At 46.1% G+C, this 123,626-nt stretch overlaps 9 protein-coding genes across 19 annotated transcripts; 6 read left to right on the forward strand and 3 right to left on the reverse strand.

Annotated features, from left to right (window-relative positions):
• The first annotated feature begins 7,958 nt into the window (after positions 1-7,958).
• PPM1G (protein phosphatase, Mg2+/Mn2+ dependent 1G) lies at positions 7,959-28,207 on the forward strand. Its single transcript, XM_041757230.1, has 10 exons — positions 7,959-8,290; positions 22,136-22,205; positions 22,692-22,777; positions 23,120-23,252; positions 24,328-24,743; positions 25,667-25,801; positions 26,146-26,380; positions 26,763-26,892; positions 27,172-27,274; positions 27,595-28,207. Exons 1-10 carry the CDS (start codon positions 8,171-8,173, stop codon positions 27,799-27,801), a joined length of 1,635 nt encoding a protein of 544 aa, XP_041613164.1. The 5' UTR covers positions 7,959-8,170; the 3' UTR covers positions 27,802-28,207.
• Positions 28,208-28,724: 517 nt separating this feature from the next.
• On the forward strand, positions 28,725-32,260 carry ZNF513 (zinc finger protein 513). Its single transcript, XM_041756744.1, has 4 exons — positions 28,725-29,013; positions 29,264-29,425; positions 30,413-31,000; positions 31,092-32,260. Exons 1-4 carry the CDS (start codon positions 28,959-28,961, stop codon positions 31,916-31,918), a joined length of 1,632 nt encoding a protein of 543 aa, XP_041612678.1. The 5' UTR covers positions 28,725-28,958; the 3' UTR covers positions 31,919-32,260.
• Positions 32,261-32,369: 109 nt separating this feature from the next.
• SNX17 (sorting nexin 17) lies at positions 32,370-38,052 on the reverse strand. 2 transcript variants are annotated; one of them, XM_041756746.1, is made up of 15 exons: positions 37,851-38,052; positions 37,309-37,383; positions 36,220-36,337; positions 35,641-35,705; positions 35,250-35,360; positions 35,049-35,139; positions 34,807-34,894; positions 34,473-34,542; positions 34,096-34,188; positions 33,794-33,997; positions 33,572-33,697; positions 33,332-33,409; positions 33,117-33,191; positions 32,983-33,024; positions 32,370-32,882 (listed from the first exon to the last, which is right to left on the reverse strand). In XM_041756746.1, exons 1-15 carry the CDS (start codon positions 37,911-37,913, stop codon positions 32,769-32,771), a joined length of 1,413 nt encoding a protein of 470 aa, XP_041612680.1. In that variant the 5' UTR covers positions 37,914-38,052; the 3' UTR covers positions 32,370-32,768. The 2 variants fall into 2 exon arrangements, with proteins under 2 accessions (XP_041612680.1, XP_041612681.1); XM_041756747.1 differs by lacking the exon at positions 37,851-38,052 and adding an exon at positions 37,490-37,818.
• Positions 38,053-38,226: 174 nt separating this feature from the next.
• Positions 38,227-43,333, forward strand: EIF2B4 (eukaryotic translation initiation factor 2B subunit delta). 5 transcript variants are annotated; one of them, XM_041757511.1, is made up of 13 exons: positions 38,227-38,336; positions 38,717-38,760; positions 39,084-39,222; positions 39,416-39,619; positions 40,291-40,373; positions 40,544-40,635; positions 40,871-40,985; positions 41,187-41,263; positions 41,449-41,551; positions 41,814-41,941; positions 42,082-42,259; positions 42,657-42,837; positions 42,959-43,329. In XM_041757511.1, exons 1-13 carry the CDS (start codon positions 38,306-38,308, stop codon positions 43,156-43,158), a joined length of 1,575 nt encoding a protein of 524 aa, XP_041613445.1. In that variant the 5' UTR covers positions 38,227-38,305; the 3' UTR covers positions 43,159-43,329. The 5 variants fall into 5 exon arrangements, with proteins under 5 accessions (XP_041613445.1, XP_041613444.1, XP_041613443.1 ...); XM_041757510.1 differs by having other exon boundaries at positions 39,413-39,619; positions 42,959-43,326; XM_041757509.1 differs by lacking the exon at positions 38,227-38,336 and having other exon boundaries at positions 38,386-38,760; positions 42,959-43,333.
• Positions 43,334-46,624: 3,291 nt separating this feature from the next.
• On the forward strand, positions 46,625-71,478 carry GTF3C2 (general transcription factor IIIC subunit 2). Of its 2 annotated transcripts, none has more exons than XM_041756386.1 (19): positions 46,625-47,432; positions 56,861-57,131; positions 57,294-57,615; positions 58,181-58,466; positions 60,755-60,849; positions 61,268-61,345; positions 61,459-61,557; positions 63,005-63,232; positions 63,389-63,500; positions 63,700-63,808; positions 64,893-64,918; positions 65,093-65,222; positions 67,725-67,869; positions 67,975-68,136; positions 68,333-68,420; positions 68,841-68,969; positions 69,432-69,581; positions 69,732-69,839; positions 70,124-71,478. In XM_041756386.1, exons 2-19 carry the CDS (start codon positions 56,885-56,887, stop codon positions 70,340-70,342), a joined length of 2,733 nt encoding a protein of 910 aa, XP_041612320.1. In that variant the 5' UTR covers positions 46,625-47,432; positions 56,861-56,884; the 3' UTR covers positions 70,343-71,478. The 2 variants fall into 2 exon arrangements, with proteins under 2 accessions (XP_041612320.1, XP_041612321.1); XM_041756387.1 differs by lacking the exon at positions 46,625-47,432 and adding an exon at positions 54,419-55,215.
• A 1,735-nt stretch (positions 71,479-73,213) lies between these two features.
• MPV17 (mitochondrial inner membrane protein MPV17) lies at positions 73,214-83,513 on the forward strand. 2 transcript variants are annotated; one of them, XM_041756486.1, is made up of 8 exons: positions 73,214-73,275; positions 73,772-73,846; positions 80,487-80,602; positions 80,814-80,906; positions 81,000-81,095; positions 81,345-81,377; positions 81,632-81,684; positions 82,623-83,513. In XM_041756486.1, the coding sequence occupies exons 2-8, from the start codon at positions 73,777-73,779 to the stop codon at positions 82,690-82,692; spliced, it is 531 nt and encodes a 176-aa protein (XP_041612420.1). In that variant the 5' UTR covers positions 73,214-73,275; positions 73,772-73,776; the 3' UTR covers positions 82,693-83,513. The 2 variants fall into 2 exon arrangements, with proteins under 2 accessions (XP_041612420.1, XP_041612421.1); XM_041756487.1 differs by lacking the exon at positions 73,214-73,275 and adding an exon at positions 73,290-73,427.
• Positions 83,514-83,666: 153 nt separating this feature from the next.
• Positions 83,667-85,102, forward strand: UCN (urocortin). Its single transcript, XM_041756488.1, has one exon. It carries the CDS (start codon positions 84,722-84,724, stop codon positions 85,100-85,102), a length of 381 nt encoding a protein of 126 aa, XP_041612422.1. The 5' UTR covers positions 83,667-84,721.
• Positions 85,103-85,223: 121 nt separating this feature from the next.
• Positions 85,224-106,650, reverse strand: TRIM54 (tripartite motif containing 54). Of its 4 annotated transcripts, none has more exons than XM_041756484.1 (9): positions 106,144-106,645; positions 90,083-90,255; positions 89,394-89,565; positions 87,755-87,850; positions 86,849-87,082; positions 86,569-86,591; positions 86,333-86,457; positions 86,082-86,174; positions 85,224-85,618 (listed from the first exon to the last, which is right to left on the reverse strand). In XM_041756484.1, the coding sequence occupies exons 1-9, from the start codon at positions 106,309-106,311 to the stop codon at positions 85,536-85,538; spliced, it is 1,167 nt and encodes a 388-aa protein (XP_041612418.1). In that variant the 5' UTR covers positions 106,312-106,645; the 3' UTR covers positions 85,224-85,535. The 4 variants fall into 4 exon arrangements, with proteins under 4 accessions (XP_041612418.1, XP_041612419.1, XP_041612417.1 ...); XM_041756485.1 differs by lacking the exon at positions 85,224-85,618 and adding an exon at positions 85,626-85,779 and having other exon boundaries at positions 106,144-106,643; XM_041756483.1 differs by lacking the exon at positions 85,224-85,618 and having other exon boundaries at positions 85,800-86,174; positions 86,569-86,588; positions 106,144-106,650.
• Positions 106,651-108,808: 2,158 nt separating this feature from the next.
• Positions 108,809-110,340, reverse strand: DNAJC5G (DnaJ heat shock protein family (Hsp40) member C5 gamma). The gene is given in 5 exon segments (XM_041754321.1): positions 108,809-108,861; positions 109,345-109,486; positions 109,706-109,951; positions 109,953-109,971; positions 110,228-110,340. Coding segments are annotated over 5 exon segments (573 nt in total).
• Positions 110,341-123,626: the final 13,286 nt, after the last annotated feature.

Here is a 123,626-nt window from a genome sequence, read left to right on the forward strand (position 1 = left end):
AACACCTGCTGAGGCATATCATAGGGATATTTACAAAATATCAAGGATATGGGATCCCTGGGTGGCTCAGCGGTTTAGCGCCGCCTTCAGCCCAGGGTGTGATCCTGGAGACCCAGGATGGAGTCCCACGTCAGGCTCCTTGCATGGAGCCTGCTTCTCTCTCTGTCTCTCTCTCTCTCTCATAATCAAACAAACAAACAAACAAACAAATAAAATCTTAAAAAAAAAAAGGCTACCAGAGACGTGAGAAAAAATGGATTATCTATGGAATGCCAGTAAGACTGATAAAACCCTTCCTTGTAAACCTAGAATTTTATCTCCAGCCAAATTGTATTTAAAGAGTGAAGGCAAAAATATATTTTGATATCCCAGAAATGATGAAGGGGTTAAAAAAAAACCCCACTTACTCAATGTCACTAAAAGATCTATTTTAAACAAGAATTGATAAAACCAGTTCAGAAAGGGGCACCTGGGTGGCTCAGTTGGTTAAGCATCTGCCTTTGGCTCCAGTCATGATCCCAGAGTTCTGGGATGGAGCCCTACCTCAGGCTCTCTCCTACCCTGTGTGTTCTCTCTCTCTTTCTCTTTCTCTTTTTCTTTCTCTTTCTCTTTCTCTCTCTCTCTCTCTCTCTCTCTCTCTCTCTCAAATAAATAGAATTAAAAAACAAAAAATGCTTCGGAAAAATTTCCACTTCTGGCCATGACCAGGACCCAAATATACCCTCCTGCCTTTGCCCTACAGAACACTGGTCAAAAAACATAAAGCAACAGTTTTCAGATATTAGATAACAGCACGCACAGGATAGTTATCCCTGAGGGAAGGAAAACAAATGAAGTAAAATTCTATGAGTACCCCAGCTTGCTGCCTAGAAAGAGTTTTCAGGCCACTTTGTGGAGAGAGGAAACCCAAAGAGAGCCTGACAGTATCACTGCATTGAGAAGACAGAGTTAAGAGTTCAGAGAGACCAAAGTGGCCAACATTTCTAGGGCAGAGAGCCAGAAAGAATGGAGTTACAAACAGAAATAACTATGGAGCTTTGTAGAAGGATCCTCTCAAGATTTTGTCTGTGAACTGAGCTAAACATACACATGAGGAAACTACCAAGGTTGAAGAAAGAACCATTTGAAAGGAATAAACAGAACAGTGGAAAGAAAGCCATTTTGGTGAACAGCGGGATTCCAGCTGGCAGGTTGCCTATTACTGCTGTTTGTCCCCAACAAACTGTAGAGCCAACGGATTACATGTGTGAGGTCATTCATTACTTTGAATGTGAACCTCAGTTAAGAACGTTTGTCCTCATGATGACTACAAGAAGCAGCAGGGTTTTTCTAAGTAACCCAGTGGTTTTCATGGGCCGATCTGTCAGACTCAACTCGTGTGTCTTCAATTCTCAACAGCCAATATAGCAAAGGAGTATTCTTACTAAAGGATTTTAGGAATCCCTAAGAAATGGGTAAGTATGCCACAGATCCTCCCTGGAAATTACTATTGCTTTTGCCAGCTGACTGTGCTCCCAAACACCACTGCCCTTGAACTTTGCCATCACCTCCTTTGGGCTCTCCACATGGTCCCACCCACAAGACCTAGATCTCTTTATGCCCCAACGCTTAGCTCAGTCCAAACTATTTAACAAGGCACAGGGGCACAGACATTAAAAATAAAGGGGAGCCCATAGCTGCTACTAGAAGTGGCTGTTCTTCAGGTTCCTGATAAGGCAGAGCCAGCTCAGCTGGCCCACTCCTCCCTGCAGGATCTCCAGGCTATGGCACTTCTTGGAATCCTAATGCCAGCAATAGGCATGGATCTGGAAAGAATCTTTATTTTCCAGTTCAAGGCCTGCTTATTCCCACTCTAGAATATCTGACTGAGGAACTATCCTTTTCTTTAGGGGAAAAACTCACCTCCACATTGGCCCGCTTATTAATACGGCCTGCTTATTAACACAATCCCAGGAGTCACTGACACTTTCTGGTGTCCAGTTTCCAGACATAGTCACTTTGGATAATTTGGGTATACATAACACCATTTTGTGATATGCCAGTTGTTCACGACAGTCTGTTCTTATATGCAGAAGTAAGATTCACATACTCCTTGGGGTGGCTCCAGCTTTGTGATCACCGGTGAGCAAACACTTGAATAAAAACATGCACAGGTCTCCTGAGAACAGGTAAGGATTTTTTTAAGAGACATTCTAGTCTAAGGCACCTGGGTGGCTCAGTGGTTGAGCATCTGCCTTTGGGTCAGGTTGTGATCCCGGAGTCCTGGGATTGAGTCCTGCATCCCGCACCTCGCAGGGAGCCTCCTTTGCCCTATGAGTATGTCTCTGCCTCTCTCTGTGTCTCTCCTGAATAAATAAATAAATTTTAAAAAATAGAGACATTCTAATCTATATTCTTATTTAGGGGGAGAGTAATTAATCTCTTTTTTTCTGCAAAGGCACAGTCCTGCAAAACATTTTATATTACTAACAAAAAATGAACTCCAGCAAAACTTTTTTTCAGCAAAACATTTTTTAAAGATTTTATTTGACAGACAGAGTGCATGAGTGGGGAGAGGGGCAGAGAAAAGCAGACTTCCCATTGGGCAGGGAGCCTGATGTGGAGCTCCATTCCAGGACCCCAGGACCAGGACCTGAGCCCAAGACAGATGTTTAACAGACTAAGCCACCCAGGAAACATTTTATATTACTAATAAATAAATTAATTCCAGCATCTCAGTCTGAAACATCTGAATCTTGGTTAATGTCATTTTAAGATTTTCTTTAGGATAAAGGTGAGTATTTCTTTTATATATGCGTAGAGGGCTCATTCTGGTGATTTCCAGGAGTAACAGTGGACAGCTGCAAGATGAATTTATGTCTGGGCTTCTAGAAATAAAAGACTGCAACTTGGGCAGCCCTGGTGGCTCAGCGGTCTAGCGCTGCCTTTGGCCCAGGGCATGATCTTGGAGACCCCAGATCAAGTCCCACGTCAGGCTCCCTTCATGGAGCCTGCTTCTCCCTCTGCCTGGGTCTCTGCCTCTCTCTCTCTCTCTCTGTCTCTCATGAATAAATCTTAAAAAAAAAAAAAAAAAGACTGCAACTTTATTTTTGTCATAAGATATATACGTCTTTTTTTGGTATATTTTTTTATTGGAAGACTGCAACTTTAATTTTTTTCCCAAAGATTTATTTGAAAGAAAGAGTAGGGAGATGGGCATTGGGAGAGAATCCTCAAGCCAATCCCCTGCTGAGTATGGAGACTGACCCTTGGGGTGGGATTGGGTTTCTCTGTCCCACCACCCTGATATCATCACCTGATCTGAAACCAAGAGCCAGACACTCACCCAACTGAAACACTCAGGTGCCCTAGAAGACTGCAACTTTAAAATATAACACTTCTTTGACATAAAAAAAAAAGTTGCATTTATTGAGGACCTTTTAAAACTTAAGAGTACAAAGAGGTGTATGGGTTGGTCCAGAACCTCTGAAATGGACTCTTTCCCCTCTTTTTCCTGGTAACTTCAAAATATTTGCATTCCTTCTTTCCTGGCTCCAAATCTTGCCCCACACTTGTTTTTTTTTTTCTTTTCCTTTCTTGGATCAACCTTTCACCTTTAATCACACACAGGAAATAACATAGTAGTATCAAAACTACTGAGCTGCTCTGGTGCCTGGCTGGTTCAGTTGGTACCCTGTGCAACTCCTGATCTCCAGTTTGCGAGCCTCATGTTGGGTGTAGAGATTGCTTAAAAATAAAATCTTAAACACACACACACACACACACTGCTGAGCTTCTAAAGACAATATCTTATGAATAGTGTAATATCATCAGAAACAGGACGTGAAGTAAGTACATAGCGAGTCAAAAGCCTGAGGAGGGCAGGGAAGCCTGGGAGGACCAACTTCCCAACTTCTCACCTTCCTCTCATTCTCTCTTCACTTAATATCTTGCATATGCAGATTGAATTTCTTAATCTGTGGTCGGCCACCCTCTGGGGTTCTTGTATTTCCAAGGCACTATGAATTTTCTTTTTTTTTTTTAATTTTTTATTTATTTATGATAGTCACAGAGAGAGAGAGAGGCAGAGACACAGGCAGAGAGAGAAGCAGGCTCCATGCACCGGGAGCCTGATGTGGGATTCGATCCCAGGTCTCCAGGATCGCGCCCTGGGCCAAAGGCAGGCGCTAAACCACTGCGCCACCCAGGGATCCCGACTATGAATTTTCTATGAGCATTTTAAAACTTTCTGCTTTAAGTTTTACAATGGGTATGTTAGCCTATTTTGGATCATCTGGATTAACACTTTATATTTTGAGTGATCTTGAGTTTATGTTTAACAATTAAACTAGTGTCACATTATACTCTGGAGTTAACTTTTTAATTTTAAGGCAATGTTGCCTGGCCTGGGGAGTGGGGGTGTGGTGGCCCAGGAATCCCTTGGGACCTGTAGAAGTATGTCTCAATGGTTCACGATTTCTCATATATGAAAAACACTGACTTGAACTACCTTCTCCTGGGACACCTGGGTGGCTGAGCAGTTGAGCATCTGCCTTTGTCTCAGGGCTTGATCCTGGAGTCCTGGGATCGAGTCCCTCTTCAGGCTCCCTATATGGAGCCTGCTTCTCCCTCTACCTGTGTCTCTGCCTCTCTCTGTGTATCTCTCATGAATAAATAAAATATTTTAAAAAAACCCTACCTTCTCCTGTTTTCTCCTTTCTCCCATGAGAAGTAACTGGAAAGAGACTCATGAGAGGCTAAAAGAAACAAAACTGTTTTAAAAATGACTAGTATTTGTTAGTTTATCTTCAGTGCTTGATCAGTTTGGGAGCTAAGAAAATGTAAGCAGTCTAGTGGTATTTTAAATAAAGCAAAGGTGATATTGGAATACATAACTGTGAATATGTGTAGGAATTGCCAAATGCTTATTTTCTATGTACAACAAACCAATACCATGCCTTTATCTCTTGTTGTTGGATAACTTTGGCATGTATTTTAAAGGCTTTATTTACTTAGAGAGTGTAGGTGTACCCGTGTGAGCAGGGGAGGGGGCAGAGGGAGAAGCAGAGAAACTCCCAAGCAAACTCCCTGCTGAGCAAGGAGCCCCACTCCAGGCTTGATCTCACAATCCTGAGATCATCACCAGAGCCAAAATCAAGAGTCAGATGCTTAAGTGGCTGAGCCACACAGGTACCCTAGCTTGCCATATATTTTAGATAACTTTTTAATCATTGGGCCAGCCCCTAAAGTAAATGTTCAAGATCTTCATCTGTGATGATGTTTGATTAGTTACATTTTTGAAGCTAATAACTTAAATACTCAGGAAAGTCAATCTACTAAGATAATATTTTGGAATTTAGTTTAAAAAATTTTTTTGCTCGCTATCAAAGTATGACATCTTTGTGTCCTTGGAAGTATATCTTAGTGATTTTGGGGGACATGGGAATGGAGTAGGGAGAGGATAATCTTCATATTCTTTGTCTCTTTTCCCATTTCTATGAGCCCCCTTACCATCTCCTTTACCCCTGAGACACCACCACCTTCCCAGTACCTTGCTGTTTCCTTGAGTCATATTTTTCCACTTTTTTGGGGTCTATTATTCATTTTGTTTCAGATCATCTACTTTTTAAATAATTTCAAATAATTTAATGTCATTTCCATCCCATATTTATATTTTTTAAGGACTTCTTTGACAGAGAAAGAGAGAACAAGCAGTGGGGAGGGGCAGAAGGAAGGAGAGAGAGAGAGAGAGAGAGAAGCAGACTCCCCACTGAGGAGGAAGCCTGACTCAGGGCTCAATCCCAGGACCCGAAGATCATGACCTGAGCTGAAGGCAGATTCTTAACCAACTGAGCCACCCAGGCACCCCTCCATCCCATATTTAGCGTGCATGTAGATATTTAATAAACGGTAGTCTGTGGTTGAATAATACAGCATTTATGAAAACTCAGTACTTTGTATTCAGCAACTTTTAACCTTAAAACAATTGGAAAAAGTAGATATTGTATGTTTGTTTTCCAAGAGGAATTGAGCCAGAGAGAGGAGAATTAACAACTTGTGAAAGACCACATACGTTAATACATGTCAAAAATCATGTTTTTTTCACAATGCCACATTCCATCATTGGGGGGAGGGGGGAGAGACTAATTTCATGTTCCTGTTACTCTGCTGTGTACAGAGATCTCATCTGGGTTCATTACAACCTACAGACCTAATTAGCACCTTCTACCCTCATGGCCTAACTTCAATGTTTTCAATGTTTAGATATCTAGTCACCTTAAACTAAACCCATCATTTTCTTCCAAAACTAGTACATACACACCCACCCATGCCACACCATTTCCTTTTAATGGCTCCACCAATTTTTGTCATTCAGGGTCAAAACCTTGGTATTATTTATTCATCCAACAAAGACATTGAGCACATACAAGGATTGTGCTGGAGATGCTGGGGTATACAATAATAGTTAAATCTGATAGTTTTTTTGCCTTCATAAAGGCTTTAGGAAAGATAAACACATGGGGAACCCAAATTAATATATGGTTATGAGAGAAAACTTCTTGGAGGATGACAAAGGGTGGATGTGGTGGTGTGTTTCACAGGTAAAGGCATAGGAGAAAGCATTGCTTTGGAGGAATCCAAAGATGTACTGCTGAAGCATTGAATTGTAGCAGAAATGGAGAGAAAGTGGGATGTTAGAATTAGTTCAAGCATGAAGGGTCCGGTAAACTATGTTAAGGAATTTGGACTATCTGAAGAGCCAGAGGAAGTATAATTAGTTTTGAATTTTAAAGGAATCGAGTTGGGCAGCCCAGGTGGCTCAGCGGTTGAGCATCTACCTTCTGCCCAGGGTGTGATCCTGGAGTCCCAGGATCAAGTCCCACATTGGGCTCCCTGCATGGAGCCTGCTTCTCCCTCTGCTTGTGTCTCTGCCTCTCTGTGTCTTTCACGAATAAATAAAATCTTAAAAAAATAATAAAGGAATCCACTTGCTCATAGTTTGGAGGGTTTCTCCTTTTTCTTCCATTCCTTGACTCCAATCTGTTACTAAATCCTGATGATTTCTTGTCTCATTTGTTCATCTCTGTTCCCATCTACCACCTTAGTCCCAGTCCTCATCTCACGCTTCGATTAAGAGCCCTTTAAACCAGTTAGTGTTCAGACTTTCTTCCTTCAGTCTACACTGGACACAAAGACTGGGCTAACAGTCCTAAAATGCTACGTCAGGATAACTGTGAAGTCCAAGTCACCCATCTTGGCGCTTAAGACCATCTCTACCTTATCTAATAATACGACTCAAAATCAGTTTCCAACGATGTCAGCCAGCTTCCTCAAAAATCCTCCCAAATGGAGTTTACATGCTTCTCTCACCCCTGCAACCTTGTAACATTATTCTCTTCTCCCAGGCATCATGCGTTCTGGGGCATCCTGAGGACGTCAAGCAATAATAGCTCGTCCTCTGCTCCTTTGATTTCTTCTCACCCAGCAGAGACTGTTCTGCATTGTGTTAACTCCAATGATGTTACAGATCGAGGATTTCACTTTCTTTTGTCAGAATAGACTCTCTAAAGCCAGGTACTTCGTGCACTCAGAACAAATACTAGTTAACTTTAATCGAGGCGAATGGGGCAGGTTTGCAGAGCCCACTAGGCGCGCGGTGGGGAGAGGGGGCTGAGACACTGGAGGATGGATCGGAAGCGCCGGGCCCCACACGAAAGAGCTTCGACAAACACGTGAGGGGCCGGGGTAGGGGAGCAGAGGCAGGGCGGGGTCGCGGGGGACAGCAGGCACCAGCCACTGCTTGCGGATCGCTGGCGGGGCCGCCCGAGGCAAGCTGCGGCGGTTGGTAGGCGTGGCCGCACCAGTCTCGCGGGAGCGGCGGTTGGGAGGGCCGTTGTCCCCGCGGGCGGGGCGCGTTGCTAAGGAAATGACTGCCCGCAGCGCCGTGCCGTGCCGCGCCGCGCCGCGCCGGCCGGGCGGGGTCTGGAGTGGCGCCGTTTCCGCTTCCGCTCCCTCTCTGCTCCCGTCCCGTTACCGCCTCCTGGCCGGCCTCGCGCCTTTCACCGGCACCTTGCGTCGGCCGTGCAGCCGGGCCCGCTCCTGCCACGCGCGCCCCCGGGGCTCCGGCTCCGGCGCCGGCACGGGTCGCGCCCCGCTCGCCTGCCCCTGAGGCCGCCGGCCAGCCGCCGCCATGGGTGCCTACCTCTCCCAGCCCAACACGGTGAAGTGCTCCGGGGACGGGGTCGGCGCCTCTCGCCTGCCGCTGCCCTACGGCTTCTCCGCCATGCAAGGCTGGCGCGTCTCCATGGAGGTGAGGCGGGAGAGGCCCAGAGGCGGGCCGCTGCAGGGCGGGAACCTGACGGAGAAAGGGAGCGGGGGGATGGGGTCATCCCCGGGGAAGGGTCGGTATCGGGAGCCTGCAGCTGCGGCTGCGGCAGCAGTTTGACGGGCGGCAGCGAGTGGGCCCGGGGCGGAGAGGGAACTGCCGGTGCTTGAGGACCGTGTGCTGGTGGCCAGTTTAGCGGCGAGAGCTCGGCCATGTGGGGAGAGGCACCTTCCGCCCACTGACCGCCCTCTCCCTGTGCCTTCGCGCCATCGTCTCCTGCCAACCCAGCCCTCCAGGCTCATAAACGGTGTGAGGTGTAGTGTGGGAGTGAAGATGAAAAGAGGCGCTATTTATTCACTTACTTTTGCGAGGACGAGGAGAATAGATGGGCATGACTACTTTTTTGTTTTGTTTTCTGAAATATGTGCTGTGAGAGGCCTCTTTGGACGAGCAGTATGACAGTGAAAGGAAGCCTGGGCAAGTAGTCTGTTTCAAATTCATTCTTCAACACCCAGTTGCTTGGCTCTTGGCACTGAATGTTAATTTCAGAGGCTCGATCTGACCTCCAGGAATTGTCAGTCGTTTGTATTCTCTTCAGGGCCTTTACGACCTTTGGCAAACTTGAGTTGTGCCAATCGGTATCATTCATTTTTTATTATGCTTGATATTTTTTTCCTTGGGATTTTTCTAAAACTTACTCCGTAATTGTCATTTGTCTGTGCTTGTTGTAGTTTATAGTTTCCTTGGTGTACAGTCATTCCATCATAGCCTATAAAGAACTAACCTATAAAGAAGGGATTTTTCTTTTCTAGATTTCTTCTGGATAAAAGAGGTGGAAAATTTCTGGATAAAGAGTAGTAGTATTGGGCAAAATGGATGTAAAACTACAAGGAAGAACAGGGAAGACCGTGCAGGAAGGAAAGGGAGAAAGACGTATGTAAGACATGTCTTTGTGAAGAGTGTTGTGAGATCTAAGCAGAAGGGCCAGAGAAATGCTCTAATTATTTCTGGGATTAAGGGTTTATCTACTTAATAGGTGGGCTTCAGGTAACAGCCTAATACTGTCTCCCTTGGGAATTTCTTCAAATCCCTCGCTCCTCCCTGTGGTTAGCTCTGGAATGACAGTGTAAACTTAAATGGTTGGTTCTCAGACTCCAATTTTATATCCACAGCCGACTTTAAACAGTTCTGTCATTAGGTATAACATTTCAGGAATGAGGGGAATCCTATAGTTCATCTCATGTAGTTTGGCTCCCAAGTTTTATAGCTGGGAAGATGAGGCCCAGAAAGATTAGGACACTTGTGCCTTGGTGGAAAGAATCTGTGGGATGAAATTGTTTGAGGCACTTACTGGACACTATTATCATCTGTGACAACATGAAGTATAGCATTCATATTTTAGTGGGGTGCTCCGTATTGAGACTCCTGGGTGTTTGGTAAATATAACTGTATGAATATTAGAAGTATCTGGATTTTGCTTCAAAAGAAAAACCTTAATGTAAGGCTGGGTCTGGGTTAGTTGCTACTTCATAGATTCCATTTCTATGGCATTTTCTGTTAATATTGTAAGATTGGAGGTGACGCTTTCATCTTAGATAAGGCTTTTCCTTCAGGTTTCTTATTCCTTATTTTCTACTTCTGCACCGTGGTTTTTCTGTTGTTTTTTTTTGTTGTTGTTGTTGTTGTTTTGTTTTTGTTTTTTCTCTTTTTCCTAGTTTTCTTTATTAACTGAGTTGCTTGGATATTTAGTTTTCCAAGTTATTTGCCCAGTGAGTCTGTTCTGTTTGCTTCTCTGCAGGGTATTTCCCTTTATTTTGGTTTCTCCTTTGGTAATTAGAAAATGACTTTTTTTTCATCAGCAGCTGTTTGGTTTGTAGAGAACTTGTTAGACTATTCCTTATAGACTAATCTTTCTCCTGAGAGGTAACCTGTTTGGGTTTTAAAATATTCCTATTATGCTGTTTCTGAATTTACCTTTGTTTGAATGGTTACCTTTAATCAAATCCTCTTGAAGTCCTATTTGGGATCCTTTGCTGCTGCATGAATACTTTTCCTTTTGGCTTTGTTTCCTTTCTCTCCAAAGCATAACATAGTTTCTTTACTATGACAAGAAAATAACTATGATTTGTAGCCTCTTAAGTGAATCTGCTCTTTTCAGAAAGTGTACACACCTGTTCCTCTTAACCTTTAGGGTTCAATTCCACCTATTTATTAAGTCTATTGACCTTATTTTCTTGGTCCTAATTATTCCTTTGAGGTAAGTTTATGTCAATACACATTACAGAGGTTGCTAAAATCCTAATTGATACACCTAGATTCAGTCTTAGTACTGTTTTACCCCTTCTCTTTGAGGCAAGGATGGCAACTATCAATAGCTGGCATTTTATACTTTCTGCCTCTCTCCAGCCCCTCTTGCTGTGGAACCAGGGTGTTTTGAGGAGGGGTAAACAAAATACCACAGTTGATGTTCCCTTCCCTTCTTCCTTCTTCATGGTTTGGAGGGACCCTCAAGCTGGTTGAGGTATGTATTTTGTGGGTTAACAGGTAGGTTGTGGAAGGGTGCCTGAGAAATACATATGGAAAGGCTTTGAGTTTTTGGTGGCTAATAAGTCCAATCTGAAAATGCTTTTAGTTGATACAGTCTTAAAGGGACATGGGTACTTTAAGTTTTGGGTTGTGAGATTCTCTTGGAAGTGACAAAACTACTTTTTTGGGGGGAGTTAGGATTTTTTTTATATGGCTTTTAAAAATTATTTATTTATTTATTCATTGAAAGACACACAGAGAGAGGCAGAGACACAGGCAGAGGGAGAAGCAGGCTCCATGCAGGGAGCCTGACATGGGACTCGATCCCAGGACTCCAGGATCACACCCTGGGCGGAAGGCAGGCGCTAAACCGCTGAGCCACCCAGGGAGGGATTCCCAGGGGAATTAGGATTAAAAAAAATTTTATGAATTATATTTGCCTTCTTTTAAACAGTAGTATCAATATTAAGAGTATACTTTTGAGAAGGTGGCTGTTTCCTACCCTATAGAAGCTGGTTTATTAGTGGTCATATAGGGTCATCTAGAATTGAAGGTAGAATAATGCTAAGCAGAAAATTCTTAAGATACCTACATGACAGTTTCAATCATTATATAATGGAGCAAAAATATAAAATGGGATACTATAAGCATTCTGTGGGGTTCTACTTAAGAGATGGTATCTGATGCTGAAGAGCATTAACTGATCCTCAGATTAATGCCTCATCTCTATATCTTAAAGCACTTTTTATTTACTGAACCAGATCAGAATTCTTTTGTCTGGGATGCAGTTAAGCAACTTCTATAAAAGGACATTATTTTCATTTGATTAGCATGTGGTACCTTTTCTTCAAAATTCAGAGACCATATCAAATGATATCAAATGTATATCCATGAATATGGAGAAATTGTTTTCTATTATACTATTCCTTTATAAGTTCTTAAGCAACTGGAAGTTACAATCAGAATTTATTCCTTAAGATTTCAAGAATATTTTACATAAATTATTTCAGTTGCCCAATCCTGTAGCAGATGTCACTACTGCTTTTCCACCCCGACCCTCTATTGGGTTATCATCTTGGAATTGTACTTTGAGAGGTCAGGTAAGGAACTGTACTTTGAATTTGAGTGTAGAAGTTTAACAGATCTGATCAGTAATTCTTGCCATTGTAAGCTGATTTTAAAATTATGCTGTCTGGAAGCATAAATCTTTAGAACTCAACTTAAGGCATCGCTGATGTATAATGGCATCCTTTAAACTGAATACTGATTTATTTATTTATTTATTTATTTATTATTTATTTATAATATATGACCTTTATTATGTTGAGGTATGTTCCCTCTAACCTCTTTTTTTTTTTTTTTTAATTTATGATAGTCACACAGAGAGAGAAAGAGAGAGAGGCAGAGACATAGGCAGAGGGAGAAGCAGGCTCCATGCACCGGGAGCCTGACGTGGGATTCGATCCCGGGTCTCCAGGATCATGCCCTGGGCCAAAGGCAGGCGCTAATCTGCTGCGCCACCCAGGGATCCCTGAATACTGATTTAAAGTGGAGTTGTTTTCTATTTCCCTTTAGAGCCTGTTCAAAGATGGAGTCTATTAACTTTAAATCATATACAGTATTTTAAAAATTATATACAGATTTCTTTTTAAACAATTTTATTGAGAGATAATTCATATACTGTATCCATTTAAAGCATACATTTCAGTGGTTAATATATTCACAGAGTTGTTCATCCATCACCACTATCCATTTTAGAACAGTTTTATCACTCAAGAAGAAAACTTGTAGCCATTACCAGTCAGTCTCTGTCCCCCCCCCCCTCCTTTAACCCCTGGCAACTACCAATTTATATTATATCTCTATGGATTTACCTATTTTTAACATTTCATAAAAATGGAATTATAAATGTTATCTTTTATGCCTGCCTTCTTTTACTAAACAATGTTTTTTTTTTTTTTTTTAAGATTTTATTTATTTATTCATAGACACCGAGAGAGAGGCAGAGACACAGGCAGAGGGAGAAGCAGGCTCCATGCAGGGAGCCCGAGGTGGGACTCGATCCTGAGTCTCCAGGATCACACCCCAGGCTGCAGGCAGTGCCAAACCGCTGCGCCACCAGGGCTGCCCTAAACAATGTTTCTTATTTTTAAAAAAGATTTTATTTAAGAGAGAGGGTAAGCAGGATGGAGGGTGGGGGTGCCAGAGGGAGAAGCAGACTTGCGAACTGTCCTGGGCTGGATCCCAGGACCCCAAATCATGATCTGAGCTAAAGGCAGGTGCTTGACTGAACTACCCAGGCACCCCTCTAAATAGTTTTTTTTTTTTTTTTTTTTAAGATTTTATTTATTTATTCATAGACACAGAGAGAGAGGCAGAGACACAGGCAGAGGAAGAAGCAGGCCCCATACCGGGAGCCTGGTGTGTGGGACTCGATCCCGGGACTCCAGGATTGCGCTCTGAGACAAAGGCAGGTGCTTAACTGCTGAGCCACCCAGGTGTCCCAAGATTTTATTTATTTATTCATGAGAGGCAGAGAGAGAGGCAGAGACGTAGGCAGAGGGAGCAGCAGGCTCCATGCAGGGAGCCTGATGTGTGACTCGATCCCACAACTCTGGAATCGCTCCCTGAGCCAAAGGCAGATAGATGCTCAATGGCCACCCAGGGGTCCCTAAGTTGTAGTTCTAAGAGTCATTCATGTTGTATCATTTATCAGTATTTCCTCCTTTATTATGGCTGACTAATATTCCATTGTATGGATATTTTGTTTATCCATTCATAAGTTAATGGATATTTGGGTTTCCACATTTTGGCTATGATGAATAATGATGCTGGGAACATACATTTACAAATTTTTTTAAAAAAGATTTTATTTATTCATGAGAGACACACAGAGAAAGAGAAAGAGGCAGAGACCTAGGCATAGAGAGAAGCAGGCTCCATGCAGGGGAGCCTGATATGGGACTCTGTCCTGGGACTCCCGGATCACGCCCTGGGCTGAAGGCAGGTGCTCAACCACTGAGCCACCCAGACATCCCCACATTTACAAATTTTTATGTGGAAATAAACTTTTATTTCTCTTGAATATATTATAGGAGAGGAATTGCTGGGTCATATAGTAACTCCATGTTTAACATTTTGAGGAGCTGCCTAACTATTTTCCAAAGTGGTCGCATTGTTTTGCATTCTTACCAGCAATATATGAGAGTGTTAGCTTCTCTAGAACCTTCCTACACTTACCTTTTTTATTATAGCCATTATAGTGGGGTGTGAAATCATATCTCATTGTGATTTTGATTATATTTCCCTGGTAGCTTACGATGTTTGAGCATCTTTTCTTGTGTTAAATGCCACTTATAGATCATTGGACAAATGTTTGTTTAGGTCCTTTGTCTCTTTTTATTGGGTCATCATTTTTTGTCTTTTTATTGTGATGTAAGAATTTTTTATATATTTTGGATATACAAGTTCTTTATCAGATATGATTTTCAAATATTTTCTCCTATTCTGTGGGCTACCCTTTTGCTTTTTTGGTTTGTGTCCTTTGAAGTACAAAAATGTTTAATTTTGATGAAGTCCTGTTTCTCTATTAAGAATTTTATAGTATTAGCTCTTACATCCATTTTGGGTTAATTTTTGTGGATGATTTAAGGAAGAGATCCAATTTCATGCTTGTGCATGTGGATATCTACTTTTCCCAGCTTTTTGTTAAAAAGCCTGTTCTTTCCCTCACTGAATTATCTTGGAATCATTGTGAAGATCATTTGACTATAAATAATGAGGGGTTATTTCTGGACTCTTTAATTCCATTCCATTGATCTATGTACTTATTGTTATGTCAGTACCACACTGTCTTGGTTATATAGCTTTGTGGTAAGTTTTGAAATTAGGAAGTGTGAATTTTCCAACTTTGTTCTTTTTCTCATTTCTTCTTTTCTGGGTCCCTTGCATTTCCATATGAATTTAGGATCAACTTGTCAATATCTATGCAGAAGGCATTTGGAATTTTGAAAGGGATTGTGCTGAATCTATAGATGCAGTTGAGGAGTATTGCTACCTTTAACAATATTAAGTGTGTAGTTTTCTTGTGATGTCTGTGGTTTTGGTATCAGGATAATATTGGCCTTAGAATGAGTTGGGAAGTGTTGCTTCCTCTTCTATACATTGGCAAAGTTTGTGAAGAATTGGTATTATTAATTTCTAAAAAATATTTGGTAAAATTTACCAATAAAGCTGTCTGAGACTGGGCTTTTCTTCGTGGGAGGTGTGTGTGTGTGTGTGTGTGTGTGTGTGTGTGTGTGTGTTGTGTGTGTGCGCGCACCTGCACGTTTTAATTATTTTATGTTGTGGTAAACTATACATAACATAAAATCTACCATCTTCACCATTTTAAAATGTACAATTACTATTAATAAGTACATTCACACAGTTGGGCAGCCAATCACCAGAACTATTTTCATCTTGTAAAACTGAAACTCTATACCAGTTAAATAGCTCTCCATTCCCCCTGCCCCCGGCAACCATTCTACTTCCTATTTCTATGAATTTGAATACCCTAGGTACCTCATAGAAAGACACATTTGTCATTTTGTGACTGGTTTCTTTCACTTAGCATAATATCCTCCAGGTTCATCCATGTTATAGCATGTGTCAGAATTTCTTTTTAAGGCTGAACAGTATCCATTGTGTGAATATACCACATTTTGTTTATCCATTCATAGTTGTTTCTACATTTTGGGTATTGTGGATAAAGTTGCTGTGAACATGGGTATACAGATATATCTTCAAGACTCTGTTAAGTCCAAGACTAAGGTGTTTGCTGAGGGCCTACTTTCTGGTTCATAGATGTCTGTCTTCTAAGCTGTATCTTCAAGGCAAGGGAATTCTTTGGGGTCTCTTTTATAAGGACACTAATCTCATTCATGAGGGCTCCTCCTTCATGACCTAATTACCTCTGAAACACCCACCTCCAAGTAGCATCATGTTGGGGATTACATTTTAACATATGAATTTTTTTTTAATTTTTATTTATTTGTGATAGTCACACACACAGAGAGAGAGAGGCAGAAACATAGGCAGAGGGAGAAGCAGGCTCCATGCACCAGGAGCCCGATGTGGGATTCGATCCGGGGTCTCTAGGATCGCGCCCTGGGCCAAAGGCAGGCGCTAAACCGCTGCGCCACCCAGGGTTCCCTTAACATATGAATTTTAAGGAGACACAAAATACTCATTCTTTGGCATTGAAGTAATTTATGGCATATAATTTTAAAAGTCATATATTTTTAAAAACTAAAATGTAGTTTGCTTCCCAGCCACCTTTAAACTTTTTATGTTGGCTTGTAAAGATTGAGGTAAATTTATGTATCATAAATATAAATGGTTGATCATCTAGTTACATAGGAACATTTGTGGATGTGTTTATGACCTTAGGAGATTAACATGAGGCAGGATAACCAGGATTTTATTAATACAGATCCATTGATTGTTTAGAAGGTCAGAAAGTTTTGTATGACATGTGATTTTAAGTAAGGCAAGGCCCAAGGGCCCTGACTCAGGTGACCTGTGTATACTGAGTCATCTCCTTCAGACTATCAGCAGTCATTGTGTTATGATACATCTCTAGGTTTAGGATAGGAAATGAAGGAGGAGGCATCCATAAGGTATTTGTCCTGAAGCAGCCGGGAACTCAGCATCATAAACAACATGGAAGTCCTACTATGTTGCAGAACATAGTTTTAGGCCCCAAAGCTGTAAAGAAATTTAGTCTTTGTTTTCAAAACTTACAATATAGTTTCGGGTCTAAGACTCTTCTTTTCTTCCATAGAATACGAAATAACAATGCAAGATGGTATATGCTGAATAACCATATTATTGGTAGAGATAGTAAATATTAAACGAGCTTAGAGAGAGGTATGATCATAAGAGTATTGGTGTGATTAAAGATTTCTTGGATTTGGTGAGACTAACTGGATCTTAAGGAGAGCGTGTAAGTGGGAACAAAAGGAGAGGAGAGTAGGAGAAGAACGAGGAGGAGAAGGATTATTAGAAGGAGGGGTAGGAGGAAAGATTCTGAGGCATGCTTAAGTACTTTGTTGGAGTGGAGTGGTCAGTGTCAAGAGTGGAGTAGTTTCTTCTTTTGGGGAGTTGTATGAAAATTAAGAGATTAGGTTATAGAGATGGGTAGGAATGATGAATGAGTACCTTAAATTGCCTGTAAGTTGTGTAGAATCAATCTTAACATCCAGTAAAATCCATTGAAGCTTTTAGCAATAAAGTGTTAAAATGGAAAGGATAATCTGTCATCTGGATATGTGTAATATGTAGGCTGGATTACAGGGGCAGAGAGTAGAAGCAGGAAGGAGATAAAATGCTAATAAGAGTGAAGTAATCCAGGAACAAAGTAATGAAGGAAAACTTAGTAGGACTTGGTGATTGGATGGTGGAAGAGAGCCAGGAAGTCAAGGTGGACTGGTATTAAGTGTTGCCTAGGAAAGTTAAGATTCCATGAATAGAAATAAAACCTACAGGGGAAGTTTTGATTTTTTGAAGACTGCTGAGTTTCTGTTTACATATGTTAAGTTTGAAGTGAAGGGACATCTTGTAGAAACAGGCAACTTCACAGAACCCAAGAGAATTTTAAAGAAAGCCAACATGGTTTTCACTGTTTTAATTACATACACTATTTGGAAAAAAATGAAGCCTGCAAAATGACTGTTTGGATTGCTGTTATGGTTACTGCCTGCTTTGTGAAGTAAAGATCTTGAAAGAAAAGGTTTTGAGATTAGAGATTTAAGAGGAAGTATACATCTAAAAAGAGGAGATAATTTTAAACAGTTTCCAATAAATGATTTAATACAGGCTTTGTTGAAAATTTTTTTTTTCAGGCTTTGTTGAATTAAAAAAGGGGGAGAAACAATGCTTTGGGAGGCAGAATGAAAGAGAGGTTAGGTAAAGCTGTAGAGAGATTTTGAGGTAGAATAGAGATGATGAGGTAGTTCTTGAAATACGACCTTGATCTAAGTAAAGCAAGAGGTTAGCTCATCTGTTAGGAGTGAAAGAAGAGCATTGAGAACTTGAACAGTGTGGGAAAGGTTTGTGACTGACTCTGGTTAATATATTTAAGTGTCAATGCAGAACACGTGAAAAAAAATAGTGCATGGAACTAGGGTGCACAATCAACATGATTTCCTGACATTTTATGACTAGCAATACTTACTGGCTCTGATTCAGGGGTAAAGAAAGCAGTTGGTCGGGTTATACAAGGTTGGATGAGTTTTTCTCGATTGCTAAGAGACAGTGTTGAAATACTTGGCTCTGTCTCAGAAAGGTCAGAACGAAAGAAAAGCAAGGGTAAAGGTAGGGAGGCTCTGAACAGAGATGCAAAGGGGGAAACTAAAGTGCTTTAGAGAAGGTAGAACAGTTCCAAGTGATAAAATAGATCCAAAGCCTTACCAGGAAGTAGAAGAGAAGGTAATGTGGAATAGTCCTAGGAAATGAGACCTCAAGATATAAGATGAATCATTATGGTGGGCATTCCTCTTTGAGACTAAGAATAAAGAAATATTTGAGCTAGGTGCTGAATTTTAGAGCTATTTTTATGTTAAATTCCAGCTTAAGAGGAGTTCTACATATCTTGTAACTACACCACAATAAGGCAATAAGGGTAAGGTAACTATTCTTATTCCATATTATAGGAGAAAAAATGGAGGCACACGTAGAGAGATACCTGGCCAGAAATTATGCAGTATATCATAGTGTGGTCACTTGAGGACAGTTCATAGGTTCATTTTGTCTTCATTATCATTCAAACTGGAACAGTATGGCATATTGTAAAAAATTTTAAATGTTAAAATACAGAAAATAGTTATTACCCAACTCTTACTCTCCATTACAGTTTGATCTGTGTTGTGTATCCAGACCTAGCATATACATACAAATGCTTTTTATTTTTTCTCCTTTTACCACTTTCAAATGAACACATATTCATTTCTTTTTTTTTTTTTTTTAATTTATTTATGATAGTCACAGAGAGATAGAGAGAGAGGCAGAGACACAGGCAGAGAGAGAAGCAGGCTCCATGCACCGGGGGCCCGACGTGGGATTCGATCCCGGGTCTCCAGGATCGCGCCCTGGGCCAAAGGCAGGCGCCAAACCGCTGCGCCACCCAGGGATCCCCACATATTCATTTCTAATAGCTACATTCTGTTGGAGGGATGTACCACTTATAATCTAATCTCTTCTTGGAAATTTGGATGTTTCATAATTGTTTTTTATTATAAATAATGCTATAGTGAACATTCTTATACATACCCTTGTACCCTTATTACTTCCATAAAATAAACTTTTAGAAGTCCAATGACTAGATCAAAGGGCATGGACAGTTTAAATTTTCATACATATTATGAAATTGTGCTCCAGGAAGGCTATATACTAATTTATATTCCTGTTGATCAGGATATGAGAATGTGTTTTTACTTCCCTCCTGTCACCACTGGTTATCTTTTTTATTTATTTATTTATTTGTTTGTTTGTTTATTTATTTATTTATTTATGATAGGCACACAGTGTGAGAGAGAGAGAGAGGCAGAGACACAGGCAGAGGGAGAAGCAGGCTCCATGCACCGGGAGCCCGATGTGGGATTCGATCCCGGGTCTCCAGGATCGCGCCCTGGGCCAAAGGCAGGCGCCAAACCGCTGCGCCACCCAGGGATCCCTGGTTATCTTTTTTATTATTCTAATTTGCACACGAGGATATTTCCTTGTCTTTAATATTCATTTCTTTGCTGTTTTTATCATATATTCATATATGAAATGCATCACATGGTTTTGTGAGGAACAGATGAAGTAAAAAAAAATGATTTGAATAGAGGTGTGGGTTCAGATGGGTTTGCATCTCATGGTACAGCTGTGATTTAGAGTGGCATTGTGGGACAGAGTCTGACTGTCCTGTTCCACTGGGAAGGAGTGGGCAAGAAGACTGCTCTTCCCTCCCCTCTCAAAAAGTGGAATTAGTTGGAGCAGTTTCTCACATTTTAGTGATACATTGAGTCTCTTTAAAACATTTAACTTACTTTTGAAAAAGCTAAACATTCCCGTGGCTCATCTCACTCCCACCCGTCTACACAACCCCCCCCCACCAGTTAACTGCTTTTCTCTAGTTTTCTGTGTATCCATGTAGTATTACAGTATGAAAAGACAAGTGTCTATTTCTATGGTCTTCTTACACAAAAGCCGCTTGCTAAATATATCATTCTGTACTTTGCTTTCCTTCTGCACTTTACTTTCCTTATTTAACAAAATATCTTGGAGCTCCTCCATGGATCTTTTTTTTTTTTAAAGGAAAGCATTACTTGTGGAACTCCAGAGTTCACTAAAACAATTTTAATTTAATGTTACTTAAATGAGTACAAACAGAACTGGGCATCAATTCCATGCCAACAAACCACACTACACAATCAACAGAATTAAAGTCAACATTAATATGACACAGCTGTTTTGCTGATAGTAATTAGATCTGGCATGACTTAGGTAGTGACTGCTGAAGTACAGTTTCTTATGGCTTCAGCAGGCCTGTACCACACTGCGTCCCGTGCCAATTCACTTCTCCCACCACTTTTCACTAATCCAACTCAGTCCTCTATTCTACCTTTTCTTTATTCCATAGCACTATCATCTTTCCATAGGAGTTATAATATCATGCTATATGATTTAACTTTTTTATTTAACTATTTATTGTATTTATTGTGTATTCCTTATGAGATTTTAAGTTTTTGTTTTTTATGAAGTACAGGTTTCATTTTATTCACTGATACACCCCAAACACCCAGAATTGATCATGGCACTTAATGGATACTCCAGATATTTGATGAAGGAATAACAAATAACAAGATGTCCTTTGGTCTATGGTGCTCTCCAGGTCTTGGGGATGAAGCTTAGAAGTGGTTGTTGATAATTTAGATAGGCTTTTGAGGGCCCTCCATGGCAGTGCCTTAGATTCTGGGACACTTTCTCCTGGAATCCATCAGAGGGATATACAAAGTAGTTATTTTTCCATTCTCTCATTTGCTACCTTAAAATAGTTTTTATTTTTTAGATTTGTATAATGAAGGCATAGTCTTACTTCAGGGACAACAGAAGAATCATCGTACGGATTTCCTAACTATTGATACTAGAAAATTTTAAATGCCCGAAAGAGGAAGGAGAACCATTACCTTACACAAGAATAATCAATCAAAGTAAATAGTTGATTATATTCATTTTGTTTGTTGAAAGTACCTGAAAGGGAGGTAAGGTTGTATTCCAAGATGGGGCAGAGTAAGCTGCAGCACACTCTCACCTAGGTTCACCAGTCTTGGCTTGAACTGTGGCATGGTCTGGAATATTTGTTTGGGGTGTTAGAATGTTATTAGAAGAATTTGATCAAGCCCAGCCTTCCAACCGCAGTGTTGCTACAGCAGGACCATTGCAGACTTCTCTTTAGGTGTGCTGTGCCATCAGTGTTGAATGATTTCTTATTTCCATCTCTGGGTAGGAGGTGGGAAGGCTGATTATTTGGGGCATTGTAAATTCCAGTTAACAAATACTAAACACAGTGTACTTAATAGCATTATTTGTTGGGAAGATTCTTTTGTAAATGTATCCTCAGCATAGCCTGAGAGTAACTACTGAGTGAGTTAAACTTTGAGAGAAGAGGGGAATAATTTGTTTAAATGGGGCTTTGGGGAGTGGTGGTATAAGTGTATATATAATTTTACAAATTTTAGTGCTTTCACTTAGGTTGTTTTAGGATTCTCCTAGAAACTTTTTAGGTTGGTAATACCCTCAGGTCTCTTTTTGCTGTCTTCCTGAACATTTTCTTCCTTGAAATTCACTGATCCAAGTGAATGGGTCTGGAAGTGACTTTAAAGATCCTTTATTCTGGTTCTTCCCATAGTTGCCACAAATCCAAAAGGGTCAGGTCTAGAGTTCCAACAACCAAACATTCTGCCATCTGGACTGAGATCTCCTAGGCTGAGGCTGCTAGACTGCAGAGGTAGCGACCTGATTCATCTCTCTCCCTTCCTCCCTCCCCCCTTCCTTTCCTCCCCTACTTCTCTCCCTTGCCCCCCCCCTTCCTTTCTCCCTCCACTGTATTTCTTTTCTTATTTTATCATCCCATTTTCCTTTCTTATTTCTAGGCCATGTAGGTCAGCCAGGGAAGGGTTAGTGAGATTAAGGCATGAAGGCGATCCTCACGACCTGAGGTGCCCAAGGAAGGACATCTTTTGACCTTGAGAAATGCTAATTATGCTCTCTTTTTTCTAGGATGCTCACAACTGTATTCCTGAGCTGGACAGTGAGACAGCCATGTTTTCTGTCTATGATGGACATGGAGGTAACTTTTGTAGATCATATGGGTGACATTTTGAACCCCATTTCCAAACTTTAGTGGGCAAGAATAGGTCTTTTGTTCTTTTCATTTCTAAGGTTCTGGACCTAAGATACCATTTCCTTCCCAGTGCTGTTTTTCTCCGTTCTGCCAGTCTATCTTCCTAAAGGATGTTATATTGGTTTATAATCTCAGCAGGCCTTGTTTTAATCCAAAAAGCCTCTTTCTACATTAGAATTTACTTTTTTTCTACTGAGAACTAAGTATACAAGTGAGAAAAGACAAAAGGTATATTAATATAGCCCTGAGAGGGTTGATGGTAAAATCCATTTTTTGGATCAGAATTTACTAAGCAGTTGTCTTTCAGATAGGTTTCAGTTATATAAGATGTCATTTCCTTGACCCTTAGGGTTCTCTCCAGTATGGCATGTAAATACTATATCACTTCATATGTGAGAAGCAGTGCTCTGGGTGACCTTACCTTTCTTCTAGGGGAGGAAGTTGCCTTGTACTGTGCCAAATATCTTCCTGATATCATCAAAGATCAGAAGGCCTACAAAGAAGGCAAGCTACAAAAGGTCTGTTTTTTTGTAGTGCTCCTTCTCCGCTTCTATATAGGCTTTCCCTTGTTTTACAGTCCTTGGCTTTTCCTTTCTTGTTGCCAGTAAGCCGCTGCTTATTGTATTTCTTAAAGAATTCTATACCCCAAACAAACTTATTCCCACTTGGACCTTTTTAGAGCTGCTTCATTACTCCCAGGTCTCTGAGCTGTTTGTTATTTATATGTGAGTGTCTCCTCTTTGGTGGTCCACACTGGAATTTGCATGCCATCTTTGTACCCAGATTGTATATAGGCGATTCATTTTGTACCCATTGTACTTTTTCCTACTTTTGCCTCATACTTTTTGGCTTATGTCCAGGCATTAGAAGATGCCTTCTTGGCTATTGATGCCAAACTGACCACTGAGGAAGTCATTAAGGAGCTGGCACAGATTGCAGGGCGACCCACTGAGGATGAGGATGAAAAAGAAAAAGTAGCTGATGAAGATGATGGTGAGTGTGGCATCCCTTGTTTGAGAGGAAATTAGCATTTTAAAGAACTCTTCTTTATTTTATGTATATATATATTTTTTTTTTAAGGTTTTATTTATTTATTCATGAGAGACACAGAGAGAGAGGCAGAGACATAGGCAGAGGGAGAAGCAGGCTCCCTATAGGGAGCCCCATGTGGGACTTGATCCCAGGACCCTGAGATCATGGTGTGAGCCTAAGGCAGATGCTCAACCACTGAGCCACCCAGGCGTCCCAAGAACTCTTCTTTAATATGTATTTTTTATGTGTCAATTCTAAGAGAGGATGACTTCTTACGGACTTGGGGAGTCCTCACTTTAAATAACTCTTATGTTCTCCTATATTACATGAGGTTATGAAAGGAGAAAAAAACCTTTGTACCTTGTGTCCATAGTTAGAAGCATTTTTCCATACATTATTTTTTGTCGTGATGAGGTCTCTCTGGTTCCTGTTTACATTTATGTGACTTTTTTTTTTTTTTTAAGATTTTGTTTATTAACACAGAGTGTGCGTGCGAGCGCATACCACAGAGCACAAGCAGGGGAAACAGCAGAGGGAGAGGGCAGGCTGAGCAGGGAGCCCAGTGTAGAGCTCGATCTCAGGAGTCTGGAATCATGACCTGAGTTGAAGCAGACATATAACAGACTGAGGTACCCAGGTATTCCTTTATGTGACCCTTTTTCAGCAGCCAGTCAGTAAGCCTGAGCTGTAGGCCTTACACTAGCATTGTGGGCTTCCTGGGTCCTCAGCCATAAGGACGTTTCCAACTTAATAATCAAGAACGTGAGGTGATAAAAGAACTACATTAACTAGTGTTCCTTTGACAAAGAAGAGGGTGAAAGACAAAGACCAAAGGAAGTCTCTGCAGGCAGATATTACTTGAGAAGGAAGCAAAAGGGTGTTCTGAGACTTGATAGGTGAGGAGAGCCTTAGGAGTGAGTGGTGGTGGTGGGGGGGGGAGTTGGAACTCAGGCTGGAAGGGCTATGGAGCTGGGAAGGGGGGCTCATTCCATGAAGAGTCTCGCATGGGGATGCTGATTCAGCCTCTTCCCCGCAGTGGACAATGAGGAGGCTGCACTGCTTCATGAAGAGGCCACCATGACTATTGAAGAGCTGCTGACACGCTACGGGCAGAACTGTCACAAGGGTGCTCCCCACAGCAAATCTGGAACTGGGACAGGGGAGGAACCAGGGTCCCAGGGCCTCAACGGGGAGGCAGGACCTGAGGACCCATCTAGGGAAAATTCTTCAGAGGAAAATGGCCCCACAGTCAAGGCTCACTCAGGCCTTTCCTCCAACTCTGAACGTGGGACTGAGGCAGGCCAAGGTGGTGAGCCTGGCACTCCCACTGGTGAGGCTGGGCCTTCCTGCTCTTCAGCCTCTGATAAGCTGCCTCGAGTTGCTAAGTCCAAGTTCTTTGAGGACAGTGAGGATGAGTCAGATGAAGCAGAAGAGGAAGAGGAAGACAGTGAGGTAAGGGCCTGTGGGAGCAGACAGCTGCTGAATCTGCAGAAAGGGCCTTTTTGGTCACCATGCATAGCTATTGGTTCTTTTTTCTTTTCTTCTTTTTTCTTCTCCTTTTCTTTTCTTCTCCTTTTCTTTTCTTCTCCTTTTCTTTTCCTTTCCTTTCCTTTCCTTTCCTTTTCTTTTCTTTTCTTTTCTTTCCTTTTCTTTTCTTCTCCTTTTCTTTTCTTCTCCTTTTCTTTTCCTTTCCTTTCCTTTCCTTTCCTTTCCTTTCCTTTCCTTTCCTTTCCTTTCCTTTCCTTTCCTTTTTCCTTTCCTTTCCTCTTTTCTTTTTTTCTTCCTTTTTTCTTTTCACCCAAACATGGGGCTTGAACTCATGACCCCAAGATCAAGAGTCACATGCTCTCCTAAGCCAGCCAGATACCCCAACTTCAATTTTTAGATCAAGCCCCAAGACCGACTGTATACCAAGCTTTTCTTGAATTCATTATTTCCACCAACATAGGAACCCTTAGCCTTTGAAACTCTTCCTTTGTTGGAACTAAAACAAATAGATCTTCAGAATCTGTTTCCTAGTGAGAGAACAAGGAGGGTTGTTACTTTGGATATTTGGGTATTTCCTTCTCTGGGCCACTTATTTTCTGGCCATGATGCTGGAAGGTGCTTTTGGCTGAGATTCCTGGCCTTCGTAGGATTTCCTCCCCATGAGTGCTGAACCCAGTGAGTGCTGAACTCAGCTTAGGAGGATATCAGTTATACCCATCTAGCCGTCTCCCCTCCCCGAGACTTTTCTATCACAGTCATACAGTTGGATCTTTCAGTGCTCTCAGAATCAGTGTTCAGTCAGGGCCTCTTGGTTCTGAGTGTGAGTTGGGGGGAGGGGGGCAGGGGTTCATCCCAGTCTCAGCAGCCTGGGATTATCCCTCTGGCAGGAATGCAGTGAGGAAGAGGATGGCTACAGCAGTGAAGAGGCAGAGAATGAGGAAGATGAGGATGACACTGAGGAGGCTGAAGAGGACGAAGAAGAAGAAGAGATGATGGTGCCGGGCATGGAAGGCAAGGAAGAGGTGTGTAGGGAAGGGGAGCAGCAAGTTTAGAAAAACCAAGAGGCAGATATGATTCTCTTGATTGTGATCTGGGGACAGGGAATCCCCTTGCTGGCTTACTACTGAAGTCCTGGTTATGGGGGGGATTTTTGCTACCAGAGGAACTAGGTCTTTAGGGTACGGTTAGCTCAGAATAGAGAGTATGTTCTAGTCTTTGGAAAGATTAAATCCATGCCCCTCCTCTTTGTTAAAGTTCTCTTTGTGGTCCCAGTGAGAGGAGAAAGCATAAAGTGAATGGTCAGGTGAGTACCAATGAGGAATTTGGGTCCAGAAGCTCCCATGATGCTCTCTTTCTTCCTCTCAAGCCTGGCTCTGACAGTGGTACAACAGCGGTGGTGGCTCTGATACGAGGGAAGCAGTTGATTGTAGCCAATGCAGGAGACTCTCGTTGTGTGGTATCTGAGGCTGGCAAAGCTTTAGACATGTCCTATGACCACAAACCGGAGGATGAAGTGGAGCTAGCACGCATCAAGAATGCTGGTGGCAAGGTCACCATGGATGGGCGAGTCAACGGGGGCCTCAACCTCTCCAGAGCCATTGGTAAGGGACACGAAAGTGTGGGAAAGATTTCTGGGGTCTTATTCTCTCTTCAGACTACCTAGTGGCAAACTTTAATCTTAATAGGCCCTTGTACCTTTCCACGTCCTTTCATATCTATGACTTTTGTCTGTAAAATATTTCTATGAGATAGGAAAGATAGCTGTCATTTTTGGATGATTAAAAAAAGACAGGTTAGTGACCTACCTAAGGTTTAGCAACCTGAAGATAGGGCTGAAACTAGAAAAACTAGAAATCAGTTTTCCATTCACTTAGATTATGGAACTTTGTAAAGAAGGGAAGTGAATGGCAAGGGTTGACCAGCTTCGAGCACAAGTCTTTGGGGATTGCTTAAACTATTCATCAACCAACCATTTTACTTCAGGAGACCACTTCTACAAGAGAAATAAGAACTTGCCACCTGAGGAACAGATGATTTCAGCCCTGCCTGACATCAAGGTGCTGACTCTCACTGACGACCACGAATTCATGGTCATTGCCTGTGATGGCATATGGTGAGCACCAGTGGAATGCCCTAAAATTCCTTTATGCAGCATTACTTCTCTTGGAGGGCTCTGAGCTGGTTGGCTTTATCATCCTCTAACGGCTTGCGTTCACCACTTTTCTCAAGCTGCTTTAGGTTTAGAGCCTAGGCAGACATCTTGATGTAAAAACCCTCAGGCCTAAGGCACTCTGTAGGGGTTTTTATTGGCCCTGGGGGCCATCACTTCTCTCTACATTCCTCTATTCTGCTTTGGTGAGACTAAAGAAGAGTGTATTGTTTTTGACCCCAGGAATGTGATGAGCAGCCAGGAAGTTATAGACTTTATTCAATCAAAGATCAGTCAGCGTGATGAAAATGGGGAGCTTCGGTTATTGTCATCCATTGTGGAAGAGGTGAGTGCCTGGGTGGAGGAGAGAGGGCGCCTGGTTTGCATAGCCAAGGTTTTATCTTTTGAGCCAAGACCAGAGCTGGGAAGTATCACTAATTACTGACAGATGCCAAACCTGACTAGAACATTTGACCTTCCTTCATTTCCCTGACTTATCCTTGTGCATTATGCACTAGCAAGTGGCCTGTTTTGTGACATCTGTTGCCTCTTCCCCTCCTTCTGCCACCCTGTCTTCAGCAGGGTCAGTCCTCTTGTGGGAGTTTAGGTTCCTAGGAAGGTTATTCAAATCCTGAAGCTGAGCCACCTACCTTGTCCCTTTTGTAGCTGCTGGATCAGTGCCTGGCACCAGACACTTCTGGGGATGGTACAGGGTGTGACAACATGACCTGCATCATCATTTGCTTCAAGCCCCGAAACACAGCAGAGCTTCAGCCAGAGAGTGGCAAGCGGAAACTGGAGGAGGTGCTTTCTTCTGAGGGGGCTGAAGAAAATGGCAACAGTGACATTAAGAAGAAGGCCAAGCGGGACTAACGGGTGTCTGAATCCCTGCCCACCTAGACTGTTTTCTGAGCCCTCTGGACCTGAGACTGAGTTTTGTCTTTTTCCTTTAGCCTTAGCAGTGGTTATGAGGTGTGCAGGGGGAGCTGGGTGGCTTTATTCAGCCCATTCCAAAGAGGGCTCTCCCTCCACACAGCAGCCTGGGAGCCTCTGCTGTCTTCCCCAGCCTCCTCCTTGCTCCTTGGGGCTCATCACCGGTTCTGTGCCTGTGCTCTGTTGTGTTGGAGGGAAGACTGGCGGTTCTTCTGGTTTTTACTCTGTGAACTTTATTTAAGGACATTCTTTTTTATTGGCGGCTCCATGGCCCCCAGCCGCTCGCACCCGCTCTCTGTTGTACACTTTCAATCAACACTTTTTCAGACTAAAGGCCAAAACCTAATTGTGCCAATGGTGTCCTTTATTCAATACTGCTGCCCTGTCCAGCCTACTTAGAATTCCTCAGCCCCAGACTACCTTCTTGGTGGCGCGCGCCCGTGCGTGTGTGTGTGTGTGTGTGTGTGTGTGTGTGTGTGCGCGCGCGCGCGCGCGCGCGCGGGGTTGGGTAGGGTGGGGGGTGGGCAGAGAGGGCCCAAGTTATTGCAGCTCCCCACGCTGCTGGGCAGACTGGCCTAGCGTCGCGGCTCATCCTCACTCCCTTTCGGAGTCAGGAATAGTTTCCTAGTTCCTCCAGGTAGGGGTTAGGACCAGCCGGGCAACTCTTAAGACTGAAAGCAAGGCCAAGGGCTTCTCTGGCCCTCCTCACCCGCCTGGTTTCTATCACATTTCTGATTGGCTCGCCTGCTTTTCGTCACAATCACTTCCTGGTCACGCAGTGGACGTCTTCGCCGTTTCTGCTTTCCACGGACTACATGTCCCGTGTGGCTTTGCGGAAGCGGAAGCGGAAGCGAGGACGGAGGTACCAGCTGGTCTCCGTAGGGGGGGTAGGGGGCTCCATGAATGGACGCGGCGGCGGCGGCGGGAGCGGCCTGAGCTGGGCGCCGGGGCCAGGGCAGGGGGCTGCCCGGGGCCCGCGCCGCTGCATGGGGGCGGCCCGCGGGCCCTGAGAAGAAGGGCGGGCGGGCAGGCCGGATTGGGAGGGGCGGGGCCGGGCGGCCACAGGCCGGAGGCGCGTCGGGCTGGAGCCGGTCACGATGCCCCGAAGGAAGCAGAGCCACCCGCAGCCCGTGAAATGCGAGGGGGTCAAAGGTCAGGGGTCAGGGGCCGCGAGGGGGGAGGAGCGGGGGTGGGGTCAGTGGAGTGGGTTCAGGTCGGGGTGGAGGGGGACTCCTGAGGTATGGGGTGGGCGATCTGGACTCCTAGCTTCCTACCGAGCTACTAAGGGAACCCGAGAGGGTCTGCGAGTTCGGGAAGTACGGGCTGCGAGGGCTGGCTCCCGGGGTGTGGATGATGGGCACGGTTCCTGAGGGAGAATCTTCAAGCCCCCTCCCCTCTTCAGTGGATACTGAAGACTCCCTCGATGAAGGACCCGGGGCCCTGGTATTGGAGAGTGATTTGCTACTAGGCCAGGATCTGGAGTTTGAGGAGGAAGAGGAAGAGGAAGAGGAGGAAGGTGACGGCAACAGCGACCAGCTCATGGGCTTCGAGAGAGACTCTGAAGGTGGGTTTGAGGGACTTGATCAAGGATTAGCGACCACCAGAACCTCAGTCCTTCCAAGAGGTCGATTAGGATTTAGTGCCAGTGAGCAAAACACGGAACAGTGCCACAAACTAGGGGTGATTTGGTTTAGATTTGAGCTAGACTTTTTCACTTGCCTAAGGGTCCAGTGAGCTCCATCACTTTGTTGAGGGGAAGTTCTGGGGCCTGATCCAAAGGTGGTATGAATAGGACAGGGGATGAATCACATGGAGCAACTGGTTAAAAGCTAATGCCCTTTTAATAACCTTGTTTTCCTGCCTAGCACATTCCTTATGTGAAGTTTACTTTAAGAGGTTCAGGGAAATAATATCTTATTCAAATTAAGTTATGGCTAATCTAATTTCCCCTTCACCTGCAGTATTATAAGCTTTGTTATTGAGGTTTTGGTCCCTACCCTCAAGTATTCTTGCACATTCCTTTTCCCAGTGATCTTAACATCCCCCCATCCTAATTTGCTGCACCACCTACCCACTTATGCCGCCTATATGAAGGATGTTTTTGAAAGTCATTGAGGGAATCCATGTAAAAGAAAATCCATCTTTTAGGTACATTACTTTGTTATCACGGCATTCCAGATTTTGCCTCACCCTTGACATCGTTTTTATTTTATAATCAGTTCTGTACTGAAAAGGATCTTACTAATATAGAGCTTAAAATAAGGTCTCAGGCCTCTGCGTTGTGTATTTTTACTTTCTTATTCCAAGAATCAGCTAATTACATTATTGATTCATTTCAATCTGTGGTCCACTGTGAGCCTTTGACCTTTTTCTGTGCAGTGGAGTTAGGTACAGCTGTCATCACTAGGTTAGTACGAACTCAGAAGCAGATAATTCAGTTTTCAGGATCACTGAAGTAAAGGGTGGGACCACGCAGGGGGGAGACCAGTGAGAACGCAAGTTTGGAGCCTGGTCCTACCCCGTGTTGATGTCTCTTCTTATGTCTTACCAGGAGACTCTCTGGGGGCCAGGCCTGGGCTTCCCTACGGGCTGAGTGATGACGAGTCTGGGGGCGGCCGGCCGCTAAGTGCCGAGAGTGAAGTTGAGGAACCAGCCAGGGGTCCAGGGGAGGCCAGGGGTGAGAGGCCAGGCCCAGCCTGCCAGCTGTGTGGGGGGCCGACAGGTGAGGGGCCGTGTTGTGGGGCAGGAGGGCCGGGTGGGGGGCCCCCGCTGCCCCCACGGCTACTATACTCATGCCGCCTCTGCGCCTTCGTGTCCCACTACTCGAGCCACCTGAAGCGGCACATGCAGACACACAGCGGGGAGAAGCCGTTCCGCTGTGGCCGCTGCCCCTACGCCTCAGCCCAGCTCGTCAACCTGACGCGACATACCCGCACCCACACTGGCGAGAAGCCCTACCGCTGTCCCCACTGCCCCTTTGCCTGCAGCAGCCTGGGCAACCTGAGGCGGCATCAGCGCACCCACGCGGGGCCCCCCACTCCTCCCTGCCCGACCTGTGGCTTCCGCTGCTGTGCTCCACGTCCCACCCGGCCTCCCAGTCCCACAGAGCAGGAGGGGGCAGTGCCCCGGCGACCTGAAGGTAAAAAGCTGGGAACCAAAAGAACCTGGGACATGGGTGGGTGGCCCTAGGGATATTCGGATTCATGGCTCAGGCCTCATTGTCTCCACAGATGCTCTGCTGCTTCCAGATTTGAGCCTCCATGTGCCACCAGGTGGTGCCAGTTTCCTGCCGGACTGTGGGCAACTGCGGGGTGAAGGGGAGGGCCTCTGTGGGACTGGATCAGAACCACTGCCAGAGCTGCTGTTCCCTTGGACCTGCCGGAACTGTGGACAAGAGCTGGAGGAGGGGGAGGGTAGTCGGCTGGGAGCTGCCATGTGTGGGCGCTGCATGCGAGGAGAGGCCGGAGGGGGTGCCAGCGGGGGACCCCAGGGCCCCAGTGACAAAGGCTTCGCCTGTAGCCTCTGCCCTTTTGCCACCCACTATCCCAACCACCTGGCTCGGCATATGAAGACGCACAGTGGCGAGAAGCCTTTCCGCTGTGCTCGCTGTCCCTATGCCTCTGCTCATCTGGATAACCTGAAACGGCACCAGCGTGTCCACACAGGAGAGAAGCCCTACAAGTGCCCCCTCTGCCCCTATGCCTGTGGCAACCTGGCCAACCTCAAGCGTCATGGTCGTATCCACTCTGGGGACAAACCTTTTCGGTGTAGCCTTTGCAACTACAGCTGCAATCAGAGCATGAACCTCAAACGCCACATGCTGCGGCACACAGGCGAGAAGCCCTTCCGCTGTGCCACCTGCGCCTACACCACAGGCCACTGGGACAACTACAAACGCCACCAGAAGGTGCATGGCCATGGTGGGGCAGGAGGGCCTGGCCTCTCTGCCTCTGAGGGTTGGGCCCCGCCTCATAGCCCCTCCTCTGTGTTGAGCTCTCGGGGTCCCACACCCCTGAGCACTGCAGGTAGCCGGGCTCTCCATACAGACTCACCCTGAACTAGGTTGTTCTCCCTCAGGGCCCTGTGGATTAGCCCTGACTCTCCTGTACGTTTTATACAGACGGACCAGAAGCCACCTTCTACTTCCTCCCCCGCTGGCCAGGGGCTCCACAGACTACCCTAGGCACTATATGGACCAGCCCAAACCCCATGGGCAAGGGGCCCATATGGACCAGGGGCCTTACTTGACTGATGCACTTAATGAGCTCAGTGAGAAGGGCCCTGTATTCACCTCCACTGCTCCCAGGGGCAGCAGAGGAACTGGCTGGGGGACTGCCCAGCCTCCCACCTGTTTATTTAACTTATTTCAGTGCTTTATAATAAAGGAAACACTAACAAAGCCATGTCTATGCTGAATTGGCAGTGGCAAGCACAGCTCCACCTCACCTTAGCACAGCAGTCTGTGCCATGATGGGGAGGGGGGGAGGGCAGTGAAAGGGAACCAGAGGTAGGCAGCAATCAGGCTGAGTTTAATGATGGGGAGCTGGGCCAGACCATACATAGACCTCTGCCCATCCCCTTGGCCCATGGCCCCAAGAAGCCAGAAGCAGCCCCAGGGGAAGCTGTGGTTTCTCCCCAAGGCAGGTAGCCATGGTCCCTTGGAGTTTGTGCAAAATACTAAATGCTAATTTGGCATTGAGGGCTAGCTCTGGAAAGAGAGAAGAATCCTTTGTGCAGCCAGCCCAGAGGGTGGAAGGGAAGATTGGTTAGGAAGCCCCTGGCCAAGAGAAGAAAGGGGAAGGAAGGAAAGAAAAGACCCCTCCCGCCCCTGGCTTGGGGGATACAGGCACAGGGCAAGTTTCTGAACATTCCTCCAGGGTACAGGGCAGACATCTGAGCACTGGAGATCACAGATCCTCATCTCCAATGCCTTCGAAGGCAAAATTGCCGTGGACATCACTGGCACTGGCATCTGTGCTGGGACTGCCAATCCCCCGCAAGCTCACGGCACTCAGCTTGCTCTGTAACAAAGGTAGGGTTGGGGTCAGAGGACTCAAGCCTCGGTGAGATCCCCCTACCAACACCAACCACCAACCTCACCAACCCTCATGGGAAACTCACTGAGAGTTTAACCATGGACTCCCGGCTGGCATCAGGTGACTCCTGGGGAAGGAGAGGCAGAGGTGTCGGAGACCTCAGTGGGGAAAATAAGGCAAGGCTGGGAGATGGGGTACTGATCTGAAAGTGATACTTACAAGCAGGGGTGGGGACTTCACTGCTTGCTGGCTGTCTGAGCGTCTCAGGGTGCCCCCCACTCGCCGGCGCAGCATCTAGGGATGGAGACATGAAGTGCTGATAAGGACAGAATCCCTTTGGAATCCCTATCACTTCTTCCTCTTGGGAGAAGCCCTAAGACAAGAGGTGGGGAGAGCACAACCACTCAGCTGCCTGGTCCACACCTGTTGCTTACCTTCCTGATGCTGCCACCAGATTTCTTCACCATCAGTTCATCTACCATGGACTGTAAGCAGATACTCATCATGATAGCCTGAGGGCAAGAAGAGAGCTCAGCCTGACTAGAGTTGTCATTCTGAGCCCAGCACCCCTAAGACAAGGGCTCCCACTCACATGGAGTCCTGGAAGCCCTAGACTTGGGTATCTAAGAGACGGTGCAATGGGCTCCAGAGGAGGCCTGAGGGTGAGCTCACACCTGGGGGCTGGTGATGGTGACCCACTGTAGCCGGTCCTTGCTCATGAGGTATTCAAAAGCCAGTTCCAGGCGCACCTCACCCCGGCCCCGGCCTGGGCTACTTGTGCTTCCACTGGGCAGTGGCACCTGGGAGACAAAGGAGAGTTAGGCTGAGATCATCCTGACCAATCTCAAAGCTCAAGGCTTGCCAGGCCACCATCCCAAAGGCCTACCCCAACTCACAGAGGAGGTGACCCGCCAGCACCGCATGCGGGTGACCCGGAAGGAGCCTTCACGGAGTTGCTGGCCAGGCAAGCGGAGCTGGAGGCTGAGCTCACTGTTGCCTGCGCTCACCACCACGGGACAGTCCTTCTCTGGGAAGTCAGCCACACAGGCATCAAAGCGCAAGTAGCCATAGTGCCGCAGAGTCTGAGCCAGTCGTAGGAACTGAAACCCAGTCACCACGCGGGGTGGGTCAGCGGCGGGGGAGTGGGATGTGTGTGTCAGAAAACAGCCCTTGGAAGGAGACAGGAAAACGGGCCCACCTCCTTCTTGGAGACCTTCTCTTGCAGAGATTTGAGCTGCCGGTGTTGCTCCTTGGTGACCAGAATCCACCCACGCTCAATGTCTGATACTGTCTACAGTAGAGAGAAGGGATGAGGGGGTTGGGGGCTTCCAATCAGAGGTCCAGTTACCTCTGTCCAGCCTGATCCTTAGCCCCATGCTTGAGTGACCTCCTTGCAGTAAGACCTTGACTATAGCAGCTTACAAAGTAGGGAGAGCAGGTTGTTGCCAGGTGCCCTGACAGTATTCTAGGAACTCTCCCCAGAACTGGAAGTAAAGACATGAAAAGTTTTCTTCGCAGAGTGGGGACACCAGTATCTATTTCAGGGGAAGGGTTCTGAGGCAGCTCCAAGCTCACCTGAGCATATAGCAGGTTCAGGCCAACCCGGTTCTCCATGACATCGTCATCATAGGCAGAGTCCCAATAACTGTGAGGCCAAGGGGTGGAAAGGGGTAACGGGGCTAAGCTGGGGTAAGGCAAGAGACGCGGATAGAAGACAGGAACAAAACAAAACAAAACAAAACAAAAGACAGGAACAATCTAGAACTATTGGGCAAATGGTAGTATAGTGGGAAGAAGCCTGGAAGGCCTAGTAGAAACACCCAGCACTATCCCCTTGTCCAGGTTCTTCTTAGTACATGGCCCAGTAATCCAATCCAGTACCTCCCCCTCCTCCAAGCCCAGCCCTGACCTCTTCCTTAGCACAATCTTATACTCTTGACTCCGAAGACTGGTAACAGACACATAAGGCAGCTCAAACTCTTGCAACTTCCGTACGACTATGGGTTAAAAAAAAAAAGGAAAATGTCATGAGATTCAAGGAGAGAAAAGTCAAGAGAGGAGCCCTGAGGAAATGTCATATTTTGGGAGGAATTGACAGGGCAAATTTACCCCTAGAAGCACAAGGAAGCAGTCAAGTCCACAGAAACTCACAAGAAAAGGTTCCATCCTCTTTCTCTCGAACTAGAAAGAGACTAAAGTATCCAATCAAGTCATCTGGAAGATCCAGTTTTGCAGCCACAGCCTAGGAATCAGGAAGCAAGTACAGCTCATCATACTGGATGTTACAATTACCCCTAAACCTGGAACCCTGGGGTGCAGGGGAGGTGGGGCACTGCAATACAAGTACCTCACCTCTAGGACATCTTCAGTCTGATCTGAAGTTAGCACATTGACCAGAACTTTCTGCCCGTTGCTGAGCAGCACTTCCAAGGAAACCTCCTCTGTGGGGACCTGCTGTGTCTCCTGGTATGAATATACATAAGAACAGAGGCACCACCTTGTTAACACCTGCCCCATGTCTAGCTCTGACCCATCCCCAACTCATGTCTAGGTCCTTCCTAGTGTCTTTATTCTCAGCTGCTTAATTACAGGCTGGGTTTTCTTGATCTCACTGGTACAGCAAAAGTCCCATCCCATAAAAAAAATAGGTGCCAAGATGATTTCTCTGTAGCCACTGCCTTAAAATGACATGGCCCTATAGGAAAATGCTTCTCTTAAATCTCGGTCCCACCCAGAGCCTTACCTGTTGTGCCCGACGCAAGAAGCTATTAAAGGTCTCACTGCTCCCAAGCAGTGGGTCCTGCCGAACTGAGGGGACAAGAGAACAATGTTCCAGTAATTTAGAACTCCCTCTTGACTCCCCCCAGCTCTTTTCTTGGTAGTTTCCTCCCCTACCCCATTTCCTGGGCTGATGATGGCCTGTCACATCCCCCAGCTGGCCTCACCTCACTCACTGTTTGCATAAATTCTTCACCTGCCCCACCCTTGGCTGCCATCTAGTTGAGTCCAGGCTATAGAACTAGGGAAATAACAATGATGTTAATCTAAAGCATATCAGATACAAATTCAGTTCTCCCCACCAATCTAAACTGCTTTAAGGCTACATAGTGTTACAGTGGTATTTCCAAACTATATTAGTATATTGTCCAAATAGCTTTACAAATACCTAGAGCATTCCTACATGCTATTTACTTTTCCTAACTAACAAATCAAGAGAATCCCCAGATGTAGAAATTAATTTAGGCCAAGTCTACAGAACCAGCTGTTTTGAGTCTCTTTCCATAGCTCTCAACACAGCCTAAAGTTCCCTCCAGCCACTCACCAGCTTGCATGTACTTCTCTAACTGCTCTCTCCTCTGTTCCACCTCAGCAGGTGTCAGAGAGAAAAGCTTCTTTGGGGGAAATGCAGGAAGGACATTGGCCCCATACTCCTTCCGAAGCTATTTGGAGAAAGAGATACAACCCTTCACGTAAACATAGCAAAAGAGAAGACGCAATCCACAGTCAGTCACAATGTTCTTTTAGGCTCCCTTTCCCTTCCCTCCCTCCCCCATGTACCCTAGTCATCCAGGAAATCATTCCTTTCTCGGAGTGTCCTAAACATAGGTTCTTTCTTATCTTACTATGTACACGTCAGCCCCTTCACGGTGTGGGTAGGGTTTGTGTAGGGCCAGGGCCTAGGGAAAACCTTTGATTATCTAGCAAGACTGTGTTCACTGAACCCTCACTGGAACCAAAGAGCTTTTTAAGGAAAATTTATGTTCCCAGTTAAATATAGCAAAACAGGTTCACAAAAGGTTTTAAGACTTAAAGGGACTTTGCAGACCGACAAATACATTTTTAGGTCTTAGAAACTAGGCCCAAAGAAATTGCTCAAGGCTGCACAGCTAGTCATCAGTAGAACCAGGACTCTGTACTGAGTTGAAGAGAGCTCGAAATCTGGTGAGGAGAACATAGAAACATTGCATCAGAGATACATAAGGATAACTGAACAGCTAGGCCACTGAAATGAGCTAAAGAACACAGAAGGACCCGTGAATGATCTGTATGAGAAGGGAAAAGAATTCCAAGTTGCAGCTCAGATGACAGAAGGAATGTGCTTTGGCAGCAAAGAAGGGAGGGGGGAGGTCGGTTTTTCCATGCACAGGCAAAGGCTGAAGTAAGACTGCCGACAGGGAAGCAGAAAGACGGATGTGAATATAAGGAAGAGCAGTTACAGCAGCAGACAGTAAGCTTCTTAGGGAGTTCCCCGGAAATGTCAATCCTAAGATAAAGCACCAGATCCTCCCCAGCGGCAGTGATTAAAGGGGAACAATCTACAAGGAAGCCAAGTGGGGAGAAATGGAGACACCGATGCCCAGGTGTAGGAAAGGGCTTGAAAGCTGCCTCAAGGCAGGGGTGCTGGTCCCACCTGCTCATGCAGCCCCAGGAGCTGGCTGTAGCGCACCCGGCAATGCAGGACTCCATTCACGTGAATGTTATAGGCCTGAAGACACAAAAGCAGGCAAGCGTTTTAGGGTCTCGGTCTGGGCAACCCCCTTGAAAACCCTGGCCAGAAGTTGTCTGGCACAAGCTACGCCTGAGTAACGCACCGAGATTGTCCGAGGGTTTATTAGTCTGTTTCCCCAGAGTCAAGTTCTAAAGCAGAAGGACCAGCCAGGGGGCAACTCGGGCCCTAGTGTCGCAGTCTCCCTCCCCAAGAGGCCAATGACGCCCACCAGAGCGGCCGCAGCCCATCCAGGGGGAGACGACGCGGGCGAACAAAGGACCTGGAGGAGATGGGGCGACCTCTGGGCGCATCTGAGACGGGATATAAGCTCCTAGCGAAGCCGTCGGCAGTCGGCGGCTTGGGACCAGGCCCCAAGGGTGGCGGCCAGGCCTCGGAGGCCGCTCGGAGAGGGCTCCGGCCCGTTATCCCCGCCCCTGCCCGGCCCGGCTCCGGCCGCTCCTCACCACATAGGCGGAGCCGCCGCTGTCCCCGCTGCGGGACTCGGTTTCAGGAATGGAAAAGTGCATGTTCCCTGCGGCAGGGCCCAGCCGGGCTCCGGACTGACAGGGCCGCAGCGGCTTTACACGCTCGCCTCCGCCGCTCAGCGCGTCCCCGCTGCCTCACTCGCCATTTTGGGGGGGGGGTGTTGCTGAGATCGGAGGTGGGAAGGGTGGTGGGACGTCCGCTCCGGGGCGCAGCCCCCCCGGCATGCTGGGAACTGTAGTCTAAAGAGCAAGCGCCGACTGCCACGCCCGGGAGCCCAAAGCTGAGAGGGCCCTAATCGGCGCCCGTAGCCCGGGGCGGGGCCCCAGTGCATGTCGGAGATTGTAGTCCGCGGAAGGCTGTGCGCCGCGGGGGTCGGCCCAGGTGGCGCTGTAGGCCCCGGGACCGCGGCGGGCGGAGCCTAGGACCGAGGGTGATGGCTGCCGTGGCTGTGGCTGTTCGTGAGGGTGAGTGAAGGGCGGGGGCACACGAACAGGTACGCGAGCCGCCGCGCAGCGGACGGCTGCGGCCGAGCACTGAGTCCCTCTGGGTCCTGTCGCTCCGTTCCGGTGCCTCTCCGGACTCTGGGGTGTACTGCCTGGGGCGCAGCCCCGCGCCGCGTCCCTCCTGGCTCTGGAGAGAAGGGCGGGGGCCCAGGCCGGCTGCCTCCCCCGCCTTCCTTTGATCTTGCCGCACCTTGCGTCTCCACGCGGATCCCTGGCTTGCCTCCCGCCTGGTGGCGGAGCCGTGGTCATGCAGACCCAGCAGCCAGCCGCGACGAGTACGAGCTCCTACAAACCCTCCCGGAGCCTCTCAGGCTCACTTTGTGATCTGTTTTCTGATGCAGATTCGGGGTCTGGGATGAAGGCGGAGCTTTCTACTCGGCCTGGGGTAAGTGAGAGTGCCCTCGGAAAACGCCTGTCAGGCTCTACGCAGGAGGCTGTGGCAGCTTCATTGGGCCGCAGCCTCCATCCCCGTTTCACTTTATTTCTCCGGAACGCCAGATTTTTACAGTTTTTTTTTCATCCCTAACAGTATGTGACTCTGAACCTGGAAGAGAAGCTTCTATCTCTATGGGATGTAATCTTGTTAACAGCTGGTTGGAGTCAGGATTGGGGGCTTTACCTTATGGGAATCTTGGAAGGCACCAGTAGTATTTTGTTTTTTTTATCTTTGGACTTGGGGAAGAGCTGTATTCTATGTTTGTGTCTCAGGCAGTGGGGAGGGAGATGACCCAAGAAGAGAAGTTGCAGCTTCGGAAGGAAAAAAAACAGCAGAAGAAGAAACGGAAGGAGGAAAAGGGAGCAGAACCAGAAAAAACTGCCCCTGCTGTACCTGCAGCCCAGCAGCAAGGTGCGAAGGCTTTTTTAAATGACTGGGGTGTGGAACTGGTAGAGGGATGTGTGGGAGAGAAGAGAAGGAGACGGGACAAAGTTGATTTGAACAAGTGGGCAGTAAGGAAATTTAGATGAGCAGAGAAGCTTTGGCTGGGGCATAGATATTACCTGCCTGGGGCTTGGGCACGTCTTCTTTCTGTCTTTAGTAGGCCCAGCCAAAGAACTGCCAGGACCAGGCTGTCAGTTGGCCACTGCTGGGGAGAAAGTTCCAACTGGTCGAAGTAAAGCTGAACTTCGTGCTGAACGGCGGGCTAAGCAGGAGGCTGAGCGGGCCCTGAAACAGGCAAGGAAAGGAGAACAAGGAGGGCCACCACCTCGGGCCTGCCCCAGCACTGCTGGAGAAACCCCTTCAGGTACCTTCCCTTCGTTTCAAGACCTCTGTTTTGATTTTATTATTCTTTTTAAGATTTTATTTATATATTTATTTATTTATGAGAGATGCAGAGAAAGAGGCGGAGACATTGGCAGAGGGAGAAGCATGTTCCTTGCAGGGAGCCTGTGACTCAATCTCCTGACCCTGGGATCATGCCCTGAAGTGAAAGCAGATGCTCAACTGCTGAGCCACCCAGGCATCTCTCTGTTTTGATTTTATTATTCTCTTTAAAGATTAGTTATTAATGAGAGACAGAGAGAGAGAGAGAGAGGCAGAGACACAGACAGAAGGAGAAGCAGGCTCCGTGCAGGAAGCCCGATGTGGGACTTGATCCCGAGACTCCAGGATCACACCCTGGGCTGAAGGCAGGCGCTAAACCGCTGAGCCACCCAGGTGTCCCTCTGTTTTTATTTTAATTCTTGTGTTAGCTCAGGCTTTCCCACAGTAAAACAGTTCTCCCTTCCCATTCTTAGCCTTGGGACCAAGAGTTCAGAATTCTCCACTCAACCTCATCCTATCTCTATTTCTTCTACTCTTTTTTTCCCCGTTTTTCATCTCCCCCATCCATCTTTCTTGATGTCCCTTATTCCTTAAAAGCAGATTTCTCATTATCACCTACAGTGTCTTAAAAACATGGTCATTATCTTTTAGGAGTGAAGCGTCTCCCTGAGCACACTCAGGTTGATGACCTTACACTTCTGAGAAGGCTTGCTAAAAAACCAGAGCAGCAACAGGTAGGAAGTGGTTTCAATGCCTGGCCAGAAATTGCCTAAGGGAGATGGGATAGAGGAAGGGGGGAAAGGTGCTCGAGACAAATGATACCCTGAAGAAGACAGGGTATTTAGGGCCAAGTAGCCTCACTGTTTATTTATTTTCCATTGGTCCTGTCTCTTATTTTGTCAAGGTTCCTACACGAAACGATTATGGATCCAAAGTCAGTCTTTTCTCCCACCTACCCCAGTACAGCAGACAAAACTCTCTGACTCAATATATGAGGTAGGATTCTATGAAATTGTTGTAACTTTTAAGTTCTAGGAGTTTTGGTAACTTAGTATTGAATGTGACTGGAAATTTGAGATGGGGTCTATGGGAAGAAGCCTGCACACAAGGCAAAGCTCTAGAGGAAATGGGGGTGTCTGTGCTAGTGAAGGAAGTTCCTTTTCATCAGGGGCAGGTGGGCAGTAGGTGCTCAAGCTCCCTTGCAAAGTGTGTGACACCGCCATCCCATCAGCATCCCATCCTCTGTGATCCACCCAGCCATGGTGCGACTCGGCCTGCAGTACTCCCAGGGCCTGGTCAGTGGCTCCAATGCCCGGTGTATTGCCCTGCTTCGTGCCTTGCAGCAGGTAAGCCCTGTCTTGTTCCCTCTGTGACCCAGTCCCACCTTCCCCAGCACTACCCCAGATTCCTCTTACCCAAAGTAATCTCTGAGGGACAAAGGGAATGACTCCACCCTCAGAACGCTTTGTTCAGTGAAACTTGCCTTAGCCCCCTTTCAGAGCCCTTTATTAGGAGATGTTTTGCTGATAACTTTGGGTACCTTATAGGTAATTCAAGATTACACAACACCTCCCAATGAAGAACTCTCAAGGGATCTAGTGAATAAACTAAAGCCCTACTTCAGGTAAGGACAACCACTGCAAGTCTGCTGTCCCCTCACCTAGTCCTCTTTTTGTACCCTCTCTCTTGCTCTTTTACCTCTTGTTTTATTTTTCTGTTTTTTGTTAAAGAAAACTTATTTAAGCACGAATGTAAGTTGTAGAGTCGCACATTATAGAGTCACACAAACGCGAGGTATTGTCTTTGTAGCTTCCTGACTCAGTGCCGTCCCCTGTCAGCAAGCATGTACAACGCCATCAAGTTCCTTAACAAGGAGATCACGGGTGTGAGCAGCTCCAAGCGGGAAGAGGAGGTGATGAATATGAGGAATGAGCAAAGCATACCCCTGAGGGTACAGCTGAGAAACACAATCAGGACTCCCAGAAGTGACAGTGAGGCCATTCTGCCCTGGTCAAGGGTTAAGGAAGTGGTTGGGCTGGCTGTCTTATGCCACCTTTGGGCCCTCTTTTGGCCCACTTTCAACTATCATTGTACACATACTCAAGCATCTGGCATGATCATCAAAGGAAGAAATGTGTCCATTTCTTGTTCCCTAAGCATCTTAATCCATTTAGGCCAAGTCAGAACTTCGAGCAGCCATTGATCGGTATGTGCAAGAGAAGATTGTGCTTGCAGCTCAGGCAATTTCCCGCTTTGCTTATAAGAAGATCAATAATGGAGATGTGATCCTGGTATATGGATGGTATGGTCCGGACCCTATGACAGAAAATTGGGGGGTATAACAATCTGAAGAAAAGATTGCCCCTTTGCCCTTTAGCAGTGAGCTGGCTGCCTGTCCGTTAGTGACATCTATAACTGAATCCTCCTCTCCATTCACTCCAGCTCGTCTCTGGTATCACGAATCCTTCAGGAGGCTTGGGCTAAGGGCCGGCGGTTTCGGGTGGTAGTGGTGGACAGCCGGCCACGGCTGGAGGGAAGGCACACACTACGTTCTCTGGTCCGTGCTGGGGTCCCTGCCTCCTACCTGCTGATTCCTGCAGCCTCCTATGTGCTCCCAGAGGTGAGGGCAGAGGAAAGGGACTCCAAAGTTGGAGGTAAAAGGGTGTAGTGGTAGATAAAATCCTGTCTTCCCAAGGTTACAATTATTTAAAAATACTAAACTTTTATAGCCTTGTTTGTATTTAATAGGAAAAACGTCTACAACATGTTATAGCACAGTGTCATATGAACAGTAAATTAGCAGCCATGAAGAGGAGACAGGACAAAAGTAACTTCAGAGTTTTATTTTCTTGTGGGAGGTGCAGTGGGGTCAATGGTCAGGTGTTTTCTAAGAAGAACTGTCATTAAGTTCTGTTATTGCCCTTAATATTGCTATCCTGGGCAGGAAGTAGGGAACCTGATTGTGCATTAATCACATATCACATTTTCTCCCCCTCTCCACTGTTCAAAATAAATAGGTTTCTAAGGTGCTATTGGGAGCTCACGCACTCCTGGCCAACGGGTCCGTAATGTCACGGGTAGGGACAGCACAGCTGGCCCTGGTGGCACGAGCCCATAATGTGCCAGTGCTGGTCTGCTGTGAAACATACAAGTTCTGTGAGCGTGTGCAGACTGATGCTTTTGTCTCTAATGAGCTAGGTAAGGAGCCCAGGAGGGCAGAGAGAAGGTTTCAAAGATCTGAGATTTGGGAGGGAGGAGGGAAGGTTGAACTACATCTTGTTTTCTACAAGGACATAAATGGGTACGTCTCCCATTGCAGATGACCCCGATGATCTGCTTTGTGAGCGAGGAGAACATGTGGCCCTGGCTAACTGGCAGAACCACCTGTCCCTGCGGTTGTTAAATCTAGTCTATGACGTGACCCCCCCGGAACTGGTGGATCTGGTGATCACAGAGCTGGGGATGATTCCTTGCAGTTCTGTACCGGTTGTTCTACGAGTCAAGAGTAGCGACCAGTGAGTGGGGGAACACAGGGTCAATAAATGACATACTCCCTGCATTCAGAAACTCGGGTGCCTTTGTATGTCTTTTAGTATCGCCATCACTTAGGTTACAGATACTGAGCTAGGTATGAGGCGGAATATAGGGAAAAATCAGAGAGATATTTTTATTTTATTTTATTTTCTATTTTTTATTTTATTTTTATTTTTTTTCAGAGAGATATTTTTAGTATTTTAGAATCATTAATAGAATATATTGATATATTAAGTCATTACACCTTATTTAGTATTTTTAACATTGAGTACCTACGTGTTGGAAAGTGCTTTAATCCCTTTCTGATCTGTTTGGGAAGGTTAAGGTAGCTCCATGAAAAGAAATTTTACAGATAAGAAAACAGACATGGAGGTTGCTACTTGGCAAGGCAACACAGCTAAGGCATGGAGAGGCTGAGTTACTTGTCCAGGATAAGAGTAACAAGCAGCTTGTGATCTCAGGCAATTATAAATTAAGACTGTGCCCTAATTTCTATGCTATCTGCCATTAACAAATATTCATTCATCATGGTGGAAGTGGATAGTATCTGCAGTATGAGAGAAGTTCCACTATTCATATGAACAGTGTTCCTAGGTGGCAACCATAGCTGATACCAGGAAATCTATTAAGGTTGGAGAGGACTTCACAGGGAGCATGTGACCTATGAGGGTAGGGAGTTTCCCAGTTGGAAAAGAATGGGAAGGCACATCAGCAGCTGGAATAGCTTGAATTCAGAAACAGAGTGGCCAATCCAAAGTGTCAAGTACAGTATAGTGAAGCTAGACCCGAGGCTTATGTGGAGAGTGAAAGATAAAGCTGCAAAGGTAGGTTGGGTTGGGGCCAGACTGTGAGTCTTTAACCATTGTGATTAGTCTAAAAAAATGGGAGAGTCCTCCATTTTGTGTGTACGTGTGTGTGTGTTTTATTGAACAATTTTAAACAGCTCAGTAGAGTGAACTGTGCTAAGAATCCCTGTCCCAGAAACAATAATTATCAATATTGGCCACGTGTGCTCGCTTTTTATTTCCTTTTTTTTTTTCCCTTGCTGAAGCTACTTTAGAGCAAATCCAAGATATTGTATCATTTCACTCCTACAAACCTCAGTATGTGTCTGTAAGAAATACAGACATTTACTGTGTTGTTATACCTATTAAATTCTTAGTATTGCTCAATCCATAATCAAATTTCCTTGATTGTCTCAAAAACTGGCTTTTTTTACAGTTTGTTTGAATTAGGATCCAAACAAATCTGTACATTACATTTGGTTAGCAGGTGTTCAATTTATTGTAATCAGAAGTAGTCTCCTCAACCTCCCTTCTGTTCTCAGACAAGATTTGTTCCGGAAATAAGGTTGTCTTATAAAATGTTCTCCACTGGATTTGACTTTTGGCTTCCATGTGGTGTCAATTAACTCATTCCTCTAACCCTTTTATTTCCATTCAACTTTTTGGGCAAGAATACTTCGTAAGTGGTGTTGCATTTCATATAGCGTCACATCAGGAGGCAAATAATAGCTGTTTAGTTTTGAGTGGATCCAGTTTTAAAGTTTGACATTTTAAATTTTCTCAAGTTTTCATTTAGTGGTTTCATTCACTGGTGGTTACTGCTTCGATTATTTCATTAGGGATGCAAAATTATTTTTTCCCCTAATTCTAGGATTCTTTCCATATTTGCTAGCTGATAATCTTCTAAAAAGAATTCCTTCTACTTATTCTGAATTATAGTTCATACTGGAAAGATGGGATAAGTGTTTCTTTCCTTTTATTTGCTAGTTTATAGGAATTGATAACTACTTCCAGTGTCATACAATGTGTAGTTATAGAATAGTTGGCTTTCTCTTAAAAAAAAAAAAAAGATTTATCAGCTCATGGGTTAAGTTATTGAGCATATTAATCATTAAAATTAAGCAGAGGATCCACAGGGTTAGCTCTATACTTTAGAAAGAACTGGTAGAGATTAGAGGCAGAGAAACAGATCAATAGAAAGATTGCTTGTCAATCAAAATTATAAATGCATCAAAACTTTGGTCCAGCAACTCTGCCTCCAGAAATTTATAATGCTTCCTACCCATAGATTACACATTTGAAGTAACAGGTTATTTGTAGCAGAATTGTTTACAATTGCAAAAGATTAGAAACCACCTAAATACCCATTAATAAGAACAAGGGACTAACTCAAATTATAGTTGACCCTTAAACAACATGGGTTTGAACTGTGTGGGTCCACCGATTTTTTGTTGTTGTTGTTATGCTACGGTACTGTAAATGTATTTTCTTTTTTTTTTTTTGTAAATGTATTTTCTCCTTATGATTTTAACATTTTCCTTTCTCTAGCTTACTGTATTTTTTTAGCTTACTGTAAGAAATACAGTATATAATACATATTGACATACAAAATATGTATTGACAGTTTATAGGCTTCCAGCCAACAGCAGGCTATTCAGTAAGGCTTTTGGGAGAGATTTTCCACTGCACAGGGGTTAGCACCCCTGATTCCTGTGTTCAAGGGTCAACTATTTCCTACATTTATATCATTACTAAGCAGCCATAATAAAGAATGAGGAAGGTTTTTTTTTTTTTTTTTTTTTTTTAAGATTTTACTTATTTATTCATGAGAGACACAGAAAGAGAGGCAGAGACACAGGCAGAGGGCGAAGCAGGCTCCATGCATGGAGCCGGGCATGGGACTCCATCCCAGGTCTCCAGGATCAGGCCCTGGGCGGAAGGCGGCGCTAAACCACTGAGCCACCGGGACTACCCTGAGGAAGGTTTTAATACCAAAAAAAGGACAATCTCCAAGGTACACTCAGTTAAAAGAAGGCAGATGCAGGACAGTGTGTGTATTCATTGTTTGAATTAAAAGGGTAAAGATATATATGCGTTTCATATGTGTATAAATAAAATATCTTGGATCTGTAACTAGGAACTGATTGTGTGCATGTGGAGACAGGTAGAAGGGAGTCTCCACTTTATACCCTATGTATCCTTTGAATTTTGAGCCACGTGATTATCTTATTCTGAAAGTGAATACAAGTAATATAAAAGATTTTGCAGTTAAGTCAAAGATGGCCTGATCTGAGGCAACAGGAGTGGAGAGACATTTCCTAGAGCTGTCCCATCAGACAAGCATTTAAGATAGTACGGATTAGGGGAACTGCTGCCTGAGCCTCACCCAATTTTGTGTTCTCACAAAGCTGGTCTAAGCCCCAGCACAACCTAAGTTAGGCACAGCCTAAATTCGCTAAGGGAGTTGGGGTGAGTCCCTTAACTCAGGCTTTTTTTTTTTTTAAGTCTTAGCTCCTCCCACGTTTTTCTCAAATCTTTTGTGTAACTAAAAGAATTTAATAGGGGGGATTCTTCCGGAAGACAAAGACTGGTTTACTCCAGTCTTTCCTGTCCCTATTTATACATCTTGAACTCTTCTAGTTAGTATGCTGAGACCTGTAAAACTTATATGGCTTTCAATGTCTCAGGAAAGGGCAGAGATTTGTTACGTTCTTTCTTTGTTCACTGGCATCCCATCTCTCTGGGAGGGACCAGGGAAGGCCTGTGCCCAAACAAGGCCACGGGCCAAGCCTGAGGCTCAGAAGAGTGCAGCGAGCGTGCCCACGCCAGGCTTTCCTACTGGTTTCCCTCTGTCCTTTCCCCAGGCCCCTTTTTGTCTTTGGAGCACCCATCCCGGACTTCATGAATGGCTGCCCTCGGTGGAGGCCCAAGCCATCCTCCCTCCGCCTCTCAGTCTGAGTTCTCCGCTCTGACCGTGCCGAGGTAGTTACTCTCAGTCCAGCCCGGCCCTGCCCACTACATGGCCGGTAATCTTGACCATTAGCCAGGCTTCAGCGCTCGGAAGCGGCGGCAAGGCCTGGGCGCGCCGCAAACTCGAGGCTCGCGTACAGGCCCCGTGGGAACCCGCGGGGCGCGACGACCGTCACCGCGCAGGCGTCAATCTTGCTTTCTTGACACTGCAAGTCCCAGAAGGCCACGCAGCGTCCCCGGCGCGGCTAAAGGCCGGGAGCCTCGCTCGCTCGAAAGGGCGCGGGACTCTCGCCGCACTGCATTATGGAATACATAGTCTGAGAAAACGTCTTCGGGCACAAAGTCCCCACCACGCTCACGTGTTTACCTTGTGCACTGGAGGCACGGGTAGAGGAGTGGGGGGGAGGGGTCAATAAAGAGTAGCTACCAGATTTCGTCATAAAACCGCGACTAGATAGACGGCGCCATCTTCGAACTTGGACTTCCGGAAGGACTTTGGTGAGGGTGAGTGTACCGCAGCGGGGTGTGCGGGGGCCCCACGATTACTCCTCCTCCTCCCTTTCCCATAGCACTAAGATATTGGGAACTAGCTCTTGGCTCCGCTGTTCCCTCTCTGCACAGCATCGCGACCTCCAGTCCCCGCACTGCTACAGAAACCATCACACTCCCCACCTCCTTCCCTGTAGTGCAACCGGACATCCCTCATCCCTCCTAACCACGGCTCTTGCCTTCTTCCTCGATGCTGTGCGGGTAGCACGGCATCCTGTGTCCGGGCCGCGGCGCTGCTTACATTGCATCTCTCGGACTCCGCGAACCTCCGTAGTCCTGAGCCTCAGAAACTCAGGGCTCGCTCCCAGCACAGACTAGTGGTGGAAGCTGCCCCCCACGCCCATTACGGAGGAAGGGCAGGCGGTCCCTGCTGGAGGGGTAGCGGGTTAGTCTCCTCATCCTGCTGTGTCCCAGCCACTTCCTCCGTGAGGCTCCTCTAACCCCGGGGTTGTGCCCCGCGCGCTGCAACCCCATTGGCGCAGCCAAGGGCCAGTTATGTTTCCCTTCTAGTGCTTTTATCCCGCGGCAAGTTGGCTGTCTACTGAGGCAGGCAGAGGTGGCGACTTCAGCCCCACCCGTAGTAACTCACTTTGTTAGAGAAGTGTAGTGTACGGCGAAGCCTCTTCGCCCTAGCGGCGTATTGTTAAACTTCGGCCATTCCTGTTGTTTGAATACTTTTTGCCATCCCTTCTTATCTAATGTGCTATTATTTTCTTAGTAGTTTTCTTTAAACTGGTTTGTTTTTCAAGTTTAAGTGCCTTAATCTCAATCTAAGCAAGATAGATGAAACCATGGGTTTCAAGGGCTAGAGTTTTTTTTGGCTTTTGTTTTGTTTTGAGAGAGCGCGCGCGCGCGCGCGCGCGGAGGGGGTGGGGGATGGGCCGGGGAGGAGGGAATCTTAAACTGGCTCCAAGCCCAGCGGGGAGCCGGATTCCTGAGCTCGGTCTCACGACCCTGAGATCCCAACCTGAGAAGAAATCGAGACTCAGGCTGAGCCACCCAGGCGCCCCAAGGGCTAGAGTTAAAATAAAAGTTAAAGTTAAAATATAAAAGGTCTAATAAAATCGTTCATTTTTGTATCACTAAAATCGTCGTACGTACCACCAGCTGTACCATAGGAACACTTTGGGAAACAGTGTATTAGACCCCAGGGATCCCCTAAATAAATAATATCTTAAAAAAAAAAAAAGAATTCCACATGGACTAAAGAGCTACATTTAAGATTCAAAACTAGAAAAAGGGGATCCCTGGGTGGCGCAGCGGTTTGGCGCCTGCCTTTGGCCCAGGGCGCGATCCTGGAGACCTTGGATCGAATCCCACATCAGGCTCCCGGTGCATGGAGCCTGCTTCTCCCTCCGCCTGTGTCTCTGCCTCTCTCTCTCTCTGTGACTATCATAAATAAATAAATTGTTTAAAAAAAAAAAAAACTAGAAAAAGTATTAGAAGAAAATAAAATAGGGTATGTATATATCAGCAGGGTAGGAAATGTCTTTTTAAGACCCTAAACAATTTGTAAGGGAAAAGATTGAGGAATTTAACTTGGAAAGTAAAATTTCAGTTTAGCAAGAAATGTTAAAAACAAAGTTTTTAAAAAAGAAACAGGGAGGGATCCCACCTCGGGCTCCCGGTGCATGGAGCCTGCTTCTCTCTCTGCCTGTGTCTCTGCCTCTCTCTGTCTCTCATGAATAAATAAATAAAAAGTCTTCAAAAAAAAAAAAAAGTAGAAACAAAGTCATCTGGGTGGCTCAGTCGGTTAAATGTTGAACTCTTTTTTTTTTTTTTTTAAGATTTTATTTATTCATGAGAGACAGGCAGAGGGAGAAGCAGGTTTCATGCAGGGAGCCCCATGCAGAACTTGACACTCGATCCCGGGACTCCAGGATCACGCCCTGAGCGAAAGGCAGATGCTCAACCACTGAGCCACCCAGGCATCCCCCCTGTTTTTTGTTGTTGTTATTGTTGTTGTTTTTTAGGATTTTATTTATTCATGAGAGAGAGAGAGAAGCAGGCTCCATGCAGGGAACCCGACGTGGGACTCGATCCTAGGTCTCCAGGACCCCAGGACCACACCCCAGGCTGAAGGTGGCACTAAACCCTGAGCCACCGCGGCTGCCCTCTTTAAAAAAAAAAAAAAAAAAAGGTAGAAACAAAGTTTTTGCAACATAAATAATAACTCCACAGATCAATAGAAAAAAGATTGATTTGTCCTATAGAGGTGAAGGCAAATCATTTGTATGGACAATTATAAAAAGATACAGATGTCCAGGGCACCTGAGTGGCACAGTTGGTTAAGTGACAGACTCGGTTTCAGCTCAGGTGCTGATCTGAATGTAGTGAGATCAAGCCCTGTGTGGGGCTCCACATTGAGCAAGGAGTCTGCTTGAGATTCTCTCTCCCTCTCCCCCTCCTGATTGCGGTCTCTCTTTCTCAAATCTTAAAAAAAAAAAATACATACTTGTGTGTGTGTGTATATATATATATATATATATATATATATACATACACACACAAAAAAAAAAAAAAGATAAAAAGAAGCTGCTAACCTCAATCATCAGGATAATCCAAAAAAATAAAATAAGAAAGCATTCCTTCATCAGATTGGCAAAAATTAAAGATTGGCAAGGGTGTGGTAAAATGAGTACTGATAAATGGTTATAGTGGGATTATAAATTATTTTTTGTTTTGGTGAGCTGTTTGCAGTATCTATTAAATTTTGAAATGTGTATATCCTTCAACCACTAACGATAATTGCATGTCAGATCATTAGTCCAGAAAATAATTTCCCATTAATGGAGAGTTCTCTACTAAAATATTTATAGCAGTATTGTTTGTAATAGTGTTGTGATTCAGTTGTCCATCAAATGGAGAATATTCCAAATGAACTATAATTCTATGGAACACTGGATAGTAACCAAGAAGAATGAGATATATGTAAGTGTACTGATGTGGAAAATCTTTAAGACATACGTAGAAGTTCTCTTAATTGATACCTATTTAACTAGCTTCCTGTGTTAACCGTTCTCTGTTTCCTCTGTGAAGCATACAGACAGATGCCCATGCACACTGAATGCTTGAAGCCTATAGACTTTTCTCCAATAGGCCTGCTCATTCTATTCCCACTGGTTGAGTTCAATGCCTGCTAAGAGTCATTTGTGATGGTTCTCAACATTTTTTATGTCAGATAATATATATATATTTAAATCCTAAAGAAATTGAGTATGAAAGAGTTGTTGCTATTAAAGCTAAGTTGAAATGTGGCAGATAAACAGGTGCTTTATTGCTATTTGTTTTATTTTATGTGTGTTTACAAGTATTTTGTGTCAACTAAAATTTTTATAAAAACAATCCTCAAAGGGATGCCTGGGTGGCTCGGTGTTTGGGCATCTGTCTGCCTTCGGCTCAGGGTATGATCCTGGGGTCCCCGGATCAAGTCCTGCATCAGGCTTCCTGCATGGAGCCTACTTCCCCTCTGCCTGTGTCTCTGCTCTCTCTCTGTGTCTCTCATGAATAAATAAATAAATTCTTTAAAATTTTTTTTTAAATTAAAAAAAAAAAACAATCCTCAAAAAGAAAAGAAAGCAAAGTAAGTTGAAAGCTTGGAAAGAAAAAAGAAGTACATTTGCAAAGAAACAAAGAAGCTGCCAAATAGGTGTAAGACAGCTGTAAAAGACAGAAAATTTTGCCCAAATCTGAAACTTTATTGCACTTGAATTTCTTCTCAAGAAAAAATGTTTCAAGAAAGGTGTGGTCTGTAGTGTGGGTGTTGCTGAGAGATCAAGTTAAACGAGACTCAGAAGCATCCATTGCATTAGTTGACACAGCAATTATTGATGACTTTAGTTTCTTTGATGAGTTGGAGGGCAATATCCTAGTCTAAATGAAGTAGGGAAATTAAAACATCAAGGGCAGACAGCTCATTAAAAGTTTGACTGTGAGAGGCAGGAAGAATATGGGTTGAAGGATTGTTGTATGTCTGTTAAGATGAGAATTAGAGACATTTAAATGCAGTTGGGAAATAGCCAATGTAAAGGAAAAGGTTAAATAATTTCAGTGCCCTTAGAAGGTGGGGGAATAGAGCTAGAACACAATTGGAAGTAGCTGAGGGGTTCAGATGCAGGGAATGTTAGGCTACTTGACCAGATATTGAAGTATGTCCCACCTAATGGCTTTGGGTTTTGTTTTAGAAATCAGAGGCAAAATCATCTGCTGAGAACCAGGGGATCAGATGTTGGAGGAAAGGGAGCATAGGGACTGATTAGAGAGAATGTATAATTGCTAGCGCTCTGGCAACTTATATGCACATGGAGAAAAAGGATGGTTGGTTCATCCAGGACTTAAATGTTGCCAGTCCTGTGGAATAAAAAGACAAGAAAAGAACTTTATACTATCAACAAAAGTCTGATTAAAATAAAAGAATCCAAGCTAGATAGGATGTGGCCAACACAGGGAGAAATTGGGAGAGATCAATGGATGGTGGCTTGATACGGTTGAAAAATAGATTCAGTGATAGTAGTTGAGCCATTATGATGGAGGTTGTGATCAGATAGTGGGATGTCTTTGTGATTTTGGAAGTTAAAAGGTTTTGTGAGATGACAAGGTCCAATGTATGGCAGTGAGTGAGTAGCAGTGGTTTAGCTGAATGTTACGAGCTTCAAAGGAACAGTTTTTACAAGGTAGGGAGGCCTGTTGGTCTACAAGTAGCATTGGAGAGGAATTGACAAGACATTGATCCCACTTTCTACCATGGGGTAGTGGGATGTGAGTGAAGGACAAAGCTCCATTTGAGAGCCTAGAAAGCTAGAAATTTCAATTCCTGGAATTTTTTTTCCCATCCAAGATTCTGAATATAATTTAGGTCTTGCCAATCAAATGTGCTTTTGGAGAACTAAAATTTGGACCAAGTTTAGATAGGAGGCAGGCCAGGAGACCATACATTTTGCTGGTACAGATTGTGGCAGAGGTATGATTCTGGATCTGGGAACCAGAGAAGGGTCTTCCCTGTTTAGTCAGGTCACTTTCTGATCAATGCAGAGGCAGTTCCTGGAACCATCAGCTGTCGCAGGGACCTCCACATCGTAGTGTAGGAGGAGAAGCCCTGTTCTTGAACCAGCAGCTGCCAGACAATTTCCCATTTTGACAAGCACTTGTTCCTAAACTGTCCCCCACCCCCACCCCTGTTGCAGTGATCCTGCATGTGGGTAGTTCTCAAGCTTGCATGTGCATCCATACAAATAATCTAAAGGGTTTTGAGAACACAAAGTGCTGGCCTCACCCTAGAGTTCAGATTCAGTAGGTCTGTGATAGGACTGAAAATTTGCATTTTAACAAATTTCCAAGTGATGCTGATGCTGCCAGGACCACACTTTAGGAACCCCTTATGTGAACCATGTAATACCCTATATAGTAAGTCCCTTTTAGCTGGTCTAGAGAGGATTCTATTCTATGCAACTGAACCTCAATAATCATTTATTATGATTATAAAATAATCATTCATGTCTTCTTGGTCCTTATCTATGTGATCTGTTAGTGGTTAAAAGAAGTGGTTCTTGGGGGACACTTGGGTGGTTCAGTGGTTTAGTATCTGCCTTCAGTTCAGGTCATGATGTGGGACTCAATCCCAGGGTTCGGGGATTGAATCCCACATTGAGGTCCCTGTGGGAAGCCTGCTTCTCCCTCTGCCTGTGTCTCTGTTTCTCAGTGTCTCTCATGAATAAATAAAAATAAAATCTTAGGACAGCCCGGGTGGCCCAGCGATTTAGTGCCGCCTTTAGCCCAGGGCCTGATCCTAGAGACCCAGGATCAAGTCCCACGTCGGGCTCCCTGCATAGAGCCTGCTTCTCCCTTTGCCTGTGTCTCTGCCTCTCTCTGTCTCTGTGTCTCTCATAAATAAATAAATAAATTAATTAATTAATTAATAAAATCAAATCAAATCTTAAAAAAAAACAGTTCTTGGATTTCCTGAGGATTTTGCCTTATTTTGATGCTATGTCATTTGATATCAAACAGTTCATGACATTTATCTTTTATATAATTTGAAATTTTATTTATTATAAAGTATTCCCTTTTTGTCCCTTTTTGTACTTTATCCCCTGAATTCAACTTTGCTATTACCAACAAAACTCTTTTCTTTGTCTACATTTGCCCTGTATATTTTTTATGTGTCTTTTGACTTTCAGCTCTTTGAGTTCCTTTGTTTTAGGCATCTCTTTCAAAGCTTATAGTTTTTAATGGATGAGTTGATCTTTGGTTGTTGTTCTATATCTTTATCTTTTGTCATCTTTGTAGGTTTTTTTCTTTTCTTTGTGTTTCTTTTATTTTCAGTCTCTTACTTTGTAGCCTTTAAAGCAATTCCTTCTGGTTCCTATGGCTGCTAGGTATTTTGGAAGCAATATAGTAGACTGCTTTTAATGTTTAATTAAATTGTATTAATAAACCTTTATTTTTCCATTTATCAACCTTACAAGCAAAATCAGGATACTTCTTGGTCTTCATCTACTACAGTCAGAATAATAGCACTTTTTACATTGCAAAATGTAAAAAATTTGACTTTCAAAATTTTAAATTACAATCTGTTTTATAGTGGTAGTTACCACAGTTGTTTAAACTCAGGTCATGTGTCACTGGACTAAATGTATACTGCCAGTCTTTATACTACAGCTTCTCCATTAGGAAGTTCTTCATATTGATTTATCTTTAATTGGCTAAAGTAGGTCTTCAAGGGGATTTTTTAAACTAAGGGTGTGTAAGTTTTTTAAGTCCTAGAAACTTGCATATTGAAAATATTATCCTGTTGCCTTTATGTGAACGGTGTCTCAGTTAAAGGATTTTCTTGGGGTCCCTGGGTGGCTCAGTTGGTTAAGTGGCTAATTTTGCCTCAGGTCATGATCTCGGGTCCTGGGAGCCCCACATCAGGCTATGCATTCAGCGGGAAGTCTACTTATCCCTCTGCCTCTCCCCCACTGGTTCTCTCTCTCTCTCTCTCTCTCTCAAATCAATAAATAAAATCTTAAAAAAAAAATTCTCTTGACCCTCTTAGTGTTTTTAGCTTCTGGCATCATATGTTTCTAAAAACTCTGAGGATGACTTGATTTTTATTTTTCTTTTTGTTGGAGAAATTTAGTATCTTCACTCAGGTATTTCTTGGTCTTGGTGATTCTTTATTGATTTTTGCTTCCCTTTTAGACTGGGGTCTTCCTTTATTTCAGGAAAGTATTTTTTATTTCAGGAAATTTTCTTCTTTTGTTTTTTAACACTTTAACACTTCTGTTCTCATTTTTCATCTCTCTTCATTGGGATCATCAATTATTCATATGTTGGCTCCCTCCTTCTTTTCCATCCACATCATCTCACTAACCACTTTTACCTCTTTTCAGCAGTAGAGTTTCAACATTTACCTCTCCTCTAGTTTTCATTTCATTTCATGATGATTTTGTTTATTCAGTTTCTTTCCTTATGACTGCTCCCTTTTCGCTTTGTTTTCTTTGATCTCTTATTTCCTAGATTCCACGGTATCTTTGGATTTGAGGTTTTTTTTTTTGAAAGTATAGAAGTTTTTGTTGCAGATTTTCTTCTGTTTTCTGGAGGCTTTGACAGAATACATTTCATCTTTTTTTGTTGTTTGTTTCCTTTTTTTTCTTTTTGTAGTGTCTATGCATAGATTTCAGGTGGATCCGTTTTGTATGTTACTGATTCTGAATGGAGTAGTTCTCTCAGGGCTTGCTATTTACCAAAGAACAAGGTAGGTAGATTCTCATTGACCTCTAGTTATTTTGGATTCTAACAGTGTGTCTTTAGCACAATGTTCCTTTGTACCTGAGTTAGAGGATTGGGCTGTTGTTAGAGTTTATAATATATTTAGATTATAGCTTCTTTAGGAGAGATAGTTGGGAAGTTTAATTTGTATGATCTCTCTCTCTCTCTTAAAAGATTTTATTTATTTATTTATTTATTTATTTATTTATTTATTTGGCACACAGAGAGAACACAAGCAGGGAGAGTGGCAGGCAGAGGGAGTGGGAAAAGCAGACTCCTTGCTGAGCAGGGAGTTTGATGTGCGACTTGATCCCAGGACTCTGGGATCATGACCTGAGCCAAAGGCAGATGTTTACTGACTGAGCCACCCAGGCACCCTTATATGATATTTCTTATGGTATCTGTATTAACACACTTTACCACCAAGGCTAATGAGTTATTTATCCTTAAGACATATACAGACCTATAGGGGATTCCCTCCTGGGATTTGAGTATTTTCTCCTTCTTTGTCATAGACAGGTAGGTTATTCTGGCCAAAAACTGGGCCTTTGCAGGGTTGTGTGTTGCTCAGCTTTTTGGTTTGGTGATCAGTGTTTCTGTTTATCTCTGTCAGTTTACTTTGGCTCATGGTTGTACAATGATTTTCTGGGTTTGAAAAAAAATGAAGGGGGGCTCCTGGGTGACTCAGTTGGTTAAACGACTGACTCATGGTTTTGGCTTAGGTAATGATCTCAGGGTTGTGGAATTGGCCCCGATTTGGGCTCTGCTTTGGGGTTTGTACTCCGCGAGAGTATGCTTGAGACTTTCCCTCTGCTCCTCCCCACTTGCGTGCATGTACTCGTGTCCTGTCTGTCTCTCTCAAGTAAATTAAAAAATAAAAATGAAGGTTTGTGACAGTTTTTTAGTTCATTTTTCAATGTGGGAAAGGTCTCTTAATGTAGTAGGATGTTCTTTAATTATCTCATAGCCATCTACCTCCCCTATTCAGGTGAAAGATTAACGGCAGGGCACTAAAGAACTCTTATTAAATAAATATTTTCCTTGACTAGTATTCACAAAGATGAGTGTTAGCTCTAGGTATCCTCCTTCAGTTTGGTCTAAATTTTATATATCTGGCATCTATTCTTTGTAGTCTACTTCTAGGAAGTTTAAGAATTCGGGGAAGATATTTTTCTCTTTATTTTTTGAGGTGAAGAGGGTGATTCATATCATTGGGTTTTTAGGGAAAGAGGTTGCATAATGGCTCATTCACTGCATTAGTCTTACAAGAAAACTTAAGAGCTTTAAATTAAATTGGCTGAAGAATGTAATGCTTAGTACATAGTAAGCATTTAATAAATAAATGGTAGCTTTCTTATTATCTGTTTATTGCTAGCTCTTCTAGTGTGCAAACTCCATGAGGGCAGGGACCTTGTCTGTTTTGTTTTATGTCAAATTACCAATTCTTAGAATAGTGCCTAACATAGAAGATGTTTAGTAATTGTTGTTAAATGAATGAATGATCAAGGAGCTTGGGTTTCTGGTTGGGAGCTGGGCAGCGGGTGAGATGGGAGGAGAAAAGATAGGAAAGTAGAAAATCTGAACCAGTGCAAATAGCTTTTGCTTCTACTTACGTGTATGTCTCTATGCAGGGGCAGCCATTTTAGGGGGTGCTGATGGATACCTACGGGGTCGGCTGTGTTGCCCTGGGGGAGGCCGGCCCCGTGGGGAACATGACTGTAGTAGACTCTCCTGGACAAGAGGTGCTAAACCAGCTTGATGTCAAGGCCTCTTCAGAAACAACTAGTGCTGAAGCTTCCATAGAGATGTCTTTACCTACACCTTTGACTGGATTTGAGGATTCTCTTGATGAGAGAAGGCTCCCTCAAGAACAAGAAAGCCTCTCCAGACTTGAACAGCAAGGTACCTTGTCCCTTCCTCTTTTTATCTCCCCATTTTTACATTAAGATGAACGAAAACAGGGTGAAACCACAGGATCTTATCAAGCTGGGTATGGTATAATCTATTCCAAAGAGGTTTGAGATCTGGTCCCATCTCATAGACCCATATTCTTCTTCTCTACAGATCTTTCTTCAGAGATGTCAAAGGTCTCAAAGCCTAGGGCCTCAAAGCCTGGCCGGAAGAGAGGTGGTAGCACACGGAAAGGCCCCAAAAGGCCCCAACAACCTAATCCTCCATCAGCCCCTCTGGTTCCTGGTCTCTTAGATCAATCCAACCCTCTGTCTACCCCCATGCCTAAGAAACGAGGTCGAAGGTCCAAGGCAGAGCTGCTACTACTGAAGTTGTCCAAAGACCTAGAACATCCAGAATCTCCACCTCCAAAGAGGCCCCCTGAGGACTTTGAGACCCCTCCGGGAGAACGACCCCGTCGAAGGGCTGCCCAAGTGTAAGGATTGTGGGGTGCAGCTCGGTGGAGGGGGTTGAGGGGGGCAGATGTTGGAGAGTTCAAAGGCTGTGATGAGATGTCAGGTAAGTGGGAGGGTTCTGGGGACTTGAGCCATCTTCTAGCTCTTACCACAGCGACTTAGTTATCTGTTGCTGAGTTTGTCTGTCTAGGAGATTGTCCTCTGTGCCTTATATCCTCTCACATTTTCAGTTTCCTCCAGGTCTTTGTTGCAATTTTCCTGTCCAGTATATATCAGGTCTCTGTGTGCCCTTCTATTCTTCCCTGGGCTCTTACTGATCTCTGACTGGTAGCGTGAAAGTGCCTTGGACTTGGAGTTGGCCAACCTGGGTTCAGATTCCACATACATAATCTGAGTCCTGTCTTGGCCAACTCCCTTAACTTCCCTAGATTTCTGGTTCTTTATCAAAAGGGGAAGGGAAATTAATAGCTGCTTCGCTGGGTCACTGGGAGGACCCAGGGAGATAAGAATCAGCCAAGTGTCTGGAAAGGTGGGCTCTCAGTTAAGTGTTTGTGAATGTGGCTCTGACTCTGCCCTGTCCTGCAGGGCGCTTCTGTACCTTCAGGAACTGGCTGAAGAGCTCTCAACAGCACTACCTGCTCCAGTGTCCTGTCCTGAGAGCCCCAAGGTGAGCAGCCCTGCCAAACCGAAGAAAACTCGGCAGCAGGCAGCCTGTCAAGGTGGCGAAGAAGAGGATGATACTGCACGGGATGAAGACTTTGTTCTCCAGGTCGAGGCTGAAGATGGAGATGAAAGTGAGGCCCCAAGCGAGAGCTCATCTGACCCCGAGCCTGTAGTGCCGCAAAGCACCCCACGAGGATCTACTTCAGCGGTAACCTGAGTGAACAAGAAAGTGAATGAGGAAATAGGGGGCTTGTTGCGGGGGGTCTGCAAGGTTCCCCAGTGGAAAGCTTTGGTCTTGTAACTGATGGCTAAAATAGGTAAAAGAAGAAAGGGACACCCTCAAAAAACAGTTGAACAAGTTGGGACTGGGGATGTAAGTACATGAGGTTACTCATTCAGATATTGAGCATCTACTCTGCACTAGGAACCACATGTGACTAAGAGAGCCCTTCTGCCTCACAGAGTCCACCATGTAATAAGGGCTTCACTGGGAAGGAACAAAATGGTTTTGGCATGTAGAGGAGGGCAGTGAACTACTTGGGCTTCACCGGAGAAGTGATGGTTGGGCTAGGTGTTGAAAGGAGAATAGAAGTTTGCCAGAGATTTGTTTTCCCAGGAATTCCCAGGGGAGGGCTATTGAGAGTTCTCAGCAAGTTTCCAAAGGTATAGAAGTGCCCTGTGGGACCAGCAGAAGAAGGGGTGGCGGTGGGAGAGCAGTGGGGGGATTAAAATCGAGAGGATAGAAGGACAAAGACTGGTAGGACCAACACAGGTGTTTGTTGAATTATGGTAAAATATACATAACATAAATTTTGCCATTTAAAAATGTACAGTTGATGGGGCACCTAGGTGGCGCAGTCCGGTTAAGCATCATCTGACTATTGATTTTGGCTCAGGTCATGATCTGGGCATGGAGCCTGCTTGAGGTTCTCTCTCCTCCTTCCCTCTGCCTCTTCTCCCTGCAAAGGTTTTTAAGTAGAAAAGTCAGATAGGACACAATAAGTTGGTCTGCAGTGGACAGTCAGAAGACAGCTTCAGTTATCCAGATAGTGGTAGGGAAGGCCTGAGTCAGGTTGTGAAGCAAAGTGAAAGTGGGGAGTTAGGTGCAAGAGACATTTAAGAGAATTAACAGCACTTGGCAGTTACTGGAAAGGCAGGAGTAGGAGTTTCTAGCTTAGATGGTACTCTCAAGTACTGGACTTCAGAACAGAGGAATGGGGGGGGTAGTTAAAGTGAGCATGGGAGGTGATAGGCTTACTTTCTGACATGCTAAGTTGGAGGTGCCTGTGTGCCATGAGCCATCCTACTAGAGATGTCTGGTGACCAGTCATGTGCATGAGACCAGTGCTTTCCTTGTCTCAAGTGCAACATTTAAGGGAGCACCAAATTCTTCGGGAATCAAGATAAAGATTTTGATGCAACATTTAAAAAAATAAAAATAGGGATCCCTGGGTGGCGCAGCGGTTTGGCGCCTGCCTTTGGCCCAGGGCGTGATCCTGGAGACCCGGGATCGAATCCCACATAGGGCTCCCGGTGCATGGAGCCTGCTTCTCCCTCTGCCTGTGTCTCTGCCTCTCTCTCTCTCTGTGTGACTATCATAAATAAATAAAAATTAAAAAAAATAAAATAAAATAAATAAAAATAAAAAAATAAAAATAATGCAGGGCACCTGGATGGCTCAGTTGGTTAAGTGTCTGCCTTCAGCTCAGGTCATGATCTCAGGGCCCTGGGATGGAACCCTGCATTGAGCTCCCTGTTCAGTGAGGAGTCTGCTTCTCCTTCTCCTTCTGCTCCTCCCCTGGCTCGTGTTCTCTGTCTCTCTCTGTCTCTCTCTCAAAGTCTTAAAAAATAATACAACAAATTTATGATGAACAAAATATCAAAGTTTTAAATAAATACAGGAACTGTATTACTGATTTTTCTTTTGCTTTAGGCTCTATAATATGGGTTGCACCACACTATAAAAGTCTAGAATTTATAGAAAAGCTGAAACTGGGTAAAGTTGACATTTACTAAGATGTCAACTTGATAATCAGGCATAATGATGGTAATCAAAGCCATGGACATGGGATGAGAGTACCCAGAGTACATGTATCTCAGAGGGTTGAAGAGAAGACAGAGAGACTCTGGGTAATACCATCATCACCCCAACCTGTTGGAGGAGGGATTGCCTATGGGGGAATATCACAGAGGCAGGAAGAATAAGGAGATGTTATCCCATGAGGCAGGAATTTCAGGAAGCAAATGCAAGTCCTTTGAACTGAATGCCAAGGAAGGTGAACAGAAAATACTTAACAGGCTTTGCAGTTAAGTATTTGGCAGTTTTTATGGAGGAGTGGGAATGGTAGAAACATCAGTCTTTTAAGGTGCTGATAAGTCAGAGGCTAGAGAGGAAGCAGTGCCAAGAAAAGTAAAAGCTGGGAAAGCTGCCTTCTGGGGACTTTCTCTAATCTATAAAATTGCCTCCCTTACACTTTTTTTCCATTTGCTCCTCAGAAGCAGAAGCCACACTGCCGGGGAATGTCTCCCAATGGCTTACCAAATCACATCATGGCTCCTGTTTGGAAGTGCCTCCATCTCACCAAGGACCTGTGAGACTTGAGGAAGGGGGCTGGGGATGAGAGGGTGGTGGCAGCTTGTAAAGGACCATTTAGAAGGAGGGCCATGGGAAAGAGGGGAAGTACTCCCAGGGCAGGACACTGAAGATATTCATAACTAAAAGGCACTCCTGTGAAGGTAAGAGCTCCAGAGCTGTGCTGTCCAACATGTTAGCTACTAGCTGTGTATGGCCATTTAAATGTAATGTAAAATTAATTAAAATTAAAAGTCCAGTTTCTCAGTTCCACTAGCCACATTTCAAGTGCCCAGTAGCTACTTGCAGCATGCAGCTAGTGTATCTATCAGACAACACAGATCATAAATCACTTCCATCACTGCAGAAAGGTTTACCGAACAGCTTTGCTCTAGAACCTCTCTTCTCCTTCATTAATGCTTCTTCTGTTCCTCTAGCCGAGAACAGAAGCATTCATACTGGGAGTTTGCAGAATGGATTCCCCTGGCCTGGAAGTGGCACTTGTTATCTGAACTGTAAGTTAAAGAGACATTCTAAAGCTTAGGGGGTGACACCACTGCAGATGGGGAGGGAATCCTAGGATGAGTGAAACTTCCAAAATTCACGCTGTTCCCACCTCCACCCCCAGTGAGGCGGCTCCCTACCTGCCCCAGGAGGAGAAGTCTCCACTATTCTCTGTCCAACGTGAAGGACTTCCTGAAGATGGCACACTCTACCGAATAAATAGGTGAAGATTGCATATCTGTTTCTGATTCTGGGAGATAGAATTATGAAAAATGAGTATTGAAAGGAATGACCGGAATGCCTGGGTGGCTCAGTGGTTGAGTGTCTGCTTTTGGCTCAGAGCATGACCTGGGATTCTAAGATTGAGTCCCACATTGGGCTCCCCGAGGGCAGTTTGCTTCTCCCTCTGCCTATGTCTCTGCCTCTCTCACTCTGTGTCTCATGAATAGATAAAAATCTGAAAGGGCAAATTGGCTCCATTCTTCCCCTGATGCTGTTCCAGTTGGACTAACACAGGAGTCCTGGCTAGATCTGGTCACCCCCTTTCTAATTTGCAGTGCTTATCACTGCTGGTCAGATTGAGGGAAGCAAGGGAGATGGAGTGCCAGACCATTTTACCAGTTCACATGTACTCAGATAGATCCAGACAGGCTGGCCCTGGAGAGAACACTATAGTAAACCAGAACACAGCCTACCATCTTTGAAGGTAAACTAGAGCTAGACAGGCTTTGGAAGCTTTGGAAGGAAAGGAGGAAGATACAAATTCTCACCTGTAGACCATTCTTGCTTTTCTGGCCCTGGCTTAAGCCAGTTCATACCAGCTCCAGGCGGAACTACCATTCTGTCCTCATTACCGTTTTTTTATTTTTTTAAAGATATTATTTATTCATGAGAGAGACAGAGAGAGAGGCAGAGACACAGGCAGAGGGAGAAGCGGGCTCCATGCAGGGAGCCCGATGTAGGATTCAATCCTGGCACTCCAGGATCACGCTCTGGACTGAAGGCAGGTGCTCAATCACTGAGCCACCAGGCACCCCTGCTTCTCTTTTTTAAAGACTTCATTTTTTTGGAGCAGTTTTAGGTTCACAGCAAAACTGAGAGGAAGATGCAGAGATCTCCCATATACCCCTGTCCCCCACTCCACATACACAGCTCCCTGGTTATCAGTATCCCCCACCAGACGGTACATCTGTTACGGTTGATGAACCTATACTGACATGTCCTCACTCGTCCATAATTTACACTAGGGTTCACTCTTGATGTTGTACATTCTGTGGGTTTGGACAAATGTATAATGAGCTGTCTTTGTCATTATGGTGTCATACAGAGTAGTTTTACTGCCCTAAAAATCCTCTGTGTTCTAACCACTCATCCTGCCCTCTGCTCTTATTGTTGCCGTCACAGATCTTTTGATTGTCTTTAGAGTTTAGCCTTTTCCAAAATGTCACATTGCTGGGATCATACAGTGTATAGCCTTTTCGGGTGGGCTTCTTTCACTTGGTAATATGCATTTAGGGTTCTTCCATGCCTTTTTATGGCTTGAGAACTCATTTCTGATTAGTGTCAAATAATATTCCATTGTTTGGATGTTAATTTATCCTTTCACCTACTTAAGTCCTTATTATGTTTTGTTAATCCCTTTCTTCACCCCATCTTTGACTTTTCTCTAGATTTAGCTCGATCACAGCACACCCAGAACGCTGGGATGTGTCCTTCTTCACAGGGGGACCCCTCTGGGCTCTGGACTGGTGTCCAGTGCCAGAGGGGGCAGCAGCTTCGCAGTATGTGGCCCTTTTCTCCAGCCCTGACATGAATGAGACACACCCACTGAGCCAGCTTCACTCGGGTCCTGGGCTGCTCCAAGTCTGGGGCCTTGGGACCTTGCAGCAAGAAAGCTGGTGAGGTGGGGCTGGGATGCTGCCATAGGAGGGTGTGAGGAGAAGAGAAGGATGGGGCTGGGCAGGGGCGCTGGGGGGCTTGGCTTGGATTGAGATGGGGTGGAGCACAGGCTGGCGGCCCCAGGCCCATTCTCCCCTTGTGCTTTCTCTCCTCAGTCCTGGCAACAGGGCTCACTTTGTCTATGGGATCGCTTGTGACCACGGCTGCATCTGGGACCTCAAATTCTGCCCCAGTGGAGCATGGGAACTTCCAGGCACCCCCCGGAAGGTACCTCCCTGTTGTTTGTGGGATGCCCTAGGACTCACAATCAGAACAGAGAGACCAGACCCTATGAGTTCCCAGAGTTGACACGGAGGATGGAGTTTTCCCAGCAACTCTATGGCATTTCCAGGGACTAAAACCTTAAAAGTTTTCTGAGAGGCCCTAAAGGCAGCAAGCCTCAGCACAGATCTGGTCTCCCCTCTAGGCTCCTCTCCTGCCCAGGTTGGGCCTCTTGGCTCTTGCCTGCTCAGACGGGAAGGTGCTGCTGTTCAGTCTGCCCCATCCGGAGGCCCTGCTGGCTCAGCAGCCCCCAGGTAAGTAGCACAGTGGGCAGGGGGACGTAGTGCTGCTGTAGCAGGGTCTGTCTCCCCTAAAGTCCTCCCACCTCTAGGACAGAGTCTCACTCAGCACCCCATCTACTCTGACTTCACACCTATTGTCCTTGACCTTTTTCTTTAGCAGCCTGCAAGGTGTGCTCTATGCTACAGTTTTGTCACTGGGCTCTTTCAGCCACTCTCCTTTCCCTGCCTTTCCCTGCTGGGTGCTTGCAGGCCCTCTCCTCCTGCTACCACGGCTGGTTGGCTGTGTAGAGCTGCTAAGGCTGATCTTCCCTGCCACTCTCTTCTCCTGCTCTTCTCCTGCCTCCAGTCCTTTACTTGACCTCTCCTGCCCTCACTGCTATGTATATATAAACACAGTACACATAAACAGTCTTTTTATTGGGAATAGAGGGAAAGACTGGAGAGCTGAAGTTGAGCAAGAAGAGGAAGGGTTAGTGAAAGGCAGCTCCTATTTGTTTTTCAACTGTACTGAGTATTTAAAGAAAAGGGTACCCAGGTTTGAGCCCTGAGAAATCCCATATTTGGTGGTCTGGTGGAGGAGTGGGCTGAGGAGGGAATAGTCAATAAGGAAGTGAAGACAGATGCATAGACACTTCTTTCAAGTAGTTTGGCTGTGAAGGGGAACACATAGATTAGGGAGGTGCTGGAGGTGACCAAGGTTTAAAGGAAGGGTTTTTATTTGTGTGTTTCATTTAGTTAGAAGGCTGTAGTGCATGTTTATGTCTGAATATGAGAATGACCCAGTAGGGAGAGAGAAAGTGGATCATTCAGGAAAAAGGAAAGATAATCAAATGAGCAAGATTCTAGAAAAGGTGAGAGAACGTGGAAAGAGTGGAGTAGAGCAGTTAGCCATTCTGATAGGTGGAGGGATATGCTCATGTACAACAGTGGGGGAGAAAAGAAGATGGGGGCTGATAGAGGTAGATTCATCAATGTATTGGAGGAGAGATGGGTGTCAGGGAAGGTCATTCTCAGATCTGGGGTGTGATCTAAGAGCAAGGCAGGATTTCAGTCCTCTGTTCCCAGAGCATCAGTTAATGCTTTCCTTCTCTCACAGAAGCAATGAAGCCTGCCATCTATAAGGTGAGTGAGCAACCTGCTACCTTAGCCAAGGCTCCATCTTCTTGAGCCTTCTTTACCGATTCCACAGTGAGTGTCCTTCTGCCTCTCCTCCCTGCTGTATTAAACACTGATTTGAACCTTTGTTGCAAATGGTAGGTATCCATAACCCTAGTCCTGACTATTCTATTCCTGCAGGTACAATGTGTGGCAACCCTTCAGGTGGGGTCTATGCAAGCTTCGGACCCCTCTGAGTGCGGTCAGTGCCTTAGCCTGGCCTGGATGCCCACCCGGCCCCACCACCACCTGGCTGCTGGCTACTATAATGGTAAAAAAAAAAAACAAAGAGAGCATAAGGGTCTATTGCTCTGTAAACTTTATGTATGCTTGTTTTTTGGTTGTTTCCTTTTTGGTTCAGTGTTGGGCATTATGTTTAAGCAATATTAAAAAAAAAAACACAAAGAAAAAGTCTGGGGCATCTGGATGGCTCATTCGGTTGGATGTCTGCCTTTGGCTTGGGTCATGATACTGAGGTCCTGGAATCTAGTCCCACATCAGTCTCCCTGCTCAATGGGGAGTCTGCTTCTCCCTCTGCCCCTCACTCCACCCCTGGTCTCTCTCTTGCTCACTCTCTCCCTGTTTCTCAAATAAATAAATAAAATCTTTTTTTAAAATTTAGAAAGAAGAGTCACTAGAAGTTTTCTACTCAGAAAAACATAATTGAGAATAGATGAACAAGGGCACCTGGGTAGGCTCAGTAGGTTAAGTAAGCATCTGCCTGTGGCTCAGGTAATGATCTCCGGGCCATGGGATTGAGCCCCGTGTTGGGCTCCCTACTCAGTGGGAGTCTGCTTCTCCCTCTGCCTCTCCCCTCCCCCCAGATCATGCTCTCACTTGATCTCTCACAAATAAATAAATACGGACAGCCCGGGTGGCTCAGCATTTTAGTGCCCAGGGACCCGCGATCAAGTCCCATGTTGGGCTCCTCTGCATGGAGCCTGCTTCTCCTTCTGCCTGTGTCTCTGCCTCTCTCTCTCTCTCTCTCTCTCTCTCTCTGTCTCTGTCTCTCATGAATAAATAAATAAAATCTTTAAAAAGTAAATAAAGTTTAAAAAATAAATACAATCTTTAAAGAAAAAAGCATAAAAGAACATCCTTTTTTGGGAGTTTTCTATGCATATAAAAGATTAAAAGATCGGATGTTAAGAGAGAATTCTAGCGATGGGATCATACCATATAAGCTATTTTAAAGATTTCTTTTTTTTTTTTTTTTTTTTTAAGATTTCATTTTTAAGTAATCTCCACACCCAACATGGGGCTCAAACTCACAACCACGAAGTCAGGAGTCACGTGCTTCACCAACTGAGCCAGCCAGGTGCCCCTGTATAAGCCATTTTAAATGAAAATGTATGAAATTTAATTACACTTTAATTTTATAAAAGAAAAAGATTGAAACCGAGAGATGGGCTAAGCTCCACATAAATGTTCCTTCACCACAGACATTATCTTAAGGTTTAAAAGGGGAGAGAGAAAAGCATCATAAATAAGAATATTTGGTAGTTGGAGTCCTCAGGGAACAATTTCATGGTTAGACCTCATCAGTCTGGTCCCAGAAGGTCAGGAAATTAGCATGCTCATGCTTCCTGTCCCTCTCTGTCTTTTAAGTGTGTTTCTTTTGGTGTGATGATCCTATGTCATCAGAGTTCATCAGTCTTGATGCTGTTTTGCTGTCTTAAATCCCTGAGTTAGATTTCTGTATTGAAATTATCACCCATGTCCATCAGTCTACCCCTCTGAGTCCATCCTTGTTGCTACGTGACTGATCTGGCTCAGCTGGAGGTCGCTGCCAATAAGTTTTTCCAAGAAAGTTTCAGAGGTGCTACATTTCCTGAGGTTTTAGCTACAGTTTCCTCAGCTATTGTTTATTAAATTCTTACTTTTCTTTAATTTGTCTTTTACTTTTATCAAAGTTATGTTTTTGATTCCCTCCTCTGCTAGCCTGGCCAGGAGCAGCCTGTTTTAGAGTCAGTAGAGTTTGTTTCTCTTTGTTCTTTTGATTTCTGTTTCTCTACATCTTGTTGCTTTTGGCTCCTTGCCTGTTCTCTTTGTCTTAGAGCAGAGTTGGCAGATGTTTCTCTAAAAGGTCCAGATAGTGAATATTTTATGTGTTGTGGGCTGTTTGACCATTGTTGGAACTACTCAACTCTGCCATTGAGAAATGAAGGCAGCCATACATTAGGTAAACGAACGAGTGACTGTTCCAGTCAGACTTTATTTACCAAAGCAGGCAGCAGGCTGTATTTGGCCTAAGGGCTGAAGTTTGCCAACCCTTGTCCTAGAGGGTTTTTGCTTTTTAAAAATCCCTTTGTTGGGGATCCGTAGGTGGCTCAATGGTTTAGCACCTGCCTTCTGCCCAGGGCGTGATCCTGGAATCCCGGGATTGAGTCCCACGTCGGGCTCCCTGCATGGAGCCTGCTTCTCCCTCTGCCTGCGTTCTGTCTCTCTGTCTCATGAATAAATAAATAAAAATCTTTTAAAAAACAAAAAATAAAAATCCCTTTGTTTCTGTTTAGTAGGGAATAGAGGCTACTGGGTGTATTCATTCTGTCTTTCAACTGCAAGTCCCAGACTAAGCTATTTTTTGTTGATAAGAGTTGGAGCTGAAATATCACAGAGGGAATGTTGGCAAGCTAATTATGATCCCTACATCCTTTCATAAGGGGGTCACCTCTGAAGGGAAAAGACAAAGGTCCTAGGAGCCCAAGAAAGACATTACAGCAAAGAAGAGAGAACTGGCCTTTAATACCTACACATTCTGTCCCTACCTCAGGCATGGTGGTTTTCTGGAACCTTCCCACTAATTCACCCCTGCAGCGGATCCGGCTCTCTGACGGCTCCTTGAAACTCTACCCCTTTCAGTGTTTCCTAGCCCATGACCAGGCTGTGCGTACACTTCAGTGGTGCAAAGCTAACAGGTACAGGACAGCAGAGCTGTGGGGTGGGAGGTGAAGCCTGAAAAGGCTGGTGCTCCCGGACTTGATCAGATTTGATCTTCTCCCTCTTCTCCCCTCTTTGCACAGTCATTTCCTTGTCTCTGCGGGGAGCGACCGCAAAATCAAATTCTGGGACCTTCGAAGACCTTATGAACCCATAAACTCTATCAAGCGCTTCTTGAGTACAGAGCTGGCCTGGCTCCTACCCTACAATGGTGTTACTGTGGCCCAGGACAACTGCTATGCCTCGTACGGCAGGATGCACACAAGAGGAGCTCTGGGGACAGACCCTAAGGGTTGGGGGGCAAAATGTGCTAGACTGTTGTGGGGAGAGGAGGGTTGAAAGCTGTTTCATTGAGGTAGTTGGAGTTCTGGAGGGAATGGGGGAAGGGAAATGAATCCAATCTTGGATAAAGGAAAGTTTTATTTTTTCTTCCTCTTGTAGTTACGGACTCTGTGGAATTCATTATATTGATGCTGGTTACCTTGGTTTCAAGGCCTATTTCACTGCTCCTCGAAAAGGCACTGTCTGGGTGAGCCCCTGTCTTCATTACACAGGAAAACAATTCCCTTACTCAGCTACTGGGGGTCAGGAAGAGGCAGCAATAGGGGATAGAAGGGATAGATGTATGGTAACTGTATCATCAGGGATAAAGGTTATGGTAAACTCATTTTTAAAAATTTAAATTCAATTAATTAACATATAATGTATTGTTGGTTTCAGAGGTAGAGGTCAGTGATTCATCAGTTATATATAACACCCAGTGCTCATCCTATCCCGTGCCCTCCTCAATGCCCATCACCCACCTACCCCATCCCACCACCCAATAAACTCATTTTTGTTTCTGTATGTATTTCCCACTTCAGACTATGGAGTTGTTACCAGTTCACAGAACTGAAACAATATTAGTGAATGAATGAGTGAATGAAAGAAATCTGTCTCTTCTTATTAGAGTCTTTCAGGATCCGACTGGCTTGGGACAATAGCCGCAGGAGATATATCTGGGGAGCTCATTGCAGCTATATTGCCTGATATGGCACTGAACCCAATAAATGTCAAGCGACCTGTAGAGCGAAGATTCGTACGTATATGAATATTTAATGGTATAGCACCATTTGTTGGGTCCTAATCCACATGACCTCCTAAATTAGAACTATGAAGTAGTAGGTACAAATTTGGATGAGTTCTCCCAGACCTGATATTATCCCTTGAAGTCTTCGCACAGAATTGTACATAATCTTCCTTATCATAGTGCATCTGTACATGTGTTTAAACATATTACCTTCTTCCATCTTTTAAGTCTTTCCTGCCCAAAACCAATTTTCTCTCTCTTTTTTTTTTTTTTTAATTTTCTCTCTTTTTTTTAAACCACGTCCAGCGTGGAGCCCAACACAGGGCTTGAACTCACAACCCTGAGATCAAGACCTTAGCTGAGATCAAGAGTCAGACGCTTAACCAACTAAGTCACCCATGCGCCCCATCAATTTTCTCTTTTATTCTGTCTCCAGTATTATAGGACCTAATCTCATGGTCTCCTTTCTAGCCTATATATAAAGCAGATCTGATGCCATATCAGGACAGCCCTGAAGGTCGAGATCATTCTGCTTCATCTGAGGCCCCCAACCCTCCTAAGGCTCGAACTTATGCTGAAACTGTCAACCATCACTACTTGCTCTTTCAAGACACAGATTTGGTAAATTGAGGCCAGGAGAATGGGTGTGGCATTTTAAAAAGCAGAAGACTTTAGTTCTGGTATAGTAGGGCATTGTAAGGAGTTGCAGCACAAAGATGCAAGACTAAGAAGCTGCTGGCTTTCTCTCTCCTGTTATCCTTCCCTCCCCAGAGTTCCTTCCATGATCTGCTCCACAGGGAGCCAATGCTGCGCATGCAGGAAGGAGAGGGGCATTCACAGCTCTGCTTGGACAGGCTGCAGCTCGAGGCAATTCACAAGGTAAAAACCTTGTCTCTCATCTTCACCCTTCACTTGCATTTCCTCCCAACTCTAGACCTACAATCAATGAAATGAGGGATGAAAAGGCAGCAGAGACAGCTAAGGAAGAAAGACAGCTCTGGCTCTGCATCCTGCAGAACATGACAGACCTACCTGATTTCTACCTCTCTCACCCCATCATGGTCCTGTCCTTTTAGACTGTTGCCCTTTTTATCCCCCTTTACAGGTAGGACCACCCAAAAGCATCAATGGTGAATATCTCTTGTTTTCTGTTCTCTTTGCAGGTCCGATTCAGTCCCAACCTGGATTCTTATGGATGGCTGGTATCTGGGGGACAGTCAGGGCTGGTTCGGATCCATTTTGTCCGTGGACTCACCTCACCACTGGGCCACCGTATGCAGCTTGAAAGTCGAGCCCACTTTAGTGCTATGTTCCAGCCATCATCCCCTATTAAAGGGCCTGGCTTCCCTCCAACTAGCCATCGCCTTCTGCCCGGTCCCTAGTCGTGGTCCACACAGGACCTCTGGAATGAAGTCTGCCAGGAACAAATGGCCCCCCCATGTACAGAGCCATAGGAACTGGGGTCCTCATGGATAGTGATGCTGCCAGACCTGGATCTTTAGACCAGCCTTGCCAGGACTCCTTAGATACCTCTCCTACAGACTTCTGTCATCACAGCCCCCTGCGGGCAGGGGGGCTATCCCTCCACAAACTCTCAAGGCTCCTCAGCCTAAAACTATGGCTCATGAGTAACACTCAGGCCTGACCTAGGCTTGGGAGTCAAATTGCTCATATTGAGCATATTGTGAAGTGCGTAAAGCTAAGTAAAGATACTGGGTGTTTTTGAGACCACACGTGAGTGGGTGTTTGGAGAACACAAAAGGGTATCCGCATGAAGGGTCCTGTGTGACTATATTCCAGGATCCAGTATTACTGCCTTCTCAAGTAACCAACACACAGGCCCAGGAGGGGTGATAGTCATTTATTGGACGGAAGCTGCTTGTAGTACTTTAACTGAGGAACACCACAAACACCCTACCAGTAGAACAGTGGCTCAGATCCTACTCACTCCTGCTTATGAAATATTCCCAATCACTGGTCATCTGACCCTACTTGAACACTCCTAGGCAGTCATATTTTAAAAAAAATCTTCCTTTATATCAAGTCAGAGTATACTTCTATAAATTTCACCATGGGTAATAGGAAATCTAGTCATTTTTCCCTGTGATTGCCCTTTTAAGTATATTTAAAAATAGCTATCATGTGTTTCCCAAGTCTTTTCTTCTCTAGATTAAATATCTTCAGTTACTATAACCATTATTTACACGTCATGATTTTTGATCCTTCATGATATTGTCACATTATTGACTTATTAAACATGTCTAGCTGCTTTATTTGAAATCTCTGTATAGGAGGTGTTTAAAACTCAAGTACTGTATGTATTGTTATATCTCCTCTTGTTAGAGTCCTTGTGGAAAGCTGCAGACTCCTAGGGACTGTAATATTGCCTTATAAGCAAAGTCAGACTCCAGCAATGAGAAATAGGCAAACCATAGTCTTAGAATATATGGGAGTACAATCAAGTTTGGGGGAAGTAGTCAGATGACCTCAGGAAATAAAAATATGCAGCCAGCTGCAACTGAAGGGAGTGGACACTAGTGCCTACCTGGAACAAAACCCACTGGCTCTGTCTGTAGATGGGTTGGCCAAATAATCTGCGAACCCCGTTTCTGCCTCTTCCGTGTATCCGGAGAATGCTTTCAGCCCTTGCTCTCTGTCTACTATAAACCCTTTTCTCTAAAGGCCATTCTACTTCAGCCTTCCCGTCCCAATGTATCCATTTTATACTATATGGATTCATGTTCTTCTCATCCTTTGTTCCTTTGCTCATACTGTCGTTCCTCCCCTCACCCTAGTCATATCCATATAAGTCCCATTCATCCTTCAAGGTCCCAGCTCAAATTTCACCTTTTACTATGGGGCTTCCCAGATTTTTCTAGTAAAAACTCTCCCTCATGTATTCTCAAGAGGGAAGGAAGAAAAAGGACAAATGAGTGTTTATTAAACACTGGATCGATTTCAGGTATTTTGCACGTGTTAATTATGAAGTAGATATTGCCGCATTTTACTTGTAAAGGTAATATTCTGAGTTTGAGTGGTCTGAATAAGGTCCCTTTACTAAGCAGTGGTTGCTGGGATTTGAACGTAGACTGACTGCAGAGAACAGCTTTCCAACCTACCACATTTGGTCTCCTATTACATTTACTAGTGTAAATTCACTCCTGGCACAGTGTTTTGCATATAGGAGCCTTTGGTTAGAGGTCTGTGACATCGTATTACTTTGCTTCCTCATTGTGTTTCTCCAGTACCTGTAACAGGATTCTCCCTGTGGTGATCACATAGGAATTGAGTAAATGGGCGCTAGCACTAGCCAGGTAGAGAACCTGAAAGACAGGTGTAGCTGCTTCCTGAAGTGTGGGTTCCCAGGGTAAGTTAAGCAAAGGCTGCCAGCCTGACAACTCTGCCAGGGATCTTGTCGTTTCCACCACCCTCAAAAGGATGTTGCACTATATTCACAAAATTTCAGAATGTTAGGGCTGGAAAGGGGTTAAGAAATCACCTAATCTAGTGATTTCTAAATACTTAGTTGTGGACCCCTTTTTTAAAAAGTGGCTCTTTCTAGAAACATTTTAAAAGCTGAGGTAAAGAAGAACCTGTAGTGAGTGACATGCCCAGAACATCTTATAAACGTCTAATACTGAGGAGGAGCCCGGTTTGAAAAACAGTCCAACAGATGAAGAACCGTAAGTTCAAGTCTAGTGGTGACCAAGGCTGCGGAGACCGCTACTTAACAAAACCAGTACCAGGACCTTCTGAGGTTCTGGAATCGCATGCTTTCCACGGAGGAGTTCGCTTTACGTGGCACTTTTAAAGGCTACTGTGGACAAAGACTGAACCAGGCACTTAGAGGATGACAGGTACGAAGAAGACCCAGTTTCACCCATTCAGGAGTTCGCAATCAAGACTAGTGAAGAACCCAACGTCACTGGAAAGAAAACCCGCAGTTAACTAGGCTTATAGTTTCCAGAGGGATTCCCGAGACCACGAAGGGCGTCAGCACCTTGGCCAGTTCCGGGGGAGGGAGCAGGGAGCGTCTACCAGGTTGAGAAGCCCGGGCTTCGGGGAGAGGAAGGGCAGGAGGAGGCAGCGGTCGGCCCCAGGTGGGCAGAACGGCAGGCGGGGCCCCACCGAGACCCGCGCGCTCACAGACGCACCGCTGAGCGGCTCTCCCCGCGTAATACGCTCAGTCCACTCCCACTCCAGCCCCGGCTGCGGGCGGAGAAAGCTCAGCGGTCAGCCGGCCGGAAGGGGCGGGCCTTGCGGCGGAAGTCCTGCCCCGGCCTGGTCACGTGGGAGGGGCTGGACGCCAGCGCAGGTGAGTGCCGGGCGAGTCTCCTTCCCGGGCTCGAACCGTCCGGTGCCTGGAGCACCCAAGGCGCGTGTGACTTGGTCCAGGTTCAGGGAATGAGAGGCCCTGTTTCCGGTGTGGAGTTGGGCTCAGGAAGCATACGAGCTGGTTCCAACTAGGTGAATTTGGGGACCTACCGGGCTCTGGGTGAAAGCCGGAGCAAACCTCTCCTCAGGAGGGTCTCGGTAGGGAAGGAGGCCCCTAGGTGGCTCTGCGTTAAGGCTGAGAGATGGGGGGGAGGGGGAGGACTGCCACCGAGATTCCGCAGCCTCCTACAGCCCGCTTCTGTTACCTGACTGTCTCAGGCGACCCCTGTCACAGGAAGCATCCCTCCTGAGCCCACTGCACCTCTAGGACATGGAAGTGGGACGGGGAGAGGGAGTGGGCCCAAGGGAAAGCCAAGCGCTCTTTAATTGTGGGGATGGGCAGTGGGGGTGACCCCCCTCTCCTCTTGGCTTGACAGGAATCATGGCACTCTGGCGGGCATACCAGCGAGCCCTGACTGTTCACCCATGGAAAGTACAGGTCCTGACAGCTGGTGAGTGAATAGATCTGAGTGGGAGCAGGCAGGCTGATTGGGGAGGCAGAAGCTCACCTCACCACACCTCCCTCATTTTTTGCTTCTCTTGAGCCCCCTTGAAGTGTTGGCTGTATCTCATCTAAGGCTGTCCCCAGTCTTTTGAAGGGCGGGTCCCCAAGGCTATCCTCAAGGAAAGGATATACCTAGCTGTAAAGTAGGATCTGAAAGCCCCCAAAAAGCGAAGGACTTTTCTCCCTTCAGGTGAAAGGCATTGCCCTAGGAGAACTTAACTTAGAAAACTAACAATAGAGGGGTGTCTGGATGGCTGAGTCAGTTAAGCCTCTGCCTTCTGCTGGGGTCATGGTCCTGGAGTCCCAGGATAGAGCCCTGAGTCAGGCTCCCTGCTCAACGGGGAGTCTGCTGCTCCCTCTCCACCCTGCTTGTGCTATCGCAGCCATGATCTCTGTCTCTCTCTCCCAAATAAATAAATAAAGTCGTTTTTTAAAAAAGAAAACTAACAATAGCAGATGCTTCTCTAACATCTTACAGTGTGCAAAATGCTTTCAACATTTTATCTCCTAGAGTCCCCACCAAGATCTGTGAGCTAGGATTACTTGAGTCCACGTTAGATTACACATCTTAAGTGCTGGGATTAGGATTTTTTACCCCACTTTATTTTTCTTCATTTTTTTAATCGTGAAATATATCTTAAGATACAAAATAGTTGGGACATGTATGTACAGTTTAAACAGTATTAAAACTGATTACTCTTATATCAGTACCCAGCTTGAGACCCCTTGAGCACCTGTCTCTAACAAGCCAAGAAATAACTCCTTTCCTGGTTTTTTGTTTATATTCCTCTTTTGCTTTCTTTATAGTTTTACTACCTATGTATGCATCCCCAAACAATATACTAATCAGTGATTTATGTTTACTCCAAATCCAGTGATTGGATAGCAGTCTCACAAAGGTAGCCTAGTGACTTACCTGCATTCGTTACCATCTTTATTTTGCACATTAGCTGAGAAGCGAGGGGATGGCATAGAGATAAGTATGTTTAATAGGGGGGAGAACTAGAAGGTGTGTGACTGGGGGCAGTGCAAGAATGATCAGGTTAAGATGGGATCTGGCCTATGTTTAGAAGAAGAGGAGAGGATTCTAGGGAGGACTGGGCTTCTGAGAGGAAGACCATTGAGAGGAGTGGCAGGCTATGGAATCCAGGGAAGAATAGCAGGCCTGTTACTGGAACAACCCCACATCAACACTAGAAACTTCACTGGGTCACTGGCCAAGGGGCAGACGATTTTGCCCCCCCCCCCCGGGCCCTTCTCCAACCTCCGTGCCTAACCACCCCGTCCTGTCCTCAGAGTGTCCGTCAGCCTGCATGACTCACCTGGTTGCGTGGGTAGTGACTCATGCTGGACTGTGTGGCTGTGATGGGGACTGACACGCTGGGCCCTTTGCCAGCCTGACTCCCTCAGGGCCCTTAACTGCCGGAAGGAAGGTTCCCCCCTCGTGGCCATCAAGAATAGAGGGGGAGGGAGAGTCCTTGTGTTTCCCTACCTCAGAAAGGTACAAGAGGAGGAGCTGGATTTCAGAGAGGTCCCCATGCAGACGTGGCCAAACTGGGGTGCTGGTCTGTCCATGATGGAGCCTGCATTACCTCATCATCTCCATGTCGCCCTGAAGCACTTTCTAGGTAGCACTTTTCCCAGACTTCTTCCCTGCTGTTAGTATATTGGATCAAACTACAAATAAAAGAAGGAGGTAGGTTTGGCTCACCAAGCTGTTTTCAGCACAGAGCTTCCTAAGGCCCCCTGGGATAGCTCCTTATACTGGAAGACATAAGAGAGATTTCAGACTTGGAGTTGGAAGAGCAGGGTTTTAATTTTAGAGCTGTAGTCTTCGGAAGCTGCATGAACTGAGGCAAGTCAGTCAGTAAACCCCTTGGAGCCTCAGTTTCCTCGTTCAGGAGTTGAGTCTACTTAGCTGACCTCACAGAGCCACCGTAAGGGTTCTCTCTGTGAAAAGGCTTTAGAAATAAAAAATAAATAAAAAATGCTTAATAGACATAAAGACTCCTGAGCTTGGCATTTTCATGAGTGTTGGCAATCCATGCACGACAAGCTGTTCTTTTTTTTTTTTTTTTTTTAGATTTATTTATTTATTTTTTAGAGCGAGAGAAAGAGAGCAGAAGCAGGAGGGGCCGAGGGAGAAGAGAGACTCTCAAACAGACTCCACACTCCTCACAGAGTCCGAAGCAGGGCTTGATCTCACGACCCTGAGATCATGACCTGAGCTGAAACCAAGAGTTGGGTGCTTAACCAACTGAGCCACCCAGGCGCCCCTGCACCGTTCTTTGTCTAGTGGTATTTCGTCTGAGTTTGTTCCATTTGCCTTAAATTCAAATATGGGTGACTATCTCAGCCTTGGCTCTCCAAGCAACAGAGCCTGAGGCTGGCACAGGTACTTTGTAAGGGAGCAGGAAGTAATCCTGTGGGGGGGCAGGGGAGAGCAGGGAGAAGGAAGATCAAATAGCATATTGCTTAGGGCACATGGCTGCTCCATCCCCTGAAACTGAGAAGCTCTTTGAAACGCTTTTTCAGACCAAAGGGAAAAACAGTGTTTTCTGGAGAAAAGAAACAGTTACATACCAGCTCTCATTTCACATTGGTGAAAGGTTTGCCACATGGGCTGTCAACATCTGTGTGCTGCTGGGTTTCCTGGGCGCCATCCCTGGGGTTAAGCATGGATGGTTCATCCCCAGCTATGACCCAGGCCTGAGGCAGGATCAGTCAGGTTGAGTAGCAGTAGTGGCTGGAGTAAGGGATAAGTTAATCGAGGTCTGAAATGGTTCAGAAGAAGTATCTGATACACTTAGTGTTAGCCAAGTTAAATTCAGGAGCAGAGCAGCCTGGGAAAAGGAGGCCCCTTCCAGTCTCCAGTGGGCCCTGGGCCCAGCTCCACCCATTTTTGGCCACTCTTGTCCTGCTATGGGGCAGCTGAGCTTCTGCAAGACACTGGTTTCCCTGGAGTCTGAATTCCGCCAGGATGTGAAAGCTCAGCAGGCAGTGGAGCATCCAGTCCAGCCCCCTCGATCCTGATCCTGATCCCATAGAGCAGGAGTGGCAGAGGGTGCGGTGACCCACACTGATCCCCTCACTGATCCCCCTTCCCCAGTGGTAGAAATGGCCTTAGAATATAGTGCGCTTTCAATGCCCTGCCCTGTACTTGAGACTTGGGGCCTCAGAAGGTAGAGCATAGCCCCTGTTGGTCTGGGCTTACATATCTGACAAGCTGCAGACCCTCCATTTTGTCTCATCTTCTAGCAGTAGGACAGCTTCGGGCTAGGAATGGGGAGAGCATTCAGACCCATCCCAGAGGATGCACTCCCCCCTTTCTCTGCTAGGCTTCAGTTGTCCTGGGGTCTATCAGAGATGGCCCCCAGCCCAGGCAGCTATTTAATGTGGAGGCTTCTGGGGAAGAGTGAGTCAGCAGCACCGCTGCCCCCCTGCCAATAGCTCTACCTGCCACCCCAGGCCTACTGTACTCAAGGACACATCTCCTGCCCCCCAACCTTCTCTTCCATGAGCATTTTATTTTCTTGTATGGAAGACCCCATATTGCAAAAGCCAGGAGAAGAACAAAATAGAGGAAGCAGGGAACTAGGAAGATGGTGTGGAAGTTGGGGCTTTCCCACTGGTGGGCAGGGGGTGGTCCCAGATAGATGGGTGCTCAGAGTTAGACTCCCCCAACCCCCTCACTCCACCGAATCCGGTGGCAAGTGATGGCATGAAAACTGGCACCTACCCAAGAGCATGATGTCACACCTGCGCCAGCGTCTGCCTACTGGGCTGCATGCCCAGCCTGGCATTGGGCATCACTGCGTGGCAGCCCCTTGTCCTGCCCCATCAGGGCTCAAGCATTATGTCTCTGCAAGCCTCTCATTCCAACCCCCTGGAAACAAGTCTGAGGAATGGGGAGCCAGAGCACTGAAAGATCTGGACCAACCGATTATGTCCAGGAGGACTCCCAGAATCTGACTGGGGCCTGTTTGGGCTTTGCCACTGGGGAAGGTAGAATGAGGAATCTCAGTGTCAGCTCTTCTTGCTCAGACTCACTTGGGCCAGAGAGACAGGCCTTGCTCTGAGTTCAGACCAAAGCCTTAGGCCACCCTGGAGTTGCTGCAGGCCCAGGGTCCTGATGATCTGCGAGCAGAGGAGGAGCCACTGGGCACCATTGTGTCTGAAATGGACAGGGCTGGCAGGGGCTACAGAGCTGTGCGCCCACTCCCTCACTGCTGCCCTTCCACTCAGTAGTCCCTTGGGCTCAATGAGCACGGTCTGGGCTCCTGGAATCCATCTTTCTCAGAGGCTGCTGGCTTCCCGGACTATGCTTTTCATTCCTGCTCTGCTTTTGCTTGTTGGGTGACCGTTGGCCAGCCACAAAGAGTGAAAACCCACACCTCCCTCTCTGCGACTACTGTGACCCAGGAATATTGCTGCCTGCCCTCCCCACACGGTGACAAGGAACAGAGAGGGTCACCTCCTGGGGAGTAAAAGACAGGAAGTGCATTAGTCCAAGAAGTGTCTCTGACATGCGGCCTTCGGGGCCTTGTTCGGGCAGGAAGCTCTTGCGAGTAGAAGCCGCAATGGCTGCCTAGCTGCCACTGACCCCTGAGCTCAAGCCTCGGCCCCTCTGTGATTCCCTAGCCTCCTGTTCCTCGAGAGAAGGCCTGGGTTCAGCCCCAACTCTGATCCTTACCAAATAACCTCATCTCTTAAAGACATTAAATGGAGGTGTGGCCCTACCTCCCAGAACTTTCAATGCATGAGGGCCATTTGTAAACTGTAAACATCTTGCCAAAGCAGAACGTCAAACCATTAAGTCTCTTCATTTAAGAAGTGTCTGCCTTCTGTTCCACCCTCCCCGGGCCTTCTCCGGGCACCCTTCCCTCCATGCATGGCCACAGCAACGAGCCCCCCCTGGGGGAGGTAAAGCAAGGGGTAGGGACTAAGTGCTAACTGCAGGGAGCAGGGAGCAAGCCTTCAATTCCAGGGGTCCTTCCACCTTGAGCCTGACACGTGGCCCGGTGGGCTACTCAAGGAAGCACTGCTGCCTTTCCCAGATTGGGCCTGTTGGGGGCAGTACCTTTGACAGTTTTCTTTGGTTGGTTTTCTGAGGACCTGCCAAGCACTTGGTTAGACATGGTGGGGAATAAGAGAACAAATATGTCTAGGATTCTCTCCTGCCCTCGGGGAGGTCGTGGCTAGCATGTTCTAGGAAGAGCCTCCAGCACTTTGAGAGTTTCAAGATGAGGAGAGGTAGGCCTGCCATGATGGGTGCGCCGGGGGTCCCAGAGCTGCTGTGTGGCCAGGAGTGCCAGCAGCTGAGGCCAGCAGCCTAGCTCACCTGGGGGGTGGGGCGGGGGTCACAGCCCCAGCCCTTGGCCTTCCTTCACTGCCTCTGATGAGACTGCTCAGGGGCAGGGCTTTGTGGAGGGTGCAGGGGAAGCGCAGTGAGTATGCAGCCAGCATGGACGTCAAAGCCAGCTCTGTACTAAGGACTAGGGTTAAAGGATGTGTTTGCTTGGTGCTAATTGAGGGCACAGGGACAGTGGTGGGTATGGGGCTGGAGGGGGCCTCTCATTACTCAGCGAGATGGACAGGCGAGCTGGAGATCATATGGTCATTCCCAAGTGGCCCTGTGTGCGTGTGCGTGTGTGTGTTTGCTGGAAACCATCACGCCACTATGACTGATGGGGGGCTCTGTAAACAATGACAGTTTCTATCTCGGTTTCTGGGTGTGGGTGTCTGACTAGGATTGCTTGGAGCGGGGTGTCTGTGTGAGTGACGGAAGGGGAAGCAGGTACATGGGCCTGGAGGAGAAATGGCTATAAATCTATTGTCCACTCAGTCTGAGGTTGTGAATGGGGCGGGGAGGGGCGTGTATGGCTTTACCTGATATCTGCTAGGAGGTGCCCAGGACTCCTCCATGTGGGGACTCTTACCAGTTCAGTGATATTCCTGCCTGGGACCATGTAAGCACTCAAGTTTTAGAAAGAGAATTATTCTTGCTGTCCTCCACAAAGAGAGACCCCAAGAGGTGAAGGACACTTGCCAGTGTCTAGTTGTGGAGCGGGGGGAAAGCCCCAGGGTTCCTTACCATTCTACACATGATCTATTCACAGTATGGGTCCTGGACAAATCACTGTGTAAGAAATCAGGCCACCTCGTTCCTGCCTGCCACTTACTGGTTATGTGAGGTCCCAGACCTTTATTTCATACCTCAAAAATGAGTTTGGATGGAATTATCTGGAAGGCCTTTCCAATTTTGATAGTCCGTGGTGCTCAGCTCCAAGCACCTTAGATTCTCCTTCATCTGGAGGCTCTGACTGTGACTTCCCTTTATTACTCCGTACAGAGTCTGTGGGCCCTGGTCTGATCAAGGCTGTTCATCCCAGTTTCTGGCAGGACACAGGGGAGGCGTCACCATCCTTGGGAGAGGAGAACTTTGAAGCAGCAGTAAAGGACCAGTCATTTGCCCCACCATCTCTTAGGCTCAGAGTGTCAGAGCCTCATTCAGGGACTTATTCCCTACCTGGAATGGCAGCCCATCTCCAGGAGGTGTCCTGACAACACCCGTGTACCCTGCACAGGGTCCCTGATGGGCCTGGGTGACATTATCTCACAGCAGCTGGTGGAGAAGCGAGGTCTGCGGGGACACCAGACTGGCCGGACCCTGACCATGGCCTTCCTGGGCTGTGGCTTTGTGGTAAGTTCCACCCACAGCCAGGCTGCTGGAGGACTGGACGGTGGTCTTAGTTCCATGTCATTCTTTAGTTTCTCTTGGCCTCTTTCACATCTAAGCCAGCCTTGAGTGTCTGGTTCCACTTGGATTTGGCTTCTAACCTTGAGAGAGGAGCTTTGTGATGTGCTCCCTGAGCTTACCACATGCTGTCTGTCCTCCCTGGGGTTTCCTCTAGGGCCCTGTAGTAGGAGGCTGGTACCAGGTTTTGGACCGGCTCATCCCTGGCACCGCCAAGGCTGATGCACTAAAGAAGATGCTGTTGGACCAGGTGAGCAGAAGGGAGAGGGACTCGGGAAGCGGGAACTGTGCTAGGGGAGGGCGGGGGTTTGGGTGCTCACAGAGCTTTAATTTCTCTCCCTAGGGGGGCTTTGCCCCATGTTTTCTAGGCTGTTTCCTCCCACTAGTAGGAGTGCTCAATGGCCTGTCAGCCCAGGACAACTGGGCCAAGCTCCGGCGGGTGAGTGGGGGCGGGGGGGGAGCGGTCTCTGTCTGGCAGCCTGGGAGGCCCAGGGGAACAAGGCAGGCTTGGTGGGGGTGAGCAGGGGGACATGCAGGCAGAGTCCCAGGCTCTGGAGAAGAGGAGCTAAGGGGCTGTGGTGGGAGTGTGGTCTTTGAACTGGTCTGTGCTGGGCGCGCTCTGCAGGCAGGAGGTAGGGGCTGCGTGGCAGTAAGTGCACGTGTCAGCTTTTCCTCTCTGTCTCCTCAGGACTATCCTGATGCCCTCCTCACCAACTACTATGTAAGTGCTGACACCGCAGCTGCCCGTTCTCCTGCTTTCTTGGGTCCAGAAGTGCTCGGGGACGGGGCCCTCCTGATGTAGAAATCCCTCAGACAGGATGACTCTCTCATCCCATGTGGGCATCACACCAGGGAAGCACTCACCCAGTGGTCCACTTTGTTCTTGTCTGCAGAAGGTGGAGTAGGACCAGGCAGGGAGTCTGGGGGTCGGGTGGTGGAGGCAGCCCCCCAACCTTTACCCTCCTTCTCTTGTAGCTCTGGCCTGCTGTGCAGTTAGCCAACTTCTACCTGGTTCCCCTTCATTACAGGTAAGACAGATCCTTACCTGACCCTCTGAGCGATGCACATCACAACAACTGAACACAGCATGATTCTTCTGTCAACCTTGAATCAGTTTAGACCCTCCCAGAACACTGCTCCGGTCAGAGCTCCTCAGACTCTCAAGCATTTTATTCAGAACTACTTCTCCTTTACGGATACGGAACCTGTCCCAGGACCTGCCCACTGACCTTCCATCTCCCTGTCTCCATCCTGCCCAGCCCTCACCTTTGGTGGCATACCTGCAGGGACAGTCTGGGGTGGGGGTGCCTAGCTTAGACAGGAAGGTATACCCAAGAGCCAAGTAGGAACCTGGGCTGGTGGGTCCACTGCAGACTACTATTTGACCTTAATAATAAAGGCAGTTGCTGAAGCCACAGTAAAAATACAGTGCAACTCAAGAGGAGTAGTTAAAATTGTTGGGAGTGAGGGGACATTGGGAGCAGGGACACTTTTCAGAGGGGACAGAGTCAATATTATGTAAATAGCATAGCTTAAAGGAAGACTTGTAGACCAGATCCACCAGAGTCCTTGCAACACTCTCTGAATGTAGAGAGAGGAAAATTTACAATCAAGAGAGGGATATGGCGGGCAGCACATTTTTGGAAGATAAAAATCTCAGCCAGTTCAAAGGTGGACAGAGATGTGTATGCAGCAGGAGCCTGGTCAGGACCGAATAAGAGCCATGCTCAGCGACATGAGGGTGTTCCACTTGTAGGCTCTGGTCCAGGACACAGAGCTCTGGGATGATACCTGACCCCGACCTGCTTGTCCTCTGGCCCGAGCCACACGTCCCTCTGTCCCTCGGAGCTGATGGAAGGAGACCTCAGTGTGTACGTGCTCAGAAACCAGCCCTCCTTTCCCAGCTCTGCCCCTTTGCTTGCTCTTCCTCCTCTTTCGTCCTGACAATGCCACCTCTGTTCCGCAGGCTGGCTGTCGTCCAGTGTGTTGCTGTCATCTGGAACTCCTACCTGTCATGGAAGGCACACCGGCTCTAGGCCGGCCTCACTCCAGTGTCGGCGCCTGCCATGCTGCAGCATGACCCCCAGTGCGGCCAGATGGCCTCCTCCAAGTGGCCACATCGGCTTTCCTGGGGTCCCGTTGCCACTCAGAACTTAACAGGCTTAGCACCTGACTCCTTTTGAAATCATTTCAACCTTTATAATGGTCTTATGCCCACCACACAGTAGGCACTCTGTAATTGTGTACAGTCTTGTTAGCTGTAGTTTGTACCTGTATCCCAGCAATGCCACTTGTCCCCACACTTCACAGACACCTCTGCTCTCTATAACCTTCCCAGCCCACCTGGAGCTCTGGCTCTTCTGGGGCCCTAAACACTTTATATGGTGCCTCCGGAAATCTGTTATTAAATACATAGTTTGAAACTTGCAGAAATCTATGGGGGCAGTTAGAACTTCTAGAGCTAGAAAGAAGTCTAGAGACAACCAATCCCAATGTTCTCCCACGGATGAGCATGCTGAGGTCCACAGAAGTGAGATGGCAAGTCCACACCACCAACCAGTGGCAGAGTGGAAACTTGAACACACATGTTACAGATGAATGTTTGTATGCCCTCCAGAATTCATCTGTTGCAAACCTAATGCCCAGGGTGATGGCATTAGGCAGTGGGGCCTCTGAGAGGTGATTAGGTCATGAGGGATTCGTGCCCTTTTAAAGCAGCCCCAGACAGATCCCTCACCCCTCTCACCATGTGAGGACACACCAAGAAGGAAAAGTTAGTGAATACCACATCTACCAGTGCCATGGGCTTGGACCTCCCAGCTTCTAGAACTGTGAGAAATAAATGATGTTTATAAAATACGGAGTTGATAGTATTTTTGGTATAGCAGCATGAAGAGACTAAGGTTCCCTTACTTCCTATCAAGTGATCTTAACTGGAGGTCAAAGGTACAGTAATACTACTGCTGTGATTCCCAGAAGAAAAACTAACTTGGTAAAAACACTACTTTGCAGCAAACTCAGAAGCAGATGGACCTGCCTTTTGTGGTCTGAAAGCCCCCAGAGGCCAGAGGCTCTTTTTAAAATAAATGGTGCCTCAGCCAGACCACCCTAGAATTTAGACCATGGGGCTGGAATAAGCTCAAGAATCCTGGCAGGTGGGCTGCCTCACTGCCTTGCTGCCTCTGGGATGGTAGCAGAGTGGGAGCTGGGAGCCAGCTGTGCTCCGGATTGCCTTAGTTTGCAGAACTGATACTAAGGACTAGGGACTAGGCCTGAGCAGCACAACCTTCTCCCAATGCCTCTGGCCCCTTCTAGAGGCCAAGAGCAGAGTGATCACCACTGACAGCCCTGAGGTCCAGCCTCCCTTCTGTGTGCCATAGAACATTGGCCACCTGACTGGTCTGATAAGGGGGCTGGCCCTAGTCCCTACTGGCTGTCATACGCAGGTAAAGGACTCTCCTGGCTCCCAGAGCAATGGTAATGCCCCAGCAGCTTCTCCCGCCCTGAAGGCAGGGGCGCTTGCAGCACTGGCAGCAGGACCCAGAGTGGAGGGTTGTGAGGTGCGCCCCTCTGGGTCTCGAAAGCAAGCGGCCGGACTCCAAGCTGCGGCCGTCACTGCTTCTACAATCAGTACATGTCCGTCGCTGACGTCAGTCGGAGCTGTCTTGGGGCTATATAAGGCTGGCGGCGGTCCCGGGACAGACCCCGTGTTCCTCAAGGCGCCCTCAGCCTGCCCGACGGCCGGAGACTGGAGCCCCGTCCTGCAGCGTGTGGACACTCTCCCGCAACCTGTGAGTGGCTCGGAGCATCCAGCCTGACTCCTTAAGCACCAGGACGGCGCTCAGCTCACCCACCACGACTCACCTCAAGGGAGAGAGGGAGGACAGGGTGGCACCGGGCTGGGGCAGCGGCTGGGACTGGAAGGAAGGCTGTGGGCACCAGGCGGCAGCCGCAGGGGCCGGCCGCGGGGCTGGATGCGCGTGGGAAGGGGAGTGGCGCCACTTGCGACTGCCCGGGTCGCACCTCACCCCGCGCTCCCCCTGTCTGTCCAGGGCCGGCGGCACCATGAAGCAGAGGGGACGCGCGGCGCTGCTGATGGCGCTGCTGCTCCTGGCACAGCTGCGCCCGGGGAGCAGCCAATGGAGCCGGGAGGCGGCGGCGGCCGCGGTCCGGGACCCAAGTCTGCGCTGGAGTCCCGGGGCGCGGAACCAGGACGGCGGCGCCCGCGCGCTGCTCTTGCTGCTGGCCGAACGCTTCCCGCGCCGCGCGGGGCCGGGCCGGTGGGGATCCCGGACCGCGGGGGAGCGGCCCAGGCGGGACGACCCTCCGCTGTCCATTGATCTCACTTTCCACCTGCTGCGGACCCTGCTGGAGCTGGCGCGGACGCAGAGCCAGCGGGAGCGCGCCGAGCAGAACCGCATCATATTCGAGTCGGTGGGCAAGTGATCCGCGGCGTCTGCAGCCGCGATAACCTCGACCCCCGTCCCCTCTCCCCGGGCCCGCACGTGCGCGACTGGAACTGACCCAGTCCCGCCAGGCTGGAGCGGCCTAGGGATGCCCTGAGCACTCTGTGCGTCACCAGTTTTTAATAAAAGTGCTGAAGAGCCTTTGGCCTCGGTTGTGGGGCGCAGGGAACTACAGCAGGGTGGGAGCCCGTGGGAAAGTGCGACCTCCCAGGCCGGCGGGGGTGGAACCAGATGCTGGCGCGAGGGCTCGGGCAGAAGGGCCTTCAACCGGGGTCCGCATCTCCATCGTTCCCCCAGTAACTCAGGTGCTGGTGCCGCCGCACCACCCCGACCCTTTATCCTTGGCACCGAGCTCGCCAAACCGTGCTTGATATCAAGGAGATGCCCCGCAGGGGTCATTCCACTTCCGTCCCTCAAATGGGCCCGGATCCGGGGAAGGGCAGGGTGGTGATGGGGTCACTCGGAAGCCGAGACTGAGAGTGAGCAGTGAAAGGAGCTGCGGGTCAGAACACATTAGCCCTTTATTGAGCCCCTCCCCCGCGGCTGGGCGCCGAGCTGGGTGGCGCAGCGGTCTCTGAGCAGGTCCTCCCCGACCCCAGCGCCGGGCCCCAGGTGCGCGGGCTCCCCAACAGGGAGCAGCTCAGTGCCCGCCAGTGCCTGGGAAAGAAAGGTCGGTGGGCGGGCGTTCTAGAGGAACAAGGCAGCTCCGAACCCCAGCTCACCCCTTTTGCCCCAGCCACGTGGCTTTCTCCTCTACCTCCCGACCCAACCTGGTCTCCCAAAGCCCCAGAGGAAAGGCTGGTGGGAAAGAGAGTGTACTTCTGCACGCGCGCTAGGGGGCGCCCCTCCCGCTGGGGGTGGGGAGGCCACCAAAGATCGCTGGCGCGGCAGGGAGGCCTCACTGCAGAGGGGCCCGGGGCGTCGAGCCAGCCCCGCCAGGCCCCTCGGGCCACACTCACCTTCCGGCCCATCCGGCCGCTCTTCCTCCGGCCCTGCGCTGCCCTCTTCCCCGTCCAATGCCACCTCCTCATCCTCTTCCTCCCCGGAAGCGCCTGTCCCCCAGGAAGACCCCGTGAGGTGGAGTCCCTGCTTCTCTGGCCGCGACCCCCCCCCCCGTCCCCCGTCCCCCGTCCCCCGTCCCCTTTCCCCGCGTCGCCTCGGGACGCCCAGTCCCAGCGCCCGCCGCCCCCTCCCATCCTCACTCCCTCACCGGGCTGGAAGTCGATGGTCCTCAGCATTTCGGCCACGTGCTCCACGCTCACGGTGAACTGCTCCATGCTTTCATAGCCCGGTTCTGGCCGTCCTGCCAGCTCCACTTTCGACATTGTCCCGACCCTGCGGCGCGGCAGCCGCTCAGCTGGAGTCGCCGCAGCACCCTCACCCCGCTCTGCGGGGCAGCCGAGCCCAGGCAGCCCCTTCTTTGCCTCTCCCGCTCCGCCTACTCACTTATTGATCAGCTCCTTGGCCTGCTGCAGGGAAGAAGGGAGGGTGAGCGTAAGCACCGTGCCAAGCGCTGGCAAAGTCCCATTGCTGGCGCCTACAGTCCTGCAGGGTAGGCGCGGATGCATATCCCGGGTCGTTGAGGAGAAAACAGACTCAGACGGGGTGACTTGCCCGAGGCCGTGGGGCAGTTGGGTGCCAGAGGTAAGACTGGAGCCCAGCCCTCCTGGTGCCAAGGCCCCCACTGCCGCCACTCTGCGGCCTCCCTCCCTCCCCCAGCGCCCACCTGGAGGTACAGCGCCATCTGTGGCTCCTCCATGGACTGGATGGCGGACTCCACGAGCTTAGAGGAGGCTTCTAGGTGGTCTCCATACTGGCGGATGAGGCCCCGGACGCGCTGCAGCTTCTCCTCCTGCTCGCGGGCCAGCGCCTGCAGCAGCTCGGCCTTGCGCTCCTCCAGCACGGAGCACAGGGCCTCGAACCTCTGGTTAAGCAGCTGCTTCTGCCTCCGGCTGTTGTCCTGAAAGAGCGGAGCAAGGATAAGATTTCTAGCTGGGAGAGCACGCACCTACTTGTCCCACTCCCCAGTAAACAGGCGGCACAGACAGGAAGGAAAGTACCCCACCCATAGCCACGGGCTGTTGATAACCCAGGTCTTTTCAGTAATACCAATTACAAGATTTTTAAAAATTGGGATATAATTGACTTTTAGCATTATATTAGTTTCAGATGTACAATGTAGTGAAATGTACATATTGTGAAATGATCATATTTCACATATTGTACATATTGTACATATTCACATATTGTACATATTGTGAAATGATCACAAGTCTAGTTATCTATCATTACATATAGTTACAATTTTTTTTCTTGTGAAAACTTGAGATTTTCTCTCTTTAGCAAATACAATATTTTAAAGGAGTTCAGAAGTATCTCTGGTCCTAGTTTTTACTTATATTATCTCATTTAATTCTCAAAAATATCCAGTGAGGTAGCCATCATATTATTCTCATTATCATTATTTTATATGTTTAAAACAAAGCATAGAGAAGTGAAGTAACTGGACCAAAGTCACGGAGCTAGCCTGGGAACTCAAATCTAGTAGCTTGGCTAAGCATATCCCACTAATTGTGATTCCCTCCTCCACCAGGAACCCAGAAATTTCCTCTCTCTCCCAGCCCAGACTCACCTCGATGGTCTGGCACACTTCCTCCATCTGTGTGATCACTGCTTGCACACGGTCGTTGCCCGCCACCAGCATTGCGATGCCATCACTGAGCTCGCTCTGCCACACACACAGGCCAGCACTTAGAGCTGGAGGACGCTGTCTAGAGCTGTACCCCTCCCACCCCAGCCAGGGCTGCCTAGGAGAGGACTGCCCCTCCACTCCACCAGCAGTGTAGCTATTCCAGAGATCTAGTGGCTTGGTACTGTCCAAGAAGTGTGAAAGCACATTTGTGGATTCTGGAAGGAGATGGAAAGAGGAGGGCCTCCATCAACAAATGAGAAAGGGAAAGACATTTGCCAAATATCCACCAATTGCCAGGCCCTGGGCTAAATGCTTCATCTGTAGATTCATGCCTTCCATCAATTCAGAAAAATTCTTCGTAATTATTCCTTAGGATACTATTACATCATCTCCATTCTCTTTATTTGCTCATTCTGTGACTCTGAGGAGACATATGTGCTCATCCTTCTCATCTCCCAGTGCTGCATCCTAGGGTACTTTTTCAGGCCTGCCTTCCTGTTTGCTAATTCTTTCTTCAGAGGAATCTGTCATTTAATTTACCCTTTGGATGTCTTATTTCAACAATCACATTTTCATTTTTAAAAGCTCTATTTGGCTCTTTGTTAAATCTGCATGTTAAAAATAAAATCTATTATTGCTAAGGTTTTATTCCATCCTTTTAAGAAAGCATTTTATGCACAGTAATTCCCAATTCTTTAATATTTTCAATATCTGAATTCCTCAGAGGTCTAATCTCTAATTTTGGTTTCTACCGACTTCACTCAGGTACACTTCTTTCTGTATCTTCACTTTTGAATTAATATTTTGTTGTTCTTAATCTAAGGAAACCCCAAGAGCCTAAATTGGGTGGGTTTCCTCCACGCAGATTCTGCATTTGCTTTTGTCAAAAGCCGGTGGCACATCTGACTACCTTAGTTCCTGAGATTCCAGTTTAACCCAAGATTTGTGGAGGTCTTCAGTTCAGATGTCCACCTTTCAGGAGTCTGGAGGCATAGTCTCAGCTGTCTAGCTCAGGAATACTGCCAATATTTGTCCTCTGATATAATTTTTATTTCCCTTTTTTAAAAGATTCATTTTGTTCATGAAAGAGAGAGACTAGGGGGAGGGGCAGAGGGAGAGGATCTCAAAGTAGAGCATGGAGCCCAACATGCAGCTTGATCTCACAAACCTGAAATCATGACCTGATTTGAAATCAAGAGTCAGATGCTCAACCGACCGAGCCACACGGGTGCCCCACTGATATATTTTTAAAATTATGTTTTATGTCAAATGTAGTTGTGTGGTAGTGAGAGGGCCTGGAGAGTATCTAGGCTGCCAAACTGAAGTTACTTGTATCCATCTAATTGTATCCTTAAAATAACTTTACAAGTTGGCATTTTCACCCTCATTTTATAAGTGAGGAAAGTCAGGGTCAGAGAGGTCAAGTGACTTACCTAAGGTCACACTGAGTCATGCATAGAACTGGGACTGTAGCCCTGATCTGCCAGCCTTTAAAACCAAGTGGAATGAGAGGCTGAAGTTGGAGACCCTGTTCACTGTCCCCAGCCCCACCATGCCTGCTCCCTCCACTGCTTGATACCTTCTGACGTTTGTAAATGGTGGGCAGTGGGGCCACCTCACAGTCCTTGTGGGCACCGAAGACCTTACAGAGAGAGCAGGTGGGCACTTCGCAGCTCAGGCAGTAGATATTGATCTTCTCCTCTTCGTGCTCCTCACACATGAGGTGCTGCTCGGCCTTGGAGTGCAGTGGCCTGGAGGGGAGCGGGCAGGGTGGCAGAAGGGTCAAGGGTCAGGGGCCAGGCTGGAGAGAGGTGGGTCCTATGATTGTGGGGCCCCAGGAATACCTTCTCTTCAGCCTTTGCCAGCTACCAGTCACAGCTGGGGCTGGGGCTGGGGCTGAGCAGGTGAGTGACTTCCATAGTGCTCTTCATTAGAGGAATACAAAGAGCTAGATTCGAGAACAGCCTCTATTCCAGGGGGCAAGGAAGTCTCACAGGGCAGGACGTCACAGAGGGCTGGCAAGGACTTTGCTGGTGGACCACCAGCCACTCCCCAGCTGGAGAGGGTGCAAGGGAAGCATGACCAGGATCAGAGACACCTGAGCTGGGTGACCTGGGGCAAGTCCTTCCCCCTCCTAGGGTCCAGCGCTCTTATCTCTAAACTAAAGAAACAGGCTGGTCATTTCAGCCCTTCCCTTTTGGCTGATGAGTTCCCCCTCTGTGTCCCAGGCCCTGCTCCTTAGAGAGACAAGAGGTCCCGACAGCTCACCGGGAAGACTCCTGCTTGTAAATGTCGATAATGTTCTCTACTAGCAGATTTCGCTGCAGGCCATACACACCATGTCTGTCCAGGACAACCTCATGCCTGCAAGATGGGCAGCGGAAACGGCCTCCTGAAGACACGGTGGTGGAGCCCCGGGATTGCCACAGAGGGTTCGAGGCCTATAGAGACAAGTAGCATGAGAGAACAGGCAGTGAGGCAGGCATGAGGGAACAGGGAGGAGGCAGGAGGAAAGGTCAGGAAAGGGCTGAGGTGCAGGAGAATGGTGGAAGAAGAGACATCAGCTCTTTCCAATGGCGGGGCCTTCCTCCTCTGAGAGCAGCTCAGATGGGTAGCCATGGAGATCTTATTTCCCACTTTTGCCTCATTACTTCTTAAGTATCCCTGCACCCAGAGCCTAACTTTGGTCAAGGCCCAGTCAGGATGGAATCTCTTCAAAGAGGCCCAGCTTGCACATGTGGGGAGACACTGATGTTGACAGGAAGGCTAAGATTGGAAATGGATTCTGTGGTGCAGGCGATGTCCTCCTGAGGCTCTCTTGGACCACATCTGGGGGAGATTCTCTGGAGCCGTTGGCAGGGAAGTTGAAACAAATGCTGAACAATGGGGCACACAAGCCATGTCATGCTGGGTAATTCTAGGAAACTATTTTAGAGACTGTGAGTCAGGACTGCTGCCCCTAACACTGTTCTACTGTGTAAATTTGAGCAAGCATTCAATCTCTGTAAAATTAAGGACTAGATTGAATTATTTATTCTACAACAAATATTAAGCATGCCAGGTAATTGTAAGGGGATAAGATATAAACAAACACATCCCTGCCCTAAAGGCAAGCAAACCCAGCAAACCGACAACTACATCCAGCAGGCTGGGTGTTATGATAAGAGTGAGCTCAGGGATCCCTGGGTGGCGCAGCGGTTTGGCACCTGCCTTTGGCCCAGGGCGCGATCCTGGAGACCCGGGATCGAATCCCACATCGGGCTCCCGGTACGTGGAGCCTGCTTCTCCCTCTGCTGTGTCTCTGCCTCTCTCTGTCTCTGTCTCTGTGTGACTATCATAAATAAAAAAATTAAAAAAAAAAAGAGTGAGCTCAGAAGGAAGATTTACAAGAGATGGTCATCACTTACACCTCTAAGAGAACTTGCTCCATCCCATCCTAAAAGCAAGAACCCTGCCATGGTCCAGGCCACAGATGGTTGGCTCAGAGTTGAGAAAGTGATCACCTGATCCAAGCAGAACCAATCAAATTTTCTCTCCAGAATTTGGAATTGAAACCGGGAGGTGGCGGTGGCTAGACCACTTGCAGCTTTGAAACTGAAAAGACCTGTGGAGTTAGGCAAAAAGCTGACTGTGGCCACCTGTAGTCTTGTGCAACTGGAAGTGGAAAGTGGGAGGGGTCAGAAAGTGTGAACAGAAAAGTGTCACAGAAGACAAAAGAGTCCCCTTATGGACAGCAGCAGAGATAAGAGACTGGCAGAGACTGCTTGTTCTTCCATATTCACCTTGTCTTCAATAATAGAGCCTCTGAATTTTTTAACCAAGACACATGGAATAAAGGCTGTGTGTGCAAGCCTCCCTTCCAGCTGAGTGTGACCAGGCGACTGCATTCTGGGATGTAGATAGCAATGTTTTGTGCCATTTCTAGGAAGTGTCTTTAATGGGAGGGGCACGGCCTACTCTTTTCTCCTTCCTGCTGGCTGGAATGAAGATGGAATGGCTCAAGTTGAAGCAGCCATGTTGAGCCAGGAGGTAGTCACACGATGACAATGGCAACAAGATAAAAGAAGTGAGTCTCTGATGAAGCAGTCCTGGACTGCCTACCTATATTTCTGCTTGAGAGAAGAAACACATTTTTAGCTTCCTTAAGCCAGTGCTATTTTGGGTTTTCTGTCATTTATTGGAGAACCTAGTCTTGACTGGCTGGAAGACCATGGACTCAGAGAGAGTGATGAAGAAAATAGTCACCTATGACTTTGAAAATTTAGATGTATTTCCTGTGGGTGAGTTTGATGAAATTCTCCAAATCCTTATGCTGGTTATCAGCCAGAGGGCCCCTTATGTGTGTGTGACAGCACCCAGAATACATAGAGGGCATCCAAGTCCACGGTCTTGTTTGAACCTTTAAAAGCAAGAGATGTAGACAAGGCAGGAAACGTGGCTCCTGTGAAGTGCGCAAACCTGTCTTGGCAAGAGTGACTGGCATGCCACAAATGTCACATTTTGGGGGGATTTCTTGTAAATTATAAGAAGTTAACACTTCAGGCCATCATAAAGCCAAATGGTTTAATTTGAGATTATCCAAGGTTGTGTCTGTGCCTTTGTCCTTCTCCATAGCTAGAATTGTATTAATACTGCCAAGTTTAGTTTAGGGAATGGGTTAAAGTGTAAGAACACCTGGCTTTTGCTTAATACAATTAGCTTTCATTATTTATAATACAAGTGAGTAAGGATGTGTTGGGAGAACCCTAACCCTGGAGGGATCTTACTTCTCTTTGATTAGCTGGTGGCTAGCATCTGAAGGTGCTCAGTGAATGTTTGAATGGCTGGAAAGGGGGCAATATTCTAAAGTCTTAGGGCAGAGCACAAACTTCTGAGTAGTGTCTTTCACCTACCTTCCTCCCACACTATCTCCCCCCTTTCTCCATACTCATTATTTAACATTTGACACATGTTTTGAGGGCCTATTATGTATTGAGCACCACGCTATGGGCTTCCCAGGCATTATTGAATTTAACCCTCAAGAATTTCTTGTAAATATGGTGGAGAAAATGAACATTTATTCCCTCACTTGGACTATAGGAGCTATAGTAACAGTGGCTAATTGGGCACATACTTTATGCCAGGTTTTGCTCTAAGTCCTTTTATTTGTATTAACTCATTTAAGCCTCTTATCAACCTTATGAAATAGGTACTACTATTAGCTGCATTTCAAAGATAGGAAATTGTAGCCGAGAGATGTTAAATCAATTGCTCACGGTCATCAGATAATGGGTGGCAGAACCAATATTTGAACTCAAGCACTCTGACCCCAGAGTCCACCCTAAAAATCAATATACCACATTGTCAGATGCAATAAAATTGAGGCCACCTGAAGAATGATGCCCAGAGCTAACATTTGCCTCTCTGAATCTCAGGCTAAACAGATTTTAGTGAATCTGTTTAACCAACCCTTCATAAAGGAAAGGAAAAACAATGTAAGTCAGCTGTGCTACTGTGGACTGATGTTATTTGAGCAGAGATAAACAAAATATGAGCCATCAAACCCAAACCCAACAAAGCAAGATAAGGGCCCAGCTTGCAACCAGAATGACCTATTTGTCTGTGAAAAGGAAAGGAAATAGCTCAAATCTCAGGGAGACTTCCTCCCATGGATTTCCACATGCTCCCCAGACAGACAGTTCCTCAGATTATGTGTGAAAAGTGTTCTGAGGCAACAGAACCAAACTTAGACACTCAGTTGCCTACTAATCCAGGTCATACCCCTCTAATTCACCAAAGAAGCCAAAGGACTAAACAGAGATTGCAAATCAATGATAATATCTAGCTAGCCAGTTTACATTTAAGTGAACAGTGGAAGAAAGCCAAGGTAAACAGAGGGTTGAGTAAAGGATTCACCCTCAGCCTCAAATAGAACTACCCCTATTCAAAGAGGAATGGCAAGCAGAAAGGATCCAATAGGAGATATAAGCCAAGATAATAAATTTAAAAAGAAAAGAAAGAAAAAAGAGGCATGACAAGCAAAGGACAGAGGAAGAATATTTTGGAAGAAGAATTGCTCTAAGAAACTCTTTCAGGGGATCCCTGGGTGGTGCAGCGGTTTGGCGCCTGCCTTTGGCCCAGGGCGCGATCCTGGAGACCCGGGATCGAATCCCACATCGGGCTCCCGGTGCATGGAGCCTGCTTCTCCCTCTGCCTGTGTCTCTGCCTGTCTCTCTCTCTCTCTCTGTGACTATAATACATAAATAATAAATAAAATAAAAAAAAAATCTTTAAAAAAAAAAAAAAAAGAAACTCTTTCAGTCTAACCTTTTTAAAGAAATGAAGAAAACATAGTCTCTTTGATTAAAGAAGAGATGTAAGTAAAGGGGCACTGGGTGGCTCAGTTGGCTAAAGTGGCTGACTCTTGATTTCAGATCATTGATTTCAGATCAGATCAGATCATTGATCATGATCTCAGGGTTGTGTGGTTGAGCCCCGCATCTGGCTCTGTGCTTTATGCTGAGTTTTCTTGTCTCTTTCCCTCTGCTCCTTGCCACCACCCACACCCTGTGTGTGCGCACTCTCTCTCATGCTCAATAAATAAATAAAACCTTTTTTTTAAAAAAAAAAAAAAAGAAGAGCTATAAGTGATCAGAGCTAGAGAAGAGAATTGAACTGGCAGAATTAAGAAATCATGTAAAATATCTTATCAGCATAGAAACAAAATCCACATTTGACACTATAGTGGGAAGTAGAATGCATGACGCTGATAGAAGTCACATAGATGGTAGTGGAAAATAGCAGGATAAAAGTAATCAGGACTACATGGTACGGTATGGGTCACCCTTGAGGACATTGTGCTAGGTGAAATCAGCCTATCACGAAAGGACAAATATTGCATGATCCCTCTTATATGAGGTACCTGAAATAGTCAAATTCACAGAGATAAAAAGTAGGATGGTGGTTGCCAGGGCCTAGGGAGTGTGGCAGTGGGTTGTTATTTTAGTGGGTACAGAGTTTCAGTTTGGAATGGTTATACAACCATGTGAATATAGTTAATGACATTGAACTACACACTAAAGAATAGTTAAGATGATAAACATATATTATGCATTGTGCCACAATCTTTAAAAAGTAGGTTGGTTTTTTTTATTGTTGTTTTTTAAAAGATTTACTCATTGGAGAGAAGGGGAGAGAGAGAGTGAAGGGAGGGGCAGAGAGAGAATCCCCAAGTAGATCCCCTGCTGAGTGCTCAATCTTGAGACCCCATGAGATCACAATTCCATGAGATCACTGATGAACCCAAACAAGAATTCAGGTGCTTAACCAACTGAGCCACCTAAGTGCCCCTAAAATTTTTTTTAAAAAACCCTTCAGACTCAGGTGGACCAGAAAGCACACTACCTCTTCCCCACTTGCCCTGCCAGTAAAGACATTTCAGCAGCTCATCCCATTGGCTAATCACTGCCATTCTCTTGGGACCCAGGGGTCTGAGAGACAATCGGTATCAGCAAATCCAATCTAAATCCTTTGTTTGAAGAGCACCTTTCTGGAGAGCTGGAGAGCTCCATAGCAGGTAGTAGGGAGGGGTCACACCTCTGCTTTCTTTGCAGTTTGGCTGGTGCTGCTCCCTGGAGCAGGTACTACAGCCCACCACAGGTTTCCCAGCCATCCACGGGTCCCATAGTCTCCTGCCAAAGCTCAGGTCCTCCTGTCATATCCTACCGGGGCGAGCTGGCTGGCTTTCCTCTTAAGCTCCAGGGCATCCCCTCCTTTCTGTGATTGCTTCAGCACTGTTTCCTCTACCCACCTCCATGCCCCACATCCTTTGCTAGTCAGTCCCTGGCATGCATATGTGTGTGTGTCTGCGTTTGTGTGTGCGCACGCACGTGCACCCTTTCACACTACGGCTAAATGTGACTAATAATGAAATAGTTGAGTTTATCTTTTTTTTAATATTTTTATTGTTTTATTCCTGAGAGACACACACACACAGAGGTAGAGACACAGGCAGAGGGAGAAGCAGGCTCCATGCAGGAAGCCTGATGTGGGACTCCATCTTGGGACTCCATCTTGGGACTCCATCTTGGGACTCCAGGGTCATGCTCTGGGCCAAAGACAGGCATTAAACCACTGAGCCACCCAGCGATCCCCCAGTTAAGTTTATCTTTTGGGTTTTCCATGCTCTTTAATTCTTGGCACATTCATGTTGCTTAGAGGCCCACTCTGTGTTATCCGTGAGCTAGCTCAGTGTTTCCCCAAGTATGGTATACATACTGATGACAGGCATGAAGATTTTAGGTGGTATAAGGATGGACACTGAAAATTTTCATGTATTTATTTTGTGCATATTAGAAAAAATAACCAGTCCATATAGCTAGTGATTTTTCGAGGATTTTGTCATTTAGAATGAAGATCAAGTAAATATTTAATACGCTTTAAAAGTGAGTCCTTTTAAGCAGAAATAATCAATCATAGCACAGGTGGTATACAGCTATGGCAAAAATTAGGAAGGCAAAACGAGAATGAAATCTGGGGAGTCACTCTAACCCTTTCCTGACTCCCTCCTCAATCGAAACTTGTCTCAGGTACCTTTTTTTTTTTTTTTTTTTGCAAATGCTGGGTGATTATTTTGAGAAAGTCATCTATACTGGATATATGGATAAAATTGTTACCCTTTCTTGGTAATATTTCTATATTTTATTATTATTTTTAAAGATTTTATTTATTTGGGAGAGCAAGAGAGCACAAGCAGAGGGAGAGAGAGAAACAAGCTCCATGCTGAGCAGGGAGCCAAGACCCTGGGATCATGACCTGAGCCAAAGGCAGATGCTTAACTCACTAAGCCACCCAGACACCCCATCATTTCTATATTTTAACAGAAGGCATTTAAAGCAGCACAATAAATGGAAAGTAGCAATGATCTGAAGATCTGGATTTGGATTTGCCATTTATGACCTTAGGAAAACAATTTCTCTCAGGGTCTCAATCTCCTCATATCTAAAAAGAAGGATCTGCATTTAGCACCTCCTCCAAAGGCTGAGGTTCCCTGAGCAATGGGCCTCGATGGATATAATATGGTTAAGAATTTCAGATGCCAGGGCACCTGGGTGGCTCAGTGGTTGAGCACCTGCTTTCCACTCAGGTCATGATCCCAGGGTCCTCGGATGGAGTCCCCCATCAGGCTCCCTGGAGGGAGCCTACTTCTCCCTCTGCTTGTGTCTCTGCCTCTCTCTCTGTATTTCTCATGAATAAATAAATAAAATCTTAAAAAAAAAAAAAAGAATTTCAGATACCCTGACCTGTGAGGGTATCTGCCTGTGGGATGGGGAAGGGAGCTGGTGGTTTTTATAACAACCTTGCCCTCTCACACCACTGAGGCCACTATCTCTAACTTTGACTCCTGTGATCCAAGGTCTCTCTTGTTTGTGCTTCCCCATAGCTATCCATGGAGGACCCTGTTGCTGTCAGATATAAGTAGTTCCTGAAATCCCATCTCTGAAATAGTCCTAGTGTGTTTAGATGGATTTATATGTTCTATCACTTGTATTATCTATGAGGTTTGAATTTTATATAATACACCTGTACTATTTTTGTAATCATAATAAATAATAATTTCTTTTCATATTGGAAATATACTGGTTATTTGACAGTAGAAGAACAATTAAATAAGTTATGGAATTATTATGCAATTATCTTTAGCACAGTTCTTCATAGCCCAGGGAGATACTCATGTTATGATTTTATTTTTTATTTTTATTTTTATTTTTTTTTTAAAGATTTTATTTATTTATTCTTGAGAGATAGAAGGAGAGACAGAGCCAGAGACACAGGCAGAGGGAGGAGCAGGCTCCATGCACCGGGAGCCCGACGTGGGATTCGATCCCGGGTCTCCAGGATCGCGCCCTGGGCCAAAGGCAGGCGCCAAACCGTTGCGCCACCCAGGGATCCCCTCATGTTATGATTTTAAATGAAAAAAGTAGGATATAAATTTATAAATAGGATCCCAATTTTGAAATGGGTGATTTAAAAATTTTCTTCTTTGTGTTCATCTACATTTCTCAAATTTCACTCAATAGGGAATCACTTTTAAAATGCATAAAAATAAAAGTTAAATATTTTTTCAATAATTATTACTGAGAATTGTGGGTTATTCCTTCCTTTTTTTAAAAATAATTTCCAAATTTTGTGCAAAGACTTTGAGGGTGGGCAGCCAGGGTGGCTCAGCGGTTTGGCGCCTGCCTTCAGCCCAGGGCCTGATCCTGGAGACCTGTGATCGAGTCCCATGTCGGGCTCCCTGCATGAAGTCTGCTTCTCCCTCTGCCTGTGTCTCTGCCTCTCTCTCTGTGTGTCTATATGAATAAATAAATAAAATCTTAAAAAAAAAAAAGACTTTGAGGTTTGAAAAAGAACTTTTACTTTTTAAAAATTCGGGGTGCCTACTGGCTCAGTTGGTGGAGCATACGACTCTTGATCTTGGGGTTGAGTTCCAGCACCACGTCCGATGTGGTACTTAAGAAAAAATAAAATAAAATATTAAAAAATGCAATGCTCAGTCCTGACATGACTGGAAAGGGGGCGCCAGAGTGCCATAAAAACCACGAAGATAAACCACTAGAACTGTAAAGAACCATGGTGGTTCAAGGGAGGGGATGTTCAAGAAGTACCATTTGAAGACAGTACACAGGTAGCAGACGGCTAGGGTAGTAAAGAGTTTTAGGAGACCAGAGAGACTATAGGATTTTAAACTACAAACTGTGGAGTCATGGGGGGGGGGGGCAGCTAGAAAGGTAAGTTTTTAAAAGAAGGGCTTTCAAATGTTATTTATTAATTTATTTAGATATTTTATTTATTTTCTTATTTATTATTATTTTTTAAAGGACTTTATTTATTCATGAGAGATACAGAGACATAGGCAGAGGGAGATGCAGGCTCCCTGTGAAAAGCCTGATGTGGGACTCGATTCCGGAATTCTGGGATCACAGCCTGAGCCAATGGCCGACACTCAACCACTGAGCCACCCAGGCATCCCAATTTTATTTATTTTAGAGAGAGAGAAAGAGAGAGATTGGGGAGAGGGGCAAGGGAGAGACTCCTCAAGCAGACTCCCATTGAGCACAGAGCCCGATGCAGGGCTCAATCTCATGACCCATGAGATAATGATCTGAGCTGAAAGCAAGGGTTAGATGCTTAATGTACTGAACCACCCAAGCATCCCTTTTAAATTTTATTTTTTAAAAATTATGGTAAAATCAAAGGGCTTTGAATTCAAGGGTAAAGATCTGAACTTAATTTTGTAGGCAAGGTTTCTGAACTAGGAGAGAAAATGAGAGTGAATATTAATCTAGGCGAGGTAATTTAGATAGGTGTGAAGAGAGAGAGAGGTTAAAGGCACAGATCAATTGGGAAGCAAGTGCCATAGTCAAAGCAAGTCATGGGCCTACCCTCAGGGAGGGGCAGTTATCTTGGAAAGATGAGGGATGCCAGAGGTAGATCAGTAGGGCTGACCATTCACATAGACATGGTTAGGTCAGGGGCAGAAGAGAAAGTCAAAGACTATTCAGGCATTTCAAGCCTGATACTTGGGAAGATGCTGGTGCCTGAAATGCAAGAGTATTTAACTTGGGGACTGCAGCCCCCAAAGATCCTTGACTAGATTTCTGTAAACACGGATGACAAAAAAAAAAAAATCACACCTTGATTTTCACTAGCCTTTAGCAGAAACTGGGCATTTCCTTAGTTATAAAGGTAAGCAACAAACCACAGTAGTTTTAGTGGTATTTTGTTGCCCACAGAAATCACAGGCATTTTCACATCACATTATTGTTGTTGCTCAAATATCCAAAAATAATTTATGCTTATCACTACTTCTAAACTACTTGAAGTCCACTGCTTGATCTAGTGATTGAATATGTTAATCCAGAAGCAAATACATTACTCTATCAAACATGTTCTAATTACTCTGGTAATTTATTCCAGTGCTTCTCAAGCTTGTATTCATTACTGCTCCTTCCAGGAATCTTTTAAGACATCCCCTGCCCCCAATATCAATTCCTTCCCCCATTAACTTTTAGTGCCAAAAAACTACAAAAGCGAAACTCATAGAAGCATAGAGTAGAAAGGTGGTTCCCAGTATTGGGGGAAATGAGGAGATTCTGGTCAAAGGGTGCACACTTTCCATTATAAGATGAATCAGTTCTGGAGATCTGATGTATAGCATGGTGACTGGAATTAGTCATGATATATTGTATACTTGGCAACTGCTAAGAGAGCAGTAGACCATACACACAGTGGTAACTATGTGAGGGAATGGATATGTTAAGTCACTTGGTTATGGTGATTATTTCACAATATCAAATACTTAAATTTGCACATGTCAAATATGTATAATTTTGTCAATTATATCTCAATGAAGTTGGGGAGAACTTTTACATGAAAGTAAAAATTAAATAAAAATTTTAAAATAAAATCATAACAAGAAATTCTAATGCTGTGGATATACTTGGGGCAATATCAGCCCTGTTGAGAATGTATGAGAATGCATGCTGTGTTCTAATATGATCCAGTGTCTTTATAATCATAGGAGTTACATTTCATGCATTTAAAAATATTTTTCTTACATAAGCCACAGACATTGCCTTTAGGGCCCACAGGCTTTACAAACTGACAAAGGGGTCCATGGCCCAAAAATAGATTACTTCCTGCTCTGATTGTAAGTCCTACATGGTCTCACCACACACAGGAATCTCACATACTAAGGTGTGGACGGCAACATGCTTACGATACCTTCATAGCTGATCGTCTCTACATTGGACTAACGATCTCTCAACTGACAAATAGCAAGTTAGCAAAATCCCATCTTCTGCTTCTGTTTATCTATTTAAAGACTAAGAAATAACACTGTATGTTAACTGGAATTAAAATAAAAACAGTAAAAAAAAAAGATACAAGTTTTTGTAGATGACTGTGTAGAAGCACAGGGAATAGACCTGCTCTGAACTCAATAAACTACACTGGATATAATGCATCTTTGAATTAACATCTTCTTTAAGATATAAACTTTTGTAAACAATTGTGTAGAGACATACGGCAATAGACCCGTACTTAACTCAAAAAAGGACTGAAAAAATAACTGATGGGCTCTATTGCACACAGAAATGTCTTTGTTCTTTCCTGAGATCTTACATTTTCACAAGAAAGTCAGCCCCATAGAGCAAAATTTCCTGTGCCAATGAGATGATGTGTAGAGACTCTAGGTAATAGAAGACCTAGATTTATGTCCCTGCTCTGTCCCTCTGTTTGTATGTCTATGTAAAATGGAAATCACATCCATTCTATCTAACTCAAATGGAATCACTCATGTGAACGTACTCTGTAAGTGATAAAGCATTGCACAAAGAGTTGTTAACAATCCTAAGAGTATATGACCACAGAGAACCACAGGACATGAAATAACTATTCTTTCTCTACTGTGGAGGATGAAATGGAATGGAGTAAATAAATAGAATTTAATTCTAGGCTATGTTCAAGGCTTTTGTGTGGCATACATGCCAAGAGATGTCTTTTAGGCTATATGGTACTTCCTTTTTTTTTTTTTGGTAATGTTTCATAGCATCTAATAGAAATGTTCCATCTAGCGGTGCTGGGTGGCTTGAATGGTTTGGCACCTGCCTTCGGCTCAAGTCATGATCCCAGGGGCCTGGGATAGAGCCCCACATTGAGCCACACACCAGGCTCCTTGCTCAGCAGGGAACCTGCCTTTTCCCTCTCCCTCTGCCCTTCCCCCTGCTTATGCTCTCTCATGCTCTCTCTCTCTCTCTCTCTCTCTCTCTCTCTGTCAAGTAAATAAATAAAATCTTTTTAAAGAGAGAAATGTTCCATCTAGAAAGATGCTCTATGAGTTCGGGGGTGGGGGGGTGTGGAGGCTATCTCCCCCAAAATGGTGATCTGGCCAATGATGAATAGTGGACCATGCAGGTGTTCTGAGCCAGATCTTCAGAGTATACTGGAGAAACCACAGGAAAATGGTAGACAGAAGACCAGACATTTGGAAAAATATTGTAGAGTCTTGGAAGAATTCAGATGTCGGCAAAAGCTGAGCTGTGGGTAGGAGAGGAATTCTTAGTGGAGGGCTGGCTCTGCCTGACCTAGCAAAGAGCCTGGCACCAAGGCTCTGTGACAGGAGACTGGCTGGAAGGAAGACTGAAAAGCAGAAGAGTGAGTCAAAGTTAGGACACTGGTAACAGAATAAAAAATGCTTTAAAAAGGAAAATCCAGGGATGGCTGGCTGGCTTAGTCAGAAGAGCATGCTACTCTTGATCTCAGTAATGTGAGTTCGAGCCCCATGATGGGTGTAGAGATTACTAAAAAAATTAGTGAATAAACTTAAAAAAAAAAAAAAAAGAAACCCATAATAAGGTTTCTTGAATTTGTGAAATCAGATTGTTAGAATTACAAGGATGTTAAAGCATCCTTTTAATCTATATGTCAACAGGCTTGAGAGGTAAAATAGCCTGACTGACATCACATGACAAGAAAGGAAGAAGCTGGTGGGATCAGAACCCAGGAGCTAGTCTCAGTCTAGGTTTTTGTTCTCCATTAAGTAAGTTTCTTCCATCAAGTAGGCAAGATCCTTAACTCTGCTACAAGGTAAATGGCATTCACAAACTCTCAGTGAACTGATTTCTCATAAAGGAGACCTGCCATGGTTGGGCTCCGGAGGTCCTGGTGCCCTCAGGAGATGGGCCTCTCCTTGATGACAGCAGGTCTTTACAATGAACCGATAAGGAATTAGATTTCAGGGTGGAGTGAAACAGAAGTCATAGCTTTCCCAGGCTGCCCTTTATTAGAGCAGGTGGCCCTTTTCTTCATATGCTCATATCTGCAAATCTCTCCCTAAATGGACACCTTCCAGAAAAGCTGTTCCTCAACAACCTTCTTCTAAGGCCTTCTGGTTGTCTGTTAAATTACAACAGGTTGCAGCTCATAAACAAGTGCCCACAGTGAAGTGGGGGCAGGTATAAAAATAAACTGAAGGCTTGCTTAAAGGAGTTTAGGAGTGAATAGAGTTTACAAATACAGAAACGCATGGGAAGATGTTTGTGTCAAATTCCCACACCAACAGCTTTCCTCTAGTCAAAGTGCTTGGTAGCTGAGTGGGTGCAAGTGTTGAGAAAGAGGGAGGGAGAAATTAGAGGGGGTTAATGTGATATTTCGGTGTCTTTTCCCTTTAAATTCAGAGTGAGGGAGAGAAGTATTACAGTTCTAAATAAAACTAGTTAAATTGTGATGGCAGCTATATAAAGATATGCATGGCCACAGGAGCTTGAAAGTAATACACAAATGCGAAAATCACTGTGTTGGGGGAGGTAGGATTCTGGATGATTTTCTCCCAAACCCTTAATACTGTTCAACATTTTCAATTAAAAGTTTTAACTTTCCAGATTTTTTTCCTGGCTCTCTAATTAACCCGATGTTATAAAATCACAATTCTCTAAACTTCTTTTATTTAAAAAAAAATTTTAATGTTTAAGTAACCTCTACACCTAACGTGGGCCTGAACTCACAACCCCGAGATCAAGATCAAGATCTCATGCTCTACCAACTGAGTCAGCAAGGTGCCCCACAATACCCTAAAATTCTAGTTTGTTGTCCATCACAGCAGTTTTTAGGACAGCAAAACACTGGACACCATCTAAATGTTTCAGAGGACTGATTTAAATAGACTGCAGTCCAATCATAACAATGGAACACTATGCAACCATTTATTTATTTATTTATAGAGTGAGAGTGGGGGAAGGGTAGGGAGAGGCAGAGGGAGAGGAAGAAAGAGAATTTCAAGCAGGACCCAGGCTCAACCTCACACAGGGTTTTGATCTCATGATCCTGAGATCATGACCTGAGCCACAATCAAGAGTCAGAAGCTTAACAGACTGAGCCACCCAAGCACACTTCTGCAGCCATTTTAAAATGAAAATGTGGATCTGAATGTGTGCAGATGGAATAACTACAGAAAGAGTAAGTGAACAAAAGCAGATGTAGGACAATGAGTGTAATTTAAACACACAAACATAGGTGGACCTATCCATGGAAAATCTCTGGGAGGGTACCCAAGAAAATTGGAAATGGCTACCTCTATTTGGAGAAGGGAAGTGAGAGCCTGAGGTAGTCATTTTTCATGCTATAAACTCCTATACTATTTTTTAAAGTGTGTGTGTGTGTGTGACACTGGTATAACTTTTATAAGTTCTATTAACTTTCTAGGCAATGTTCTCAGGGTATTCTTCCTAAGTGGTTTTAAGATAGAGTTACCAAAAGTCTTATTCTTGTTCCCATACTTAGAAAACAGACAATCTGATTATGCCTACAGTTGTCAAAATGTGGAGGCAATGTGTGAAAAAACTAAATATGCTCATCTTTCAGAGGGAGAACTACTGAGATGTATATACATAAGTGCAGCCAAAGAACTGGGTCAGCCTCCCACCAGGCTGCCCCAAATAAAGCAGAGCAAGGAAATGAGCTGTTCACTCTTCTCCTTGGTGGGGGATGCCCAGGGGTGCTCTGCACTTTAAAAGAGACATATCAGTCCAGATCCACAGAACCATCTCAAAGTTCTGGGAACCATGTTGTTTCCCAAACATTCTGCATAGGGTTCAGCCCAGTCTCAGTTCTCTCTGGGTCCAATCAGTATTTCAGAGCTTTACGGCACCAAAATGGTGCACCTGGATATAGAGCACTGACTAGAACAAGGGAGGCCACTTAAACATTCTGTAGCCTCCATACAGAGAGCTTTTCCCTGGGACCCTCTGCCCGATGATACTATATGCTTCGTACTTTGATACTCTGGTGGCTTTTTTTTTTTTTTTAATAGGACAGATTACCTTCACTTTCAAAACTTGTCTTTGCTTTCATGTATTTCCAGATCTAATGGAAGGATGTTTCACTACAAATTCATGAAAAGTGATGGCAAAACCTTGCTGCCATTCCCTCCTAGGCATCTGACTGAAGGATGTTCAGAAATGTACTTAGCCTGAGGAAAACTAAAATAGTGGGCAAGGCGAAGCCTCTAGTACATGACTTGATGTCCAGGATAAGCAGACAGAGCAGTCAGCCCTTCCCAGAGAGGGAAAATCACTGGCTCTGAGATATTCTGGAGCCAAACAATGTAACGGCAGGCTAAGACACAGAAGAATAGGAGATGGGAATGGGCTTCAACAGGAAGATGGCAGACTGCCAAGGATAGGTCACAGAGCACAGCTATGGGACAGCCTGACTTAGCCAGCCCATTATTTTTTCCCAAACATGCTGCCCCAAAGAACTGGGAAAAAAAAAAAAAAAAGCATTTTCTTGGTTAACTTTAAAATCATTTGTGTTCAACACATTTCTCCCTGAATTCTGATACAGGTGAAGAATATATGTTAGTGATGTTCCTTAACACTGCCCTGCCTACTAAGCTAGCTAGCTCTGGTTTATTCAGATATTTTACTTCATTTACAAGGGGTGTGTGTGTGTGTGTGTGTGTGTGTGTGTATGCAGCTTTTCCCCTTACTTTCTCTGATCTTTCTTCCAGTGGCAGAGGTCAAAATAGAAAATCCGTTTATAAACCATTCTGGTATATGCTGCATTTCTTTTTGAAACCAGTAGCTAAAATGACATCTGTGAATTTGATTAGCTATGCTTTGCCCCATGACCGCACATAAACCAAAGCTGGTTGCATTTCTCTGCATTCTCTCTACTTAAGTGACCACAGTGCTTTTTAACCAGCAGGCCCCTTTATTGACCAATCTGGAGTGGGGCACAGGTGTGAACTTTAGTTGGGGAGAATTCCCAATCTCCTACCCACTCCCACTCTGCCCCAAAAGATGGATGTGCTAAGCTTGGCCTCAAATACAAATACTTTCATCATGGACTGTGCTCATAGGGCTTATTTTTTAATGTTTCATTATCTCATTGATATTTTCTCCAAATCTTCCATATCATTCTCAAAATCTGAAACTCTAGACTGGAATACAGGGTCCAGTACAGATTGTTAAGCAGCTTAGGGTAGGACCACCTCCCTCCCAGTTTCTAGTTTCTATGGGGGTCTTCTCTCCTGCAGATACCAGCTTTCCAGCTGCTGTCCAGGCATGCATAGGCTGTCCTTGCCAGCCTGCAGAGCAGCTGCTGACTCATGCTTACTTTGGGATCTACTAGGACCCCGAATCTTCTGCTCTTCTGCCAGGACAGACACCACCCACTTCATAGAGTACTCTGCCCCATCACCTTCTGGTCTCAGCTCTGACCTGATTAGAAGTCTCCCACAAATCTGCACTGCTTTACCTGGCCCTGCCCTCCCCCGATCCCTGGCCCACCTGGAAGACATCGTTGGCACACTTTCGGCACAGGTTGTGCTGGCAGGGCAGGATCACCACCGGTTTGGAGAACATCTCCAGGCAGATGGGGCAAATGAGCTGCTTCTCCAGGTTGTCCATGCTATGTGCATCCCCTAGCAGCGGCTTGAAACCCACTGTGAAGTTCATCCCCTCAGCGATTATGCCTGCCCTGGCCTTGGCCCTAGTCCTGGCCTTCCCTCACTGCCCCTGGACCCTTCCTCGTTTACTTTAGACAGCCCGTAGATTCTTATGTTCCCTTCTACTGCTCACTCTTGAAATAGCTCTGCTATCTCTCCTGTCCCTTCCTCCAACAATTCACCTCGTCTTCAGATAGCTGTTTTCAGATACTTCTCTTTCTCTATTCCTTGCTCAGTACCCCAACCAGGCACATGTAGCTTTATCTGTCCCTCCCTTCCTGAATGATTCTGTCCCTGAAAATTTCTCCTTTTGTTCCCCAAATGATTCTTGTTCACTCTATGGGCAGTACTGTTTGTCCCTCACTTCCCAGAGAGGAGATTAATTTTAACATGGGGGTGGGGAACAAGGGGCATCTGCATGACATTCCAACTCCCAATTTAGCTCATGTAAGGCGAGCCACAGCTGTCACCAAGTGAGTGACCCTGACTCACTCAGGAATGGGTGACTGTCATAAGAGCAGGAGTGAGCTCCACTGCTTATGGTGAAAGGTGGGTCTGCAAAGATGTCAAGCTCTCACGCTCAGTAGGCTCTGGTGAGCCCCTGACCCCCATGCTCTGGTGTGGGCTCTTCTTCCAGGGCAACAATGCAGAATCTAAAATGGCCTGGATGAGAACCATACATGGCTCAGGGTGGAAGGAGAGATCTCAAAACCTAGTCAGGACCTCCAAGGCTCAACCTGTGATCCTCACCCTGTTCCGCTGAACCCTGTGATTCAAAACAGGGGCATCAGACACTAGAGGGAAAGACTCTGGTCCAACACTTCCGGTCCATTCTTGTTCTCGCCTAGAACTTTCTTGTATCACCCTAGGAAAAGAAGCTAAGGGCGCTAGAGCTGGCAACTGCCCCAGGGCCTGGAACGACCTCATGAGCATGCCTCTGAGAAAGTGTGGGAATCTGGTCCATGAACACATCACTGGAGCAACTCCAAGGACTTTAAATTTGTTGGGAAATCAAGAGAAGTTGAGCTGAGCAGAAAGGACCTGAGTGCCAGGAACCTATTTTGGGCACCAGGGGAATTGGTCTCCAGGGAAATTTTAGAGCACTGACAAAGTCATAATCACAAGGCTCCAGGAAGCCTCTGCCCCAACTCTATAGTTGTTCTGGACTCCTCCTTTCCAAAGCAGGCTGGTCTCAAATAGGGGCAACACACCCTCTGTCTTTTTCTCCCATGGGCCTTTTGCTCTATCCCAGGCATGATTCGTCTTTTTGAGGTCCAACAAATGCATTGGGTTGGACAAAAGATCGTTTATTTACTGACATTTCTTAGTCCCTCTCCCAGTCAGGAGAGAGAAGTTTGAGGAGTTACTCAGTTCTGACCTTGGGTGGATGGGAAATAAATGGTGTGGAGAGGTTACCAAACAGGCAGTATGAAGAGGCACGAATGGGGAAAGGGTCTGTAAAAGTAGTATCTTTTCCCTATAAAATGTTTCATGCCCATTTTAAGAACAACATATATGGTGATAAGCCTGCATAAGATGTGGTAAAAAGGATGGAGGCAAGCAACCACTGATGTATGAACTTTGGTCAGCCCACAGGACCCATGGTGAGGAGTGTTGTGCTGTGGTGGAGTCCAGACAGAATCCAAAGGTGAGATAACTACCTCTACACCTCAAATGCATTCATACTTTGCCTGAGCTGAGTCATGGTGGCATAGAATGAGGCTGACAACATCAAGTGCATGGGCACCAGGAGAAGTGAGACCAGCCCCAGAAAGGTGTGCTGGTATAGGAATGAGGCTGATGCTAAAAGTTTTTGGTGCAGTGTTGCAACAAAGGAGGGTTAGCTGATAGAGCAGCTCTGGGATAGGAACCACCCTGCTCAGTTATCAGGATCTTGGTGGAGATACTACAAGTGGCTCAGGGCCCCTACCAGCTGAAATTGGCTCAAATCCCAAGGCACAGGAAAAAAGAGTGCACAGGAAAAAGAATGCTCACCACTGTCTGAGAAGTCATAAGGGTAGGGATGGGAGGGCTGTTATCTAAACAGATTAAAATTGGGACTCGAGCTAAAAAGAATAGCTGGGTGACCTTGTATTGCCCAGGTCAGTGGTATCATCAAGGACAGAGGTGGTATCCTCACTGGGATAGATGCCATCAATGCTTCCGAAGTTGGGATTCTTATAAAAAAAAGGGGAGGGGGAATCAGGGTCAATGTCAGGACAGGGCTATTTGCTCCTCTCTTCAACGTGTCCAGTGGGATGGGCAGGCACCCTTTGCTGGGTCAGCACCTGTGGGCAAAAGAGGTTGGCATCTTATTAACCAGAAGGAACGATGACCCAGAATTCAAAGCAAGCTCCCTGTGGGTAAGGATATAAACACCTGAAGTCTATAGTATAAGATACAAACTTTCTACTAATGACTCATTACAAGTTAGTGTATGTTTTTTTCTTATCCTTTGATTATTGCCGCATTTTAGCTTCCATATATACCTCACTCCTCTTCATATTTTAGAAATCATCTTCGCTATCATCTTCCCCTCTTCTAAAATTTCTTTTGTTTCCTATGATGGAATTTGAAAAACATATACAATTACTTAGTAACAATTTTGAATATAGTGGTGAGAAAACCATTACCCTGCAGTTACACATCAGCATCACTAGGTGGCACTAGAGTGAACTTCAGTCAAGCCTCACTTTAATTCCTTGGGATGGAGATGATCTCAGACACCTCATCTCCCCTCCCAGTAAAGGCAATAAACATCATCCTCTAGCTTGTCTTCAACTACCGCCTTTTCTAGATACTCTCCCACCATTCCTTACCTTAACTGCCACCCCATTCCTTAGCCTAACAGTCATGAGAGGCCAATATTACATTCAAACCATCAGTTTTGGCATAAGCCCCTCAGAGTATATCCCCTTCTCTTTCTTCACTTTACCTCAAAACCGACTTGAGACTCCCACACTAGGTGTTCAGAGTTTCACCCCCAACAATTTCTTTCATTCCTAATCCAGCTCTTACCTCAGAATCTGTCTATGGCTCTCACCTGACCTCGGAGGCTGATTCTGGACATTCTGCTGATACCTTTTGGCAACCTCCTCAGATGGTGGCTTAAGTGTTCCACAGCAAAAGCAGCAGCAGCAGCAGCAACAGCAACAGGTGAGCAGAGCGCACAGGAGGACAAGTGTCTGAAAGGTAGGAAAGGATGGCCTCAACCCAGCAGTTCTTTTTTTTTTTTTTCAACCCAGCAGTTCTTAGTTCCATTTCACTCCCCTCCCTCAATCCCCTTAGCACCAAGAAAATGAATAAACAGAAGGATCTGTCCTGGGAGAGAAGGGTCAGCTATTGGACAAGAGGAGGGCCACTCCTCCTTCCTTATACTTAAGGGACTAGGAACAATTGTATACCTTGAACCAACAACTATTCATCGTAAAATAGTAAGTGACGCCTTCTTCGCCAAAGTGATCATATATATATATTCCCAATGAGCCATGCCGGTCGTAGATTTTCCGCTTCTTAGGGTCACTCAGTATGGAGTGGGCTGTGTTGATCTCTTTGAATATTTCTGCTGCTTGAGCATCCCCTGGATTCTTGTCTGGATGATACTTCAAGGCCAGTTTCCTACCCAGGCAATACCCAAAAGGAGGGTGGGGAGAGGATGGTGGGGGAATGGCTGGGGAAGGAGGTAGGATGAATGACAGGGATAGGTCTCTAGGTGAAAAGAAGAATGCATGAGATGTGGTGCAAAGGATGGAGGCAAGCAGCCCACATCTAAATTCCTGGCCATGCCACATTGAAAAGGATGATGGCCCCATGTGACCCAAAGTGAAGGCTTGAGGATTTAACAATGGGTCAGAAAGCAAGGTAGAAAGAGAAGGGCTTAAGGCGGTGGGGCATTCTGGGGTTTAATAAGAGGCTGATGTTTGAACCTGTAAGCCTTTTTGATGTCTTCAGGTGAGGCACCTTTCTTAAGCTCCAGCACGGCATAGAGAGTTGTCCCACTTTTGGACAGCTGGCGAGCTGCTTCATCCAAATGAGACATGATCTGGGTCAGAGGGGAAGAAGCATTTGTGAGAACTTCCACAGGCGAGGCCACAGAGGAGTGAACTTCCAGTGACAGGAAACTCGTTGCCTTCTGGGTCTAGGTAGGTAAAATGACTACAAAGAGACAAGTATAAGACAACAATGAGTGGGCTCTGTGACTGGCAGGAAGGTGCAGGTGACCAGAAAAGACATCTAAATTTAAATGTTAAAGAGCAAACATCTCCTTGCATTTCCCAGCGTCCTTCAGCTACCCAGCCCTCCAGACAAGGGGAGGTCTAAACCATGGGAAGAGAGTGATTTTGTCTGGAACTACTAGTACCTTAGGCAAACAGCCCTGGCCCTGTCCAAGCTCACTGCTGGGTTGGAAAGACCAGGGCAGCCCTGTCCTTGAACAGGTTGGGTCAGGAAGCCGGGAGAGGCACAATTTTCAAGGGAGAAACAATTCAGACCAAACCCTGAGCCACCAAAGAGAAATCAGGTGTCTTAAAGTGGCAGTGCTGCCACAAGGCCAGAGACGTTCTTCTTTTCTCTGGCCTCCGCTCTCAAACCTCAGAGATGGGGCAGCGGGGAGAACACGGTGATGATTCAAGGGATGAGGACCACAGCGAAAGGGGTAACTGTGGGGGCCCCGATCGGCCTGAGACCGGGGAGCAGGGAGGCTTGGGAGGCTGTGGCCCATGAGGGCCAAGGCAACATGCTCAGAAGGGAAAGCTCTGGTTCCCAGGTGACTTCTGGCTCCGTGTGGACTCCCTGCTCGGCCTGGTGCTCTACCTCTACCTCAGGGTCGCTCTCTTCAGCTGGTGAGGCCTCACACAACCTCCATCCGGGTGTGAAACTTCACACCGCCGAGGTCCAGCGGCCAACTGCGCTTGCGTGCTGCGCCAACACTCCAGGTCGCTTTTTGGCGCCGCTGGAAAATCTAGGGGTGAGGCTACGTGAGCCCTGGGACTTATTTCGCTCCTGAGCACAGGGATCAGCCCTGTGCCAGCGGCCTTACGACATTTCCTGCGCTTCCGGTGGGCGTGGCCGCGGGCCAACCTTTCTGCCTTGGGAGAGGTTCACCAGTCACCTGCAGGGCTGGGCTCGTGCACTCACTTGAGGAAGCATTATCGGTTTGCACGCCGGGGTTGTATGAAAGGTATGGCTCCTGCAAGCCTTTCTCAAGAGGTCTGTTACCTTCCCAGTCTTCTTTTGCAGAATATAGGGGTCTCCACTTCGTCCTTTCTTTCCCTTCTGCCTTCAAACTCCTACACATGCTTTAAGATCCACCTCGAATATCCTGGGACTCCTTCCCTCTTTCCTCCAGTTGTTCCCATCTTGCTCTGTCACAGCAGTTATCCTGTTATATTGTATTTATTTTATTTATTTATTTAGTTAGTTAGTTAGTTAGTTAGTTATATTGTAATTATTAGTTTGCACGTTCCCTTAAGTGGTAAACGGTATCTTGAGTTCTCAAAAAGTCACTACCACTTTTCAGGAAGTATTATATCATAAGGATGTATCATGTATTCTTATTATCCAGGTTGGACTCTTAAGTTGTTTCTAGCCATTTGATAGTGAATAATCTCATAACGAAAATTCTTTTTTTTTTTAAAGGTTTTATTTATTTATGAGAGACAGAGATTGGTGCAGAGACACAGGCAGAGGGAGAAGCAGGTTCAAAGCAGGGAGCCTGACATGGGACTCGATCCTGGGTCTCCAGGATCAGGCCCTGGGCCGAAGGCGGCGCTAAACCGCTGAGCCATCCGGGCTGCCCTCATAACGAAAATTCTTTAAAAAAATAAAAAAATAAAATAAAATAAAATAAAATATAATATAATATAATATAAAAAATAAAATAAAATAAAATATAAAAAATAAAATAAAAAATAAAATAAATAAAATAAAATAATATAAAATAAAATAATATAAAATAAAATCTTCAAATAAATCTCTTCCCTGCCCCCTTGAGGTGGATTCCTGGAAGTGGAATTACTGGATCAAAGCGAATTTTTTAGAGGCTCTTAACTTTCTTCCCAGAAACACAGCCAAAGTACCAATTTACATTTCCACCTGCAGGGCTTGAGAGCACCTAACTCCACCTGGCTTTGCTCCCTGTGATCTACTATGGGAGGCAGTGTTTGCACCACTTACAATTTACCACCACTTGATAATGTTGATTTTCTTTACAGATGAGCATGCAATAGCTCCTATAGCTTGTATTTGAAAGAGCTTTATTACTTAAATAATACTACTCTGTTCCACCTCATGTGACTTATCACTCTCTTCCCTTTATTACAGTTATTTGTGCACATTTACACCCCCTTCTAGGTTTTAGGGGGTAAATCAATACTCCATCCCAAGAGATACAAGCCATCTGAGTAACCTAAGGAGTGTGATAGGCACAATGACCAGTGAATTAACTAACTTATTTCTGTAGATCTGTGATCAGTATAGGGGTGGGGATGAAAAGCTTTGGCATAGCGGGATGAGCACTGGGTGTTATGCTATATGTTGACAAATTGAACTCCAATAAAAAAAATTTAAAAAAAAAAACTTTGGCATCAATTGTCCAGTTCATAGGTTCTGAGTTTATAGGTCAGTTACCTAAAACAAAGGAGCTGAAAATGACATTTGTGTGTGTGTGTGTGTGTGTGTGTGTGTGTGTGGTGGTGGTGGTGGTTGTGATTTGTACTCTGGTAAATTACCCTAGCTAACTCCCAGCTTTTCATCACCATCATAGGATGGCAGAGCTAGCAGAGCAACCCGGGTTGTTTCTTTTTCTTTTTTAAAAAATATTTTATTTGTTTATTTGGCAGAGAGAGAGGACAAAAGCAGGTGGAGCAGCAGGCAGAGGAAAGGGAGAAGCAGGCTCCCTACCAAGCAGAGAGCCCAGGACCCCAAGATCATGACCTGAGCTTGAGGCAGATGCTTAACCAACTGAGCTACCCAGGTACCCCCACCTGGGTTGTCTTTTTTTTTTTTTTTTTTAAGATTTTATTTATTTAATCATGAGAGACATACACACTCACAGAGGCAGGGACAGAAGCAGGCTTCCTGCAAGGAGCCCAAAGTGAGACTCGATCCCAGATCCCAGGATCATGCCCTGAGCCAAAGGCAGATGCTCAACCACTGAGCTACCCAGGCATCCCTGGGTTGTCTCTTTACTAACTCTAGCAGAAGGCCCTAGAAGTGCAGAGCACTTACAGTGAATTCCTTACCTCAGTCTGTAGGCCAGCATGTTCTGGCCTCTGCCTCTCACTCTAGCTCTGTCAGGCACCACTGTTTTGCTTGCTCTGGTCTCCGCTGCACTGCTTTTCTGTCAGTTCTTTGAAGACACCATGTTCCCTCCCAAGTCAAGGGCCTTAGGCCATTCTACTCGCTCTGCCTGGAAGACTCCTCCTCAGGCTGTCTGCTAGCTGACTTATCTTTCTAGAATCTCAGCTTCATGTCTCCCCACATAGGCTTTCTAAATTGGGTTCTGCTTCTCTCTCCCCACCTCATAACACGCTCACCACAATTTGTGAATATATGTTTATTTGTGTGTTGATTTATTTAAGATCTGCCTTCCCCAGTACAAAATGAACTCTCTGAGGGCAGGGACCTTGTAGCTTTGTTCACTATGATTCACCTGGCACCTAGAAACGTGCCTGGTTCACAGCAAGTGAATTAATGATTTGTTGGACAAGCTACAGCAGAGGGAGCCCTCTGCTGGTCCAAAGTAGGCCTAGAGGATGGGACCTAGCAGGAATTCCCTAGGGCTGCACTTAGCTGGGGACTTGGAAGGCTAAAGAGACCATTTTCCCTCATAGGGCCCTGGGTGAGAAGAGACAAAAGGAATTAAGAAGAGGCGGTAGGGGAGATAGTAATGGTGACTCAGAGCTCCTTGGTTCCTGTCTGAGTTTTCCTCCAGTTCCTAACACCGTTCCTGAGATATTGTAGGTGCTCAACGAATGTCAGTTGGTTGAATGAATAAGCAAACGTTGTGTGCCTTTTCAGAGGCACTGTAACCTAACAATCTCCTTTGATTCTCATGGCAACCATGAGAGATGGTGTGATCACATCCCTGCTTCATAGAAGTGAGCCCAGAGAAAGAGGCAAATCAGGTTCTTCTTTGAAAAGAGTTAGTAAACATCTCCCACGTCTTGCCAGAGGCCCCAGAATGTTATTACTTCTTATCATTGACCCCTGACATTCTAATTAATTCTTTTTTTAAAAGATTTTATTTATTTATTCATGAGAGACACACACACACACACAGAGGCAGAGACACAGGCAGAGGGAGAAGCAGGCTCCATGCAGGGAGCCTGATGTGGGACTCGATCCTGGGATTCCAGGATAATGCCCTGGGCCAAAGGCGGGCGCTAAACCACTGAGCCACCCAGGGATCCCCAGATTAATTCTAATCATAGTTCATGGCTCTTGAAATAGCCATTATCTTTAAGTCTCCTGAGCTTCTACTCTGAATGAAAGGGCAGTGCAGCCAGTAGGCTGCCAACATGGGAAGAGGACAGACAAGTCAGCCTGGCATCTTTAGCTAGAGGCTCTCTACTTTGTCTTGACCTAGAAACAGACCCCACCTGCTCTGTGTCTATGCACAGGGTCTCTTTTGACCCCCCTGCACAGTACTAGCCAGAACACACAAGCCCAGAGTCAGAAGCCCTAGATCTTGGTTTTTTGATCTGGCTGTAATGAGCTGTGTGATCCTGAACAAATCACTTAATCGTGGAGCCTCTTTTTCCTCTTCTGTAAAAAACTGTGCTATTCCACAGGGTTGATGTCAAAACTAAATTAGATTTGGTTGTAAAAAGAACAGAAAAAATAACTATGCTAAAGAATGATTTCAGACCAAAACCTTTTTAGAATCATTTGCCCTTAAGTCACTGATCTTATAGTTTACTATCTCACAGAGCTGTTTGGTCTCTCCTGGAGGAAACCATGAAGCATCCCTTGTTTACCCACAAACAGCTAAAGTTTTAGTCATATAGCTGGAATACACATATACAGACAGCAGACATTGACATATTTATACCCAAAATATGCTCTTGAGCATATGCAGTGGGAGAGAGAGATCATAATTTGTCATACCCAACCACTAGGTTCTAGAATTATATAGTTTTTGAGTTGGAAAGGTCCTCAGAGGCTTAACTCTCATCTAATGCCTTGTGTAATTGTGTAATTGAAGAAAGTGTGGCCCTGCTCAAAGTCAACCAGTGAGGTCCAGATCCAAGTCTTTTGAGTTAAGAGTCTATGCTGTGTCTGCTCTTTATACATACCAGCTCCCTTCTCACTTTAAAGTTGAGGTCTAGGGACACCTGGGTGGCTTAGTCGATTGGGCATCTGACTCTTGGTTTCACCTCAGGTCATGATCTCAGGGTCCTGGGATTGAGCCCCACATCAGGCTCTGTGCTAAGTGGGGAGTCTGCTTGAAGATTCTCTCCCTCGGCCCCTTCCCACTCTCTCTCTCTCATTCAAATAAGTAAAATCTTTTTTTTTTAAAGATTTTATTTATTTATTCATGAGAAACGCACAAAGAGAGGCAGAGACATAGGCAGAGAGAGAAGCAGGCTCCCTGTGGGGAGCCCAATGCAGGACTTGATCCTACAACCTCAGGATCATGACCTGAGCCAAAGGCATACACTCAACCACTGAGCCCCCATGTGCCTCAAATAAATAATCTTTATTTTTTATTTTTTAAAAAGATTTTATTTATTTATTCATGAGAGACACACAGAGAGAGAGGCAGAGGGAGAAGCAGGCTTCATGCAGGGAACCTGACGTGGGACTCGATCCCTGGTCTCCAGGATCATGCCCTGGGACGAAGGCAGGTGCTAAACCGCTGGGCCACCGGGGCTGCCCCCTAAATAAATCTTAAAAAAAATAAAATTGAGGTCTATAGATAGACCAAAACTGTAGTTGATATCTGTCTTCTTCCATGGTGTCTGGTAATGTCCCTCTTTCACTCCTTCCAGCCGAAGGCATGCTCTCTCCACATGTGAGAAAAATATCACTGGCCCAGTTTGTTTGCCTGTCCTTCCCCAGGGCAGACATCTCAGGGTGGGAGATGGAGGGCTTCCAGGCCAAAGAGGCTGCTGCATACCCCTGTCCTCTCTGACCTGCAACCCCAGACTACAGAGCTAAGGGCAGGCTGACAGGGCACAGCTATCTTACCTGTAAAATGGAGATAATAGTGTGTACCCCTTAGGGTTGTTAGGAGGACTAAATATTTAATCTGAACAGTGCTTGGGACATGGTAAGTGTTATGTTATTTTCGTCATCATCATCATATCATCATCCTTTCTATCTGGTCACTTCCCAATTTTGTAAAGAGAGAAGTTGCTTTTCATTTTGTCTCTGGGAAGAAGGGAAAACTTAGGATCCTTCCTCTAGGAAGATTTGCAAATTGTCATGAGAATTGTTTCATCCTCTTTGTACATCCTTCTCCCAGCCTCTTAGAATCTAAGAGAACCACATTTCCTTGTTCCCCTACCCAGCACCCTCATGTTGCCCTCTTCCTATCCAAAATATTCCCACCAGTCCTCCCTAAGCTGTTAGAACTCCAAAATTACCTCTCTCACTTCTTTCAATACTTTTTTGGGGGGGGCAGGGAGAGCACACTTGAGTGCTTATGAGTGAGGGGGAGAGTGGGGGGCAAGGCAGGAGCAGAGGAAGAAGGAGAGAATCTCAAGCAGGCTTCATATTCAGTCCCAAGCAGAAGCAGGGCTCCATCCCACAACCCTGAGATCATGACCTGAGCCAAAATCAAGAGTCCGATGCCTAACTGACTGAGCCACCTAGGTGCCCATTCTTTCAATAAGAATTGAAAATTCTTTCTTTCTTTCTTTCTTTCTTTCTTTCTTTCTTTCTTTCTTTCTTTCTAAACTAACTTTTTAAAAAGATTTTATTTATTTATTCATGACAGACACACAGAGAGAGAGAGGGAAAGGCAGAGACACAGACAGAGGGAGAAGCAGGCTCCATGTAGGAGCCTGACATGGGACTCAATCCCAGGTCTCCAGGATCATGCCCTGGGCTGCAGGCGGTGCTAAACCACTGCGCCACCAGGGCTGCCCCTCTTTCAATATTTCTAGTGAAAACTGTTACCTCCATAAAATGAGCTCATCCCTAAAGGTTAGGTGGAAAGCAATCGGATTAAAATACAATGATTCAAGGGCACCTGGCTGGCTCAGTAGGTGGGGCATGTGACTCTTGATTTCCAGGTTGGACATTCGAGCCCCATGTTGGGTGTAGAGATTACTTAAAAATAAAATCTTTACTTAAAAAAAATTATTTATGAGAGACACACACAGAGAGGCAGAAATATAGGTGAAAGGAGAAGGAGGCTACCTGCAGGGAGCCTGATGTAGGACTTTGTCCTAGGACCCGGGGATCACGACCTGAGCCAAAGGCAGATGCTCAACCACTGAGCCACCTAGGAGCCCCAAAAATAAAATCTTTAAAAAACAAAACTAAAACCCTACTATAATTTAGCTTCTAGTGAGAATGAGTGTTAATACCCTACTGTCTCCATTCTTGCTAACATAAAAGAAATAACTAGTAGAATTCAGGCAGTGTGATTGAATGAAGTGAAAAATACCAAGCTCTCTTTCAGGAAAGGCTTTGGGCCTTAAATCACTTTTTTCATTTTCTATTACATTTCACGTCTTTTCATTTCTGTGGCTCTGTATTATTCTTGTTCTCCTCCTATATCTCCATTAAGTTTCCTGCCCTCCCCCCCTTCAGGCCCCTCCTCCTTCTCTCATTTCCTGACTGTGGATATTCTGTATGGTTTGGTCTTTAAGCTTCTACTTGTGCTTTCTCCTCTCCAGAGATCCAATCTATGCCTATGGCTTCAGATGTCATAAGTAGGCTTTAGAGTTAGTTTAGGATTATCCACATGCCAGTCTCCTGCTGCCTCTAAATTATATTCCCCATACTGATTGTTCCTCTTGGTTTCTCTGTTAAGAACCAGTATGGGGAATATAGTTTGGAGGTAGTGGGAGACTGGCATATGTTCTGGCTATTTCCAAGGTAATGATTCTCAAGAAACCCAAACATCACTTGTCTGTGGATTCATTCTTTTCCCCAATTCAGGCCAAAAGTCTTACTAATTTTTTTTTCAAAATTGTTCTTTCATGTGTCCCTTCTTTTCAGCTCCTACAGTCTTGAAGAATCGCAGTTAAAGGATTTCCATATCACACTGTCTGTTGTTCTAGCCTTCTAACTGTTCTTACCACCAGTCTCATCCCTGGATATGGCCATATCAGTGTTTGTGAAGCAATGCTTCTATCATTAGCACTTCTTTGCTCATGGCCTACAGGATGCAAAACAACCTTTTAAATCTGGCAATAAACTCTACAACTTGATACCAACTTAGCCCTCCAAGTGCATTGTCTACTGTTGTTCTAAGGTGACCCTTCCATGCCATTGCCCTTGCACCATTTTCCCTTGTGAATTGTCCTTTTTCATTAATCAGTTCACTTACTCAACAAATATCTGTTAAACATTGCTACATGCCTAGTATTTTGGATACAATGATAACCAGTCAAACTCTTCTTTGTACTCATAGATTATAGCCTAGTGTGGAGGACAGACATTCATTAACGTCTTCAACAAATGTTTATTAGATTTTATCATGTGCCAGAGACTATTCTGGATACTGGGGATACGGCAGCTTATAAAACAGACAAAAATGTTTGCCATCATGGAGCTTGCATTCTGGTGAAAGCAGATAGATAGTAAACAAAATAAGTAAAATATAGTATTTTAGTTGGTAATAGTGTCTATGGAGCAACATAAAGCAGGGGATGCAGATAGAGAATCTTTGAGGTGGGATTGCAGTTTTTAAAATGATAAGCAAGGAAGGCTGGTGAAGGTGATATTTGAGTCAAGACCTAGAGTGGGTCCTCAGGTGAATCATGAAGACATCTGACAGAGTACATTGCATGTAAAGGAGTAAATGCAAAGGTCCTAGGGTGGAAGCATGCCTGGTGTGTTGTAGGACCTGTACAAAGGCCAGAGTGGCTGGGGATGGAGGTGAGAGTGGTATCAAAATGAGATCAGAGGGGCCTGTAGGACTTTGCAGGACATTGGAAAACCTTTGGCTGGTACTGACTGACATGGGGAGGTGCTGGGATCTGGCCTAGTGGTCTCGTCACTGGATTGAGGATAAATTGTAGGACAATAAAAGTAGAAAAATGAATATAACCACAGAAGCTACTGCAGTAATCAAGAAGACAGATGATGGTAGTTGGGACCAGGGTGGGAGCAGGATTTGCTGCCAGATTGGATGTGGGGTGAGTATAAAGGTATCAGGGGTGACTCTAAGGTTTCTGGCTTGAACAAGTGAAAGGATAGAGTCCCCATGTTCAGGCATAGGAGGAAAGCTGAAAGGAAAGGTTTGGGATGGGGTGATAATCAGGTGCTCCGTTTTAGACCAATGAAGCTTGAGGTGCCTAGTAGATGCTAAGGAGGTGAGGTCAAGCTGACATCTGGGTATTTGAGTCTGGAGTTCAAGTGAAAGATCTGGGGATCATTGTATAGATGCTGTTTATTTTGTTAAGCTTTTTTTAAACAGAAAATTTCAAACAAATATAGAATAGCACAATGATTCCCTCATCTACCTATCATAGAACTTCAACAACCACTGCTTTCTGCAGTTTCTAGATAGTATTTTAAGCCTTGAGACTGGATAATATCTCAATGGGCAAGAGTGTTAGAAAGGTAAGAGAAGAGGGTGACCAAGTCCTGGACCATTCCAGCATTAAAGGGTTGAGAAGAGGGATGCCTGAGTGGCTTAGCAGTTGAGTGTCTGCCTTTGGCTCAGGACATGATCCCAGAGTCCCGGGATTGAGTCCCACGTCGGGCTCCCTGCATGGAGCCTGCTTCTCCCTCTGCCTGTGTCTCTGCCTCTCTCTCTGTATCTCTCATAAATAAATAAATAAAATCTTTTAAAAAATTCTTTAAAAAAAAAAAAGAGGGTTGAGAAGATGAGGAGGAACCAGCAAAGGAGCCTGAGAATAAGCAGTCAGTAAAGTAGGAGGAAAACCAGATTATGGTATCCTGGAAGCCAAGTGAAGAAACAAGTAATTCCCAAATAATGATGTAATTACAGTTTGATAAATGCTGAGGAAGAAAAGAAGTGTGCAATGAGAATATGTAACGTGAGATCCAACCTAGTCGGGGGATCAGGGAAAGCCTCTAGGAGGAGGTAATAATTCAGCTCTAGCCCTCCCTCATCCTTTCTATCTCCAGCTAAAATCCTGCTTTCTCCATCTTGATTCCACTCTGACAACCAGCCCCTTTTTTCTGGGGTGGCTGTATGGAGGACTATGTGTCAGCCATTGGGGGGGCCCCAGGAATACCGTGATGAGAAAGATAATTCTTGCCTTCAGAAAGCTTGTATTCTAGTGAAGAGACAAACAAACCATTTTGTTTCAGTGTGCTGAGTGCCACCATCACATAAGCACAGCGGGCCTTGAGAGCACTGGAAAAGCACTGGAAAACTTCAGCCTGGTTGGGGAAGGGGTTTAGAAAAAGCTTCCTGGAGGAACACTTGAGCAGAGAATGGAATGGAAATTGGACTCCCTTGTTACCTCTGCCTATACCCTTCAACCTGGCTTGGACCTTTCCAGTGTTAACCCATTGCCCGAATGCTTGGATTCCAAATCTTGTCTGAGATTCCTAGCCCGGCCAAATCCTGACTTCAGGACCTTGCTCTCTTTCTCTCCCAGTATGAACTGCTCCAGCCTGGATTCCCAGGAGCCCCCTTCTGACCTGCTCTGCCACCCTCTGTTCTGGCACTGACCTATCCTGAGAACTTCCAGGGCTTCCTGCTTCCTTCACCCCTTTGGGACTTGATCAAAGTGGCCTAAGGAATCTCCTTAGGGAGAATTGATACCTAAGGCGACAGGACAGACATTAAGAGGATGTGGGTAAACCAGTAACCAAAGACAGCAGAATAGAAATCTCTTAGAATCAAGTTAAAGCCAGGAGGGGGAGGAAATGCATCTATCTTGTTCACTGGGAATTCCCAGTTACCCTAGCAAAGTGCATGGCAGGAAATAAGTGTTCAGTAAATGTTGAATGAATCTTGTTCTTACAAGATTCCAGTTCCTTAAAGCCAGCTCTAAGCTGCCCTTCTAACTCCTGCATAATTTTCCTAGCTCCTAGCAGATGCAGAATACCTTCCTCAGATCTGGCATTCAAGAGGACCCTTTGCAAAGATTTTCATAGGGCCACTTGATGGCTCTTTGAGAAACAGGTGCAAGCACTCTGTTTCACTGCCAGGCTTTTCTTGCATATATTTCCAAGTACAGGCAACTGTTGGTATTCTCCCCGCTGGTGCCCTCAGCTTCTGGAGGCAGCACGTTCCAAGGCCCCACACCGAGGGAGCCACGGCCGAGGACAGCCCTGTCATCCATCTGCTCCCAGACTTCTTTCCCCTCCCGCCCGCTCGCTCCCCGCCCTGTAGCGGGCGGGCATGTGCCGGCGTCTGCGCCCCCTCCCGGGAACCCGGGGCTGCTGTCTGCGCTCTGTGGACTGACTCCCCGGGAAGGGAAATCCCGGAGGAAGCCATTGTTGTTAAATCCCCTGTTGTCGTCATTGGCTAAGGCGTGCCTAGAAGCCCCTTTCCCGCACAGGGCTCCGCGATGTCTCCCCAGTCTCGAGCTCTCCTGCCCTGGCCGCTTCAGGCGAGGCTACAGCATCCCAGCCCTTGAGTGCGCGGTGGCCCCTCCGCATCCCAGCTCCAGGGCTCTCAGAATTGGGGAAACCCCAGGCCCCGTGCGGAGCTTCGAAAACCGACGGCGCCAAGCGGCACCTGCCGGGGGTCCTGACCTAGACGAACAAGAGTTCCAACCGTGCTCTAACAAGGACCTACAAGGTGACCTTGGCCGGTGGTTTCCCCTCTCGCTACCTCAGCTTGCACCCTCTGGCCCGAGGAAGGAGCTGAGGCCCCACTCCTCTAAGGGAGGTTGGAGGGAGAAAGGACCCCCACCCTCACTCCCTCGCCCCTCTCCTTGCGTGGGCTTTGGGCTGAGTCTTCCGCTGGGAGTAGCGGGGAGTGTGCCGAATAAAGGCTGGCGCTGGCCCCGGCCCCGGGCGCAGCGTGGGTGTAGATGCGGCGCGGGGGGCTCGCGCAGACCCTTCGGTTCTTCTGTTCCGCACCGTTTCCCAGCGCAGTACGCTCCCTTCGTGCACGCCGCCCGCAAACCTTGGCAAGGGCCTCACTCTCCCCCGCCTGAGCAGCCAGCCCGCAGCCCAGCTTGCCTAATTCGTTCAAGCCTCACCTCCTCCGCGAAGCTCTCCCAGGTTAACCCCATCTCTTCCAACCACTCTATCTGGCACGTGTTCCTGGTGTTCGGTTTTTTTTTGGGGGGGGGGGCGGAGTGTACACTCAGTCGCAACGTTTGGGATAATAACCTTGGGACAAGAACCCTAAATGAGCGACGCCCAGTGTGTTCTTCAGGAAGGGTGCCGGTTGATGGGTTTCTCTGCTGGACTCACTAACCACTCCCACCCTCCACGCTTCTCCATCCAAGCTCAGTTTTCTCCCTCCTCCTCCTCCAGACCCTCCTCTTCACAGAGTGTCACAGCTTGGAGGGCACAATGCGATGCCCACTCCCATTTCATCCTACAGTGGCGGCAGGTGTGAGGGGCAGAGAGCATTGAGCAGTTGAAGGTTTAACCCGGGGCTCAGCCACCCACTTTGCTGTAAGTCACTCCTTCCTTCCCCTGGGCTTTAGTTAAAACGGGCAAAACGAGGCAAAATGAGAGAATGCCCATCCAGGTGCTAGAGGGTCGGAGGCAAAGAATCACTTGCTGACAAGCTTCCACCTCCCTCTAAGAACAATGGTTTGTGTGACCAGAGAGGTGGCATCACTCCCTCCTCCTCCGGTTGCCCCAGACTGTGAGTGACAAGACTGCCGAGCGCGCCCTCTCCAGTGGCCAGCGCGGCGCCCTGAACTGGAGAGGGAAAGAGGATGGGGTTCCAGTCCCAGCATTTTATTAACCGGCTGCACCACCCTAGAGGCTTCTAACTCTGGAACTCAGTTTATTCATCCGAAAAATAGGGATAGTAATGGATTGGAGGAGAACAGGAAGCTTTTGTCACCCAGTGTCTCTATAAAAATAAATGATAATGAGCGGTACAGTGCTTGGCAGCAGATTTTGCATGCAAATTCCGACCCCACATCCTCCACACAGGGGTTTCTGGCCAGAGTCCCTGGAGTTCTCCCGGATGTGTCTCTGCGCACCCCACACTCTTTCTGGTTCTCTCGAGCTAGGTAATGGACCCACACCTGT

This window comes from Vulpes lagopus, chromosome 5 (genome assembly GCF_018345385.1).
Source record: "Vulpes lagopus strain Blue_001 chromosome 5, ASM1834538v1, whole genome shotgun sequence".
In the NCBI taxonomy this organism is placed as follows: Eukaryota; Metazoa; Chordata; class Mammalia; order Carnivora; family Canidae; genus Vulpes; species Vulpes lagopus.

Excerpts from the sequence above, each read along its gene's own strand:
- PPM1G (XM_041757230.1), top strand. The coding sequence starts at position 8,171 with ATGGGTGCCTACCTCTCCCAGCCCAACACGGTGAAGTGCTCCGGGGAC. Across the intron at positions 25,802-26,145 it reads GCATGGAAGGCAAGGAAGAG|CCTGGCTCTGACAGTGGTAC; the intron begins GTGTGTAGGGAA and ends CTTCCTCTCAAG. Across the intron at positions 26,381-26,762 it reads CAACCTCTCCAGAGCCATTG|GAGACCACTTCTACAAGAGA; the intron begins GTAAGGGACACG and ends ATTTTACTTCAG.
- ZNF513 (XM_041756744.1), top strand. The coding sequence starts at position 28,959 with ATGCCCCGAAGGAAGCAGAGCCACCCGCAGCCCGTGAAATGCGAGGGG. Across the intron at positions 29,426-30,412 it reads CTTCGAGAGAGACTCTGAAG|GAGACTCTCTGGGGGCCAGG; the intron begins GTGGGTTTGAGG and ends ATGTCTTACCAG. Across the intron at positions 31,001-31,091 it reads AGTGCCCCGGCGACCTGAAG|ATGCTCTGCTGCTTCCAGAT; the intron begins GTAAAAAGCTGG and ends TTGTCTCCACAG.
- SNX17 (XM_041756746.1), bottom strand. The coding sequence starts at position 37,913 with ATGCACTTTTCCATTCCTGAAACCGAGTCCCGCAGCGGGGACAGCGGC. Across the intron at positions 34,189-34,472 it reads TGAACCTGCTATATGCTCAG|ACAGTATCAGACATTGAGCG; the intron begins GTGAGCTTGGAG and ends TCTCTACTGTAG. Across the intron at positions 33,192-33,331 it reads CTGGTGGCAGCATCAGGAAG|ATGCTGCGCCGGCGAGTGGG; the intron begins GTAAGCAACAGG and ends CTCCATCCCTAG.
- EIF2B4 (XM_041757508.1), top strand. The coding sequence starts at position 38,623 with ATGCAGACCCAGCAGCCAGCCGCGACGAGTACGAGCTCCTACAAACCC. Across the intron at positions 40,636-40,870 it reads TCTCTGACTCAATATATGAG|CATCCCATCCTCTGTGATCC; the intron begins GTAGGATTCTAT and ends CCATCCCATCAG. Across the intron at positions 41,942-42,081 it reads GTGATCCTGGTATATGGATG|CTCGTCTCTGGTATCACGAA; the intron begins GTATGGTCCGGA and ends CATTCACTCCAG.
- GTF3C2 (XM_041756386.1), top strand. The coding sequence starts at position 56,885 with ATGGATACCTACGGGGTCGGCTGTGTTGCCCTGGGGGAGGCCGGCCCC. Across the intron at positions 63,233-63,388 it reads ACCTTGCAGCAAGAAAGCTG|TCCTGGCAACAGGGCTCACT; the intron begins GTGAGGTGGGGC and ends TTCTCTCCTCAG. Across the intron at positions 68,421-68,840 it reads CTCGAAAAGGCACTGTCTGG|AGTCTTTCAGGATCCGACTG; the intron begins GTGAGCCCCTGT and ends TCTTCTTATTAG.
- MPV17 (XM_041756486.1), top strand. The coding sequence starts at position 73,777 with ATGGCACTCTGGCGGGCATACCAGCGAGCCCTGACTGTTCACCCATGG. Across the intron at positions 73,847-80,486 it reads AGTACAGGTCCTGACAGCTG|GGTCCCTGATGGGCCTGGGT; the intron begins GTGAGTGAATAG and ends TACCCTGCACAG. Across the intron at positions 81,378-81,631 it reads CCCTCCTCACCAACTACTAT|CTCTGGCCTGCTGTGCAGTT; the intron begins GTAAGTGCTGAC and ends CTTCTCTTGTAG.
- UCN (XM_041756488.1), top strand. The coding sequence starts at position 84,722 with ATGAAGCAGAGGGGACGCGCGGCGCTGCTGATGGCGCTGCTGCTCCTG.
- TRIM54 (XM_041756482.1), bottom strand. The coding sequence starts at position 106,311 with ATGAACTTCACAGTGGGTTTCAAGCCGCTGCTAGGGGATGCACATAGC. Across the intron at positions 90,256-106,143 it reads GTGCCAACGATGTCTTCCAG|GCCTCGAACCCTCTGTGGCA; the intron begins GTGGGCCAGGGA and ends TTGTCTCTATAG. Across the intron at positions 86,458-86,568 it reads GCCAAGGAGCTGATCAATAA|GGTCGGGACAATGTCGAAAG; the intron begins GTGAGTAGGCGG and ends GCCGCGCCGCAG.